Here is a 108,383-nt window from a genome sequence, read left to right on the forward strand (position 1 = left end):
AACTGATAAAAGAATTTACCCCTGTAATGAAACACATCTGTCCGAGCCTTGACTAATTTATGACCGTTTGCAGATCATTACTATGCTGAACCAAGTTTTGGGAGTGAGATTTGGTAAGTGAAATTGGCCCATTTACAAACAAAGCTCAGCTCTTTTTAGCTTGGGGCCAACATGTTATTTTTTTGGCGTCATTTTCAGATGGCACCTGCCCGGTGCCTCCAAATGCCCTAAAGTTTGCAGTAGATGACAGGAGAGCAAAAGAGATAATTTCACTAAAATATGCAGTGAGCCAGTCAGGTTCTAAAGGCTTCAAAATACAGTTTGGCTAGTCACTCTCTTTGCTTATTGCTGAACTAAAAACCTACTTCAACAAAGCAGCAAAACCAGGTGACAATTCAGGCAGCTTAAATAAACACTAAAAGAAGCAGTTCTTCTGTTCCATCCCGTTGTTGCAAAACTATTTGTAACCTGATTTGGAGGCCTTTCCAATTTCCCTGATTTGTAGTGACGCTAGACACTTTGTAGTTTATCTGCCCCTCTGCTATGCCACACCATGAAACCAGATGCTGCTAGAAGAGGCCCAGCAGGAAAAGATTAATAAGATCATTATTTGGCATGTAGCCAGGATACCTTGCATTTGGGATATCTTACCTCCTAGCATTCAGAACAGTCTCATTTCATTGGCACTAGCCCAGGTTTAGTACAGCTTTAAGTAGGCAACGGCAAAACTCCGCTTCAGTTCTTCTTTTGCATAAAATCCTATAGAAAGAAAAAGGAAAACCACACTGAGCTAGTGTGAAAGCACGTACAAACAAGAAATTAACTTAATATGTGATTTCAGAAAGAATGGGCTGATTTGATTTAGGCATAGTTTCATCTTGGCTGAGGCTTTTGGAGATTAAGCAATAAAAAAAAATCTCTGTATTCTATCTGAATATTAAAGCTTGCATACACCTTTCATGAGTGCAAGGATTTGCTTGAGTCCTGGCCAATGCCCTCCATGCCATCCCACTGTAGCATGAGGTAAACCAGTCCTGTTCTTCCACCTAAGGGTGGCTGTAGTTCACTGATGGCATGTCCATGGGAGTGCAAATGGCCTGACTCTGAGAAATGCTAAGCACCTCTGATTATCAGTTCCAAAGAACCTTGGGATAAGAGGCACTATAACCAAGTAAATGATCATTATAAGAATATTCAGTAGATTTCCCCAATCACGTGAAAATGGAAAACTCATTTAATGACACTTCAATTTCAGCTCCAGATAGTGAAACCGACTATACATTTCTTAATGTGGCTGTGTGTCAGGCAGTATGTTATTAATTAATAGTACTTGTTAACAGTATCTTTCATTTGTTGTGCATTTTTATCGGGGGAACCTTTCCACGTATGTCGTTGTCAGTGATATTTAGGGACTAGTGGAGCCATCTAGTGGGAATGTCCTGCACTGCTATGTGGGATAACCAGACTGAGCCCGGTTCTCTTGCTCCCCACATAGGTAGGGGTTGGGAGTGCCACACAGAAAGCATGTCCAGCCATGGGAGGCTGGCATTACTCAATAGCTGCAGACCATTTTAAGAATCAGCCTTCATAGGCTCACACAGCAACACAGTGAGGCGAGGCAAATGATGGGGGTGCTAATTGAAGAAGAGGTTCTCAGCAACCGATAGCTCAGTCGTTTAAGCATTGGCCTGCTAAACCCAGGGTTGTGAGTTCAATCCTTCAGGGGGCCATTTATGGAATTAGGGTAAAAATCTGTCTGGGGATTGGCCCTGCTTTAAGCAGGGGGTTGGACTAGATGACCTCCAGAGGTCCAACCCTGATATTCTATGATTCACTCCAACTGCACTAGGGATGGTCCTCACTTGTTACCAGATGACAGCTCCATTTAGGAGGTGTCAGCCAATGCTGGTGTCTCTAGGATGGCTGCTCACCATCACTCAGCTGAAGAGACTCCAGTACCCACATAAGAGGTGGATAAGGGAAAATCTGAGGTTAAAAAATAAGCTGGAAGTTCTTCCTGAGCAACTTAAAATGCCAAGGGTAAAAGAGAGGCATCGAAAAGTACAACAAACAGGTGCCTGTTTTTCAGCAGTATTAACCGAATGAGTCCTTTTCTCAACAAAATTATATTTGACCTCCTTTGGAACCACTTTGGGCTCTCAAATAGTACTTTGTGTTACCAACAAAGCTTGTGAACAGCTGTTTATAATTTAAGTTATTTATTTTATATGGAGCCAGCCAACCTCAGTAGAACATTAAGTGTTTTTTCAATTTTTTTTAAATGAATTTTTCAAGGAAGATAGACAACCCCACCAGTGTAATTCGCAAGACATTTTTAAAGTTTGAAGTATCATCATTAAAACTTGCTGTCTGGCATTGGAATGAAGGAAAGATCTTGACAGGAAAATGGCAGACAAAAGAGTGGTGGAAAATATCATGGAGATATGCTAACATTCATAAAGAAGTCTGTTGAACAGTCCTCCAAGCCATAGCTTTCTGATCACACATTGCCTGAGTAATCAGAGGTCTTCAGGAGGCCAGACACTGAGGTGATGGAAAATACAAGAATAATGGTCTGAGAACATGGCTGATTCTCTATGTCAAACAGAACAGGTGTCAGTAACTACCCAAAGGGAAATGTATATGTGATTCTTGAATGCCAATAATGAAAAAGAATAATATTTAGTGCTTAAATAAAGCTTTTCATCTTCAGAGTCTTTTACAAACATTAGGCTTGATTCAGCCCTGTGTTATACTAGCTTCCACTAACAAAACAAAAACGAGGGGCTCGGCACCTCACAAGATACCCACAAGATACCTCCCTCTGCTGGGAAGCTTACAAAGTTGTCATTGCTGGCTAGGGATAGACATAGGGCGTGCACTGATACAACATATCTCTCAGACAACTTGTGCTGGCAGGACTCCCTGTGGTGCCTTGATATAAATTTATAGCTGCCCTCCCCCAGCAGAACACCTTAGGGAGGGTGGAAATGCACACACTGTGTGTTTTCCCTTGTAGATAAATCCCTCCTGAGCTCAGCAACCCCCCTGAGTACACACATGGGCATGCACACAGATAATTTGCACCTTTCCGCTAAAAAAGTAGAATGTTGATATAACAAAGGTCCTAGTTTTTTTTCATGAAGGTCACTATTTTAAAAGGATACAGCCCGTGATCAAATTCAATCAACAATTCACCAAAAGCCTGGTGGCCTCTTCACTGATTGTAGCAAGGTACCTAGCTTTATCTTAGCGAACTCATGATTTCATTTGAGATGGCAATATGGGTGTAATCCCCATCACTCTAACGAATGCTAACATGAACATGACTTCATTCACTTTAGCCTATCTGAATTGCTCTCAAGATCTCTCCAAATAGCAGGTTGCTGCATGATCAAGTGGACTGTATGAAATATTCACCCAGTTTCTGGAACATGTTTCACAATTCATATTCTGAAGCCTTTGTCAGATTGGTAGATGACTTTTTGCTTTTAGAAGCTCAGGGTCCAACCCTGCAAACTGTTATCCTCATGTAGAAGCAGTTCATAGGCTAATATAGCTAAGTAAAGGTCCAATCCTTATTCATTGGAGTTGTCCTTACTCATTCATGTTGTAAGGGTTACAGAATCAGGCCCTTACTAAGCTATATTACTAAATGAGCTGCTGCTTCTAAACAAAGACAATGAGTAAGATTTTAACTTTCATTTACTCTAGAATTTGGCCATGCTACAGGAAAAGAAAAAACATTTAAGGATGAAAAATGACAATGGAATATAAAATCCCTTAATTGCAAAACTCCATTATTTGTACAGGTTTCCTAGTCATTAGTGCACATTTGTAAGGTTCTAACTGTGTTGGTTCAGAATAGGTCAATTTAGAACAGAAATAATAATTGGAGACTGTGGAGTATGTATCTGTAATTCTGTTTTCTGGTACTGACATTTTAAATGCTAGAAGTCTGCCTGCCTGTCTGCTGTGAGAAGACTGAAGATAGAGGATCCTATACCAGGAGAGAGACAGTTTTCTGCCATAGAGATTTTCTATATTTTTCTTTCCTTGTTGTTTTCCTGTACAGAAGGACAGTGCACACTTTGCTCTTTGTGTATAGAAAATATAAAGAAAACTGGCAACCAGGATGAGATTGTAAAAAAAACATAAAGAAAAGACTAAATATAAGAGAGAAAACAGAGCATACCTCTCTTCCATTTTGAATTCTCACAACCCTAGCAGACAGACATGATGCTACTTACATTTAAAGACTCAATGCACAGAATCATAGCTACACCACAGAGAAAATAAGTCTCTGTGCACTGCAAAGAAGGTGCCTCTGGAAGTGAAAATCCAAAAGCACCAACTGGTATCTCCCATAACACTGTGTCTAAGGTTTTATCTGTATTTTTATTAATCATCACTAGTACAGAACATAATGTCACAAACTGACAAACTGTAGCATGATACTGATTCTCAAACCGTGATTCAAAAACCTTTGCACTTTAGTGTAGAAATTAGCTTGGAGAACTAATATATTGTGCTGATGGAGCTGAATTAAGAGGCTTTTGCTCATGTTCATTAAATCTTTTACTTCAGCAACCGGAAACCTAGTTTGCTGGTTGTGCTCATAGGAACTGGGAAAGATTTAATAATGTCAGTCTGTTGCAGAGTTGATGACTGGTTTCAGCTACAGACTTTCAGCTCCAGAGGATATAAGGAAACTATACTAGCCAGCAAAGTGACTATGGGTCAAAGAGGCAGCAGTATGTTGCTTTGCTAAAAATATTTTAATTCCTAGATTTTTCACCTTTTCTGAACTCTCCCCTTAGAATGTCAGTGCAAGTGCCAATTCTGCAGGGGCATGTTATGGTCTTAATTTTCCTCTTAGTCAGAGGTGGATGCCATGCCATTTTGCTGACTTTGGGGGAAAGGGAGTACTTTTCTCTCCTCTGGAACAGTTTAATCTCAGGTGTATTATAGAGTTCAAAAAACCATTTCAGTTGTACATTTGATGACAAGTTACATGCTTGGCTTCTCATATAGGTCACATCAGTTTACTTAAGATATGCTCAACATACTCCACCAGAATATTCTGCCCTTTGGACTAAGCATGCTCAGCCATCTGTGGCTTTATCATCAGTAATGCTAGGTGTGGCTAAGATCATCAGCTGGTCATGTACTTTACAATATAGTTACTCTTTTCTTGACAAAATCCTTTACCCAATCTAATTTGTTAATATTATCTAATATTCCCTTATCACATGATCTTCCCAAAAAGATTTTGGTTACTTTCACAGGTGAAAGGTGACACATGCAAGTCACCCATCGTATTGACATTTGAGTTCCATTCCTATTGCATTGTTTGTTGATTATTGTTCAGACTGAGGTAAGCCGTTTAAAGAATTTTAGGGGCATGTTAGTACTTTACCCATGTGAAATTATTTTAAACATAACTTTGAGAATATGCTGTAACTGTGCTACAGTGGGTCACAACTGAGGATGCCAAATTCAGGATGAACTGCAGAGAAATAGGGGAAACACAACCCAAAACTAGTGGTTATTCTTTCATAAGATATACCTAACCAGTCACAAAAGTAAATTCCTGTTTGACCACACTGGCTAACAAGAAGTCATAAAAGCACTTTCCTTGGGCATTCCAGGTCTTATATCACCACCAAAAACACTGGATTCAGAGATGAGTCATTCTTTACAATCAGTCTCATCAAATGAAAAGTTATTCTGATCCCAAAGGACTGGCCACACACCCAGGTCACTATAAACCTTAGATCTTACCTAAAAATCACACTAATGCCAATCTTTTAGTATCTAAAATCTAAGGGTTTATTCATAAAAAGAAAGAAAGAGCGGTGAGAGTTAAAATTGGTTAAAGGAATCAAATACATACAGTAATTGCAAAGTTCTTCGTTCAGGCTTGTAGCAGTGATGGAATAAACTGCTGGCTTAATAAGTCTCTGGTTACTTCCAAATCATTGGAAGGACCTCAGTCCCTTGGTTAGAATGCTTCCATTAGTATAAGTTCACAGTCCAGAGATTTGAGCAGGACAAAGGTAAAAGGGAAGGGTTTCCAGGGCCATTTATATCCTCTGCCATGTGGAGGGAAACTATTATTTCAAACAAAAACCTCAGCACAGAAAGTGGAGAATCACAGGTGACCAGATAATGTTTGGGCAAGTCACATGTTCATGCCCAATTTCGCTCAGTCATTGCAGAAAGCCATTTACCTATATTCCAGACAGCATGTTTATAGGACAGTCCACTCAGTGTAGAGAGGCATCTCCCATGGTCCATTGTGAGTTAAGTGTCCTTTTGACGGGACACTCAATTTGAATAGTCCCTCCAAGATGTGTTGGCTAACTACCTCGTGGGTGTTACCCCAGAAGCAAACATTTGAAATCCAGGTATAGAACCAATATTCATAATGTCAAATACAAAAATGCTACATGCATACACTAGCATAGTCATAACCAGCAAACCATAACCTTTTCATAGATATTTTACATGCCACATTTTGTACAAGATTCATTGCAGATATATAATAGTGGTTGCAACAATGATCTATATAATCATATTTTAATCAAATAATGTCACATATGCGTAGCATGAAACTAAGGTTTAGTCTGCCAGTTTAATTTTTACATTATTATAAATGTATGCATATAAAAGTCAATCTTATGCTGAATATTCCTCCATAGCAGTAAGCTGGGAGGTGCTCAGGGAGGTACATCTTTGGATATTATTTTCATACAGTCAACGTCTCATTAGAAAATAGATTTAAATAGCTTTTCTGAATCACGTACTAAAGAACTCAAAATGCAAAGCATTTGGAAGCCTTTATTGATGATTGCAGATATCATCTCAGAATATTTTAAATCAAATCCTTAGCTTGAGCTACAGTTTCAGGAAATCTGTCTCTCCCTAAAATCTTGTAACAATTGTTGAACTTGCTACACCATTGTCTTTGTGTTTTTAGACACACTTCTGCATTAGACTGGAAAATAAACATGGATATAATATCCACGAGGGTGCCATTTGAAGCAGTACAGAACATTTGAGATGGGGAATGTAGTTATGAAAATTAGCCATCTTAAAAAGAAGTGTACTTAGCTAGTATGTTCTCACTCTATTCATTCTCCATTGTACACTGCAGAAAGCTGGGCTACAGCAAGAAAGATGATGCAAAGATCAGCAAGTAGCTCAATACAACAGGGACAGTAATATGCTTTTAATTATATAAATTGAAAGACAAGTGGAGAAAAGCATGTTAAAAATGGTCATATCCCTGAGAAGAGTAAAGACATGAAACAGCGATGAATTTGAAAGAAAGGACACTGGACTAAACCTCAAATGGAGACCTCACGGTGGGAAACACACAGAAAAAGAGGAAGCAATGGAAAAATGTGCTAAATAAATTCTGTGATGGAAACAGCTGGATTATATTCTCTTGGGACTGAGAAAAAGAGAAACAGAATGGAGAGATCATCTTCATCTGTCAGTGCTCATAATGATGCAGATATAACATCCAAGCATTCTCATCATTCTGTAGTACTTCATCTCGTTCCATAACAAAGGTATCTGTGTAGTCACTTTTAATCTATTGAAAGACTAGCCTCTTTTTACAGTTACTCACTGCATTTTTATTTGTTGTCCATTGTTAGTTTATGTTTCTATCTTTTAATGTTCTTTGTCAGCTTGGTTAGGAAGAGGAGTCAGCCTTATCTAGAAAAAAAAGCCTTACTGCAAACTAGGTGGCCTTTGTGAAAAGTTTGGTGGTTTCTAGCCCCTTTACAGTCATGAAGTTTTCATGCAGTTCAAGAATCTATTCAGTGGGTCTCCTGTTTAGCAGTATTCTTCACTCAGCAGAAATCCTGCATGAGAACAGTAGCCTGTGATTTAGATCTATTTAACAGATGATTCAGAAACTTTTCATTCTCATTCTCCAGTCACAGAAGTCTGTAGTAGATGCCTATTTGGGTTTGTGTTTGTTCTCTTAACGTCTAATATATAATATTTTCTTTTTGTTTTCTTTTCATATTGCACTTGGCTGCTTGATAAATGCTGTTCTTACAGAGTCCACTACCCCTCTAGTTCATTGAGGCTGAGGGAGCTGGGCTTATTTAGCCTGCAGAAGAGAAGAGTGAGGGGGGATTTGATAGCAGCCTTCAACTATCTGAAGGGGGGTTCCAAAGAGGATGGAGCTCGGCTGTTCTCAGTGGTGGCAGATGACAGAACAAGGAGCAGTGGTCTCAAGTTGCAGTGAGGGACGTCGAGGTTGGATGTTAGGAAAACTATTTCACTAGGAGGATAGTGAAGCACAGGAATGGGTTACATAGGGAGGGGGTGGAATCTTCATCCTTAGAGGTTTTTAAGGCCCGTCTTGACAAAGCCCTGGCTGGGACGATTTAGTTGGGGTTGGTCCTGCTTTGAGCAGGGGGTTAGACTAGATGACCTCCTGAGGTCTCTTCCAACCCTAATCTTCTATGTTTCTATGATTATTCTGGTTTATCTCTCTCTTCTTTTACTGATTGCAGCTACCAACATAAATATTCCAGTTGTACTGTAGGAATCAGCTCACCAACTTTCAGTTATGTAAACATCAGAAATAACAATTAGTAATATAAATTATTTGTGATAATATCTCTATGCATCTTCTCTGCAGTGTTTCAAAAGATTTCAGGATGAACCACCTAAACACGTGAAATGTCCTGTCCCTATGGAGGGAGTGAGAGAGGAGGAAGAAATATGTGAGTACCAGAACACATATCTGAGAAGCTGAACTGAATTGTATTGCTATAAGAAACAGTCACAGTAACTTCTCCTGGTGATTCCTTCCTTTCGCTGGGCAGAGCTCTCCTTTATGCACAGAGGATTTACCAATCTCTATTTGCATTTTAACCCCCTTTGAACTGGGTTCCTCTGACCATCCAACAGTTTACTCAATAAAAGAGGAAGATCTCCCAGTTGTGCTCAGGGGCCCAGCCAGCCTCTCACACTCTGACCAGCCCCTGCATCTAACTCCCTCCATTTTCTTCTGAGGTTAGCTTTCCTGCCTTCACCTAATCTTGGCTTTTCCAAAGTGCCACTGCTGGGCTTTCAGACAGGAGCCCCACTGAACAGCTCCCCCAGTGGTCCAGTTTGGAACTCAACTTCCCATCTGAACTTCCTCCCCTTTGGACAAACTAGACAATTGAACAATGCATTAAATGTGCCTCTGGGATAGGAATCTCACTCAGTGCTACACCAGTACTGAAATATTGCGGTTACACTGCTGGCTGAGTCCCCGCTAGTGGACAGACACCAGCCTGTTGTATTGGGTTCAGCCTTTGTATCCCATGCACTGCTTATCCAGCTGGGGCTGAGCAATGACCAGACACCCATATTTTCAACTCTTATGATTTTTGGATGAGTGACAGGATCTCAGCTGGAGCTGAAGCCCCTCTTGCAATGACATGAGAAGCCCCAACTCAACCCTCTCACAAATTTGAGCACGGCCTGGGGAGAAAACCCCCTCTGATTGGCTGCCTTCTCCACTTGCCCACCTCCTGGCACTGAGCAACCAATCAGAGCTGCTACAGGAAGACCTCTCCCCACCATCCCCTCAGAATCTCCCAGCCATTCTCACAGGAGGGGATCAGGAGTTTAAGGAGTCCAGCAGCTTAGGGAGGCTTCACTCTTGATTCCCTTCCTGTGAGAAACTAGAGAGCTCCTCTGCAACACCCTGGCTGAGAAACAGGAGGGAAGGTCTGGAGTGCTTTCCCCACCCTGGAAGGTGGAGAGGGACCCCACTGTAGGCCCCCCCAGGCCTGGGGGGGGTGAAGAACCCCAGGAGGAGCAAAGGTGAGGTAGGGGAATAAACTTGGGGGGAGGCAGAATTGATGCAGGAGCTGGGGGACAGGACTGATTAGGATATTGTGGGGAACAGAATTAATTGCTGGGGAAAGGATTGGAAGAGGAGGGAGTGATAGCTGCTGCAGCAGGAGCCAAAAATACCTCTCCCGATCAATGTTGGAGTGTGGGTAGCACTAATTGTCACAGACACCGGGGGTGGGCAGGAGGAATCCAGCAATCCTAAAACAGACCAAATGCACAATATAGGTTTTATTAAATCTCAAGATTTTTTCAGGCCAATCTCACCATTTTTGGGGATGTGGCTCATGATTTTTGATCTCTTGAGGTTGGCAATACTGAGACACAGTCTCTTGTTCTGACCCCTTCTTGGAATGCAGGACCCTGTGGTCAGGCTGCCCTAGGTTCCAAGACCAGTGCTGAACTCCCAAGTCTCCCCAGTAGACTATGCAAGCTCCCTTAGATCAGCACCCTCATGGGCACTTCAATTTACAGTTTAACTCTTTGGGGACCATGTGACAGTTAAAGGAAGAAACACCAAGCTCCTTTGCAAAGGAACATGAAATTCAGTGTTGCTAAATTCAAAGTGTTACACATTGGAAAACATAATCCCAACTATATATACAAAATGATGGGGTTGAAATTAGCTGTTACCACTCAAGAAGAGATCTTGGAGTTATCGTGGATAGCTCTCTGAAAACATCTGCTCAGAAAACATCAGCTCTCTGAAAACAACAGCAGTCAAAAAAGCTAACAGAATGTTAGAAACTATTAGAAAAGGGACAGACAATAAGACAGAAAATATCACAGTGCCACTGTAAATCCAAGGCGTGCCCACACCTCAAAAAAGATATATTAGAATTGCAAAAAGTACAGAGGAAGGCAACAGAAATTATTAGGGGTATGGAACAGTTTCCATAAGAGGAGAAATTTGAAAGGCTGTGACTTTTAAGGTAAGACAAGAGAAGACCAAGGGGGGATATGATAGAGGTCTATAAAATCATGAATGGTGTGGAGAAAGTGCATAGGGAAGAGTTATTTTCCACTTCACACAACACAAGAACCAGGGGTCAGCCAATGAAATTAATATGCAGCAAGTTTAAAGAAACACAATAAATTTCTTCTTTACACAGCACAAAGTCACCCTGTGGAACTGGTTGCCAGGGGATGTTGTGAAGGCCAAAAGCATAACTGAGTTGAAAATAGAATTAGATACGTTCATGGAAAATAGATCATCCATGGCTGTTAGCAACCACATCCTCTGGGTGTCCCTGAACCTCTGACTGCCAGATGGGGGCTAGGACTGGACAACAGGGGATGGATCATGGTAAATTTCCCTATTCTGTTCATGCCCGCTGAAACACCTGGCACTGACCACTACTGGAAGACAGGATAGTGGGCTAGATCAACCATTGGTCTGACCCAGTATTGCCATACACACTTTCTCATGTTCAAGAAACAGAGAAGCTCCTTTGCAATGGACCTTACTAAACATACACACTTTACTCATAGAAAGCAGAAGAGATTTACAGATCTATGGAAAACAACAAGCACCTGAATATAATTCTCTCCTTCAGATCCGTCACCACTCTTTGGAATCCTTTGGGGTTTGGTCAATGTTCTTGAGGGGGAGCAGGTCCATCCTGGCCTCCATCCTTCTGCTCAGTCTTCTGGCTCTAGCAATGGTCTACTACCCTGTGACAGAGTGCTGGGCGCTAACAGGTGACTCTGCACTCTGATACCAAATAGTTCCCCCATGAGAAGGCTGACTGGGGTAACTGAAGTTAATTATCTAATCAGCTGGGGGGGGGGGACTGGCTGAGCTAACGAGCCAATTAGCCCATCAGCTCAAGACTGATAAGGACACAGGAAGGAAGTCAAGGAGAAAGGAACATGGCTAGCTGAGCCCAGTCTGACAGAGATCTCAGAAAAGGGAGACCTCTGGTCCTCTCAGGCTGTGGGGAAGGGGCTGAAAGCACAGAGGGCAATCTAAACAGCATTGTTGCATAGGACTGTAAAGGTGTAGGTGGAAGGAACATAAGTAAATAGCACAGTGTGGATACCCAGCCAGCAGAGCTGCCGTGGTTTCTGTGGTTCTAAAAGGCAGGAGCAGAGCATATCCTGCTACACCCCCTCTTGCTACACAGCTAGTTCCTTTTAAGAGCAAGGTCTGATGACACCTCTTCCTGCTTCTCTTCTCACACTGGGATTCTCCGTTCTCCCTGCCTGTGAGTGGGGTTGCTGGCTGCGGGTCATTCAGAGTCACTGGCTCAGCTGTCTTCTCTTCTGTCATAAAATGGAAGTTTTAATCAGCACTGAAAGTCATCATCATACATAGAGTTCATGAAATCAAATGGAATTCATAAGCTTATGGACAGATCGCCCACATTGTCACAATCACTTTGTTCTTTCACAGCCCTATGAAGACAAGGCCCCTGGCTCCAAGCACTTGCACACTGACTATACAGAACAGACAGGAAGAAATAGGGGAGAGGATGCAACAAAAAGGCAGCTGGTCTTGTGTATGGTGGCATCTTGTTAGTTCCGTGTTGTTAAGTCTCTGTGTTACTAGGTAAGGGGGTAAATTCCTTGCTTCTTCCTTTTTGTTTGATTTGTATCATTAACTCCTCTCTGCCTGCACTCCCCTTTGCTAATGCCCAGGTGCACTTTCTGTCAGACTCCACTACAGGATCATTTTGTCAGGGGAAAACCTGATGAGCCAAGACCAGAGACAACCCCCTGCTACTACTTTAAAGAGAAGCAGCCCATTTACTCTTCCCCCCACCTTCAGCAATCCTGCAGTACCATCCACGTAGCATCTGGAAGCAACATGTAATTGGGAAGGAAAGTCTCTGCCATTTGTAGGTCCATCTCTACAACGAAACGTTGGTGAGTGTGATGTTCACCAGCAGCTACAGCCTTTATTCCACTGATGCTTCTGCTCAGCAATAAACCAAGAACTAGTGGGGAAAAGATGGTGAGATAGAAATGGAGGGAGGCTGAGTCCGAGAGTTTAAGGCCAGAAGGGAACACCAGATCATGTAGTCCAATGGTTTTTGAAATTTTTTTTTTGGTGACCCAGTTGAAGAAAATTGTTGATGCCTGTGACCCAACAGAGCTGGGGATAAGGGATTTGGTGTGTGGGAGAGGCTCTGGGCTGGGACAGGGGGTTGGGGTAAGGGAGGGGGTCAGGGCTCTGGGATGGGGGTGCAGGCTCTGGGGTGTGGCCAGGGATGTGGGGTTTGGGGTGCAGGAGGTGGCTCTGGGTTGGGGGGGCTCAGGGCTCTGCCGAGGGTTGGGGTGCCGGGGGGGGGGGTCAGGGCTCTGGGCTGCAGGTGCAGGATCTGGGGTAGGGCCAGGGATGAGGGTTTTGGGGTGCAGGAAGGGGCTCGAGGTTTGGGGAGGCTCAGGGCTGGGGCAGGGGATTGGGGCAAGGGATTGGGGCATGGTCTTACCTTGGGTGGCTCCCAGTCAGTGGTGCAGCAGGGGTGCAGAGGCAGGCTTCCTGCCTGTCACAGCACTGTGGACCATGCTGCATCCCGGAAGCGGCCAGAAGCAGGTCCAGCTCCTAGGCAGAGGTGCACAAGCAGCTCCGCGTGGCTTTCACCCACAGGCACCGCCCCCCCAGCTCCCATTGGCTGGTAACCAGCCAATGGGACTGTGGAGCCAGTGCTCAGGGCAGGGGCAGCATGTGGAGCCTCGTGGCCCCCCAACTCAGGAGACAGAGCTGCTGCTGGCCACTTCTAGGGTGCAGCGCGGTGTCAGAACAGGTAGGGACTAGCCTGCCTTAGCAGGACAGCACCACTGACGGGACTTTTAATGATCCAGTCGGCAGTGCTGACCAGAAACATTGTGACCCAGTACTGGGTCGCTACCTGCAGTTTGAAAACCACTAACATAGTCTGACAGCCTGTATATCACAGGCCACCGATACCACCCAGCACCCACACACGAAACCCCCTCCCCAAAACTGAGGGAAGAGAAAGAGAGAAAGAGGTTGCCTAATACTCTGAGCAACTCTAAAGCAAACAAGCCCTTATGGAATTAAGGAATGTGTACAATAGACAGGATCTGGGATTTGGTTTGATGTTGTTATGATGAGTCTGTTTATTTGAAGCAATGACTGTGCTCTGCACTTTAATAAGGCCAGCAAGGAAAGTGCAGCTGCATTTTGTCCATGTACTGTCTACTGGGACATAAAATAATTCAAGCATTGGAGGTCCGCTCCATTCCTCACTCTGCACTTGCACTGCTTCATATGCACATATCATCCTGTGCATCATACAGTCTTCAGCTCTTCTTGTTGCCCCTCATTGTGGGAGGTTGTCTATTCGCCATTAACACAAGAGCTCATTAAAAAAGATTGTGTGGCTCATCAAGCGTTCTGCACAGCACCTTAGGGATGTTGTTTTTGCAATAAATTGATTCATTTCTTAGTAATGTTTCATACATACCTTAATTTACAGAAAACATTGTGAAAAACTGGTTTTGCATATGTTCACCTTTGCCTTCACCAACCCTGTAGTACAAAGAAATGCTTCAATTTACGCTGTTCAGCTGGTCACTAAAATTATTATATCATATGCAGTCATAATTAATTCCAGTATGCTTGTTTCTAAGGAAGACATCCGACCGTTTTCATGGCATACACTGGCTATTTTTGTGATAATATATCAATTCTGCCAAGAAAATGTAACTATTACCCCAGAAAGTAAAGTCAATTGAAAGGAGAATAAACTATGACAGGCAATATGTAAAATGGAAACTAGGAGCGTTAAGAGATATGAAGAGCAAATAGCCAAAGATACAGAAACAACAAAACAATAATTCCTTAAGTACATAAGAAGCAGGAAGCCTGCAAGAGAATCAGTGGGCCTGTGGGCTCATGGGGTGCAAGGGGGCAATTAAGGAGAATAAGGACATTGCAAAGGAGCTAAATGAGATCTTTTGCATCAGTCTCCTGCACCAAGGATGTTGAGGAGATAGTTAAGCTCAACGTAAAGATGAGGGACTGTCAGAGAGTAAAGTGTCAAAGAAGTAGCATTGGAAAAAATTAAAAAACAAATGTCACCCAGACCGGATGATATAATCATTCAAGAATTTTGAAAGAACGTAACGCTTTGGGTTGGCAGAAGCAGCGTTGAGGCTGATGGGTGTGGCCACTCCCCTTCATTTTACATAATCATGCAAGATGGTTAAGCAGCCTGAACCTAAAACAAAGGCATATATGAGTAGGCCCAGGAATCTGAACCAGGTGAGCACATTGTTCTGGGTAAGGGTGCATGCGTGCAAAAAGAGAAGGAGGAGACAGCACAGACAGAGAGATAACACAGCTTGGACATCTGTGGTGCGTAACCCTGGGAGAAGCCTCATGAGGGGGCTTTTGAGTCTGGTGCTTGCTAAAGAGGCTTGGGCTTGAATCAAATAAAGTAGCTCCTGTTGGTTGGTTCCTCCTGTGTTTGGAAAAACAAGACTTTGTACATTCCTTGTAAATAAACAAGATTGTTACAAAGAAAATACCTGACTATATCATCGATCTCCCTCATAACTGAAACAACCCACAATACGTTAAATTTGGCTAACTGATGAGGTTAAAGGGATAACGGTAAGAATGAAGTGACTGAGCCACCATTTCATTAAAATCCTGTTTATAATGGAGGGATAACAAATCTTGAACCTATCCTTTAAACAGGCAGGAGTGGCAATTTTGGGAAATGTAGACCAGTAACCCTAACGTCAGTATCAGGTAAACTGGCTGAAATAATAGAATGACAAAAACCCTACAGGAATATGATATGACAGGGACAAACACCTTTTTGTAAAGGAAAATCATTCCTGTCTAAGCTTCCAAAATTCAATGAGCATGTCAGCAAAATAACAGTAAAAGGGAACTAGCTGAGATAATTTATCTGGATTTTCAAAACGCCTTTCACAACGTTTCTCACAAGAGGCTAATAAGAACACTAAGTAACTATGGAGTGTGGTGTAAAATAATGTCTTGGATTAGAAACTGGCTAAGAGAAAGAAAGCAAAAACTAGGAATAAGTGGCCAACTTTCATCACGGCAAAATGTTACAATGAGGTGTCCAAAGAATCTGTATCTGGACTAGTATTTAACATATCAATTAATTGATCTGCAAAAGGGAGTGGACAGCACGGTGTCAAAGTTGGTAGGTGACACAAAAGATTTTAAACTAGTCAAGTTGAGAGAAGACTGTGAACCACTTCAGAGAGACCTAATAAAGCCAGGTGAATGACACAGATTAAATTAAATGTTGACAAATGCAAGGTAATGCCCATTGGAAGGATTAATTTGAATTGCTCACACATTGCAGGGGTCTAAATTAACTGTAGCTACTCATGAAAAGTCCTAGATACTGTGGACAGCTCAACTAAAACTTCTGCTTAACGTAAAGTGGTGAGCAAAAAGCAAACAAAACGATGAGCTATATAAAGCAGAGAGAGAAAATAATATATAAATCAAAAACATACCCTCAAAGTCAGCTCTGGTCGCCCTATCTCAAAAAAAAGATAAGGCAGAATTAGCAATGGATCAGAGATGAACTATTTGAAGCATGCATCTGGTATAGTAATTCCTGTGTTGTTATATTCTATTGCCTGACCTACTTTATCCAGGAAGGTGGGCCATGTGCATTCAGTCCTCATCCTCAGCTTGTTAAGGGATCATAAGAGTCATGTGCACTAATAGTTTGAGCCTCTCTTAAAACCTCATGCAGTAATTATTACCTGGATTGATAAGAGAAAGTTACTCACCTTGCAGTAACTGGGGTTCTTTGAGATGTGTGTCCCTGTGGGTGCTCCACTCTAGGTGACGGTGCATCCCAGCGCTGTCGATTGGAGATTTTCGGTAGCAGTGCCTGGTTGGGGCGCACGCACCCAGATGGTATCTCCCATCTAGTTGGAATCTTCCTGAGTGTGTGTGCCCCACACCCTCCTCATTTCCTTCTCTACCGTGGAGAGTCATACCAGTACTCCAAAGTAGAGGGGAGGAGGGCGGGGAGTGGAGCACCCAGAGGGACACACATCTCGAAGAACTTCAGTTACTGCAAGGTGAGTAACTTTCTCTTCTTCTTCGAGTACTGTCCCTGTGGGTGCTCCACTCTAGGTGACTGTGTAGCAGTACCCACTATGTTTGGTGGGACTTTGGCAATGTGGCAGGGAGTACTGAAGATAGTACTGTATGGCGTACTATTGTGTCTGCCATAGTGTCTTGTGTGACAGCATAGTGTTTTGCAAACGTGTGTTCAGATGACCATGTAGCCACTTTGCAGATATCAGGAATGGGAACGTGTGTAGGAAGGCAATGGATGCCGACATGGCTCTAGTGGAATGAGTTCTAATGTCGTCCGGTGGTTGAAGATTCTTCGCACGGTAACAGGATCTGATGCAGTCAGAGATCCACTTGGATAGATGTTGTTTAGAGATAGCTGTGCCTTTCAATCTTTCGGCAATGGAAACAAAGAGTCGTGGAGACTTGCAAAATGGTTTAGTCCTGTCTAAATAAAAGGCAATTGCTCGCCTGACATCAAGAGTATACAGGGTTGCGTCTTGCAGAGTTTTGTGAGGTTTGGGATAAAAAGTAGGTAAATATATACGTTGGTTGAGGTGGAAGGTCAACACCACCTTAGGAAGAAATTTAGGATATGATCTTAAAGTGACTTTATCTTTGGAGAAGATTGTGTAGGGAGGGTGGGCCATCAGGGCGCTCATTTCACCAACTCTCCTCGCTGATGTTACGGCAATTAGGAAAGCCACCTTCATGAACATATGGAGGTGAGAGGAGGTAGCCAAGGGCTCAAATGGAGGTTTCATGAGAGCATGAAGAACGAGGTTAAGATTCCATGTAGCCACTGTTGAGTTAATTTCAGGGTAGAGATTTTGCAGGCCGGTGAGAAAACGTTTAATGGTGGGGTGTGTAAAGAGTGAGTACCCCTCCAATAGGTCATGGAAGGTGGTAAGTGCCGCCAGGTGCACTTTGATGGAGCTGAGCGAAAGTCCGTCCTGTTTTAGTTTCAGGAAGTAGTTTAGAATGTTAGGGAGGGTCACGTTATTGGGTGCTAAATGTTTACGTGAGCACCAAAGAGTGAAACGCTTCCACTTCTGCAGGTAGGTTTTACGAGTGGAGTCTTTCCGACTGTGCAAGAGGACATATTGGACTTGCTCGGAACAGGCTAGTTCATGGGTTTGGAACCATGAAGGAACCAGGCTGTGAGCTGGAGCTTTTGGAGCTGGGGGTAAAGGACTCGTTCGTTGTCCTGGTAAAGGAGGTCTGGCCTGTTGGGGAGAGCCCATGGGTGAGGGAGGACATGTGGAGAAGGTAGGGATACCACGTCTGTCTTGGCCAAGCCGGTGCAATAAGGATGACCTAGGCCTTGTCATCCGCGATCTTCCAAAGAACCCTGTGTAGCAGAGGGATAGGTGGGAAGGCGTAAAGGAGGTAGTTGTTACATATGATGAGGAATGCATCCCCTAGGGATGCAGTCCCGAGTCCCGCCCTGGAGCAAAACAGGGGGCATTTTCGGTTTTGGGTCATGGCGAAGAGATCTATTGACAGGGTGCCCCAGTGGGAGAAAAGCTGTTGGAGTATTGCAGGGTGCAGTTCCCATTCGTATTCTGTCAAGAAGTGCCTGCTGAGTGCGTCGGCAGTAGTGTTGTGGCAGCCTGGCAGGTAGGAAGCGATGATCTGTATTTGATGTCGTATGCACCAGTTCCATAGTCGAATGGCTTCCATGCAAAGGGAATGTGATCGGGCTTCCCCTTATCTGTTTATGTAGTACTTACATGCTATGTTGTCTGTTAAGACCCGCAGGTATTTGTTCTTTGGGGAGGGGGGCGAAGAAAGTGAAGGCATTCTCTCCTCACTGCTCTGAGCTCTAAGAAATTTATGTGTAGATGCGTCTCTGATGCAGAACACCAGCCTTGTGCCCTGTGTTCCCCTAGATGCGCTCCCCAACTGATCAGGAAAGCGTCCGTGGTGATCATGAGCATTGGGGATCATTGCTGGAGGGAAACCCCTGTGCAGAGGTTTTCTGGACTTTGTCCACCATTGTAGGGAAGTTATAACATTGGGAGGAGGAGTTGACAGCATCCCTAAGGGATGTCTGCTGGGTTTGAAAGTGGAGTTGAGCCAGCCCTGGAGGCATCTCATATGTAGCTTGGCATGTTGAACCACGAAGGTGGTGGCTGCCATGTGACCAAGGAGCTGTAGACAGATTCTTGCTTGCGTCCTGGGACGAATAGAGAGCATGTGTATGAGCTGCGTGATAGCGAGGAATCTGTTGTATGGGAGCGAGGCCCTGCTCTGGGTTGAGTCGAGATGAGCTCCAATGAACTTGATCTGTTGCGTAGGTGTCAGGGTGGATTTTTGGATGTTTATTTGAAGGCCTAGGCTGTGAAAGAGGGAGATGGCGAAACGCGTGGCTTGAAGTGTCTTGCCATAGTAGTCGCCCCTGCTGAGGCAATCGTCCAGGTAGGGGAACAGTGTGACCCCATGTTTGCAGAGGTGAGCCACAACCACGGCTAGGGTCTTGGAAAAAACTCTTGGAGCTGTGGAGAGTCTGAAAGGGAGAACTCTGTATTGAAAATGATCCTGACCGACTGTGAATCGTAGGAAGCGTCTGTGAGCTGGATGAATTGATATGTGGAAGTAAGCATCTTGTAGGTCGAGGGCTGTGAATCAGTCCCCTTGATCCAATGCAGGTATTATTGTGCCCAGTGTGACCATCTTGAATCTTTGTGTCCTGACTAATTTGTTCAGTCGGCATAAGGTCTACTATAGGCCTCCATCACCTGGTCTTTTTCTGCATTAGAAAGTAATGGGAGTAGAAACCTGTCCCTTGGTGTTGCGTCGGCACAGGTTCCACTGCACCTAGTTGCAGAAGATGTGCCACTTCTTTGCGAAGTAATTGCTCATGAGAAAGGTCCCTGAAGAGGGACGGGGAAGGGGGAAGGGTAGGAGGGTAGGATATAAAAGGGATGGAATAACCAGTCTGAACTATTTCGAGGAACCAGTGGTCCTGTGTAATCTGCTGCCAGGCATGTTGGAAATTCTGGAGGCGGTGGAATCAAGGGGTGGTCATGTAGACCCTCGACCAACGTTTCAAAACTGTTGTTTATTGCCCAGTGGATGGAAGGTGGTGGCTTGATTTTGATTTTGTCTGCATTTGGGGGGTCTAGTACGATTCCTAGTTGTGTCATATGGTCTGGGTTGAGGGCGATAGTACTGATGTGTGCATGGTCTTTGGTAGGGTCGGTATCGTTGTCTACTGGGAAGAGATGGGTGAATGCCCAGGGTGAGCAGTGTCGCTCTCGAATCTTACATGGTGTGGAGGAGTTCATCGGTGGTTTTTTCGAAAAGAGTTTGTCCTTATCAAAGGGGAGATCCTCCACTTTGGTCTGGAGTTCTTTAGGAATGCCTGACGCAGAGAACCATGAGGATCTGCACATAATCACAGCAGTTGTAGTGGTATGGACTGCTGTGTCCGCCATGTCTAAAGACGCCTGTAGGGCCATTCTGGAGATCAGTTGTCCCTCAGACAGGACTGATTTGAAGTCTGCTCTTTTGTTCTCTGGAATGTAGGAGGCAAATTTGAAGAGCTTATTGTAATTATCAAAATCATAACTGGTGAGGAGAGCAGAATATTTTGCAATCCTGAATTGTAGTGTAGAGGACGTATAAACCCTGTGGCCCAGGACATCAAGGTGTCTAAGGTCCTTGTCTTGCGGGGTGGGTCGATATTGTGACTGTTTGGTCCTCTGTGCAGCTGCATCCATGACAAGAGAGTTCAGTGGTGGATGAGAAAATAGGAAGACTGCGTCCTTTGCAGGACGTAGTATTTACGTTCGGCCTTCTTGCAAGTTGGTACTAGAGAAACTGGGGTTTGCCAGAGAGTGTCAGCTGGCTCCATGAGTGCTTCGTTTATAGGGAGTGCGATTTTCGAGGGCGCAGACAGTTGAAGGATTTTGAGGAGTTTGTGTTGCATCTCCTGAACCTCTTCTAAGGGGATATCCTGACTGAGTGCAACCCTCCTAAAAAGTTCTTGAAATTGTTTGCAGTCGTCCATGGACTGTGGAGGTGAAAGGAGGAGGGCTTCATCCGAGGCTAGTGGAGAGTTAGGGTTAGGTGAGTCAGGATATGGTGCGTAGCTCCCGGTCTCAGGAGGGGGCTCAGGCACCCTAGAAGTGGATGGAGCAGGAGATTGAGGCACAGAAGGAGGATGATTGGTAGGAGGATGTTGCCACGGGTACCACTGAGGCCAAGGCATAGGGTAGGAGAACCCAGGTGCCGCCCACGGGGGAGCAAAGTAGGGAAACTGAGGATGCTGAGCTTGAGCCATGACCTGAGGTGGTAAAGGCGCCTGTGGAGGAGAAGCAGGAGGGGAGAACTCCGCTTGCTGCTGTAACTCAAGGTCACCGTCAGTGAAAGCCAGTTCAGGTGGAGAGAGTGGCGGTTCAGGAAAAGAGTCCTCTGTATCTAGGAGCGGAGAGTGAGGCTCAGGTGGCACTGAAAGGTCACTTTGAGTGAGAAACTGTTGCTCCTGCTCCCTGGGCTGAGCTTAGCCTGCTCTCTGCTCTAGCTCATTAGTAGGAGAGTGACAAAGAGTGTACTGTTGTATTGAGCTTAGAGGTGCCCTGCAGGGGGTCTGCTGCTGGTGCGCGGGTAGAAGAGTGCCTGGGTGCCAACGCTCTTCTCGGTGCTGAGGCTGAGCGCGCTGTCGGCACCGCAGCTGTTTTCGCTGCTGAGGCAGAACACGCTGTTGGGACCATGGCCACTTTTGGTGCCAAAACTGATCGCTCTGTGGGTACCGTGGCTGTTTTAGTTGTTGGTGCTGAACGCGCTGCCGGCACTGCGGCCGTTGTCGGTGCCGAGGAGGAACGTGGTGCCGGTGCTGTGGCAGTTCGCAGTGCCGAGGAAGAGTGAGGTGTCCGTGTCGTTTGCGGTGCTGAGGGGACTGAATCAACAAGTACCTTCCCGGAGTGGGAGGTCGGGTCCCTGCCTCTGTGCTCTGTCAGAGCCGTTGCTGAGGCATTAGAGGAGGCTGAGGCACCTGCCTTTCATGCTGTCAGCACGGAGGGTAGAGATCTCACGGGAGACCCCCTACTCTTGTTAGAGTCTCTTCTATGAGACTGTTGCGCTTCTTGCCTCCATTCCAGGGAGGGTGAAGCAACGCTCCCCACTGCTTCTGATCTGGCTGGGGAGCGTGTGGGAGCAGGTTCAATCTTTCCCGTCTCCGACAGCGGCTGCAGGGATTTTTCCATCATGATTATTTTGATCCACAGATCCCTGTCACGACGAGCTCTTGAGTTGAGACTCATGCAATGGAGGCACTTGGCGAGGATGTGGGTATCCCCGAGGCACTTCACACAGTGTGAGTGCCCATCTGACTTGGCATGGATTCCGGACAGGAGATGCATCTTTTAAATCCTGAAGCTCCTGGCATTGTGAATTAGAGATGGGCGAGGAGAGTGTCTCACCGGGAGAGAAGCCTGAGGGGCTCTCCTCTTTTTTTTTAACTAAGTAACTAACTATGCTAAAGGAAGGGAAACAACTGGGAAGTAATTATTAATTATTTCTAGGGAAGAAAGGCCGCACTGCCCCGAGTCCCGTCTGCAGCCAAGGATGGTTGAGAAGGAACTGAGGAGGGTGTGGGGCGTACGCACTCAGGAAGATTCCAACTAGACAGGAGATACCATCTGGATGCATGCGCCCCAACCGGGTACTGCTACCGAAAATCTCTGATTGACAGCACCGGGACGCACCGTCACCTAGAGTGGAGCACCCACAGGGACAGCACTCGAAGAAGAAGTGATCCTGCTAGGGATTTCATGTCCTATTTGGGCATCAGCTGTAGAGGGTTAGCTCTTCCACCAACCTCTCTAATCTTTCACCTCCACTTGCAACTCGTTCTTCCTGGGAGCCATTATGTAATGGGGAAATATTTCTCTACTGTGAGTTTCCTTGTCATTCACTACAGAAGTTCTCTCAGCACCAGTGGCTATGAACCTTCCTCACCCGTGCACTCCATCATGCTTTCTGATGGTCAAATTTATTTGTGTAAGTGGGGAAACCCCATGTCTATTCCCCCACCCCTCATCTCTTTGGCCATTGCAGAAGGATGAGGACTTCTTTCCATATGGGGCATTAGAAACCAACCGTATTGTATCAGCATTAACTGTCAAGGTGTCTCCCTGGCAGTCACAGATTCTCATTGTGACTCTAGTTTCTCATGGGGTTTGTATACTATCCCATACTTGCAGAAGTGGTTCAGCAGCTCCTATTGATTTTCAAGTCCCTCCCACCCTAGAGACCTTCCTCAGAAAGGGAAGCCTTCTGCTTGCTTCTCTTATTAGGTGCAGGGACATATTCAGACTTCTGATGAGTGGTCAAGTTAGGGTGGAGTCACCTAGGAATTCTTTCCCCTGCGGCCTACTGGTGTTCAAATAGAGGCTAGAGCCAGCTCTCCTACTCTCTGCAGCAAAGCCTTGATGGCAGAGATGAGAACTTTTTCAAGTGTTTGAGAAACAGCTACTGGCCAAGTTTCTTGTCCATGATAGTTATAATCATAGAAACATAGAACTGGAAGGGACCATGAGAAGTCATCTAGTCCAGTCCCCTGCACTCAAGGCAGGACTACGTATTATCTAGACCACTTCTGACACGTGTTTGTCCAATTTGCTCTTAAAAATCCCCAATGATGGAGATTCCACAACCTCCCTAGGCAATTTATTCCAGTATTTAACCACTCTGACAGTTAGGAAGTTTTTCCTAATGTCCAACCTAAACCACATATGCTACAATTTAAGCCCATTGCTTCTTGTCCCATCCTCAGAGGTTAAGAAGAACAATTTTTCTCCATCCTCCTTGTAACAACCTTTTATGTACTTGAAAACTGTTATCACATCCCCTCTCAGTCTTCTCCTCTTTAGACTACACAACCCCAACTTTTTCAATCTTCCCTCATAGGTCATGTTTTCTACACCTTTAATCATTTTTGTTGCTCTTCTTTGGACGTTCTCCAGTTTGTCCACATCTTTCCTGAAATGTGGCACCCAGAACTGGACACAATACTACAGTTGAGGCCAAATCAGCATGGAGTAGAGGGGAAGAATTACTTCTTGTGTCCTGCTTACAATACTCTTGCTAATACATCCCAGAACGATGTTTGCTTTTTTTTGCAACAGCATTACACTGTTGACTCTTCTTTAGCTTCTGATCCACTATGACCCTCAGATCCCTTTCCGCAGTGCTCTTTCCTAGGCAGTCATTTCCCATTCTGTATGTGTGCAACCTATTTGTTCCTTCCTAAGTGGAGTACTTTGCATTTGTCCTTATTCAATTTCATCCTATTTACTTCAGACCATTTCTCCAGTTTGTCCAGATCATTTTGAATTTTAATCCTATCCTCCAAAGCACTTGCAACCTCTCCCAGCTTGGTATCGTCTGCAAACTTTATAAGTGTACTCTCTATGTCATTATCTAAATCACTGATGAAGATATTGAACTGTACCAGATCCAGAACCAATCCCTGCGGGATCCCACGCATTATGCCTTTCCAACATGACTGTGAACCACTGGTAACTATTATCTGGGAACAGTTTTCCAACCAGTTATGCACTCACCTTATAGTAGCTCCATCTAGATTGTATGTCCCTAGTTTGTTTATGAGAAGGTCATGCGAGACAGTATCAAAAGCCTTACTAAAGTCAAGATATACCACATCTACCGCTCCCCCCCATCCACAAGTCTTGTTACTCTGTCAAAGAAAGCTATCAGGTTGGTTTGACATGATTTGTTCTTGACAAATCCATGCTGTTATTTATCACCTTCTTATCTTCTAGGTGATTTCAAATAGATTGCTTAATTATTTGCTCCATTATCTTTCTGGGTACAGAAGTTAAGCTGACTGGTCTGTAATTACCCGGGTTGTCCTTATTTTCCTTTGTATGGATGGGCACTATATTTGTCCTTTTCCAGTCTTCTGGAATGTCTCTCATCTTCCATGACTTTTCAAAGATAATTGCTAATGGCTCAGATAATCTGGCATAGAACTACTTTGCATTATGGTGGGTTCATGCTCCATCGCCTCTGGCATTGGAGCCTGCGCAGTAGCATTTTTCAGCTGAGGAGGAGGAAGAAAATCTAGCTCCAGGGAGTGTAATATAGCCAGACTTGTGGGATTCATGGAGAGACATGGTGGTCGTTGTGCATACTGGTGTTAAAGGGCCACTTGCAATGTTACTGCTGTGCTTTTGGGGACAACGATGAATTTACAATAAGGAGCCTTTGCGTCATGTCATAAAATTACATCACATTTTTCAATTGTCTGATGATTTCTTCTTTCACCTAACTGGTTAATCTGTAGTAGTAAAACAGACTATTCTGAAACACCAGAATTTACACCAGGCTTAAAATGTTTACTTGCTACATATCTCCTCGACCAGGCATGATGGTTTTAAATTCTATCAGAGCATTGTTAAAATGCCTTGCCTTGGCCATGTAACTATTTCAGAAATTCAGATGTGTTGCATTTTTGTAACTTTTGCAATGTGCACAAGCCTACAAAGCCTTCATAATGTGTGTATTCCTACTAAAACAGTGGGGCTGCTCTGCTGAATAAGGGTTTGCAGGATCAGGTCTATTCAGTAATGTTATGGGTCATTTACAGGGGTGCACAATGTCTAATATAGTACATCTGATAGTTATCTTTTATGTATTTTAATGCATCTACCATCATCATACTGAAGTACTGTAGTATCCAGGTTACATTTGCATGCAACAGATTGTGTTGAAGTTAAATTAGTCTGTTTATAAATGAAATAATTTTACTTCTGTATGTCCTCAAGTCACTATCTACTGATTTCGACATCCATCCTGTGAAAATGGGACACCACTGCTAGTGTTTTTCACATTGAGATCGTCAGATTGCTTGGAGGTAGGTGCAAGGATCACAGCTTTCCCAGAAGGTGTGTAAACACTACTCAGATCTAAGAGCCCTATTCCCCTCCCCTCGCCCCGATACAAAATAATTTTCACTGCAGTCATTGGGAGTTACTTGTATCCTGCAGGAGAAGGGGAATGTTGGGGGTAGGGGGTAATCTAATTTAGATTTTGGGTTGCTGCTATAGCTCTGTGTGCTCCTCTTTAGAGTGGTAATATGCATCTCTGTTTAATTTCACATGGAAGGAATTTAGTTTATCACAAATCCAAACTATAGCCAACAGGAGGAAAGAATCTCATTTTCTTCGTGCATGGTCAGTGAACAAGTACCAATAAAACTAGAGTTCATTCTGCCCCTGTATAAATTATGCACAGGAACTCAAACTGTTTATAAAGTCGTTTCAAAGGCAGTTTAAAAAAATAAACAATGAAGGGTGACTAGATGAGAGGAAAATCCTTGACCTTTGTCACCTTTTAAATCAGTTTCTAATCTCCTAACAAGAGGTAATTAAGTTCACATTAGTTCAAATTGTTATTGGGGCATTCTAACCTTTATTCCTAATGATACCCAGATTTACAAAACACCCCATTTGGTGGCACACACTTGCATTACCAATGTATAGGACTTTTTAAAACTTTTCGGGTAGTTGGCAGGGTGGGTTGTTTGTTTCTTTTATCAGAAGTACAGAGGGCGTGAGTCTGTTCTCATTGAAGTCAATGGCAAAACTCCCATTGGAGGTTATTGCAGGGTCATGCCCTAAATAAATTATAGTGGTAGGCAGATAAATAAATATAGCAAAAAAAAAAAAATCCCTCCACCACTGCACCAAATGAAAGTCTGGTTTTATGGCCCTGTTGTCATAACATGCCTATAAATCATGTGTGAGGAAAGAACATTTTTGTAAACCGTGGGGAAAATGAACAAGTTTGATGGCCTTTTAACTAACAGAATTGCCACCTGAAAACAGATTAACAGTCAGCTGTGCATTGATCAGTTCAGTAAATAGCAATAATGCTTAGTACTCAGATGGCAGTTTTCATCTTCAAAGCACTAATGAATCCTCACACAAAACCCATGGGAAATGCTTAGGAGTAAATCCTCTTCCGTATGCCAAGCCAAGTACATGAGGTTGCTGCGTGGGGACAGTGTGGGTGGGGAGGGTTAAGGGAATCCTATAGTAGCCCCCATACGTACTCCCCTCTAGGGCAGGAATGGGTGTTGGAGCCCTGAAATTAGGATGGGGCAGGACCTGTGGCTCCTTAACTCCATCACCTCTTATACAGAAATGCAGAAGGAGCCCTCACTGGAGCACAGCTCCTCAGCACAAGGGGGCTGAAAGGACAAGGGTTAGCCATTGCTGTGGACGTATTTATAGAATAGTTGAAGGAAACTTTCATTTCCCCCAAAATAATAATAAAAATTATTCACTCCTAATAATTCCCACATTAGCTTGAGCTAAGAAACAAGTGCCCAGCTTAATTTAAGTGTTTTGGTATTTTATTTGCTTGTGTCACCAAAATTTTTTTTTTAAAATCCCAATGCTTTTGTTCTAACTAAAACCAAAAAGTTCTCATTAACCTCCCGTCAAAGTCAGTGACAAAACTCCGAGAGAGCTCTTGGGTCCCTTTAGCAATAAAAGGGAAGCTTTCATTCTTTATGACAGACCAACAATCTTTCAAATTTTTGCCAAATAGTTTTATATTTCAGACTGAGATTGTGTGCTTTTATATGCACGTGCATTTTAAATCGGATGTGAGTTTTAAGACCAATATAAACCTGAAAAACGTGTTTGGGATTCCTACCAACAGCTCACCTCCTGTGGTACAATGCTACTCTAATTATTGGTTACAGCTCCTTATTAAAGAATGGTAAAATAATAATCCACAGCGTGGATGTCTGATGAAATTGCAGTAACCAGAAGAATGCAGCTCTCTGCTGGTGTGAGCTGGTGCTAGACCCTGAGATGGGTTTGTAGCCTTGTTCGGTTTTGCTGTATTATTTTGCATACAGTATTGGTCGCACCCAATTTAACAGGAAAAACACTTGATGAAAATAAAGTACTGTTACTACAGTAACCCTGCACAGATGTGCAGCAGATCTCAGATTCACTAATCCCAAAGGTATGGGCCCTTACAGTGAAAATCTGGGAAGGAGAGCAAGCTACAAATGTATGAGAGTTAATCTGTGCGAAGAAGGAATGCACCAGGCTCAGGGAAGTTAAATTTATAGAACTAGAGGAATATAGAACCTTTGTTTTGTAAACATCGCTCCTGGCTGTTGGCTGTGTTGCCATACTAAGTCCTTTAGCACTCTCATTCTCTCTCTGTCAAGTGCACACACAGCTCTATCAGGCAAGAAATGGCTGTAATGCTTTTCCTCTCTGCATTCACAAGCTTCTCACACCCACAATGTCTTTAACTCATGATGGTGAGAGGAGAGCTGGTTTTCATGGTCCTGATTCTCTGCCCACTTATACTAGTGCGTCATCACTGAAGTCAATGGAATTGTGTGATTTACACCTGTGTGCAAGGTGAATCAGGTCACGTATCTCCATTTCCTGTGCCCTTTGTACCATCAGCCAGCAACTTCACTTCATTCAGGAAATAAAGCTGTGTTTGTGAGGTTACCCTAACTTCCTATTTTCAGCAATGTTTATAAAGGGGGAAGGGGCAGAGTAACATCCACTGAAATCTTAGGAATTCGATCACAATCTAAATGCATGATAGCCTGCACAGGTGAGTAATGTCTGATATACAAACATGGAGATGATGCTGGGCTGGGGCCAGAACCAGGAAAACATATGAACCAAAGCATGAGGTTGCTGCACAATGAAGCATAACTGGGACTGAGTGTATATGGAACACGTAGAGTTAAAGCGTATGCTTAACTGAGCAACACTGGTATTTCTTTTGTTCTTATGTTTGCCTTGTTATCTCCCATTTTTGGTTTGTGGCTGGTCTTTGCTTCTCCCTGTTTTCATCCATATACCCTAGGTTCTTGGTATGATCTAGTAGAGTGGTTCTCAACCTTTTTTTCCTTTGTGGGCCCCTAACATAATCTCAAATGGAGGGGCAGACTCCTTTGGAAATCTCAGACAGTCTGCAGACCTCCAGGCATCCATGTTTCACAGGTTGAAAATCACTGATCTATGGTAACTACAACCTTTCGTGGACCCCTTAGACATAGTATCCAAATCCCCAAGAGTCTACAGACCACAGGTTGAGAACCACTGATCTATCACACAGCTTAGGATATGCTCATGGTGGAAGTGTTTGCTTCTGATTACTGAATAAAAAGTTTTTGGGGAAAATGAACAAATCCCTCTTGAGATACAACAACATCAAATTGTCCCCGCTAAGAACTCGCTGATGCAAGATGCTAGGCACTGTTAATTCCCATTGAAGGCAGTGTCAGCTGAGGACCCTCCGCACTTCACTGAGCCAGTCAGATATTCCCAGGAGCAGGCCTTTGGTGTCAGAGAACAGTAATTGACTAATACATTTAACTCATGGGAAAGGAGATGCTTGTGATATGCAGCACAATATAATGGTAGTTTTCTTGCTGTAAACATATAAGGCAATAATTTTAGCCACCAAAACATGCTTTGCTAATGTACAGTTCCTAATTTGATTTTTTCTGCAGTACATATAACTACAGTACAGTAGTGATAGTATAATTAGTATTCACACTAACTCAAATTATAGGATTGATTGCAGAATCTGGTTTCTTCTAGTAACACCAGTAATAACACTTCAGTATTAGAAAAAAAGATGACACCATGACATTTAATACAACCGTGAGAAAGGGATTGTTGTCCCTGGAATTAGTTCTGGATATTTTTCTCTTTCTTTTAAGAAAATTCCTTCAAATTGTGTAAGAAAGAATTGAGAAAAATGCACAGAATCCATAAGTATTTAGTGCAACTAAAACTCTAAAAGAATAATCTTCCTTTCCTAATCAGAATTTTAGTTGTATTAGTCAGGATTTCAATCCATAATTCTTTACAGACATCTGTGAATTAGGATTCCTGCAATGGAGTGAAGTATTATAACCACATTTTTACAGATGAGGCATAGAGTAATGGACTTACCCAAGGTCACAGTGAAATCTATGGCAGAGCAAGGAACAGAACCTAGAGTTCCTGATTTACAGGCTGGTGCTTTAACGAGGCCATCCTCTCATCCTTCCACTCTGCCCCTCCCAGTGGTCAGGTCCGTTTGTTTAACAAAACAGGATATTGGCTTCCAAGCAGCCACAGAAGACAATATACGGTCAGACATACTTTCAGACAGATATGCAACCATCTCATCTTCGTTTTGGACAGCAATTCACTGAATCATAGTCAACTGCTTCTATGTGCTAGAATCCCATTTACAATTCCATGGAGCTCAGAGCTTCAGTTGGCCAAGTTGATCCGCAAATCTAGTAAACCAATTGCAAATAGATGCTGAGGATTTAAACCCAGTTTTTTTCTGTCACTCCAGATTTCTTACTCCAGAATGTCTTACTCCAGAAAAAAAAGATAGAGAAATGGTCCTTGAATCTCCCAGTGGCCTGTTAAGATTCAGGGCTCCGCAGCTAAACACCTGAAAAAATAGGACTTAACTTCTCCCAGAACAGAAGATAGTATCATAGAACCATAGGGTTAGAGAGGACCGCAAGGGTCAACTAGTATAACCCCCTGCCAAGATGCAGGATTTGTTGTGTGTAAACCATCCAAGACAGATGGCTGTCCATCCTCCTTTTGAAAACATCCAGTGAAGGAGTTTCCACAACCTCCTCAGGCAGTTTGTTCCACTGTCCTACTCTTCTTACAGTTAGGAAGCTGTCCTAACATTAATCTAAATCTGCTGTGCCGCAGAATCATAGAATCATAGGGTTGGAAGGGACCACAAAGGTCATCTAGTCTACCCCCCTGCCAAGATGGATGGTTTAGACACAACTCCTCCTACAAGACAGATGGCTATCCAGACTCCTTTTGAAAACCTCCAGTGAAGAAGTGTCCACAATCTCCTGAGGCAGTCTGTTTCATTGTCCTACTGTCCTTACAACTAAGAACTTTTTTCTAAGATTTAACGAAATCTGCCATGCTATAATTTGAACCCATTGCGTCTTGTCCTGCCCTCTGTGGCAAAAGAGAACAACTTTTCTCCATCTTTTTTATGGCAGCCTGTGATGAGGTGGCTGCCCCTCGCTGGCAGAAAAGGAGTTAAAAGCAGCCCTAGGGAGTCTGCACCAGAGGCAGCCAATTACAAAGGAGCTGAGAATAGAAATTAATCATGGCCCGGCAGGCTCATCTAAGAAGGGCTGCAAGGCAGAGCAGAGTTCAGTAGCTGATGGGAGCTTGATAGGGGGAGACCAGACTCATAATAGGAGGAAGGAGTATTTCAGTGCTGCAAGCGAAGACCGGGGGAACTAAACAGCTACTGACAGACTGCTAGGGCCAGCAGGTTGAGGCCCTGATGTAAGGGCAGAAAAGGGTGCTGGAGCCACATGGGAAGTGGCCCCGGGACAAAGGACTGTAATTACCACTGAAGGAGTGGCTGGATGGAGATTGCAGGTCCCCCCGGAAGGGGAGAACATAGAGTCCAGCACAGCTAGAGGGGAGTGTCACTGAAGAAGATGCTTCAGTCCTGGAAGTGATGTAGGTCTTGGAACGAAAATGACGTTGGCGAGGCACCACCAGAGGAGGGCACCCTGGTGAACAGTTAACTCTCATAACCGCCAGCAGGAGGTGCCAGAGTGGAGTTCCACACCATCACACAATTTTTCAAGTATCTGAAGACCACTGTCATGCCCCCCAGTCACTCTCCTCTTTTCCAAACTAAACATATCCAGTTCCTTCAGTCTTTGCGCATATGGCTGCATTCCATCCCTTTGATCATCTTTGTCACTTGCCCTGGATCCTTTCCAGTTTCTCTGCATCCTTTCTATATATTGGTGACCAAAATTGGACACAGTACTCCAGCTGAGGCCTAACCAGAGTAGTACTATCACTTCCTGTGATTTGTATGCTATGTCTCTGTTAATGCAACCTAAAATTGCATTTGCTTTTATAGCAACAGCATTGCATTGCTGACTCATGTTGAAGTTGTGATCCACCACAACTTCCAGATCATTCTCAGCAGTGCTGCTGCCAAGCCAGTTTTCCCCCCATTCTGCATTTGTGCATTTGGTTTTCTTCCCTAAGTGTAGCACCTTATAATTGTCTTTATTGAATTTTGCTTTGTCTATAGCCCAGTTCTCCAATTTATCAAGATCCCTCTGATTTTAGCTATATCCTCCAAAGTGCTGGCAACATCTCCCCTAGCTTTGTGTCATCTGCAAACTTGATCAGTATGATCTCTATTCCTACATCCAGGTCATTAATAAAGATATGAAACAACACCGGATCCAGAACAGATCCCTGTGAAAGTTTGAGACCTCTCTCTAATCTGACATAATTCCATTAATAGTTACTCTTTTGTTTACTGCTGTTTAACCAATTATGCATCCACTTAATGGTAGTTCTGCGGAGCCCACATTTCTCCAGCTTATCAGAATGTTATGCGCAACGATGTCAAAAATCTTGCTGAAGTGCAGGTATATTATGTCCACTGCATTCCCCCTACCCACCAAATAAATTACCCTATCAAAGAAGGAAATCAAGCGGGTTTGTCATGATTTGTTCTTGGTAAATCCATGCTTGTTGCTAGTGATCACCCCTTCATCCCACCAGGTAGTCACAAATTGAATGTTTTATACATTGCTCTAGTACATTCCCAGGTACCAAAGTCAGGCTGACTAGTCTATAGTTCCCAGGCTCCTCCTTTAGCCCCTTTTTAAAGATGGACACTACATTAGCCCATCTCCAGTCTTCCAGGATCTCTCCTGTCCTCCATAAGTTTGTAAATATTATTGCCAGTGGCTCCGAGATCTATTCAGCTAATTCCTTCAGTGCCCGTGAATAGCATTAGACCCCGGTGATTTGAATTCATTAAAATTAGTCGGAAGATCTCTGACGTCTTCTTTACTTATCTCGATTTGCATCCCTTCCCCTTTATTGTCTATGGTAACTTTGCTAGTCCTCTGGTCACATTTTTTCTGAGAAGACTGAAGCAAAGTAGGCATTGAACAGCTCTGTCTTCCTATCATCTTCTGTTACCAGCTCACCTTCACCGTTGAGCAGCGGGACCCACACCATTCTTGATCTTTTTTGTCCGACATATTTGAAGAACCCCATCTTGTTGTCTCTAACATTTCTTGCCTACTGTGCTCATGATATTCCCATGTATACTTCCTTGGTGACATGCCCCTTCTTCCATTTCCTGTATGTATCCCTTTTGGTTTTTAGATAGTTAAAAAGCAACTTGTGCAGCCACATTGTCCTCCTGTAGCTCATATCTTTCCTCTGTGTCAGAATAGCTTGATTTTGAGCCTCTGTTATTACATCTTTTAAGAACTACCAGCTCCCTTCAACTCCTGTTCTTCCTAATCGGTCTTTTCACTGGACCTTGTCTACTATTTCTCTGAGTTGGTTGAAATCTGCCTTGAATCATATGTGTGAGAGTAGAGTTTATCTGTGTAAGCTCCCCTTTGCAGATCCTATTGATACCAGAGTGGCTAGATGAAAAAGGTAGTTTTTGTGGACCAGCCAATCCTGCTGCTAAAAGGATTAAAGTTCTGAACACCCCTGCACTGTTTCAAGGCCCTAGCCTGTGCTGAGTCACATGACAACTCCAGAAGCAGTGCTTCCAGTAAACAGAAGCCTGCTCAAGTGGAAAGGTGAGCGCCAGTCTGGGTTCTTTGTACCAGACCATCCTGCAAGGCTCTCCTGTGGTAAAGCCAGGATTGTGGGAGCCTGGGGGAAGCCTGCCAGGATTCAATTGCAGCCCCTAGAAGGAGAGCTGTGAAGAATCTTCAACTAAGAGCCACAAGGACTTGAACTGAGAAGCCCTGATAGTAGGACAAAGAATGACCTGAGCCCAAAGAAGGGCTAAAGGAACTGTGAGTTTAAAGGAACGTAAGTTCTTGTACCTGGAAGGGTAAAAGGGACCACTTATGTTTATTTTGTGTTATGGGTTAATAAACCAGTCCCCACAAGTTGGAATTATATTTGAAATATGTAGGTGCATGAGATTTCAGAGGGAGATATAGAAGCACTGCTCCAGAGGTAAACTGAGGCAGCAGCTGACCCTTGCACAATCGGCCTGTTCATTAAGCCAACTTCCATGAGTTTGTATGCGACATGATGCCATTAAATCAGTACAAAAACAAGATTTCTACAGTGAATTAAAATGCAAACAACTAGATTTTATTATGTGGAACTGAGACAAAAGATACCACTTGACAGTTGCCACAGTAGTGGCTATAAACATTAACACAGGTATAGATATTATTTAAACCAAGAGAGAGAGGGCTGAAGTGCTGTAAAACATAGTTATTGAAGCGCTGCAAAAATAGTAGTCATTGAGCTAGTGAATTTGAAAATGCAAATAAGTCATAGTGCTGTTTAAGACCTAAATCCTGCCCTGTGCAGCATCAGTGTCCATGGGGAATCCTCCAGCCACAGGAGGAGGGATTGCAACCCTGTGAAGGAGCCTGTTCAACTGCAGGCAACCAGCACAAGATTCTGCATCAACTCCATTCCCCTGACTGCAGCAAAGTGGCAGGATCTGGCAGGATCCTTGGATTATTACTACAAGAGTTAGAGGCCAAATGATTTTATTTGCCTAGGATAAAATGTATAATTGTCTTAAATAATAATTCCCCAATATTGGGCCAGCTTCTGTCAGGCACCAAGCACCCTCCTTTCACACTGTTTTGTCCACACAGGTGGAGTTCATCCCTTTGGACAATCAGGTCTACTGTGAGAAATAGAAAAAGAGGTCGGGGTATGATATGGTGTTTACTTTCCGTTAGGGAAGACAAGATATTTTGGTTGATAAGGAAGAAACCCACCTGGTATGGTCTATGAATATCTCAGTATCAGAATTCATGAAGCCTCTCAACTTCCAATTCAATTAGGGCTAGATACTGCAAGGTGCTGTGCACCCTCTATTCCCTCTGAAAAACATGGAAGCTGATAGCACTCACACCTCGCAGCAGGGACTCAGCCCTTTGTAGAATTAGTCCTTTAGTCAAGATAACCCATCAATATTTTTGTAAACTGCTGAAAATGATGCTGACAAGAATAAAAGAAAATAGAAATTTAGAATTTGATCAAGGTACCCACTCTAAATCATTTCCAATTACATTGAAGCATTGCTCCTGTTATACACAGTTAATAGAAGAGACTATTCCTGTTTTATAAACTTACATTTTTTTTACAAAAGTAGAAAAATTAATTTGACACATTTTATTGTATGTCAAAAGTGTTCTCTTTAATGCAGGGTTTTCAAACATCTCTCCCCACACTCAGTAGTTCAACACTCCACTGCAGAAACAAAATTTTTATTATTCTTTGAAAGAAAATGCTACCTACTAGAGGGAGAAAAATGGTCAGTAGTTCAAAGGGAATGACAAATGACTATGCCAGGTAAGCTAGTGACTACTCAGGGCTACATCCTGTCCTGTGCTGCACTGGTACCCAAGAGGGATAAGGGGAAGTTAAGAGTCTTATTACATCATGTAAGAGGGAAAAATCTCGTCATAGTGCTCCAGCAAGCCAACAGCTAATATCTGCAACATACCTGTGTGGGCGTGATCTATGGATGAGGGACTCTCTTTAGGCTCCCGACCTGTTTAGACCCAATTCTGCAGAGTGCCAATTGTCTCCTGACAAATGCTGAGCAACCTCAAGTTCCATTCAAGTGACTGGGAGGAAAGTGCCCTCAATTCACCGAAGATGCTCAGTACTTTGCAGGCATTGTTCTGAGGGCCCATTATGTGAGCTGTTGAGTACTTCCTGCCAGATGCTGCGTACTTACAATCAGAGTTGACTGTGCTCTGAATCTGACAGGACCTTACAGGATCTGGCCCCTATGCACATACAGAAAGCTCAGTTTGGATGCTCACACTCTGTTCCTGATCAGAGGGGCAGAGAAGTGTGCTGCCCCTTCCCATCATGACAAATCTTGCCTCAAGCAGCAGGACTTCTGCAGAGGATGCACTGGCCAGGATTCCTGTCCACCATACTCCACCAGCCAAGGTAAGATTTGGTCCTCATATCACTGTCAGACCCTGACAGCTTGTCTATTTTATACCTACTTTGGCCCCTATGAACCAAAATCATACCTAATAAGTCAGTCTCTTGTTTTCCATCAAGGAGGGGTTGGAAATGTTTCAGAGGAAAACTGATTGCATAATAACAAAAGAGTTAGGATTCTCTCAGACCTGGGGAGCTCTAACCTATATATAAAGGTACAAACAGGGAAATAGTTACAATACTGGGAAAGCCAAAGCCTGGGCCCCGGTCAGATAATCACTAGCTTTCCATGAGGAAATAAAGAATAAGGACTGATTCGACAAAGACTTTCTCCATCATAAATCCTTGCTCTCACATGGAGTTTTAGTGAAAGATGAGGTAATAACTAGTTGTAGGATCAGGCAGAAAAAAATCAGAAAAAGAGGAGCAAAACTTCAGAAACTAATTACATGCAGAACAAAATATCACTGGCTGGAGACACTGAGCTCCTTCAGCTTCCATTGAGTGCCGTGGGAGTTGAAGAGGGCTCCCAAGTACATCCAGGCAGTGCTCAGCACTCTGCAGCATGAGTGACTTTTGAGAAACATGAACTCCTGACATTTGGGAATCCTCGTTCTCAATGTGAGCTTGCACAAACACTACAGCACAAAAAAAATCAAGGTTATTTCTTCAAACTGACAAAGGATTAATAATGGTGATTAATAGTTCAGAGAATAGGAGAAAGATAAATATTTCAGAATTCAGCAAGAGTTTCTGGCTATACTGTACTGTATTTTCATGCTCATCAGAAAAGCACATATGAGAAATAGACTATTTTAACAGAAAAAATCAAAGCATTTATAAAACTGGTTGATAATTTTCCACTCTTTCCAGAAGTGCATCAGAATATCCAGGAGAATAATACCTGAAAAAGAAACATTTTGTCTGTGTATTAGACAAGGAAATATATATGATGCTAAATATTTAAATTATATTAATATCTAGTGTATTTATCAGAAAATTGCTAGACTCAAACTCCGGTTATAGCTCAAGAAGATCTGTAATTATCCACCTGTAATCCTTTAAGAGACTGTTTCTGTACTACCGTGCATCTTGTGTTGTCATTTACCCCTGAGCAAAATGACTGTAAAATGCCATCATTCAGACCTATAGGACCAGATTTTCAGAACTGCTCAGTATTCAGTTGGAGTCAGATTTTCAAAAAGAGCTCAGCTCCCAATTAGGCACTTAAAGGAAGTGGCCAGTTTTCAGGAGAGTTCAGCACCCAACAGCACTCTTCTCAAAGGGAGCTGCTGGGCGCTGAGCTCATGAGAAACTCTGACCCTTAATGCAAAGCATGAGTTTCCACAGAATGTCTGTCACAGCATAATGGTTTACGGCTGCCAGAGAAATGCAAGTGTACTTGTCAAAAACTAATGCAAAGGCAAACAGCTGATTTATGTACAATGTTAGTAACAGTGATCTTGTAACAATGTTTTATGGCAATGATCTTATTTCTGTAATACCAAATGACTGATGGAGATTACATTATTCAAGAGATTTTTTATTAGAGTAGAAATTCACTGTGACTTTACTGACCTACTGCATTCTGACTGGCTTTGAGAACAGACCAGTTGTGTGCCTCAAGTAATGAGAGGCCAGCATTTGTTTATTTTTATTTTTTTAAGTAAACTGCCCTTTTCTGAATAAGCTTGCTGCTGACTGGTTGAAGGCTTTTTGGTTTTGCTTTTTTAACTGAATTATACCATTTACCTAAAGGTTCACTGGTGAAAATTCACAAAACCCTTCCAACCCTGCAGGTCTCAAGCATATTACACTGTAGTTCATGGTTTGAGATAGATGCTAGAATTTTGTCTGCACTTAGATTTCCTGTAAATATGCTTAGTTTAAACTTCATAGAAGTTAATTTTAAAATCCGGGTTCATTTTTATGTACATCTGGATCTGATGTAAATCCACACATGGCCCAGTGTGTGTGCAAGTCAGTGCTTATGCCCATACACAGCTATGTATGCAAAATCTCACCCACGTGCATCAGGATATTGGCATGTCTAAGTCAGATGTGCACTTTTATGTTCACTTGTTTGTAAATTAAGCCCTATTTTTATGACCTACAAAAACTGTAAACTACAAAGGATCATTGACTTGGTAAATCATTCATGGAATTTTAAAAAACCTATATCTGTGGGGTGAAATCTCCTAAAGACACCTAAAGTAATTATTAATTCTGTTAACCTATGGAGTCCAGGGGAGAATTCTATCCTTTATTTACCCACAAATAAAGTCCGAACAAAGGCTTTTGAAAGTCCATTGCATACTGATGTCTTTATGCTGGAATAGTTTGTTTCTATTCCAATGTGGCAAGATAAGACCAAGAAAAACAACATTAAATTTTTCCAATGCTTTGCTTAGAAACAACCATGGTTAAAGTCTCTCTCCCTTGAGAAATTTCTGAAGAATTTCCTTTGTCAGTGTGATTCTTTGAAGACTTTGCATTGAGGAATTTACAACAGTCAAGTTGCTCCCTTTTTTACAAGCCACTAAAGCTTACAAAAACCCTGTCCTGCTTTCTTGATGTTACATGAATATCAGACTTAAGAGAGGTGGATGAAGTTTCAAAAGCAACACACAGAGAAGGAAAGGAATGAGGAATAGAAATAGCTGTACATACCTCAATACTTCCAAATCATATTATCCAAGAACAACAAATAATGTTTGAATACAGACATCATCAATTTATGCCCAATAGGCTAGCTGTATTTATTCTTAATTCTAAAAGTTATTAAGAGTGGAGGCATGCACTTTAGTTGTATAAGCAAAATCACTTCAGTGCTATACCAGAAAGAACCTTCAATCTACATAGTACTGAAGTCTTGCACTGCTAGCTATCTGTCTAGGTTTTTATACCATACCCATCAGCATAATATCTGAGACTTGTATTACTTGTATTACTGTGTATGTTCCTAAGAAAACACAGTAATACTGTATGTCTAAAGAGCCGTACACAGCCATTGCTGCACATCTCTGAACACTGAAAGCCTTAACTACAAGGAGATAGGAGTAAGGGTTGTTATAACTGAAATGTGTTCAATGAGAAATCCCAAATGCTAGCACAGAGGGGTTAATAATGCATGGAATTTGTCTTTGCTTCATTCTCCTCACTGATTTTCTATAGAATTTAAAACTTTATATAGTTGTTTGTAAATCCATTATTAGCTTTTGTGAAAATAACTTTCCAAATACAAAGTAATGCAGTTGTCTTCCTGAATCTGCAGACAGCCTGAAAAAGCAGCTTTACAGGACAAATCCAGCCCTGACCTCTGGAGCAGCAGAAGTGCCCCAGGCAGTGGAACCAACATGGTTCTACTGCACAAAGAGGCAGGGAGAGGAGCTTAAAGGGCACATTTTCTTCATTATAACCAATGGCATGTTTCTTTGCTTCCCCTAACAAAAAAAAGTAGTTTGTAGCAAAAGGAAACATGAAGTACAGCCAAAAAATGTAAACACATGTTTTTTTATTCTGTATTGTTACTCTTCATAGCTTGAAAATGTCTTGATGATTCTTTATCCCTTTGACAGTCACTGAGTTTTCCCTTGCAGAAGCAAACAGGATTCCATTTCTGTGCAACTTCTAATTTGCAGCAACTATTAGCCAGTGCTTAACTTGTGCCAGAGCTTTCCAGGACTCAGCCCTGGCACCTCTAGGCTTGGCAGCTCATAGCCTCAGCACCTTTGGGCTTGCCGCGTCAGTTATGAAAGTTAAAAAAAAAAAATTGCTTGAGTCCTGGCATCTAATTGCTTGAACCCCATCACCTCTTTCACTACAAATTAAGCATTGCTATTATCTAACAAATGCTGTTTACTGTAGTTAAAATTGATGACGCTGATGCAAAGAACCAGCATGCAACAGTACAACATCCCCCTGAGTGTATTGCTGAAGTGAAGAACTGGTAGATGGATATCTAGAATTCAGGAGGAGATTTCCCTCCTTATTATAAGTTTAGGTTGGTGACATTTTGAGTGACATTTAACAGTAATTCTGTATTCATTAACAGCAAAACTTGCCTTGGTGCAGACAGCTAGTGCATGGTCCTTTATATAACACTTGAACCTCCTCATGAGGCTTAGGGAAGGAGCAGCTGTGGTTGGAGCAACAGATCAGGAGGCTCTCTGCATCCTGGTACACTGAAGGAAGTTTCAGTGAAGCCTCGGAACAAGTTAGCTCAGAGAACGGTGTTGAGGAAGCCAAGCGGAAGTCAGAGGAGGCACCAAAAGATACATTACCTGTATTCCATGTATGGGGCAGAAACTGCTACTGCAGCTTACTGATTGGCATGGCATCCAGAAGGGTGGTGTTGCAGCTCCAGAGCCTGCCTGATAGATGTGGGAGTTACTTCTATTCCCCAACTCCCACTTAGTTTCCTGCAAAAGGGCAATCTTGGGCTTTGTTTAGGAAGAGGTAAATTTGAACCTGAGAAGCAATTTTAAAAAGATGATAATAAAGCGTTCAGAAAGACAAGAAAGTATCTGTCTAATTTTGTGTTCATCCAACTACTCTTTCGGGCTGATAATCAAGGATGATCATTAATTTTAAAAGGGCATTCACACAGACCTTAAATTATATTTTAAATCTCTCATTTTGTGCTTTGAAGACAATCTAACAATGTAACAACTATGAATTGCTAGGACTTCGATTTCCTCACCTTACTATTTCCTCTGGGTAACAGTTGTTAATAGTGTTGATGTACTCTTGAAGAAGTGACCCCGGCTCTGCTTTTATCTCTTGAACTTTTTTAAGTCCACCAGTTGTTACAAAGAGACGTCGTGCTTTGCTATCATGCGGCAGCACCTACAAAAAATGAAGTACATAATGAGTGTTAAACTTCCCTTTAAAAGAGCCTTCTACATTGGTAAGCTTTAATATTAAAAAAAATAAATCAGAGAACATACACAGAGAATAAGATAAAAAGAATTGCAAGCAATATTCAGAGATGTAGCACCTCCTGTAATAAATGTTTTATTTTAACTTGTTGGTTAACTAGGAACAATGAAATTTTGAGCCACCTTCACTAGGCTGCAACATAATTTGACCTGTTCATTTAATATACACCACTGTAAATCATAAAAATGCTTATGACAGCTTTATGCAATTAATATTTTAATTGTTTCTACAAAACAACATGCCTGCGAAGATTAAACAGAAAACTAACATGGAATGATAATTGCACCTGTCCTATTACCACTGACTTAGTTAAGTCTTTTATATTGATTAACTCAGTTTATTTGTACAGTAGATACTCCTATCATTCTTATGATCTAATATGGATTGTTACTATCAACTCAAGTTCCTGGACATTAAAAACCATGGATCAAATCCCACAGTCCATCTGTGTAGCCATGGATGGCCCCTACAGATAACAAAAATGCACTGTTTGCTGCACAAAGGAGATGGAAAGCAGAAGTGGTAAGTAAAGGGATTTTGCAGCCCCCCGAATGATGCTGATATGCAGCTCTCTCCAGAGGAGGAGGAGGGTTGTGGGCAGGCAAAGAAGAATGGCAGTAGTTGGCCAGTGGATCTACTAGGCCAGAATGGCACGTGGAGTGAAACAATGAGCTGTCAGCTACATCTACATCACAAAAATAGCCATGATTGATTAAACATGGTTGTACCCAACCCTGTAGATTAAACCCTACATGGGCAAAAGCGCTTTATAACTTGATCTGGGCAAACCAAGTTTTAAATTTGGTTGTGTTTCAGTTGTTAACTAGCACCTTAGAAAAAAAGGGCAACTATGCTAAAAGAGTGGGGAAAGGGAATGAGACACGTTCCCCATCAGGTAGATGAGCTAACAATTCAAACAGACAAACTTCATTTCTCTAGTTCCTTTTGTACCATATAAAACACCCCCAAAAGGATTAAACAACAGATTCTCCTGGCCCTCAGGTAGAGAGGGCAAAGGGAGGAAGCAAGGAGCTTGATCCCATTATCACTTCATGCAAGGGCTAGGAACAATTACAATCCCTTCACTGTGGAACTGCTGCATCCAGGGGCACAAACTACCTAAAAGAGGATAACAAGGGGGTAAGCCACATCCCTTCCTCCCTCCATACTGGCTCCCAAAGCTGGCTGCAGGGAGCAGGATGCACCCTTCCCTTGAGTAAGAGAGATCTTAGGGAGGGACTGTGTCTCTCAGAGAGGCACAGTCCCTCCCTCAACCCCCACTGAGACAGTGTGGTGATGCACAGACCTGTACTTAGGCCATTGCTCAAATAGCCATAGCTTCTCCACAGTGAAGTGCACTTTAGACAATAAAGCTTTTACTTGACTATAAGTGAGCTGATGGAAGCTATCTCCCTAATGTCCAAGGACAGGGAATTTCAGAGTTATGGTGCAAGAGAAACACTTTTACTGTAAGGAACTTCATATAAACCTATACATTATACATAAACCATCCAAACATAGTTTGTTTAATGCAATGGGTGAGGAGAAGCATAAAGAACCAACATGTCATTCAATATAAACTGTGTCCATCCAAGCCATTTACAACATAAGAAACAGCAAGAATCCATACAATGGGCAGCTAGCTACTAAGAGCTCCCTTTATTACTCACTCTGCTCAGCAGAGCGGGTTGGGAATTTTCTGACAAAATATTTTTTCATCAGAAAATGCTGATTTGTTGAAACCATTCATGGAGAAGAGTGAGTTTCAACAATTTTTTTCAATTTGAAAAACTACAGTTCAAAATTGTCAAAACGTTTTAACTTTTTTTTTAAATGAAAAAAATCCATTTTTCCAGATTAAAACTGCTTTTCTTTTTGAAATGTTAGTTATAGTAAGAAATAAAAAAAAAGAAAGAGAGAGTTTCTCACCTTGTGCAGTAACTGAAGTTCTTTGAGATGTGTGTCCCTGTGGGTGCTCCACTTCAGGTGCTGGTATGTTCGAGCACTATTGATTGGAGATTTTCGGTAGCAGAGTTCAGTCGGGACACATGTGCACAGACAGTAGCTGTCTCACTGCACTGTTGGAGTCTCATCCAGTGTGCACACAGCCTGACCCCTTTAGTTCCTTCTCTACTATAGAGTCCTTGTATCGAACTCCAAAGCAGAGGAGAGGAGGGTGGGTAGTGAAGCACCCACAGGGACACACATCTCAAAGAACCTCAGTTACTGCACTAGGTGAGTAACCCTCTCTTCTTCTTCGAGTGCTGTCCTTGTCGGTGCTCCACTTCAGGTGAACGTAGAACAGTGTCCACTATGGTTGAGGGGACTTTGGAGTTACATGCATAGTGGAGGAGGACTGGACTGTTGGGCCCAGCATGGCATCAGCTCGTGAGTCCTGTGCAATTGTTTACTTGTTAATGAATGTATGTTCTGAGGCCCATGTAGCAGCTCTGCAGATCTCTGAGATATGAGATGGGTTGGACCCCCTTTTTGGGGTGTCACTGGATGTGCTGAGGTCCCACCTAGCCCGCCTGTCCCGACAGCCTGGACTCCCCCTATTCTGTGCTGTTGTGACAGGTTCTCAAGCTCCTTTCCAGCACACACACAAGTAGGGACACACCCAACTCTAAAATTACACCCCCAGAGTCTGCAATCAGTTCTGTGTGAGAGGACTCAGCTAAGGGATTGCCCAGCACTCCTGTGCACACACCCTCTGGTGTGTAAACCCAAAATTATATTGTATTGTGCTTTATAGAGATCTATATAGCATAAGCTCATGAAAATTGCCCCCTCCTTCATTGTGGAGGAAGATATACACAGCTCTTTGCCATCTCCCCTGCCTCCATAGTTATGAATTGCACAAACTGGGTTTTAGAAAACAAAACCAGTTTATTAACTACAAAGGATGAATTTTAAGTGATTATAAGGGATAGCAAACAGAAAAAGCAGATCACTGAGCAAAATAAACAAACACAAACATCCTAAGCTTAATTCTCTATAGAAACTGGTTACAAACAGTAATTTCTCACCCTAAATGTTGTTTTAGGCTATAAGTGAGCTGATGAAAGCAATCTCCCTAATGTCCAGACAGAGAATTACAGAGTTATGGCGCAAGAGATACACTTTTACTGCAAAGAACTTCATGCAGAGTTTCTGCAGCTTCAAGTTTTAGGTATTTTTCTTCATAGGCTAGACCCCTGTTTCAGCCTGGGTCCCAGTCCTTTCTCCTCAGATCAGTCTTAGGTGTTTATAGCAGTCATCCTGGACGAGGATTCAGTGAAGAACCAGTGACCTTGATTAACTCACTCTCCAGCCTTAAACAGGATTTACATATGGTGTGAATCTTTTGTTTCCCTGTTTGTGCCTCCCACCCCTTCAGTGGAAAAATACCAGCTCAAGATGGTGTCCTGTACCAGGTGACATGATCACATGACCTTGCAGTGTCAAAGCAACCATGAGACAAGGTTTATTTTTATATCCACAGGAAGGAACTCCAGGAAGATGGGAAGTCAGCATCTTCAAAGACCCATTGTCTTTCCTAATGGCCCATTCAGGCTGATTGCATTCTGTCTGGTGGGTGTTCCCCAAGTACACACACAGTTGTAATTGTTACATAGTCAATATTCCTAACTTCAGATACATAAATGATACATGCATACAAATTGGATAATCAGATTTAGTAAATTTTCCAGTGATATTTCACAAGACCCATCTTGCATCAAATAAATCTTAGTTATGCCATATTCATATCATAAGCATGTTTCTATAAAGAATATGGGGTGTAACGTCACAGTACATTGTTCAGAAATGGTATAGATGCTGCCATGGAACACATAGAATGGCACCTGATCCTCACTGGTAGCTCTGTCTTATCTGTTTGATAACATAATTGGATGCAGCTCAAGATCCACTTAGATAGTCTCTGAGAGGATATAGCGGAGCCCTTGGATTGTTCTGTTGTTGAGATGAAGAGTCTTGGGGCTTTGCAGAAAGATTTTGTTCTATTCAGGTAAAATGTTATTGCTGGTCGAACATCTAAAGTGTGTAACATGGCCTCCTGTGTGTTTCTGTGCAGTTTGGGATACAATGTGAGGAGATGAATAGGTTGGGTGATATGGAAAGTTGAAGCTATTTTGGGGAGGAACTTTGGGTGAGGTTGCAATATGATCTTGTCTTTAAAGAAGACAGTCTATGGTGGATTAGCCATTAATGCAACAATCTCACTCACTCATCTGGTGGAGGTGATAGCCACCAAGAATGTCACCTTTATCAAGAGGTGTTGCAAGGAACAAGTGGCCAGCGGCTCAAAGGATAGTCTAGTAAGGCCTTTGAGAACTAGGTTTAAGTCCCAAGTGGTGTGGGGTGGTATACTTCTGGGTAGAGATTCTGTATGCCAGTGAGAAACTGCTTGGTGGTCAGGTGTGCAAATACTGAGAATCCACAGATTTTATGATAAAAAGTGGTGATCACCGTGAGATGTACTTTACTAGAACTTGTGAACAGTCCTGAGTTCTTCAGTTCTAAGAGAAATTCTAGCACTAGTGACAGTGGTGTGGTATTGTTTGTCCTGACTCCATGCGGAGAATCTTTTCAATTGATGCAGGTATGTACTGCATGTGGATACACATCTGCTGTTCAATAACATGTTTGACTTGTTCCAAACCGGCTAATTCGTGCTGCTGGAACCATGAAGGGGCCACGCTTTCAGATGACGTTTCTCCAGGTTCAGATGGAGGATCTGACCATTGGTTTGAGAGAGAAGATTCGGTCTCAGTGGGAGAGTTCGTGGGGCACAAACGGTCATGTGCATCTGGTAAGGATAGCAGGTCTGCCTGGGCCATGCTAGGGTTAGCAATATGATTTTGGCATTGTTTTCCTGTATCTTGTGTAGGACCCAGGGGATTAGGGGGACTGGCAGGAATGCATATTGGAGTGCTGTGTCCCATGTGAGAAGGAAAGCATCTCCTACGGATCAAGGTCCTAATCCCGCTCTTGAACAGACTAGCAGACATTTGTGATTCTGAGATGTAGCAAATAGGTCAATGGTGGGTAACCCCCATCGTTGGAATATATGTTGTAAGTAGAGCCCTGTATGGATACAAATTTATATCCATGGATTCAGATATCCACGGGTATAAATCGGTATCCGTGGAACTTCAGGGCCCTCAGTGGAAAGAAGAGAATGTTGTGTTGGACCGTCACTCCTAGGAGCCAGCACCCCACACAGGCAGCTTCTCCAGTGCAGCTGTACCATCCACAGGCCCACCCCGGTCCCTTCGACACAGCGGTCTGCTTCTCCTGTCTGAGGGTGTGCGCACTGCTTGAACACAAGAGTATGACCAGAGATAGCAGCCAGTGAGCCTGCCCACCCCAGTGGGCAGGGCTGTGGGCAGTACAGCCTTGCCAGAGAAGCTGTTGGCGTTGGATGGTGGCTCCTGGGAGCAGCGGCCCCTCATCCTGCTCCTTTTGCTGCTGTGGTTCCCGGGAGAGCCCTGCAGTTCTGCGGATGCTGATTTAGATCCACAAATATCCGCATCCATAGATATAAATTTGTATCCACATAGGGCTCTAGTTGTAAGACTGAGGGATACATTTCCCATCTGTGCTCCTGTGAGAACCATCTGCTTAGAGTGTCCACTGTGGTATTTTGACATCCAGGGAGGTAGGAAGCTGATGTCAATGTGGTGATGAATACACCAGTACCAGAGTTTTATGACCTAAGTACATAGGGAGTGGGATCGTGCACCCCCTTGTCGGTTGATGTAGAACATGCATGCAATATTGTCTGTCATCACCCATACTGTCTCGTTCCTTATGAGCGGAAGGAAATGGAGGCAAGCATTCCGTCCCGCTATTAGTTCCAGTATGCTGATATGGAGATGTGTTTCCACTGGTGACCACCTGCCGTGGATTGTATGATGATCCAGGTGTGCATCTCAACCTATCAAGGAGGCATCTGTTGTGATCATAACTGAGCGTGGTTCCTGGTAAAAGGGAATCTCTGAGCAGAAATTTTCCTGTTTTGTCCTACACTAAAGGGATTCTAGTACTCGAGGAGGTGGTGTTACGATCTTGTTCAAACTGTGTTTGATGGGTTTGTATACGGAATTCAGCCAACCTTGTGGGCAGCACATGTGTAGTCTCACATGTTTTACCATGAATGTGGTGGCTGCATGTGTCCTAGCAGTTGTAGACAGTTGTTTTTGCTGTGATTCATGGACTGATGAAAACTGTCTCTATGAGCTTTTTTATTATCAGAAATCTGGTTTGCAGTAGAGATGCTCTGGCTTGAACTGAATCGAGGTGTGCTCCAATGAAGTCTAGTTGTTGTGTGGGTATCAGTGTTGACTTTTGGATGTTCACTTGCAGCCCAAGTGTTTGGAAGAGGGCAGCAGTCGGTTGGGTGATTTCTGTCATCACTATCCAATTGGGGTCTTTCAGGAAGTAGTCATCTAGATACGGGAAAAACACAATTCCCTGCTTGCACACGTGCACAGCGACACCCGCAAGGGTTCTGGAGAAGACCCTTGGTGCAGTGGACAGTCTGAATGGAAGCACTATGTACTGGTAGTGCTCATGTCCTAATAATCTGAATCAGAGGAATTGCCTGTGAGCTGGGTGAATGGTAATGTGGAAATACATGTCTTGTAGGTCAAGGGCTGAAAACCAGTCCCACTGTTCCAGTGCTGGGATCACAGTGCCTAATGTGACCATTTTGAATTTCTGGGAGCAGACAAACGTTACATTTTTGTAGATCCAGTATGGGTTGCCATCCTCCATTTTTCTTCTGGGTCAGAAATAATGGGAATAGAAGACCTTCCCTCTGTATTGCATACGTATTAGCTCCACGGCACCTAGTTGCAGTAGATGATGTAGTTCCTGCCTTAAGAGGTGCTTGTGAGAAGGGTCCCTGAAGAGGGACGGGGAAGGAGGTAGGGTAAGTGGGCAAAAAATAAAGTGGATGGCATAACCTGATCGTATGATCTCTAGTACCAATGGTCCTTGTTGCGAATTTCCATGTTTGATAAAGGTCTCAATATATGGCCAAATGAGCAAAGTGGCGCTGTCTTGAGTGGTAGGTCATTCAGACCCTTGACCAACCGTTCAAAATTGTTGCTTAGCAGATGACGGATGTGACACCGCTGGTTGGGGTTAAAATGGTTGATGTCTTTGTGGTTGGTTTCTCTGCCTGTTGGTGTTTTAAGGTCTGGTATTCTGTGTCTTTAGAATGATGGTAAGATTGGTAAAGCTTTCTTTTAGCTAGTGATGTGTAAATGCCCAGCGTGCGGAGTGTTGCACCAGGAAGGCAACTCTATACTGCGAAGTGGACGAGGTGTATACCTTCCTTCCTAGGAGGTCCAGCCTTTTGTAGTCCTTATCATGAGGTGTGGATTTAAAATGTTTAGATCGATGATTTGCCACCTCGATAACCAGTGAGTTTGGTGATGGATGAGAAAAGAGGAAGTCCATGCCTTTGGCCAGCACATAATATTTTCTATCGGCCCTTTTGCATGTAGATGGAATGGCGGCTGGCGGCTGCCACACCGTTTCAGCAGGTTCCAGAATGGCGTTGTTTATTGGTAGTACAATTTTTGAGGAGGACAAGGTTTGCAAAATTTGGAGCAATTTATGCTGATTTCTTGGACTTCTTCCAAAGGTGTGTCCTGGCTCAGTGCAATTCTCAAAGAGATCTTGAAACTATTTAAAATCATCTGCCATTGTAGTTGGAGGTGACATAATGGCCTTCTGAGGAGAGGAAGAATTGTTAGGTGGTGACATGTTTTCCTAATCTGTTTCTTCTTCAAGCTTCTCTGTTATATCCTCTGGGTCTATGGATGTCATAGCCACTGGGGACAATGGAGGAGACCTAAGTTCACCTCTGGGTGATGATGAGGTTTTGGCACAGTGGGCTCTATATGCTGCCCACAGGTCCCATGTTGGCCACTGCATGGGAAATGTCATGGGAGGACACATCCATGGTTGTCCATACCATGGGTGTGTGGGCTGTTTATGATGATTTTTGGCCCTCAGACTTTTCCTCCAAGAGGTCTGGGTTGAGGAGGCGAGGAGTGTTGTGGGGAGAAGACGCCCTCATCCTGTTCCTCATTCTTGCTGTCGCTTGGTACTGATAGTGTCATGGGAGAAGTGGGTGCATAATGATGCTTCTTGGAGGAGATCCGTCAGTGCCAAGAAGTGGTGATTGGGGCACCAAAGATATCTATATTTCGCTCTGCATTAGGTCTGTGGAATGGATGGAGACGGTGCCAAGGATTTTGTAGAAGATGAATGGTGTGCAGCTGTCTTGTGGCTTGTCTTTGTCAGTGCCAGTGGACCCATCATGGCGATATCAGTCACGGCTGATGGAGGCATTGGTGCCGAGATCATTGTCAGTGCTGGAGGTGGCAACAGGCTTGGTGCCGTAGTCACTTCCTGTACCAACATGGTCAGTGCCATGGCGGAGGCATGGCTATGCCTATATCTCGACGCCATTACTACTTTGGGCATGGGTGGCGGCTGACTTGCCAACTTAGGGAGGCTGTGCACACACACCCAAGCTCTGAGTGGGTGGTGCACGGCCCCTCACCAGCATGGGACAGGCAGCCCCTTCTCCCCCTTTACCCCTCGCAATGGGTAGCATGGCCCCAATGCCTGGGGACCTCCCAACTGCTGGCATAGGCGGCAGGTTATATACTTTTGTGGTGCTCGGGCACCAGGAATATTCAGGGCTGGGGGCCCTGCTCCAGCAATATTTGGAGCTGGGTCTCTCCACTGGCCCTGCCTGGATCGGGCCCCGGCCCCCGCTCCCCTACGCATCTCCCTCCCCACCGCATCCCTGCCTGACAGAAAGCGGTGCGTGCCTCTCCTGTGCCTGCTTGTGCTGCCGGTGTAGCACATTCCTATGCAGAGCGGCTCCCAGCAGAACTGCTGTTTGCTGCCCCAGGGTCCTGGCGCCCCCCATCCCCTAATGGCAGGGCAGGTTGCCCTTACCCTGCCCTTCCGTCTTAGCCCTGAGCCTCTCCAATGCCCCAAACCCCTCGTCCCCAGCCAGAGCCCTCATCCCCCTGCACCCTAATCCTCTGCCTCAGCCCTGAGCCCCCTCCTGCATCATGAACCCCTCAGCCCCAGCCACAGCCCTCATCCCCCTGCACCCTAATCCTCTGCCCCAGCCCTGAGCCCCCTCCTGCATCATGAATCCCTCAGCCCCACAGCCCTCACCCTTGCACTCCCTCCTATCCCCAAACCCCCTCCCAGAGCCTGCACCCCTCACCTCCTCCTACTCCTCCACCCCCAGCCCAGAGCCTGCACCCAAACCCCATCCCAAAGCTTGCACCCCTCACCCCCTCCTGCACACCCACCCCCTGCCCCAGCCCGGAGCCTGCAGCCAGCACTCAAACTCCATCCCAAAGCCTGCACCCTGCACCTCTCCTGTACCCTAATCCCCAGCCCAGGACCTGCACCTCAGACCTCCCCCCCCAACCCCCTCCCAGAGCCTTAGGCAGGTGGGGGCGGAGTGGGGGGGTGGGTTCTGGGCACCACCAAAATTTCTACAAACTTGCCATCCATGACTGCTGGGCAGCCCCAGCCACCCCAAGGCCCAACCACAGCCACCCTAGCCCTCATCCCAGCTCCAGCATGCTTCCCTGAAGAGGAGCAGCCAGCCTGCCTGGGGCCAATGGAGAAGGGCAAGCAGGAAGGGGCATTCCAGGTGGATTGTGGGTGGGCCACGCTGGGCTGTTTGGGGAGGCATAGCCTCCCCCAGCCTACAATATGCACCACCCATGGCTTTGGGCTCAACAGTATGGCCTGTGCCGGAGGTGCCCGGTGAGTCATAGGCACTGACTTGAGAGGCGGTCAGCACTGAAGGTAGTGACATCACAGGGGAACATTTATTTTTGTGTGGTTTCCTCTGGGGAGAGATCGACTCTCGCTTCCTCTTTTCTTTAGAGGACAGAACTGTGCTCTTCCTTGGTTCCAAACTGGTCAGAGAGCCCCTTAGCGACATGTTTTGGGAGGTCCATTTCTGGGCTCACCTGCAGCAATTTCTCCATTAGGATCATCTTGAGGCAGAGTTCCCAGTCACGCTGGGCTCTTGCCTTCAAGTTTTTACAGTGAACGCACTTTTGGGGTATGTGCGATTCACTGTGACATCTCACACAGACAGAGTGTCTGTCGGATATCAGCATCGCTTCCCAGCAGGAGCCACATCTTTTAAAGCCTGGGGAACCAGGCATGTTCCAGAGAGTGCTCCGAAAGGAACAGGGGATAGGACAATAAACTTTTATTTTTAAACAAACTACTAGCTAAGCTAACAATGAATTAGAACTAACTTATCTAAGGTATCTAGCTAATATTTTTCTTTTTTCTCTATATACAGGGGAAGAAGTTGACACACTGCCCCAAGTTCCATCTTCAGCCGACGACGGTTGAGAAGGAACTGAAGGGGTCAGGTTGTGCACACACTAGTTGAGACTCCAACGGTGAGCGAGACAGCTACTGCACATGCGCATCCCATACAAACACTGCTATAGAAAATCTCTGATCAACAGCACCAGGATGCAGCAACACCTGAAGTGGAGCACCTATGAGGACAGCACTCGAAGAATATAAAAATTTCAAATGGTCAAAATCAAAATGCAATGTTTCAAATGAGCTGAACCAAGAATTTTTTCAGATTTTCAGTTCACAAACATTTTTGAGATTGACTTTTCAACCCAATGTTGAATGGGGAAAACTTTTCAATACCTCAAAATTTTTTGCAGAATAGGAAAATGGTTTCCTGGCCAGCTCCAGAGGTCAACACACATAAGCACCATGGCACGGGTATTTTGAACAAATGTGCAATCCTTATTGATTTAGCCGGATGTATAAACAGCAGCATTTCCAAGCCTGTGGAATGTAGTACTAGATAATATCAGAGAATTTTATTTGGGCATTTCCAGCAAAGAACACCAGAGCAGGACAATCTGGCAGTCTCTACTAAAGGATTATGCAGTATTGTATTTGAAAGAAGAAAGGGCTATAGTAGAGTGGGATTCCCTAACAGCTGGTCACCATGGCAGAAACTCAGAATACCTAAAATCCATGACAGTTATTCACAATTTAAATAAAATATTTTAATTACATTAATTTTTACCTCTATGTTTTGCTCAAATCTGTTCCTTAAATAACTGACATAATTGCACATTTTAAAGAGTTTGGAAGAAGATTTAGGATTTTTCCACCCAGTCCAGGACTGGAGTCAAAAGATAAAACACAGAACTGGAGAAGCTTTTACTTTTAAAACAATTTTTCTAACAATTGATTCAATTCACCCTTGTGCAGAGAGCTTGCACTAGAACTAAAACATGGCTTCGGTGGGATTTAAGCGATGCACTGACCTAGTTAGGTTCTCTGCATAAGGGCTAATTTTCTACTGTGGCAGAGGAGGAAGACAGCGTCTTGCTTATGAGTAAGGCTAAGATTTTCTGACCGTTATTTTTAGTAGTCACAGACAGGTCACCAGCAAACAAACAAACAATTCACGAACCCATGACTTTTACTAAAAATAACCGTACAAGCTGCAGCAGAGGTGCCCAGCCCCAGCTGTAGCCCTCACCGCAGGGCAGAGACGCACAGCCCCAGCAGCGGCCACCGGTGGAAGCCGCAGGGCTATGCGGGGAGCACAGCCCTGGCTCCAGCCCCAGCCACGGCTCCAGCCATGGCTTCAGCTGGTGACAGATAATATATTTGATCGGACCAACTTCTGTTGGTGAAAGAGACAGAGCTCTGTGTAGTTCAAAAGCTTGTTTCTTTCTCCAAGAGAAGGTGGTAGTAAAAGATATTACCTCACCCACCTCCCCGGTCTCTCTAATATCCTGGGACCAACAAAGCTACAACAACACTGTAAACATGCTGTTTAGGTAACAGATGGTTAATCTATCATTCACCAAGAAGAGCCTTTTCTTACCTTACTGAACTGTCCAACGACGTGTTTCAGAATATTGGGAGGTGCATCATGCAGCAAGGGTTCAAGTGCTGGCAGATATGTGCATTTCTGCAAGATGTTCTTTAGGGCCTTTTTAGTCTATTGAAATGCAAAACAAAATGTCTATATTAAGACATCAATGAAACAACAAAGTGAATTTATATTCCACATTCCTGGTGTATGAAGTCTGATCAATTTGCTTTTTTGGTCAGAATTATTTCAAAAGGGCAATTTTCTGAATCAAAACTACACGATCCATCAATTAATTTAATAAAGAATCAGTTTTCGGCTCATCTTATCAAACTGCAAAACAAACGTTCAGTGCATCATATTCCTATTAAGTTATCTAGTCAAAGTCATGGCAATTCTCCTCTGAGTGCAATGGGAAAGGGAGCAGGCCCCCTAAGTAAATATAAATTAAAATACTGTAATACAATAAAAAAGTTAAATTAAAAACATGTTTTTAAAAGATTGTATTTGAGTACTAGTTTATTAGGAGACCCTGGCAGTCTGTAGCTGCACCTTGCACTGCCACCTCTGCAAAGGGAAAGTGAGTGTACATCAGTGTTTGGGTCCTAAACCAGAGAAAGTAATGACCCAATTGTGTAGGACTGCAGGTTCAGAGAACGTTGGCTTTTTTTTTGTGTGACCATTGGACTTAAAACTCTGAAAATGGCTATATAGAGGTGGGGTCTTACTCAACAAATTTGAGGATGATCATTCTTTAGTTGCCTTCAAAATGGAATGACATGATATGATAAGATATATATCATACATTATACGATCACATCATTTCCTGTAATGTCACACAAAAATCTATTTCAACAAAGGCTAATAGGCAGACAGTATCTGGCCCCATTGTAAATGTGTAATGATAGCCCTAAATATGGGCTATCCCTTACCCAAGAGTGTTTTTTTTCAAGCCAGCAAAATACACATTTCATACTGACAGCACTTATAAAATTGTAAGAAAGGCTTATGTGCACAAAAAATAAAAATACACCATTAGACATCACTCACTGCCTGGTAGCATGATAATACTGAATAACAATTAACACTCTGTAATTTTGAAGGACTTAAATCTGATGATTAACAGCAATACATAGTATTTCAGACACTACACCTACTTTTACTTGGAGATCTTCTGAGCTTTCTGTTTCCATATACAGGGAAAGCAGCAGTGGTAACACATTTGTTACAGCAACAGCACGTGCATGCTCTGGAGTATGTCTTCCAATCTGTCCCAAGGCCCAAGCAGCCGCTGCCTTAATATGATCTTCTCGTTCCTCTGACAAGCAGATAGACAGCTGTGGCACCCCCTGTAGTATTCATTAAAACCACAACCATTATGAATCTAGGGCAGGACTAGACACTGGAACAGATTATTAGAAAAAGCTTGTTTCTTCTATTTCTATTTTTCTGGCTTGAATACATTGTAGATGAAAATAGGATGGAGCTGTCATTTTTCAAGTCAACTCTGTGGCCAGAAAGAATTTTTAAAAAAAGAATCTATACAAGTCTAACTGGAGAGAGAATATTAAATATGCCAGTTTCTCTGAGTTTGAGGGCAGTTTTAGTGAACACATCAGCTACTCTAAAGCTTTCAAAGAGCAGATGCCACAATTCAGGCAGCTGAAAGCAATGCCACCATTTTTGACAGACACTGATATTCCAAGGTCTTTAGTATTTCTTTATTCACTTTATACTTTTTTTATGAATAGGAATCTTTCACATTATCATTTTTTCCTTTTTCATTGGACACAATCTAAGAATGACTAATATGTTATTACATAGGGAGATGCTGACCCATACTCACATGAGCTGGGACCTTCATCAGTTAGATTGCTCCCTTAGTCATGCCCAGTTTATAAATAGAATTCTGTATTTTGATAATGCATAATATTTATTCAGTTATCCACTAGCCTTAACACACATCAAAATGTTATGTTAGATACAATTATATTTAACAAATAGTAAACCTTCTTATTGCCTATTGTATATATGGTAATTCACCTCCCTTCTACATTACTATCAAACATATTCATTTAAAACTGAAAAATCTACAAACATCAAACTTATCAAATGCAAAATATCATATGCACAGCTGAATCAAACTATATAATGCATTTCAGGGACCAAGATTGTGTGTAAGCATGATGATTGTTTTTGTAAATTTATTATAGTAGTAGCAGTGCAGTTATACTGGTTTAGTAAATGATATGCCATCACAAAATTCTTGTTTCAAAAAGGATTATAATGTGGCCACAAATATTTGTTTTAACAGGAAACAGGCTATAGAAAGTCACACCTTTTCTTTTCTTTGTGTGTGCAAATGCAACTCAGCATAATTTTACATTTCAACAGATGCTGTTTCTAATAAACCAATCCATACCAACACAGCAAAAGAGCAGCAACTCATTAAGGACCTTACTTTTCCAGACTGTCCCATCATTTTGAACTTTGAGTAATATTACAGAAGATGCACTTATATCACTAGGTATGTTATCTTGTATCAAAACTATACATGTTGTTAAAAATTGTAATATGGTTAAGTTATTTATTTAATAAAGGCACACACAAATTATTATACTGGATAATTTAACCTAAAAATTATATACAACTGCCTAGTCGCATTATTGAAAAAAGGGATATGTTTTATCCGCAGTTTAAGTGCACTGTTATTGCCAAGTGTGAAATGTAATACTGGTGTAGTTTTACTCTTTCCTTAATAGTTATCTGTAAGTACATGACTGAAAACCAGGGCCCTGATCCGACACTTACTTATACATGTACTTAACTTTAAGCGCTTGAGTAATTTCACTGATTTCAGTGGAGCTACTCAAGTGCTGAAAGTTAAACATGTGATTAAGTGTTTGCAGGATCAGAACCTAAGGGACATACAAAACTGAAAAATATGCTGGTACTTTTTCTATGATGTGCGTTACTAAACAAATCAGTAAACCACTCCACCAAATCATCTGTGGGACTATATTCTTCTACCTCTTCTTCTCAGAAACTCACTACAATGGCTATAGGAAGACAATGAAGCAGGAGCTAACCTTGGAGATGATCACTGCCATTGCTAGGTTCTCAGAATGAGCTGCTACGTAGCCAAGCATCATGATGCCAGGCAGCCTGACATTTCCTTTGCAGTTGCCAATACAATCAATCACAGCAGCAACTCCTCCTGCATTGACTATAAGTTGTGAAAGCTGTAAGAAGATAAAGTAGAGAAATTAGATACTGTAATGTATCTACAACCATAAAGCAGTATACTCAGATGATCCTTAATTATTTCACCCGTTTTTTAAAAAGTGTAACTCTATTGTTGACAACCAAGTAACACTGGAGTAAAACTGGAGTAACAGAGTGATGAATCAGATTCATTCTTTGGACTTATGAGTGCTCATAATGTAGCAAAACATACATATTGCGATGAACGTCTCTGTTTTCCATCAACTTTACTGCAAGGTAAGCTGGACATTGAATGCTATGGACTTGCCTAATCCAAAAATCTACTGATGAATTACGCAGACGAAAATTCAACATGCTAATGACCTGTAGAAATATACATATTGAGCTAGATGCTCAATTACACTAAGGCCCAATTACACCACTCTGAGTGTGTGAAGAGTCCTTAAAGCAAGTGCATTTGTAATTTGTTCTAAGAAGCCTTGATACAAAGAATAATCAGGACTGGGGTCTTTAATGCCTACTAAACTGTGGCTTATATTTTTCCAAGTGATATCACCTTTAACATCACTTAGCAGCATTTGAGTGGTTTAGGACATCACCAGCATTTAGAGATTATATTAATTTCATATTATGATAGAGGATTTTTCCACCTATACTGATTGGTATTTTCAGTTTTATCTAAAATTCCCAAAGCATTTTAGGAACAGGACCATTTTATTAATGCAACAGCTTGGTTAAAAGATACTTAACTTTTAAAGCGGTCACTTTAAAAATGTAAATACTCTTTACATGGCTGTTGACTGCAATCACTTAGGGTCAAATCTTGTATCTGTGCACAGCCCCAGAAAACAGAAGGGAAATCCAAGAGAGAAGGGAAGGAATCCTCCCCCTCAGGCTGTAAAACAGTTGTAAAGCCATTCCATGACTACTACTATACCAGTCCCACGCCCCCCCTCCACTGTCCCCTCAAATATGCATAGAGAAGTCCAGTAGAGATATGCTCCACAGCACAGAGGGGGTGTGGACCACTGCACGAGCTCTCCAAATCCTGCTGCTGTACAAGCTCCCTTGTGTTTGCAGAAGGAAGCCAAGGGGACAATTTCCAGAATGTTCATATAACTGATATATCTGACTAGTTTAGAAAAGTCCTGGGGCCAGAGTCAGCGCTAGTGTAGCACAAATTCCTTCAGCTGATTTACATCAGTGATGATTTTGGTCCAATAGCTATCAGTCTAAAGTCAAGCTTGTGGATTACAACTTTCCAGTGTCAATGAGAGTCATTAGGCTTCTATCTAAAGCCTGGTTAGGGCACAAGTATTGCAAATATTCACAGACCATCGTTGCCAACTCTTGTGATTTTATCTTGAGTCTTGTTGTCATAAACAGATAGCTAAGGGTTAACATCTCTTTTACCTGGAAAGGAGTAACCTGAAACACCTGACCAGAGGACCAATCAGGAAACAAGACTTTTTCAAATCTGGGTGGAGGGAAGTTTTGGGTGTGAGTTCTTTGTCTTGTGTCTGACCCTCTCAGCTTTGAGAGTGATTTTTCTATCTCCTGGCTTTCTAATCTTCTGTTTCCAAGTTGTAAGTACAAAGATAGTAAGACAATAAGGTTTATATTGTTTTCTTTTGTATTTACATGTGTGTAGTTGCTGGAATGTGTAAATTGTATTCTTTTTGGATAAGGCTGTTTATTCATTTTTCTTTTAAGCAATTGACCCTGTATTTGTCACCTTAATACAGAGAGACCATTTTTATGTCCTTTTCTTTCTTTTTATATAAAGGTTTCTTTTTAAGACCTGTTGGAGTTTTCTTTAGTGGGGACTCCAGGGAATTGAGTCTGCAGCTCACCAGGGAATTGGTGAGAGGAAGAAGTCAGGGGGAAAATCTCTTTGTGTTAGATTTACTAAGCCTGACTTTGCATACCCTCTGGGTGAGGGGGGAAGAGAGATTAGCTCTCGGTACTTCTGTTTTCCAGGACTGGAAACAGGGAGGGTGGAGTCCCTCTGTTTAGATTCACGGGGCTTGCTTCTGTATATCTCTCCAGGAACCCAGGGAGGGAACACCTGGAGGGGAGGACGGGGAAGGGAAATGGTTTATTCCCCTTTGTTGTGAGACTCAAGGAATCTGAGTCTGGGGGTCCCCCAGGGAAGGTTTTGGGGAGACCACAGTGCGCCAAGCATTGTATAGATTCCTGGCTGGTGGCAGCTTTACCAGGTCCAAGCTGGTAACTAAGCTTGGAGGTTTTCATGCTAACACCCATATTTTGGACGCTAAGGTCCAGATCTGGGAAAAATGTTATGACACTTGTGATATTTAGTCTTTAGCTTCAAGCCTCCAGTTCCTGTAGTTCAGAAGCCCAGCTTTCATTTCTTTTTAAAAGCAAGTTTTTATGGCTGTGGAAAAAACCTGAAAATGTGACTCAAGCATCACCTAAAGGCTCAACAACCAGAAGGAAAAGAAAAAAGCCCAGCATTTTAAAATATCTCATGATGTTTAAGCCAATCTCACGACTGGAGGGATAAGGGGGTATCTTGACTCATAATTTTTTAATGTTTGTGGCTGGCAATATTATTAGTGCACTCCCTATTCCCTGCACTGACACCTACTGGTAAGGAAAAGCTAATTATATACATTATTCCTAGTTTCCTAATCCAATTTATATTCAATCCACATCTCAGAACACCAACAAAAACATTTTTATATTTTTCTAGTGGAAATTACATACAGCCTTTTGCCCTCCCTTTTTAAAAGCAAATGACCAAATAATACGGCATTGTATTTAAAATGTAAAATCTAATGATGCGACCTCGTATTTGCATTTTCAAGGTGTTACCTCAGGCGTGTGCTTTGCTATCTCTCTAATTAAAGTTGCAGCATTTTTCTTGACATATTCATCTGAGTCCTTCAGGCATGTGAGTACAACTGGGAAAATTTCTGCTTCAACCCCCATTTCTGCAAGATCCACAGAATGCTTTGCTATTTGGCTGAGAGCTGAAAGCACCTGACGCTGGTAAACAGAAATTTGTATAATAATAATTTATAAAACAACACCCCACAACACTCAGAGTCTCATCATACACACAATCTGCTCCTTCAAAAAACAAAGCAACACAGAGCAAACAACCACAGCTATTATATAATTAATTGAGTCAATTCATATGCCAATCTAACAGCTGAGAGTATTTACTAGTATCAAATAAAAGTTTCTCCTTGGGTTTACCTCTTAAAATATGCTATATAACAGAAACACAAATACAATAAGTCACAATTTAACATTATATCTTAAAAGAAAATATAGAAACCTATAGTAATTGTTTTTGCTTGCAAAGCATAAGATTGAGCCCACAGATCTTATATTTAAAATATTCCATTTAAGCATTTAGCTATATTCATTTCAATAATGATATTTTATTATTTATTTATAGCTGTAAGAATAAGACAGTAAAACTGTACACAGGAATGGAACTATATTTTCCATAAACTAAACTATAAATATGACAACTTAAGAGCTACTGAAACAAATATTCAATGTACTCCAAATCCAAATACATTATTGTATTTAAATATTAAACTAAAATGTTTTTATAACACAACCAGAAATGTGTAACTCCGCTTGCCTGTAACTGGGTTGTACACATAATACCTATTAAATCCATCTAACAGGTTTTAAAGTTTAGGGCTTAGATTTCACATTTAACACCAAATTTGTTTCTTAGATGTTACTATGTTAATCTCTCTGTGCACTGCTGGCCTAGAACACAAACACTATTCACTTGAAAGACTAGTTTCACTGTTCCTTGTTGAAGAGCTATTGAACACACAAAAATAATCAGAACTCTTTATCACCAACTGTCTAGTTATGCTTTTTCTGTTAGACATTTCAATAAGAGCTTGCTAAATAAACATGGATATCAATGTCCTCAGTTTAGTAACAAATAATGCCTGGTGTAATTTAGAAAAAAAAATTAAAGTACCTTCAGTTTAGCATCAGGGTTCAGGATCATCTGAGCTAAGTGAGCAATAGCCCCCGCATCCACTACTGTCTGGGCTAACTCTGGAGAATGCTTTGAAATATCACTGAGGGCTGAGGCAGCAATCCTTTTCAAAGCAATTTCTGGCTCCTGGATACAGAGTACTAAAAGAGGAACAGCTCCTGCATCCACCACAGCTTGTGACAGTTCTGTAGGTCCAAGAAAAGTAATTAAGTGAGTATGGGTGACTGACCCTTGTGCAAGCCATTTTTCACCCTGACAGATAGAGCAAAGAAAAAAAGGGAGGGTGTACTTCACTGTCTCCACATCTGCATTTCAAATCAGCCCTCCTGGTTTCATAAACCATGTGGACCAATCCACAACTGAAAAGAACACAGGTCAATAGATGGACCCCCATTTACATGCACACATTTGAGGTAGATTAAGCTGAAATGGTTTGTTATTCTGTGTTTAAAAAAAAAGAAAAAAAAAAGAGTAAGCAGATGTCAGCTGTTTAAGCCCTGGCTATTCTGCACTGATCAATAGGCAAGCATTTTATGCATGGCTAACAACAGAGAAAGCTACCAAAATTTTACCAACCACCCTAATTAGACAACATTTGTCCATTTAAATTATAAACAGATATTAATATGGATCATGTGCAAAATACAGCAATAATATTTTTAAAAAAACATATTTTACACTGTTCATTGGGGGAAAAAATGCATCTTGTTTTGTAACACAACCCACTAGAAGCATCCATTTAAAAGACATTTTGACGGCACTAAAATATAAATTTTACCACATATATTTAGCTAAATGAGATGTATTGTCATTGTGAGATTATGCATTTGGGTTTAGCACAACATCCTTAGCTAACTTCATCCTAATTTTAAAAAAACCACATAATTAGCTGACTTATTCAAGAACTGCAGTATTAGAAATTCATGAGCTCTTTCTCTATATTTGGCACTAATCACAGTACTGAAATAAGAAATTATTAGGTAACGAGGTGCAAAAACTGCATGATAGCCATTTTAAGATGTTGAGGAATGAATACAAAACACATTAATTTCAAATAACCTGTTAGCCTCTTAAATAAGATTTTGCTACATTCTATCCTTGTTATGCACATCTATTCTTATCTTTAACATTTAACTTGGCTTACAGTACCATGGCAACATATGGCTATTGTATTTCAAGGATCTAGCTTAGCTTTTCATTTACATTCCATCAATCAAGGCTTTCCATATTAAGAAACATTTACACACACACACACACACACACACACACACACTTTCATTAAGTATGTATAGTTATGCAGTCATTATGTTGCTTGTATTTTGTTAGTTCCCAAATCATCTTTATGATAATATGTGTTTTTTGAATTAGTAAACCACAGATGCCCACCCTGACATGCATTGAACACACAAGTTTTTACACTGTACTTAGGATTTTACATGGTTAAAATAATTGTTTTTATGAAGCAATATTTATATTATACATACAGGAATTTTTAAAAGATTATTACACTTAATCTTCCAGGGTTCACTTTCAAATAACTATTTTATTGAAACTTAGGGGTTTGCATATATACGCAAGGCATATGCGTCTAATACATGCTCACACACCAGATCTCTCTCTCTAGAAGGTAAAGAGATTCATATATATATATAAAGCCCAGAATTTCAACAAAACCCTGTGTTAGAGTGTGCATCTATGATTCACAACTTAAAAACTAAATTTAGTAAAGAAAGTTATCTGAGCACAAAGATATTGAATGCACGTGACAAACTGTTGCATTTTATGTATTTTTAATGAAAAATGTGCAAAGTAAGACTTGCTTCCCACCAAAAATATGTTTTGGTATTGTATACTAATTGATATAGACACATTATTTACTTCTAATGAAAAGGTCAATTAAAGAAAGAGAATAATCAGAAAAATAAAAACAGACAGTCCAGCTGAGCAGCCTACTAATGTAACAGCCTCTTTAGAGGCAACTTCAAAGACACCATCTCAATTGCCTGAAAACTGCCAAGGAGATGATGCCAAGGAAATCACATCAAGGAGATAGGTGATGATGCTGGAAAAATATATTTTGTGGCTTATTGTCAGGATATTGTCATCACCTTTCATAAAGAGAGAGGAGAAAGAGGAGAAGTTGTATAATGTCTTAAGGTCACTGCTAAGCCCTAACACTTTTTTTTTAATTAATGATCCACAAAAGTTAAAAAGGAACACAAACTAGGTGTGATTTAGTATAAATCTTTTCTGAAGGTCTGGGAGTCTGATGACATTTAAATACTTATTTAAACATGACCAATATGAACCATGAGTATCTGCTCTTCTGATATTTGTAAGATGTATCTGTTTGCAAAGGGCAGGGAGCAGGTGGGCTGGCAGAAGAGCGAGCAGGTTGAGATAGGGCTGCAGGGAAACACATATCATTCCCATCCCCCCCACTAGTGCCTAGCATAGCCCAAGACAGAAATGTAACATGGCCTGGGGCATAACACTGATGGGAAAATCTCCACATAAAGGGTGCCTTCTTGGCATGGCTTTGTTGAAGCTATGCTGCCACAGAGTAAGGTCAGAGATAGAGAGCCAATGATGAATTCAGTGTCCCTGGCTTATCTCTGATTCCCCAGGATTCATAAGCTTTGTGTGCGGTCCCTGTGGCCTGTTATTTAGGGGGGATGGGACAAATTCTTCCCCCAATAGAAAAATTGCAGAGAAATCTCTGTAATGTTCATCTTGTGGAGATTTTAATTCCTTTAGCCCTCTCCTATAAGCTTTTCTATAGCATGAGGGAAGGGGATCAGGCCCCATATTTGCTCATGTCAGCGTTTAAGGAGATACCTAAGATTCCAACCATTCATTTCCCCTCTGTCCCCAATCTTGCTACCTATTCTCACAGCCATACCCCCACCTCATCATTTCCCTTGCTCTAAGTGTCCACAATCCCAAATGCACTTCCCATATGAGGTCTGTGTTCTCTCTCTCCACTAGTGGTCAAATGATTTTTTCCATCCATACATTCTTTGAGTTGACGCAGTCCAATTTGAGCCCTGCTAACATGCAGCAAGAAAGAGCAGAAACACTCATCATGTTTTCAGAAATCTTCTCATTTGTTTGTGTTTATTTGCAAAGTGCATGTGTAAAACCAAATTTATTTTTTCTCAAGAAGAGATTTAATATAGCTTCACTTTCCATGGTGATTTTGATTCAAACTATACCCTCCAAGACACTTTAGAGAGTTAAATTATACAATTGCAAAGTTTCTCTCTCTCTCACACGCACCCGTGCACACAGAGGGAGAGAAAGGGTGGAAAAACAGATAAGGAAAGGGAGAAAAAATATTTTTTCAGATGACGTTTGAAAGCAAATGGAGAGACCAAGAAAGATAAGGAAGTTGATCAGGATGGAAGGAGATGCAATAAAAGCATCTTCATCAAAAAAAAGTGTAAAGATTATGTGGAGAGTCTGAGAGGAGGCCAGTGCCTAACGAACAGAGGGAGGAGAAGCAGAGAGTCGAGAGGTTCCAGAGGCAGTCTGGAGCTGGTGCTTGAAAGATTTTAGAAAACAAGAAAGGTAGTTTTGAAATGGAACCTGAAATGGGGAACCAGGGAAATTGTCTGGTCACATGGATGATGTGGCAGTTCTTCTCTGTCCACAAGAGAAAGTAGTGTATTTTTCACCCCATGCATCTGATGAAGTGGGTTATAGCCCACAAAAGCTTATGTTCAAACAAATTTGTTAGTTTCTAAGGTGCCACAAGGACTTCTTGTTGTTTCAAACAAAATGGTAAAGGCTACACTGAAGACACAAAAGGAGCTTTCATCATCAGAAAGTTGGAGGTCATTAAATACATGGAGGAGAGTGGCTTCTAAGTGGCTGGAGTGAAAACTAGTTTGAATCATTCAAAGTTATGCTGTGTAAGAGAGTGGGAAAAATGAGACACAAATACTTTCTCAGTTAAGTGCTTGAGTGTAAGTAGCTAGTGTACTTATTTTCATCTTCCTGACCACTTGCATTATGCAGTGGTTATTTGCAGAACACAGGTTTTAGATTTTGTGCTGATAAAGCAAATGGAAACAAAATTATTTTCATGCATCTCTCAAATGCAAGGTTTTTTGCTTTTTAAAAACCTCACTGAATATGGCATATGAGCAAAATTTCAAGGAAAGTTTCACAGATTCCGCAATACTCAATGGTGTTTCAAAAAAGAACTAGGTAAGTTCATGGAGGCAGGGAGGCAAAACCATGCTCTGAAGCGTCCCTAGCCTCTGTTTGCCAGAAGCTGGGAATGACTGACAGGGGGTGTATCACTTGATGATTGCCTGTGCTGTTCATTCCCTCTGAAGCATCTGACATTGGCCACTGTCGAAAGACAGGATACTAGACTAGATGGACCATTGGTCTGACCCAGTATGGCAGTTGTTATTTAGACACTCTGTATGTCCTCAAAAACTGTAAAATAAGTGATGGAAATGGTAAAGAAGGGCCAAGAAGACATCGTTCAGCTCTGCATCTGGGTTGGGTTAGTGCCTGGGGTTCCACTTCAAGGATCACGCTAGGAGAGTCTAAGTTTAGATATGTGAGCACCAAATTTTGGGAGCTATTCTTGAGAGATTCTGGCATAACCTGGCATAAATATTGCAAAGTCAGCTAATCGTATGACATTTCTGCCTTCTTGAATGGTGGAAATTTTTGCAAGATCACTATTGCCAGGAATTTTTTGACATCTTGACCCAAAAACTCCCAAGAATCCCACAATAGCAATTTTAGAGACTTTTTCGGAGAAGAACTGCATTCTAAGCGTTTATGGGCTTTTTACTGGTGATTGGCGGTTGATGTATTCAATGAGAGACCATAGTAATTCCTACACCATAACATAATTAACTAGGTCTAATCCATTATCTTGTCTCAACAGTAGCCAACACCTGATACTTCAGAGGAAAATGTAAAAACCATGCCACTCGTTGGGCAACAATATAACTATGGGAGCAATATTTCTTACTAACCTCAGCTAAAGATCAGTTTATGTCCTAGAGCACGTGGCTTGGTCAGTCTTCCAATTTCAACTTAACTGAAACTGTTATTCTTATTAACAGCATAAACTTCTGTTAGATTCACCCATCCAATGCCAGCAGGGATGCATTTCACAATTGTGGGCAAACAAATGATGCAAATCATTTGTTAGCTTAAACAACTATGCATCGTCTCCATTGTACAGAAAGCCCCCCATAAAGAGACTTGGTTCACCCAACCTTTAGGAAATTAGCTTGAAGGGTAGTTGGGACAAGTCAATATTCATACACACATGCACACACACGCACATGCAAACACTCTTATTTTGCTCATCTTCTTCGGAAATAACCTCTTCAAGACAAGACTATCTGTTGTATAAGGCCTAGTGCAATGGGTTCAAATCCTGATCAGCACCTCTAGATGTTACTGTAATAATAAACAGAAACCTCCTCTTTGTGTTGCAAGAGACTCTCCAGGGACTTTCCAATTCATACTCTTCCATTCTCTTAAGGGGTCTCATGAAGAAATGCCATTAGTCTATTCAGGATTCCACAGCATAAGTCTGTCATGCATTTCAGCATCTCAACAAGTTAAAGCAGCCAGACACCTTCTCAACATGCTTTCTAGTTCCAAACTGAAAACTGGGGTAGCTGATCTCTGAATAAGCAATGCATGCAATGAACATGCACATGTTGTTATGTAGCAACTCTTAAGGCTCTGCAGATCCTGGATGGAACTCTTAAATCACATACACAAACAACAAATAAAACTTTTTTAAGTGGCCAGGACATTGGCTTGCTTCCCATGGCAAGGTTCTTTAGGCCAGATGCAGTCAGCAACTTGGATCCAAGACCTCAACTCAGAGAGAGAGATTCCAGGGCTTTAACCTCATAGCTTCATGATATGACAGATTTCCCCTCTCTCCTTTATGGTCTCTCCTGTCAAACAGCATAAGGGACTCAATCCAACTTCCTTTGAAATCAGTGTGTAACCCACTAGTGAGTACAAACGACAAGGAGTCCTTGTGGCACCATAAATGTCTCTAAGGTGCCACAAGGACTCCTCGTTGTTTTTGCTGACACATACTAACACAGCTACCTCTCTGAAACCTGCCACTAGTGAATGTGTCACAGGTCCTTCCTCTGTGCCATTCTGCAAAGGATAGGAGTTGTTATGTTACACAGCTACAGAGCCTTGGCTCTTGATGTTTGGTGGCCCCTGTATGACCTGTATCACAAATGCAAAACTCCCATTTACCTCAGGGGGAGTTGGACTGGGCCCTATGATCTTTGTCACCTCTAGAAAATTGTATCCCACCCAAATCAGTCAGTTGAAGCTGGCACAGGATTGAGACAATACTCAGACATCTTCATGAAGAACTGAGATAAGTATTCCAACTATTGTTCTCTCTATGAAGCCATGAGATGATAGCGCTAAGCCACCAACCAGGCCTTATTTCTATTCATTTATAAACTAAAATCATAGCCACCTGTAAAGGGTTAACAAGCTCAGTGAACCTGGCTGACATCTGACCAAAGGACCAATCGGGGGACAAGATACTTTCAAATCTTGGTGGATGGAAGTCTTTGTCTGTGCTGTTTGTTTTGTTCTTTGTTCGCTCTTGGGGCTAAGAGGGACCAGACATGCAACCAGATCTGTCTCCATTCTTTCTAACACAGTCTCTCATGTTCATAATAGTAAGTACTAGCTAGAAAAGGTGGATTAGTTTTATGTTTGTTTTCTTAATTTGCAAATGTGTATTTTGCTGGAAGGATATTTTACCTCTGTTCGCTGTAACTTGTATCTTAAGCTAGGGGGAGGAAGTCCCTCTAGTCTATGTATAAGCTTAGACCTTGTAAACATTTTCCATCCTAGTTTTATAGAGATAATTTTTATTTTTCTCTCTTTAATTAAAAGCTTTCCTTTTTAAGAACCTGATTGATTTTTTTCCTTGTGTAAGACCCAAGGGGATTGGGTCTGAACTCACCAGGGAGTGGTGGGGGGAAAAAAGGGGGGAAAAGGTTAATTCCTCTCTGTTTTAAGATTCAAGGAGTTTGGATCACAGTGATCTCTCAGGGTAACCCAGGGAGGGGAAAATCTGGGAGGGGGAAAGGAGGGGGAATGGTTTATTTCTCTTTGTTTTAAGACCCAAGGGGTTTGGGTCTTGGGTCCCCCAGGGAAGGTTTTTGGGGGACAGGAAGTGTACCAAAACACTATATTTTTGATTGGTGGCAGCGCTATCAAATCTAAGCTAGGAATTAAGCTTAGAAGGGTACATGCAGGTCCCTACTTTTTGGACGCTAAAGTTCAAAGTGGGAATAATACCAAGCCACCAACCAGGCCTTATTTCTATTCATTTATAAACTAAAATCATAGCCACCAAATTTTGTGCAACAACTAGGATCCAAGTCCTAGACTCGGAGAGAGGGGGATTCCAGGGCTTTAGCTTCATGGTATGAAAGAGACCCCTTCATGTGTAACATTTTATGTACATTTTAATGAACTAATTTGCATATAACAATAACATTAGTATTAAACAAATTGTTTAATGTATTGCTGATGAGAGGAATTTGCTTGATGGCTCTAATGAAGTCCCACACACTGCCAACATGCAACAACCCTGAACAGGGTGCAGGAGTGAGGAGAACAACTTCCCTTAGGGAAAACAGGGGTATTTCAGTCTCCATGATTCATCCAGTTGTTCATCTCTCTCTCTCTCTCAAGTGTCTGCCAATTCATACAAAGCATAGCTTATGATGCAGGAGCTGGAACTGATATCTGTCAAACTTGTCTCATACAGGGGCCACCAAACATCCATTTGATGGAAATTTTTAATCCCTACTGAATTGGACTGGATTAAAACTGGTGACAAATAGGTGCAAAGCTCTCTCTCATACCAATGCCTTGAGACATGCTAGTGTTACACCTTCAAGAATGTGGCTTGTTTTCATATAATCATAGAAATGTAGGGCTGGAAAGTTCCTTGAGAGGTCATCAAGTATAGCTCCCAGTGCTGAGGCAGGACCAAGTAAACCTAGACTATCCTTGACAGGTGTTTGTCCAACTTGTTCTTAAAAGCCTCCAACGATGGGGATTCCACAATGCCCCTGGGAAGCCTATTCCAGAACTTAACTACCTTTATCATTAGAAAGTTTTTCCCTAATATCGAACCTAAATCTCCCTGAAATTAAGCCCATTACTTCTTGTCCTGCCTTCAGTGGACATGGAGAACAACAGATAACCTCCTCTTTGTAACAGCCCTTAACGTATCTCTTATCAGGTCCTCCCCTCTTGTCTTCTTTTCTCAAGACTAAACATGCCTAGTTATTTTAATCTTTCCTCATAGGGCAGGTTTACTAAACTTGCCAGCATTTTTGTTGCACTCCTCTGGACTGTTTCCAATTTATCCACATCTTTCCTAAAGCATGGAGCCCAGAATTGCAGACAGTGTTTCAGCTGAGGTCTCACCAGTGCAGAGTGGAATGGGACAATCACCTCCCGTGTCTTATATACGACGTTCTTGATAAAATACCCGAGAATTACATTAGACTTTTTCGCACCTGCATCACACTGTTGACTCATATTCAATTTGTGATTCACTATAACCCCCCAGATCCTTTTCATCAGTACTATCACCTAGCCAATTATCTAAGTGGACCTTATGGGACAAGATCACACATTCACTGAAGCGGTCTAAAATTGGGGCCAATTGCTCAGATAATACTTGAAATCACCTGGAAAAGAACTGCAATTCTAGGACTTACAAGTTTGGGGGTAATGTTGGGAATCAGAACCAGCAGAAGCTATTTCCTATTAATTACACTTGAATCTTTTTATATGTGTGCTTAGGAAATTAAAGTGTTTTCTTTCCCACCTTTCTTCCCATATTTCTTTCTCCAGCTTGCGGACCATGCCTGACCCTTTGTAATGAGACAGTTACACCTATGGCTCAAATAATCTCACCACGTGGTATCATAATGTTCAAAGTAGCAGTGTTGGACTGGAGGAACTGGCACAGTGCTTCACTAAAGGAAAACAGGATGGGAAGAGGGCTGGACATCAAGAAGAGGTAGGAGCTTGGTCTACATGGATAGAAGTTCTGGAAAGATGACTGTATTAAGTCAAGTGCTGACCTTTTGGGAGCTTACACAAGCAAAGTCTCCTACTCTCTGGACATATAAGCAAGATCTCCCACAATCTATAATTAAGTGCCCATTCACATAAAAACAACAAAGGACAACATTCAAATTCATACTAAATACAATGTTTTAGAATATAAAATCATTTCAACAGCTACAATTATTCCAGGGTCAACACACTAAGCTCTTTCATCCAAATAAACACCAGCTATTTCCCCCCCAAATACAAGTGGTCAAGCGAGTTTGACCTCAGAGCCCTTAACTCCACAGCACAACTCTCTACCACTTGAACTAAATGAACAGCTGGTAGAAGTAAGCTATTACCCTGGATCAGCCCTTAAATAGGAACATGATATACACATTACAACTAGCATTACACAACTATATGTGGAAGAGTAGTGGACTGTTGGGTACCAGATTCCTGGGATCTCTTCCTGGCTCTGGGAGAAGAGTGTGGTCTAGAGGTTAAGAACAATGATTATAAACAGCATAGTCAAGCCAATAGATTTGGCACTTTTGTTCTGAAAGTCAGTGCAGCCAAGCAGATGAGATTTCGTTCTGTGATGTTGGGTGACATCAGTTCTATTCTAAGTTTTCCCAGAAGTGATGTTGCACAACCTCTCAGTCAGGGCTGGCTCCAGGCCACAGAGCACCAAGCGCGTGCTTGGGGCGGCACGCTGCGGGGGGCGCTCTGCCAGTTGCTGGGAGGGCGGCAGGCAGCTCTGGTGGAGCTGCCGCAGGCATGGCTGCGGACGGTCCACTGGTCCCGCAGCTCCGGTGGACCTCCCGCAGACACGCATGCGGCAGCTCCACAGGAGCCACAGGACCATCGGACCCTCCACAGAAATGCCTGCGGCAGGTCCACCTGAGCCGCGGGACTGGCGAGCAGCAGAGCGCCCCCCGCGGCGTGCCGCCGTGCTTGGGGCGGTGAAATTGCTAGAGCCGGCCCTGCTCTCAGTTATGCTATTTGTTAAATTAAGGGAATGAATGCTGGAGGAGTTAGGAGTCCTTGTTCAGTAATAAGGGCTGTGAAGTGCATAGAAATATTAAAACCACTCAGTAAAAGACATGAAGTCAGAATCCATGGTTTGCTGGCCCCCACCACAATGCATCTCCTCCTAAGTCAAAGGGCATTTTATGGGGGAATGCCTCTCTCTCATGTTGCCAGGCATTAAGGGATGCCAAACATGCAGGTGTTACACAAGATCTGAACTTGGTGGATTGGTAAAATAGAATAGAATTTAGTTCCAAATGTAAGATTTAATGTCGGGGGGGGAATCATTTTCTGAGTTATAATTACAATAAATCAACATATCACTCACTTTTAAACAAACAATATTATGGTGTAAGAAAGTACACACAAAATCTATTACCTGCATTATGTCTGGCAATATATCCAAGTGCCCAGGCTGCAGCTTCCTTTACTCCAGGGTCAAAATCTTCCAAGCAAATCACAAGTGTATCCAGTGCTCCACAATCAACTATCGCTTGAGCTAGCTGAGGAGAATGTTTACCAACCGCTCTTAACACAAATGCAGCTGCTTTTTTGTAGAAACGCTACACAAATTGGAAACAAAACATACATTTTTACTAATATCATTACTTCAAAAATCAAAAAGATCAGAACAAATACTAAAGGAAGTATTTTATTACTACTATTAATTCCTATGGCAGTAGCACATAAGTACCCAAATTAAGGATGAGGGCTCCATTGTACAAGACACTGGACAAACAATTAACACATACAGACCCTGCCCTAGTCAGCTCACAATCTAAGATGCTGACAGTATGCAATAGGTAAACACATAGACAAAATGGGAGGGTTGAGGAGGTGTGACTACAAGATAACAGGAAAGATACATATATTTGCATAAATGAATGCTCACAAGAGCTAGACAAATACAATAAATCTGACCTGTTGGATCCGACTGTGTATGATATGCACGAATCTGCCCTCAGCGCAGGGCAAGCTCCAGAACAGATTCTGTCTATGGCATTTATATGGCCTCCACTACTGTAGAATGTATTTATCCTCACAAGCCCAATAACATTACTTCCATCTTACAGATGGGGAACGCACAGACTAATGGCCGGATTTTCAAAAGTATTTAGGCACCTAATGATGCAGATAGATGCCTAATAAGATTTTCAAAAGCTCCTAAGTGAGTTAGGTGCCTAAGTTTCAATGAAGTCAATAAGAATTAGTCACCTAGCCTGCTTTATGTGCTGTTATAAATCCCACTGGCTGCCTATATGCATCATTAAGTACCTACGTACCATTAAAACGCTGGCCCTAAATGATCTGCTCAATGTCTCTCAAGTCCCATGCTAGTATCCTAAACACTGGATCACCCTTCATCTCTAACTGTGTTAGGACAGCATAGCATGCTCCCCTTTGTGCACCTGGCCATCTCTCTTCCCTCCCCCCTTTGAGTTCCTTGTGCCCCTGTGCAGGGCCAGCTTTAGGCCTATTCCACCAATTACTCCAAATTGGGCCCCGCACCCAGTGAGAATCCCTTCCCTGGCTAGAGGTGCCTTTTTAATTTTTACTCACCTGGCGGCGCTTCAAGTCTTCAGCGGCAGGTCCTTCAGTGCCGCTGAAGACCTGGAGTGAGTGAAGGACCCGCTGCCGAAGTGCCCCACGTGTTTTTTTACATTTTTTTTTAAAGTCATCCCTGCCAGGGCCCCGTCGAAACTGTTCGAATTGGGCCCCGCACTTCCAAAAGCCGGCCCTGCCCCTGTGCGCACTAGAAGGGAGCAGTCCTTGTGCTTTCTCTGAGCAAATACCAAGATTATGCCTTGGCTTTGTGTGGCAACTACACAGGTGACTGTGAGGCATCCATGGGCCAACACCTCCTACATGCCTATTGTGAGGGGGTTGACGGACCCCTCACTAAGACTAAAGGAGCAAGACCAAGCCAAGAAGGCCCCGCCCTTCAGCAGCTGCAGAATATGCTCCAAATGGAGGACCTGCTTAAAATGGGACTCTGGCAATCAAGCTGTGGCAAGAGTGAAGGAAAGGCTGTCTGCAAGAAGGAAGCCAGTATGGAGAAGGACCTGGACTGTGCGTAAGGCCTTACTGGGCAGCCAGAGGCCTGATCACTTTTCTTTCCCCTTCTGTCTGACAAGGGGGAAATCATTGGACATCGCAATTTGGAAACCCCAGCTGACTATCTGAATCACTGAGAATGCTTGAACAACCTTCTGTGAGGAGGGAACCAGAGGGCTGTGACCATGCCGCAGACTGAAGAGAGCACTGAGAAGATAGGAAGTGGGCCAAGGTGGCTGATCTGGGGTATCAGTTAGTGGGGATGGAAGCATCACCGCCTGCTTCCTCCCTTTGGATCCAGAATCCAGTCGAAAAGGAGGGCCCAGCTCTCCCTACCCTTCCCTCTACCCCAGCCCAATTGAGGGCAACCCAGAGAAGGACAGACTGTAACTTGGCTATCATGTCTCCAGACGACCTGATAAGGCCCCCTCCCTCAAGACTTTGGAAATTGATGAGCTGTGGCCAACCTACTAGGCAATTTCCTAACTGAATCGTGCTACACCTCTAAAAATGGGCAAGACAAAATCTAGTCTTTGTGTAGTTAATGTGCAAATTGACAGAGGTTAGCCTAAGGGCCTGATCCCAATGAAGTTAAAATGGTAGAACTCCCCAGGACTTCAGTGGCAGAAGGACCTGGTTCTAAAATAGAAAAATAGGTTGCCTTTAATGTAAAAGATATTTTGAAGAATAATAATTACCCTAAAAAAATATATGTCTCTCTGCCCAAAGCATAATTTAATAGGAATAATATATCCATGATAGGGCAGATCCTCAGCTGATGTAAACTGGCATATGCCAATTTACACCAGCTGAGAATCTGCCCCAATATACACTCTCCTATATGTGCATGTGCATTATTCCTTTTATACTGTGGGAAAGGCACTTTTTAGGGTTTATTCTTATTCACAATATGTTGTTCTTGAAATAAAACATTCACAAAAACATTTAGAATGTGCTATAAAACCTTTTTTATTTTCACTCAGTTTATATGACAAAACACTGATCAGATGCTTGATCCTATAAGTCCTGCACATGTACAAGTCAATGAAAGTTCCACTATGGAGTGCTCCCAGGATCTGATCCTTTTTGATACTGATGCATAAAATGAATGGAACAGGAACGCATAGGGAATTGCCCATAGGAACTAACAAATTACTTGCATGTCTTGCTAAACTCTGTATGAACTGGATAATTAGTTTCCTTCACTTGCCCTCAGTCACTAAAGCACGGTAGGCCTTCTGTGACCTCACACTAATCTTGCTGATGCCCCAAGTGATTTTGAATCACAGCTGTCTCCTGGATGCATTGACAGTATAGACGCTAAAATGGAAAAGATAAGTCAAGGCATCTATGCTAACTTTGTATAGTTTCTCCTATCAAATAAATGGCGTAACATCAAACAAACAACAAAGATCATAATTTTCTCTCTTTAAAATATTAAATAACCAAATTATTTATAACTTTATCTAAGTCCTACTTTGTTCCATACTATACACATATTTTAGAATGAATGGGTGATTCCCTTCAATAATAATATGGAATTTTTATTATAACTGTAGAAGTATTAATCAGATATGCAACAGTGAAAATATTATTTCATTAGTGATTACTTCTGAATTCTCAAAAGATGAAAAATTATGTAATTTCATTTCAGTGATTAGCACTGATATCTGAATTCCTCTAAATCTAAAACAACAAAACTACAATCTAACTTCAGTTAAATAAATTGGAATTGTAGCCATATTATAACTCTCAAATTTCTATATTTTCCAATCACTAGGAACCATGTTTGAAAACATTGCTGTTAACCTAAGTTAGGATCCTAAAACTGGAATCCATCCAAAAACTGTAGGAAAAGTGGGGGAGAGCCTGTCAGATATATTTGTGCTATATCATATCACATTTTATTTGACAAACAAACAGATTAAATCCTTTTAATGTCTTGTACTGTGTCTGTGTCAATAATTAGATTTTATATTCCTCATGCTATACAAGTTTCCAAATGTTCAAGTCTGGAGATGTTAACTACAAGATAACTGCAGTTCAATTTATGTGCATTTCATAAGCATTTAGAATTAAAGACAAGTTCTAACCAATTATCTGTACAGCATTTCTAATTATTTGAAAAAAAAAAAACAGCCTTCTACAAATCCTTTCATTAACACTTCAGAAAAATAAAGCTCCCATGAATATATTACAGATAATACAGAATAAAAATTTTTAAATGTCTGAGTGAGTGACAATTCTGACTACAGTATATTTTGACTTACCAGGAGACCAATGCACATGATGTAGGTAACTTCAGTACATGTATTACTGCACTGAGAGTCAAGGCAGTTCATTAAGTTTTTTTTTTTTTATTGGCAGTTAAATTGTTTAAGAAAATAAAAATTCCTTACATTCTGTTCAGCCAACGAATATACAAGCTGTGGAAGAATGTCTCCCTTAACAACCGCCTCTGCCAGGTCATCGTTATAATTGGCAAGTCTCCCAAGAGCCAAAGCAGCAGTCTGTTGAATAGTTGGGACTACATCCAACAGAAGAGGCCTCAGCAAAGACATTACACCTGAGTTGCATTAAGAAGAAGAAGAAAGAGGCAATACTATAAGCAAAGATTTATCTGAACAGACTTTTTTTTCATACAAACAAATTAAATAGACTCTTACAAGTAGCAGAAACTTGTGATAAATTCACAAATGTTCCGCTGAAAATTAATCAAATATTTGCCTATTCCTGCTAATGTCTATAACATTCCCACCTGCTTTCCAGCAAGTAAAGATGTGTCTGCAACACATGGGTGGGCAATGTATTATATCTAGGTCCTGATTTGCCCCTCCTCTCCTCCCAGCACTTGAATTAATGTTTGTAAAGTTCTCGGGTACTTATTTATCACCACAACATCCCTGTGTAGTAGGGAAGTATTGTTATTCCTGTTATTCATATGAAGAAGCAAGTCTCATTCCCAATCCAGCACAATAATCACAAAACCATCTTTCCACTCCTCTCCTGATAGACCATCTGGCATAAACCAATATACATAAGCAGGTGAATATTTTGGGGCAAATCTTGAGAAAACAAGCAAAATCTTTTTATTTCAGCTTTGCTCTACATTAAGTCATCCTGGCCCCAACAGGCCAGGACATCTGGACAGAGGCTATAGTTCCTGTAGCAGATTATGGAAAGAGTAGCAGGTCTGCTTTGCCAGACACAGATTTTCTCACCTACAACATTTATAGATCTACCAGCTATGCCCTTGTTCCTCTTATGGCTAGTCTACATTCTCTTCCTCCACAGTGAGCTGCAAAGACCTGCTGGGCATACGGGAATGTGGAATCTTCTTTTGCAATATCTCTGTCGATTTTACTCCCTTGTAGTCCCCAAAATCAGTTTTTAAAGTGCTTCCGGGACTTAGATGCCCATAGGGCACGCCAGGATTTGGTCCTCTTTTAGAAACATAGTTTAGAGATAATTAACCATCCTCCAGTCTCACTTTTGAAAATTATAAGAGCAAACAAAAATGAAAATACTCATAGGACATCACAATAGTAGTAATCATTTTTTCAAATACAAAACTATAAACAGAAACTTTTACAAATGGAAGCAGTTTCAACTCTGATTTAAAAAAATACAACAACTATGCTACCAAGGAAATGCAAATATGCACAAAAAAATCCATCTTGGGCTTCTGGTGATGAAATATTAGGATGTTCCTCTTGATTTATGCTGCCACCACAACCTATTGATGGAATTACACCAGATTACATTACATACATTATAGTGACTAATTTGGGAGCAAGAGCTGTAATATATTGCTCTCCAGATAGAAGAGTTATTGATATTTCATTATTATTGTAATAATTATTTATTATGTATTTATGGTAGTGCCCACAACATGCTAGCCAAACGTAAAAAAAGAAAACTCCCTAACCTAAGGAGCTTACATCATGGATGTACCCTGCTGAATTGAGAGTTTGGGTACATTGTTCCTCACATAATTAAACTACGCAGAGAGATAAAACAATTTAATCAAGAGCAGTTTTGAGCCACATTTTATTTTTGACATACAATACCCAAATCTAATATAACCTAAAGAACACACACAAAACAAAAGTTAGGAGATATGTGCATGTCTGCATAAAGAACACAATTTGTAGAGGAGGGAAGGTTACTTATTATACTAACTGTGGTTCTTTGAAAGTGGTGCCTCCATATGCTAAAACCTGGTGGATGCGCTACCTCAGCTGTAAAGCAGTGGTTGCAATGGGCACAAGAGCCCTGCATCACAGCCTCCAATGTCCAGAGCTATGGTAATTATATTCCATCTGTCTCTGTTTTTTCAACTACACCAGTTTGCATCAGCTGATCTAGCCGACTGTCTGGAATGACAAATGGAATAGAGAGGGTTCTCCCAAGGGGTCAGTGAGAGCATCAACTTTGCCAGCATCGGGTTAAGGGCCCATGATGGAACAAGTTATTTTTATGAGTCTTGTGATGAGTGACTAAAAAAATTTAGAACTGTCCACTGACAAATTATACATTGGCGTTTCAGACAGACTCACCTGGATAGAAGACAAGGAGAGGATGAGAGACCAAGTACAAGAAATAATCCAGAATAGATTATGGGGATACGTAATGTGGAGAAGAATTATTACCAACTTTGTGCCAAGTTACTTAGACCATCACCAATGAAAGACTTGCACAGAGTGGCTCTGTAGGAGGCAAAATTAGGCTTGGCATCAGTGAAGTTCTGGCACAGAACACTGTTGAGGTTCTCATTGCCAATGAGGCCTCTGTGCCTAAAAGGGTTTTAGGCACTACAGCCACAGACCTCAGTCTGTCTGGTACTAATTTCTTTGGTGCCTCTGTCATCTGATTTGGGTGGTTTGAAGCTGAAAGTGGCAGATTCTGTCCAATCACAGGAGTAGATGATTAATCTGATGATGTCAGATCCATGGCCAGGCTTGTAAATTGTCCTCAGTGAGGGAGGCACAGGGCCTTGCCTGCCTAATTGTGCATACTCAAGGTGGAAAGGCCCTACATACAAAGCAACAAATCAGGAAATAAGCTTCCCCCAAACAGAACAGAGAGACAAGAATGCTGGTCCTCCTCTGGGAACATGAAAGAACACAAAATACACCACTTGATTCCACCCTCATTATTTAGTTCTCAGAGGCCTGATCGGTCATGACCAAAATACCTAAGGGCCTAAGTCCATTATAAAATTTAATGTACACAGCTACCTGACACTTACGAGCTAGCTGACTAAATTAACAACATAGTGGGGGAGGGATAGCTCAGTGGTTTGAGCATTTACCTAAGGTTGTAAATTCAGCCCTTGAGGGGGGGCATTTAGGGATTTAGTTGGGGATTGGTCCTGCTTTGATCAGGGGGTTAGACTAGATGACCTAATGAGGTCCCTTCCAACCCTGATATTCTATTCTATGAAACGAAGAGCTTTATGATCACAAGAAAAAAAATACTGTTCCTGGCCAGGAAAGAATGAGCCTACATCTGTAGCTGGCTGTGAAAAGAAAGTAATGGAACCATCTAGGCCCACACAGATCCTTTAAAAATCTCATCTCAGAACACCAAGTGCTGCGAGAGGAAGCTTGTGCAACTCCAGTGGGCACTACTTCCCAGAAAATTCCTAAAGCCCTGTGCTACAAATCAGAATATGTAGAGGACCCCCTCAATGAGGAAAAGCCAAAATTCAACTCTAAATACATGCACAGCATTATGAAGGCACTTTTAATGGTAACTTTGCAATCTTCTAGTTATTTATCATTGGACCATATTCCAAAGAAAGGCAACACTGGGCTCTATATAAATATTTCTTTGGTCATGGAGGTACATTTGGGGCATATTCTGCTCAAGCCAAAGAGACTAAGAGGTGGTCTTTAGAGGCTCAACAGTGATCAAGGGCCTGATCCGCCCATACGCCTTCCGATATGATATCAATGGGAGTTCATGCAACACTTTGCAGAAGACACTTATTATCCCAGAGGATTGGCCACTAAATTATTATCCACCCATGCTCTGAGATGAAAGGAGTTTATCATTATTTATACATCACTTTGAAATATGCTAGGTACTTTACAGAGTATATAAAAAGATAAGACCTGGTGCCAACTCCAAAAACCTTGTTATAAATTTTTATAATCTCATCCTTTGATAAACCATCAACCTCCCCTTCATGAGATGTAACTGCTTTTGCAGTCAATAATTTCTTATCTTTCCTTTTAAAATGACAGGTTGCATGCTCAATCCTCCATTCCTGACACAATGCAAAATGCCCACTGAAGATCCGGCTGAGCACAGAGCGATCAGGCACTTTCTGCATCTCCATACCACATAGAATTCAGGCTACTTTTACACTGACTATGATGGGATTTCTGCTTTTAATGTATGTTAAATTTGTGCCACTCAACTTCCCTTGTCGGAGCAGGAAGCACAGGTCCCTCTTTTTAAGGTCATTTTATAAAATGCTCTAAGTTGCCACCAGAGCAGAAGGAAATAAACATTCTACATTTTTTGTTTCCAAGCCTTATACAAACCTGCATTTCTATGAACAACTGTGGGTGGGCCTGAGAGTCAACAAACCTTTTTAACATTTTGAGTGGCTCAAACTTTGAATGCAACAGAGACTGAAGCCGTCTAGATCTGAGGGGTCCAAGTGCCAGATCCACACTACATGATATTTTTGGCCTGCATGACCTATCTAGATTCTGCAAAATTTAAGCTTTCATTTCTCAGAAATATACTTCTAGCTGATGGTGGAACTCTCCTGCTGGCTAATAATTTCATTTGAGTATTAAAGCTGAATTACAGGGTATGTCTACACTTTGAGGTGGAGCTGTGATTCCCAGCTCAGGGAGATCTACTCATGCAGCCCTCACTGAGGTAGCACACTAAAAAGAGAGTATAGCTACAACAGTGTCAGTGGCAGGATGGGCTAGCCATCCCAAGTACAGGCACAGAGTCTTGGATGGGCATGTACTGGGGGTGGCTAGCCTGTTCCAGTGCTCACACTACCACAGCTACAATCTATTTTTAGTCTGCTAGCTCAATGAGACTAGCACTTGTATGTCTCCTTGAAATGGGAATCACACCCCCACTTCAAAGTGTAGATATACCTCTAGTGACACCACTTTGAATGTTAGCTTTAAATATTTCACTGATGATCATTTTAGCTGATGCGATAAGGAGGGGATTTAGTGTGAAAACCGTTGACTGCAGCGGGGAGGAAATATGCAATGGGAAGAAAGGAGAAGGATGGGAAAGGTTGAGAAACAGAGTAGTAATAGTGGTGATCATAGAGGAGAACATATTTTCCCCAGAGTGATACCTCAAAGAGACAAAAGGTATTGAACAAAAGTTTTGTTGTTGTTCGAACTAAAAGCAGCCATATTCTATTCTTGATCTTCATGTAAACCTTGTAATGCCATCAGTAGGAGATTCACTAAGGATGATATATAGTTCTAAAGCTATACTATACCCACAGGCTATGGTTAAAAGAAAAAGCTGGACCCTTCCACACAATGAGTTTGATTCTCCGGGTCTAGATCCTATCAGTGATCTTAGCCCCCTCTTAAAAATCCAGTCCTCAAAAAAAAGTCCCCACACATCCCATGATTTCTCATTTACTCTGTGCCAGAGCATTTCTCTGACTAGCACTTGTGAAATAGTTTTATACTTTCCATATATATGATTCAACTTGCTTACTTAGAGGTTGTAAATTCTCCTCTGAAGTGCAAGTTTTAACCTCAATCCTGGCTGTAAGAAGAGCAAAGGCATCCACCTCCCTTTCCACAGCTTTTGCTGATGACAGCTCTGTCTGCAAAGGGTAGATCAGCCTGCCACAAAGGGAGACTTTCCTTTTGGGGAGTGGGCTCAACTCTGTTCCCACTGAAGTTGGGAGTTTTTCCAATACTTCAATGGGAGCAGTAACAGGTCCTTGGAGACCAATTCTGCAACCGTTATTCACTCAAGCAATCCTTACTCATGCAAGCAGCCCCACTAAAATCAAAAGACCCATTGTACATGCTCCTTCCCTTAATATGCCAGTACTTAGCAGCAACTACGACTCCAACAGTCTCTTGATTTCCCCCCTCCCAACAGCTTCTGTTTCCCTTGGCATCCACATCTACAGCAAAGTCCACACCCTCTATCTCCCAAAAATGTTCCAACCAGCACCCCATGGGAATGTATAGAATTTGAATCAAAATACTTGTAACATTAACTTTAAAAAGCAAAGCAAAAAATTAGAACAGCAGTACAACATTTAGAGCAAGTTGTCACCACCACTCCTGCCCCTCCTCATCCAGGTTTGTACACCAGATATATACTTTCACACAAGCCAGTTTCCATTCCCTCCCTTCCCACATTGAAACCAATAGCTACCAAAAAGGGGAAAGGAAAAAATAGTTTAAAAAAAAAAGTTTAGCTACAATATCCGAGCAACTGGGATCGGACATTGCTCCAGTAATCACCCCAGCACAGCAGGGAGAAGTAGAAAGAGACCATGTACTGGAGTTATAGTATCAGTTCTGCTGCAGTTTTAGTTAGGTCCTGTCCAACAAACAACAAAACAAAGATTTGTGCTTACCTGCTAAGGGAACCTATCATAAGATTTAAAATGTTTTATATAACATAAGATACTACACAGTTTAACAAGTCTGTGCCTTTAAGAGAAGAAAAGCTACTAATTCTACTCCAACACAACTCACATTGCCCATGTTTGTTAATCCCAGTACATCTTCCACTGTTTTTCTGCACACTCTCCCTTTCTGTTACGCCATCTACAACATTACGACTGCCCACTTAGGAACTATCCCACAGCATGCTCAGCAGGCCTTGGTGATTACACAATCTATTTACCTCTTCAAAGCAAGTGCATCGGGTAATTTTTCGCACAAACGTTGCTAACAGGGATGTCAATCAACAATGCTCATCACATTCTAGTCAAAATGCAAAACTTTCTTCTTCACCTTTACTTTCCTGCTAAGCAACACATAGCACACAACAGATACTAGTCTTCTTTCTTCTGGAAGGTACTCAGATACCATGACGATGGGCTCAGCATAAGAACCTGAATAGAACAGAAGCAAAACCAAATCCTTCTCAGAGATGATTCAATCTATTTCAAATTGCTGTAGTTTGACTCCCTGGGATGGGGAAGGTTCTTTCCTAGATGATTACTGAGAGAACAAGTATAAAAGGTCCATATCACCTTTTCCTGACTGAGCTTCAAAACAGAACTCAGCCATGGAAAGGAAGTAGCCTGAAGAACATTACCTTCTTGGCCCACAAATACAGATGAACAGAGATGGAAAGGAAGCCATCTTATAGGGGACTGCCATCACTACACCCAAGTATGTGGAACTGAACAAGAAAAATTTACTGGATAGAGAGGGGCCATAATGTTTCAGCACACAGCCAAATAAGCATAGGGAGCTCTTCGTTTCACCACTACCACCTATTTAGGGGATAGCTGAACTAATTCCTATGGAGAAACAGAAGGAGCAGACTGAGAACTGGAAGTAGCAGTGCCCTACTATAGAGGTTTGATGGGGGTGGCTTTTTGGTCTTGCTGCAGAGAAGTGTCTTGTTACAGAGGCAGGAAAACTTTATTGACGAATTTCCTAATTTTGTTTGCATGCAACAATGTAGAAAGCAAAGAATAACAACAAAGTACAGTGAAACCCCGATATAACATGATGTTTGGGGTCCAAAAAATTCCATCGCGATAAATGCAGGGTCGTGATATAGCAGGGTTTCAAGCCAGTCAGTTTAAGTCAGTGGTCCCCAACGTGGTGCATTGACGTGCGCCGCCTGGTGCCCAGCAGGGGAAAGGAGCCACGGCTCCCTGCCTGCCGGGGACAGAGAACTCTGAGGCTGGGGGCACCGGTGCTCTCTATCCCTGGCAGGTGCGGGGCCGCGGCTTCTCTCTGGCTTCAAGAAGAGCCGTGGCCCTGCGCCTGCCGGGGACAGAGAACTCCGAGGCTGCAGGCGCCGGTGCTCTCTGTCCCCGGCAAGTGCGAGGCCGCGGCTTCTCTCCGGCCTGCCAGGGACAGAGAACACTGGAACCTGCAGCCCCAGAGAAGCCGGAGAGAAGCCATGGCCCCACGCCTGCTGGGGACAGAGAGCACCAGAGCCCACAGCCCTGGAGTTCTCTGTCCCTGGTAGGTGTGGGGCCATGGCTCCTCTTGAAGCCGGAGAGAAGCTGCGGCTCTGCACCTGCTGGGGACAAAGAGCACCGGCACCTGCAGCCCCGGAGAAGCCAGAGAGAAGCCACGGCCCCGCGCCTGCTGGGGACAGAGAACACCGGCGCCCACAGCCTCGGAGTTCTCTGTCCCCAGCAGGTGTGGGGCTGCAGCTTCTCTCCCGTGCCATGGTGCTGGGAACCACTGGTATTATGCCTTAAAGGGGAGCCAACCTATGATCGTGTTATATGCGATTTTGCGTTATGGCGGGGCACATTATTGCGAGGTTTGACTGTACACTACTTATATGAACAGACTAAATTTGTCTTTGAACCTATTAGCTATTCAGAGATGGAGTAAAAAAAGAGCAGTATCCAAATATTCTCCCTTACATAACCTCCCAGTGACTGACCTTGGACAAGGAACGATTCCCCTTTCCATCCACAGTTTCTAATTCATCATTTTTGTTTCAAAGAACCCTTACAGCCTTTATAAGCTGAATCACTTTTAACTCACACATTTCAAGTAGTGGTGTTGTGAAAAAGCCTGATTTGTCTCACTTCAGCAGACAAGTGTCGGCTGCTGCCTAACTTTATCAGGGAAAAACGTTCAGGGTAGCTACAGGTTCCAGGTTTTTCTTTCCAGGACCTTGCAGCCAAACAAAGGGTAATTTGCCACAGACAGCAGCCTTTGTTTGGTTCTTTCTACTGCTTGGGGGAGAACACCTGAAACTTAAAAAGAAAAAAATAATGTAACTGGATACAAAGGGAAGATCCTATGTCACCCATTATGCTTCGAAATCCCTCAGTCTGCACCTGATAATCACCTTATTTTCATTCAAAGTCCTCCTTAAAAACAGATTTCTTCCACAAAAACTTTAAAAAACCATCTACACCACTTTGTGACCCACCAGTGTATTTTGCATCTGAATTGTGCTGTCCATCTAGTGTAGATGATCAGCTCTTTGGAGCAGCAGCTAGACTGTACTCTAGGTTTTGTACAGTGCCCAGCGCATGTGGAGGACATTCAGTAAGTTAATAATGATAATATTCAAGCAATTGTCAAGTAACCTTGAGTTTTCAAGAATCTTGATTCCCAAATCCAGACCAAGACCAAATAATAGAGGAAACCTTAGGGAGTCTGGAGAAAGTGGAAATAGAATAGTATCCTAGATTATCTCAAATCCTCCCCCCTAGAAACAATGTAGCAGCAAGACTTTTAACTAGACTTGGTTAGAAGTTTCCCTGAAGCTTAATGAGAAAGGGAGCCTTCACCCTCTTGTCTCAAGACATTCCCTCTCACAGAACCCCTCAAATAGCAATCCTCAGCCACACATTCATTTCTCTGAGAGAGCATTCCTACCACCACCAATCCTCTGCTTGAGTATAGCTAGGATTCTCCAGATATTAATAGGGATACTGAATATGTTTCAATAACTGATGTTTTGGATAACTGGGCAATTTTCAGTGTAATTAACAGATGACGGAGAACATGACAAACACTCATTTTGTCAGCAGAGGATCCAGAAGCAGCCAGTACTAGCAAGCCACTTCCTTTTAAGACCTTCCCAGCTATTTCATAGGCCTCTTCCATATGGGCTGGAGGCAGAAGGGATCCAGGAGAATTGGATCTCCTAAAATGCCCTTCTTGTGGCTAATCAGCAACCTCCAGCAGGATCTCCCACCCAAATCCCATACAGGCTTCCTTCACATAGGCATGGAGCAACAAAATCAAGGAAGCCAAAAGGAGTTCCTCCCTTTTACTGGCTACTTCAGAAGCCAACCAGCAGCTGCCAACAGGATCTCTACCACCCTACACTACCTGTGGGCTTCATCCACAGAGACTGGACACAAAAGAGACAGAAGATTCAGGACCAACAAATCCCTTTCAAAGGCTACTTTCTGGGCCCTGGTGATGATTCCTCTTTCCCCCTCATGATATCTCTGTTACTTGCATTAACACACTTGCTTCTTTCCTTCAGTGGACAGCTCCAAATCACAAAACCCCAAGAAAGCAACTTCCCTACTTTATTTTCCCACCATGACTCCAGTGATTATCTCTTGGCTTTGATCTCCAGTCTCCCCTTCACATGCTTCTCGCCCAGCTTTTACCATATCAGTTATTCCACTTCCCCACTCACTTCTCTTCTCACAAACTCCTAGTCACCTCAACAGCATTCTTTATCTTCTGTCATTCCACTGAAGTTGGTCAATTGGAGTTGAGGAAATTCAGCACCTCATAGGATTGGGCTCATACATCCAGATCCTATAACTGGATCCATATGAGCACAGGAGTCTGTCCACGCAGAACCAATTGCAGGATCCAGCTCTTAGAACGTAGATTCCCTAGAGCAGGTTACATGTCTTATTCTATGCATCTGATCCTCAAACCCATATTATTGCGAGTCCAGTAGCATTAACATGATGTTTGCAAAGCGCTTTGTAAGTTTATGCAATAAAGAAGAGTAGATTCTTTTACATTTTGTTAAATGTGGGGCAAAACCCTGAAGTCCTTAGTCAGAGCCTGATCCTCTAGGCCCTACTCAGGCAATGCTACCAGTTGAGTCAGAGTTTTGCCTTAATAAGGTCTAAGGGTCAGACTTTTAAAGACATTTAGGCACCTACCAATGTAGGTAGCTGCCTGGTAGGATTTTCAAAAGTCCCTATCTGTATCTTTTGCCATCTAAATACCTTTAAAAATCTGGCCCTAAGTACTAAATCATCCATCCAAATGTGTCCTAGAAAAGGAGGAAACTGTGAAAATACAGGCTAGTCCATGCACAAGTGGAGCAAGATGAACCTGAGCACCATCTCCTCAAAGTAAAAGCACGCTGAAGCACCTCCGCAAATTTGGGACTGCAGGTTTTGAAAGGTTGTGGACTCAGAGTAGAGCTGGAGCCAGCAGTGCATATTCTGCATTACATTATCCCATCTCCTAAACAGAATGTACCATGTCAGATTAAAGTTTCTGGCAGAAAATTTCAGTAGATCCCACCATGTCCTACTCTTTAGCAGCTCCACTTACTCCACTCCAATATCCTACCTGTCTCAGCTTTCAGGAATCTCCATTTTCACTAGCACCCATTTGCTACATCATTCCAAGCTTAACTATTATCAATAATTATTATTAATAAGTACTGTCATTATGCTTATCAACCTTGTACCTGAGCCTCACAGACAGACATGGATATATACTGACAACACTGTTTTGAGGTAGAAGTAGTATTATTATTCCTATCTTACATGAACTAAAGTACACGGGAAGCTTGAATGGTTTACTCAAAGCCACATAGGAAGCTCATAGCAGACCTGAGAGAGAGTCAAGATCTCCTGAGTTCCAGTCCACTATCTTAACAACAAGGTCATCCTCCTTTCTATGCACTCTATGTCCACACTACCCTTTTATGGCCACGAACTCAGCCCTCTCTAGAAAAACCACCCTACCAATAGAGAGCTGGAAATGTTTCATATTTATACTACAATAGTGCCTAGAAGCCTCAGCTGACATCAAGCTCCTCCTCCTCCCCCCCACAATCACACTCGGCACTGTACAAACAGATAAGACACAGCCCCTGTCCTGAAGAGCTTATACTCTGAATAGACATAATAGAGGCACAAAGAGGTAAAGTGACTTGCACAGGTCACCCAGCAGGTCACCAGCAGGTCTCTCAATTCCATATCCGGTTCTCTAGACACTGGACTACACTGCCTCTCAAATTCCATTTTTCAAATTCTCAAATTCCATCCTCAGTTTTCTACCCAACTCCTAGCCACCCCATTCAGAAGGGCATGATCCAGCCATGGGAAAGGATGGCAAGAGTTGTTCCTTAGTCTGTTGGCTTTGAGGCCATTTCAATCAGAGAAATAAAACTGATTCTTAATTCCAACTGGATGTCTAATTTCATAATTTAAAGCAACAATCCTCATCAGTGCAAGCTCCACTGAAAGAAAATGTATAACTTAAATTCTCACTCAAGCTGAAGGTGAGAGTACAGAACTGGTTTCCAGAAACTAAGAAATCGCTAAACTCACAGAACTTGATTCCACTGTACTTATTCTTATTAAATAGCAAATTGCCCAGCAGGTAATCCCATTCATTCCAGTGGCACTACTTGCAGAATATTCTGCTTCTAAGGATGAATGAGGATGGCAGAATTAGGCTCACAGTGAATAAGATTTTCACTAACAGAAATGGGCCTGTGCCAAAAGTTCAGACTTGATTCCAAACTATCCCAAAGTTCAAGGCAGGTGGAAGTTTTGATCACACAGGGAGGAGGAGTTGATTGAAGTCAATTTTTAATTATTGTTGAAAATATGCAATTTCTAATACTTGAAATCATTGTTTTTCTTTTAATAATTAATTCTGATACCAACATTTACGGGCTGTGCCTGCGAATGGAACAGATTTATTTTTAAAAGAAATGTGTAAAACTACTAACATCAAAATAGATTTCTTCCATAAATACCAGCTCACTAGAATGAAATTTGTTAAGTGAATTGTTTTTTTAGTGTCTCAGTTACACATTTACCAGTTGACACAGGTTTTCTGGGGGAGGATTTTTTTTCCTCTTTTCAAACATGTGCATCAATTATGAATTAAGAGGCCCAATTCTTCAACATTTACTCATCTTTGAGTAATGAGTAGCACTTACTCATGTGAGTAGACTCATTCACAAAACCATCCAAGGCAGGAACAATGGCTAGCAAGAAAGTACACATACAGGAAGGAGCTCTAGGGAAGGAAATCTCTGTGAAGGTTCTCTCGCAATGATCTCTCACTGTCCCATGAGGGGAATTGCTCCCCCATGGAAGAAGCCAAAGGGTAGGCTCCAAACTTGCACACTCTGCACCAAATGTGGGTATCACCAAACTTGCACACATCTGCACCAAATGTGGGAAGCGTGGGCTATAATAGCAGAGAGAAAGGAGGGTCAGGGAAAAACTGGGAGGCAAGATCAAACCAGTATCTTAGATGCCTATATACAAATGCGAGAAGTATGGGTAATAAGCAGGAAGAACTGGAAGTGCTAATAAATAAATACAACTATGACATTGTTGGCATCACTGAAACTTGGTGGGATAATACACGATTGGAATGTTGGTGTGGATGGGTATAGTTTGCTCAGGAAGGATAGACAGGGGAAAAAGGGAGGAGGTGTTGCCTTATATATTAAAAATGTACACACTTGGACTGAGGTGGAGATGGACATAGGAGACGGAAGTGTTGGAAGTCTCTGGGTTAGGATAAAGGGGTAAAAAACAAGGGTGATGTCATGCTAGGGGTCTACTACAGGCCACCTAACCAGGTGGAAAAGGTGGATGAGGCTTTTTTTAAACAACTAACAAAATCATCCAAAGCCCAAGATTTGGTGGTGATGGGGGACTTCAACTATCCAGACATATGCTGGGAAAATAACACCGCGGGGCACAGACTATCCAATAAGTTCCTGGACTGCATTGCAGACAACTTTTTATTTCAGAAGGTTGAAAAAGCTACTAGAGGGGAAGGTGTTCTAGACTTAATTTTAACAAATAGGGAGGAACTCGTTGAGAATTTGAAAGCAGAAGGAAGCTTGGGTGAAAGTGATCATAAAATCATAGAGTTTGCAATTCTAAGGAAGGGTAGAAGGGAGTACAGCAAAATAGAGACAATGGATTTCAGGAAGGCAGATTTTGGTAAGCTCAGAGAGCTGATAGGTAAGATCCCATGGGAATCAAGACTGAGGGGAAAAACAACTTAGGAGAGTTGGCAGTTTTTCAAAGGGACACTATTAAGGGCCCAAAAGCAAGCTATTCCGATGGGTAGGAAAGATAGAAAATGTGGCAAAAGACCACCTTGGCTTAACCACGAGATCTCGCATGACCTACAAAATAAAAAGGTGTCATATAAAAAATAGAAACTAGGTCAGATTACAAAGGATGAATATAGGCAAACAACACAGGAATGCAGGGGCAAGATTAGAAAGGCAAAGGCACAAAATGAGCTCAGACTAGCTATGGGAATAAAGGGAAACAAGAAGACTTTTTATCAATACATTAGAAGCAAGAGAAAGACCAAGGACAGGGTAGGCCCACTGCTCAGTGAGGAGGGAGAAACAGTAACAGGAAACTTGGAAATCGCAGAGATGCTTAATGACTTCTTTGTTTCGGTCTTCACTGAGAAGTCTGAAGGAATATCTAACATAGTGAATGCTTATGGGAAGGGGATAGGTTTAGAAGATAAAATAAAAAAAGAGCAAGTTAAAAATCACTTAGAAAAGTTAGATGCCTGCAAGTCACCAGGGCCTGATGAAATGCATCCTAGAACACTCAAGGAGTTAATAGAGGAGGTATCTGAGCCTCTAGCTATTATCTTTGGAAAGTCATGGGAGACGGGAGAGATTCCAGAAGACTGGAAAAGGGCAAATATAGTGCCCATCTATAAAGAGGGAAATAAAAACAACCCAGGAAACTACAGACCAGTTAGTTTAACTTCTGTGCCAGGGAAGATAATGGAGCAAGTAATTAAAGAAATCATCTGCAAACACTTGGAAGGTGGTAAGGTGATAGGGAATAGCCAGCATGGATTTGTAAAGAAAAAATCGTGTCAGACCAATCTGATAGCTTTCTTTGATAGGATAACGAGTCTTGTGGATAAGGGAGAAGTGGTGGATGTGGTATACCTAGACTTTAGTAAGGCATTTGATACGGTCTCGCATGATATCCTTATCGATAAACTAGGCAAATACAATTTAGATGGGGATACTATAAGGTGGGTGCATAACTGGCTGGATAACCGTACTCAGAGAGTAGTTATTAATGGTTCCCAAACCTGCTGGAAAGGTATAACAAGGGGTTCCGCAGGGGTCTGTTTTGGGACCGGCTCTGTTCAATATCTTCATCAACGACTTAGATGTTGGCATAGAAAGTACGCTTATTAAGTTTGCAGACAATACCAAACTGGGAGGGATTGCAACTGCTTTGGAGGACACGGTCAAAATTCAAAATGATCTGGACAAATTGGAGAAATGGTCTGAGGTAAACAGGATGAAGTTCAATAAAGACAAATGCAAAGTGCTCCACTTAGGAAGGAACAATCAGTTTCACACATACAGAATGGGAAGAGACTGTCTAGGAAGGAGTATGGCAAAAAGAGATCAAGGGGTCATAGTGGACCACAAGCTAAATATGAGTCAACAGTGTGATACTGTTGAAAAAAAAGCAAACGTGATTCTGGGATGCATTAACAGGTGTGTTGTAAACAAGACACGAGAAGTCATTCTTCCACTCTACTCTGCGCTGGTTAGGCCTCAACTGGAGTATAGTGTCCAGTTCCGGGCACCACATTTCAAGAAAGATGTGGAGAAATTGGAGAGGGTCAAGAGAAGAGCAACAAGAATGATTAAAGGTCTTGAGAACATGACCTATGAAGGAAGGCTGAAAGAATTGGGTTTGTTTAGTTTGGAAAAGAGAAGACTGAGAGGGGACATGATAGCAGTTTTCAGGTATCTAAAAGGGTGTCGTCAGGAGGAGGGAGAAAACTTGTTCACCTTTGCCTCTAATGATAGAACAAGAAGCAATGGGCTTAAACTGCAACAAGGGAGATTTAGGTTGGACATTAGGAAAAAGTTCCTAACTGTCAGGGTAGTTAAACACGGGAATAAATTGCCTAGGGAGGTTGTGGAATCTCCATCTCTGGAGATATTTAAGAGTAGGTTAGATAAATGTCTATCAGGGATGGTCTAGACAGTATTTGGTCCTGCCATGAGGGCAGGGGACTGGACTCGATGACCTCTTGAGGTCTCTTCCAGTCCTAGAGTCGATGAATCTATGAATCAGAGGAAAGCCAGAGCCACCTGCATCAAGCATTATCTGCAATGGCCCCTAGCTCCCAGGACAGTTGTAGCTACAGGATTGGGGGCAGGGGCTCTGCAGACAGAATAATGTAGTCTGGGGCTATATAATCTTTACTGAGGATTCGCCACAAAGTCCAGGAGGTGTGTGTGTATTTGGAGTGGGAAGATGTGTATCTTCCCTTCAGCCCTCCCTGGGTACGTGTAGGCTGCAGCTGACAGCAAACTTCCCAGTGCGGACAGACAGAGAGGCTCAAGCTAGTGTGCTAAAAATAGGATGGAGCCACAACATCCACACTGCTATTTTTAATGCACTAGGCTGAGCCCTGCTATCACGAGTCTGTCCACCCAGGCTGAGAGGTTCACTCCAAGTTGCAGCATAGACAGATCCCCAGTCTCCACTAGCACGGAGCCCAGACCATGCCGAAAGGCCTCCATGGGGTCTGAAAGGGGAAAATGGTGCTGCTAAGGGAGTTGAACAGTGTTTAATTTATGCCAGTGCTCAGCCCGGGCACCTCCTAGGTTTGGTGTGTCAGTAATGAAAGTAAACGAATTGATTGAGTCCCGACACCTCTTTCGTTACAAAGTAAGCACTGACACTGACCCTGTTTTGGTGCAGAAGGTGGTGGTGATCTGTGTGAGCAGATCTAGGAGTGCAATCTGAGCTATTATATTTTAAATTCAATTACACTATTAGTATTATTATCTATCTACTACCACAATACAGTTGCCACTGATATTGCATATCTTGTTACTTGCTATTCGTTCACATGCCTCCTCAAATGGCATTTATTATGATACTAGATAAGTGGTGCTTGAAGTGTAATCAATTTTTTTAAAAACAACATCTCCAGCTTGGATGCTTTTGATCAAGGACACTGACAAATAGCAAGAGCCCTCTCAAACTCTATTTCATTTTTGAAATGACATTAGGAATCTTCATGTATTTATTGCTAAGGATTTCTACACTGACTGATGTAAAGCAAGTTATTTAAAGGCCCAATGCTGCTCAAATTTAATACAATGGCAAAATTGCCATTTATTTCACTGGGAGCAGGATCAGGCCTGACAGTCCTTTAAATGCACAATAGGGGCCCTCTCCTGCAAGGTGATAAGCACCCTCAACTCCTGTTACAGTCAGTGGAAGTTTAGGCAGTAAGCATCTTTGAGGATCAAGTGCTATATCTTCTTAAAACAGTTCTCTGCTTAATAAATAATGAGCTTTCTTTATAAGGATAAGCAAAGACACAACCTCTAAGTGTATATAGAATGGTTTCATTCTTATGTAATAAAGGACTCCCTCCCACTCCCTTGTTTCATAAGAAACAGCTTTATATAGCAGGACCACCATAAAAGACAGGACAGTTGTCTGGTAGACAATAATGCCTCAAAATATGGTTCTTGGTTCTTTTCTTTTCTTTTTTTAAGCAATTAATCACATTCAATTTTAGAAATTGTACATTTGACACATCTGCTGAAGTATTTCGATAACTATAGCTGCTGTTCCAATCACATGATTATGAATTGGTTTTCAAGGAGGGATTCAGGTTTCATTTTTAATGTCTGGGAACGTCAGCAGTTAAAAAAATTATACAAAAACTATCACTGCAAATATTTTTCTTATCTAAAAATTTGAGAGAAAATTTAAAACTTATGAAACAGAAGTAACAGGACTAAACTGAAACATGTCTGGCAGAAAACATTGTGTATTGCTGTTCCAATACATCAGTAGGCTGGGGCCTGATCCTGCATTCTTTGTCCATCCAAAACTCAGTAGGAATTCTGGCTGCCCAACAAATACAGTATCAGGTCCCTCATAGGTTCCGTGGCCAGAAGAGACCATTGTGACCATCTAGTCAGACGTCCTGTATAACACAGGCGATAGGATTTCCCCAAAATAATTCCTAGAATACACATTTTAGAAAAACAGAACTGGAATACTGAACTGGAATACTTCAGATATCCCACTCCCAGGCCTGTTTTGAACAGAAACTGTCAACAGGCTGAATCATGCCAATTTGCTTGATGGTTTTATGATGCACACAAGTGGAAACTAGGATAAAACTATTAAAATCATCCCCCAGTCCTGCTTCCAGTGACATCAGTGGATGCAGTACCGAGCCCTTGTTCTCACTTGTAAGCTAGTCCAGACTTTCTCAAATGTGGCCACATGCAGCCACCAGGGGCTTTTCTTGCAGCCACAGCCTCCTGGGTGGTGACTTGAGGGGCAAAGCAATGGCTCCTATTCCAGGGCCTCCAGCAGGGGTTAGACCCTGCCACCTTCTGGAGCCACAAACACTGTAGGAGCAGGCAACCAGTGTGAGTTCCCCACTTTCCTGGAGGGCAGTGGGGCTTGGGCTTTGGCTTCAGCCCTGGGGTGGTAGGCAGCAGGCTCTGTCCCCCAGCCACAGGGCTTCGGGCTCTGGCCACGGGCTCACCTTTCTCACTTTGCCACTAGCACCTGCTGCCTCCAGCCCCCACCTGTGCAGCGGGACCCAAGGCTCCAGCCCCAGACTCACACATCCCCATCGCCCTGGCCCTCCTGCCTCCTTACCCACCTCCCCATCCAGGGTTTAATTTGTCCCGCAGCTTGCCAAGGATGAGTTAAGTCTGCTGTGCAAAGTGATATTAACAAATATACAAATATCACTTTTCACAATAGCAGACATACTAGCTATCAAGTCTAAAAAAATCAACCAAAAAAAGCAAAACATGCAAAGCATCTTATTTGTGTTTCTATTCTATTTAGGTCCAGTACGGAATAGGGACAACTGTACATTATTTTTATTATTGAGTCTGCAAAAAAACCTACATAAATAAATTACAATGATTTGGACATGCGTATGCGCATATTTATTTGTTTTTCATAAAGTTAATTAAGTATTTTAAGAAAAAATGTCATTGCGGCCACCAGCAAGAGTTGGTGGCCGCTCTCTGAGGCCACCAAAAAATTTGTTGTGAGCTAGTCTACTATTTGACCTCAGGACATTGGGGTGAAATCCTAGTTAGTGCACTAAACACATTTCCTATTTTTAAAATTAGTTATTGTTCATCTAAACCACATCATTGTTTTCATTTTACTTAAGTTCAAAAAGGTGATTTTTATATTTTCTTTTTCTAATTGTTAGGTAGTTGTAGAGACATTGAACTTCTTCCTTCAGGTTTGTAAAGTGATCAGAATTTCAACTAACCAAATAGCTTTATACTAAGTTAATCAACCACAAATGTTTTAAAAAAATAATAATGTAAAGTAGAACTGTGCTTGGAAGTTAGGGGTGTTTTGTTTGGTTGGTGGGTTTGATTTGCTTGATTAGTTGGGTTTTTTTATTCACTCTCTGTAAACAATAACTTTCTTTAGTCATTTTTTTTAAATAGCAAATATAAGGTCTGATCCTGACTTGAATCGTTTGCAGAACTGTTTCCAAAAGAAATGCAATTTGTTAAAATATTCGGCCCCATCCCAAATCCCTTAATCACGAGTAGTTCATACTCAAGCAAACAATCCTGTTTCACAAATGAGGACAAATTGCATCAGTAAGGACACCAAGATCAGGTTATGTATACTCTGGTTTTGTGGAAGACAAAATCAAGAAGTATGGACAGGCATATAATACTATAAAAGGCTTACTTAATTGATGTTCCATTCATGGATCATTTGCACAATCAAGCTCAACATTTCTTTAACAAGAACTTATGTACAGCGACATGGTTTGGTTCAAAATTTATTAATAGAGTTGTACATGTTTTCTTTGTGCCTATCCCATTTCAGGAAAACTACTACTACTACTAACAGACTTGGAAAGCAAGTATTTAAAACAAAATGCTTACAGTATTTTAATTAGTTTATCAATACCATAAAATAAGTAAAGTCGGGTTGTACTGTTCATCAGTTCACATGCCTGACAATTCTTATTTTGGTTTATTTAATTTCATAACAGCAATAAGTCTGAATTTCTAGCTGGTTGCAGAACACATCAGATGGCTGAAAGCATTCAACAATTTATAAACAACTATCACAACATAGTATCAGAGGGGTAGCCGTGTTAGTCTGGATCTGTAAAAACAGCAAAGAATCCTGTGGCACCTTATAGACTAACAGACATTTTGGAGCACACATATACATTCATATCACAACATATACATTCTTACCTTTTGAGTAGGATTTTGCTTTACAATATTACAACTAGCCTCATCTAAAAGTCCATTTATTAACGATTCCTCATGCTTCCAAATACAATTTTATTTAAAAAATGTTCATTTATACTGCCAAATTTTCCTTTAAATACAAATAAATTGGAATTTGTAGGAGAGTGTATCAAAGGTATCCATAGTCTTAAAAAAATTAGAAATAAAATTGCGGTCAAGCAAGAAAATGTGTGTGCGCAATCCGAGGGTATTGTTAAACTTCCAAATTTCACCCAGGAAGATACAACAGACAAGGTGCCCAAATATGATTGCAAAGAGAACTATACAGTACCTACACACTGACTAGTTGAAAGCCTAAGCAACAGGTCAAACAAAACAGAAAGTCTTGAGCCCTCTCTAGAAGAATTCCATGGATAAATGCTGTATATTAAAAAATTGCAGATATTTTATTTTCTCATTCAGCACACTATGCCTAAAATACTTTTAGCTTTTGTGAACAGGAACCATTTATATTTTAGAGTCTTTCTGTAAAGCTGTAAAGTTTTTCTCTTCGCCTCTATCAGTGAGATCAATATTTTCTACTCCAGCATTGTCAGACACCATTATAATGGCAAAGTAAAATGCTGTCCTTCTACCATCCATAGTTTAAACACTCAAATTAGATAGTAGCAGACTGTAAACCCTAGTATTTGTTCTTTAAATGTAACACCTGCGTTATTTTTCTCCTTCATAAAACTGCAGGGGGGGGGAGAGTGAAAAAGGTTAACAGCAGACTCGTTCCTGGGTGGGGGGATACGATCCTCCCTTCCTCTCTTTTGCTGGCATAGCGACAGGGAAACGAATCGTGCAACTACAGCTCTTGGAGTTCCTTTGCTGTCAACATGGCAGTTCGATAAGCAAATGCAGACTGGCCTTAAGGTGCAAATACTTTTAGTACAGGCTAGTAAAAGTCACCCTGGGCATGCGTGGTGGTCTGGTGCCCGCACACGAGGGCTGCGGCCCCGATCGGCGGAAGAAGGGAAGCGCTTTACCTGCATTCTGGAGGGTCTCGATATTCTGTGGCCTAGTAGCAAGTTCAGCAACCGTTTGAACAAACTGCGTTCGGGCTTTTTGATACTGCTCGAAAACTGCAAGTGGGAGAGGGGGACAGAGTTAGCAATGGGAAGCGATGCCGAGCCGAGCCGAGCCGAGCCGAGCCAGTCCCGCCGGCCCACGGCTGGAGCCAGGGGCTCGCTGCGCCTGGCCCCATGGTGGCAACTCCGCTAAATCAATACCTTGTAAGACCTGCCTCTGGCTCATGGCTCCGGGTGGTGGGGAGTCAACGAGAGGGGCTGGGGGGGGGCACCTGGCGCTCTCTACTTGGGCTACCAGCGCCGCGCGCGAATCCCCTCACGCGGACTCCCGGGCCGAGCAGGGCCCCGCCGGACCAGGCAGCTGCTGCTTGGCGCCGCGCCGCAGTGTGTATCTTCTCCTAGGTAACCAAACGGAAGCCGGGCGCCGGCGGCGGGGGAGGGGCACGGAGCCGCCCCCGGCGGATTGTGACATCAGGTGGCTGACCCCGCAGCCGAGCGCGCGCGGAGCTGCTCCCCCCGGGAGACGTTGCGCACGCGGGCGGGGGCAGCCCCGGCCATGGACACAGGGCGGGCGGGTGTTGGGGTGCTCAGAGCTGCTACGCAGAGCCGTTGGGGGCTGGGAGCCGCGTATGTACAGAGTGGGGAAAGTGCAATGAACCTGCTGGCTGTTACTAGCTATAGACGGTATTTACACCGCTCTGTGCGTAAAGTTAAACAAGTGCGTAGGTGCAGGACATATTACATAGCCACATAAAATGTATGGCATGTCTTTATGCCATATAGACTGACATATACACCGTCTCATGCATTTTATCACATTGTGACATCATGCTTTTATTTATTTCATTGCCTTTTCTCTCCCAAGAAGAAAAGCTGTCTCCCCATTACCTGTTTGCCTTGGTGTGTTTTGTGGAACACACACTTTAATTAACATAAGAAGGCCATACTGAGTCAGCTCAATGGTCCATCAAGCCCAGTATACTGTCTTTTGACAGTGGCCAGTCCCAGATGCTTAAGAGCAAATAAACAGAACAGGGAACTTAATCCAGTGATTGATTCCATCATCCTCTGGTTCCAGCTTCTAGCAGTCAGAGGTTTTGGGACATGGGGTTGTGTCCTTGACCACCTTAGCTAATAGCCATTGATGGATCTATCCTTCATAAGCCTATTTAATTCTATTGTGAACCTTTATACTTTTGGCCTTCACAATATCCCCTGGCATGAGTTCCAGGGGTTGGCTGTCTTGTGTGAAAAAGCACTTTATGTTTGTTTTAAACCAGCCGCCTATTAATTTCATTGGGTGACCGCGATTTTTGTGTTATATGAAGGGATAAACAGCACTTCCCTATTCACTTTCTCCGCACCATACATGATTTTATAGACCTCTGTCATATCTCTCTCAGTTGTCTCTTTTCTAAGATGAACTGTCCCAGTCTTTTTAATCTTTCCTCACATGGAGCTGTTCCATACCCCTAATTATTTTTGTTGCCCTTCCCTGTACTTTTTTCAATTCTTATATATCTTTTTTGGGATTGGGAAACCAGAATTGCATGCAGTATTCAAGGTGTGGTCATACCATGGATTTATATAGTGGCATAATGATATTTACTGTCTTATTTTTATCCCTTTCCTAATGGTATCTAATTCTCTGTTAGCTTTTTTGACTGCTACTGCACATTAAGCAGATGTTTTCAGGGAACTTATCCATGATGACTCCAAGATCTCTTTCTTGAGTGTTAACAGCTAATTTAGACCCCTCTATTTTTGTATGCATAGTTGGGATTATGCTTTCCAATGTGCATTACTTCGCATTTATCAAAACTGAATTTCATCTGCCATTTTCTTGCCTAGGCACTCATTTTTTGTGAGATCCCTTTATACCTCTTTGCAGTCAGCTTTGGACTTAACTAACCTATCTTGAGTAATTGTGTATGGCCTGCAAACTTTTCCACTTCACTATTTACTCCCGTTCCCAGATCATTTATGAATATGTTGAAAAGCACAGGTCCCAGTACAGATACTTGGGGGACCTCACTATATACCTTTCTTTACTGTGAAAACTGACCATTTTTTATTCCTTCCCTTTGTTTCCTATCTTTTAACCAGTTATTGATCAGTGAGAGGACCTTCCTTCTTATCCCATGACTGCCTACTCTGCTTAAGAACTTTTGATGAAGGATCTTGTCAAAGACTTTCTGAAAGTCCAAGTGCACTATATCCACTGGATCACACTTATCCACATGTTTGTTGACACCCCCAAAGAATTCTAAGATTGGTGAGGCATGATTTCCCTTTACAAAAGCCATGTGACTCTTCCCAAATAAATCATGTTCATGTAGGTGTCTGATAATTCTGTTCTTTACAATAGTTTCAACCAGTTTACCTGGTACTGGTTTATTGGCCTGCAATGACCAGGACACCTTTTTTTTTTAATTGGTGTCACATTATAGTTATCCACCAGTCATCTGGTACATAGGCCGATTTAAGATAAATTACATACCACAGTTAGTAGTTCTGCAATTTAATATTTGAGTTCCTTCAGAACACCTGAGTGAATACTATCTGATCCTGGTGATTTATTAGTTTATTTTCTCGGTTTGTTCCAAAATCTCCTCAAACAACACCTCAATCTGGGACAATTCCACAGATTTGCCACCTAAGATGTGTATATATATATATATATATATATATATATATATATATATATATATATATATATATATATATATATATATATATAAAATCACTTATATTTCAACTATATATTTAAGTGGCAAGTTTTAGGATATTTTTTTTTCAGAGAGAGTCATTCTAAGTCCTAGTATATGTAAAATAATACAGACATTTCAGTCTTACACACACACACACACACACACACACGGTCCGATTTCAAGAGGTGCTTAAGACCCTGAGCTTCATCTGAAATTTACTGTTCTCACGACCTATAAGGAAAACATCTCCACTGTTTCTGCTTGTGCTAGGCTCCAGAGAAGAATGATTTCATGAAGTCATGAGATTTTAAGTGCTTCTGTGAAAGCCACAGCAAACAGCCACAGCAATCCTTCCTCCGTCGAGGGAAAGCCTTTAAATGCTGCTTTAAAATTAATCTCAAATGACGGAATCTCTCACTCCCTCAACTGAGTGAGATTTAGCAGGTCTACTTTTGAGTTTTAATTTAAAACCCTGTTTGCTTTCATTACTTCTGGGTTTTCCCTCAGCTTTATTAATTGGAGGGGAAGAAAATGTAATGGGTTTAGTGAAAATCAATGTCTCACAAGAACTCAAATGGCATTTTAACAAAGCCCAGCTGGGTCTCCTGCAACGGTTTAAGATCTTCACAAAAAAGATTTAAGCATCGGAAACAATTTGCCTTTGCCCCTCCTTTCTCTGTAACTGAATCAAAGCATTAATCCAGTTTTGAAACATTTACTTTTTAAAAAGGAAATCGGCAGCCTGTGCGTTTGCACGCCGCTCTCCGCCGAGCAGCCGGGAATTGAAGCCATAGCCCCAAGCCGGAGGAGAGAAGTCTCCTTGGACAAGCAGGGAGGAACTGAACTGAGCTGTTCGAGGCGCCAGGCGGGCGCAGCTACCCACCCCCACGCATCGCCTCCCCCTAGAGTTCGAGGCTTTCTGGAGCCCTGGTAAAGCGGCGGAGTTTGGGGGAGGAAGGAAAGGCGGGGGCGGCTCTGCAGTAGGCAGCGTATAGACCTGGCTCTTGTTGCAAACAAGAGCTGCACCCCACGGGCCCGATCCTGCGGATGTTCCCTGGAGACTCTCTCCTGCCTAAGGTCTATAGCTCTGGGTACCCTCGGGATTTCCGCGGCACTGCGCGCAGCAGCAAGCACCGCACTACTCGGGGGCAGTGAATGTTTCCAGGTTCTGGCTCTCCTCCCACTTCGCTGCCCGAGCAATGTCTGTATTACGAGGAGCGTCCTATCTGGTGGTGATTCCCTATGGGGATAAACAAACGGCCAGCAGCAACCTTCGCCCCGGGGTGGTGTGGCGGGGGGGTGACTTCAGCATGTCGACGCTGCTGCTTCTGCCGAGGGCTCTGTTGCCCGTACGCGGCTGCTGCTAGTTTGGGTGACCTCGCTAGTCCCATGTTGGGGTTGTCAGGAGACCTGCTGCCAACCACTTGGCTGGAAAAGCAGCCGCTGGTCCATGGAGTGTCTTGTATAGAAAATAAATCTCCATCGTGGCGACTCTTGGCTGACTGCTCAGCAAGGAACAACTTCGGGTGGCTTCCAAATGCTGCTGCTGCGGAGACGCCTTTTCTGTTTTTTGGGAAAGCTGGGGGATGTTTATCGTTACAGTGAAACCGCTTGTTGTGTGTGTCACCCGCTGGCGGAGGGGGAAAGCCGGGGATTTTTTCTTTTTATTTTTTTGCACCCCTAGGACAACTTGTACTTCAAAGTTCAAACAGATCAGCCACAGTCATAACTCTCGCCCTTTACGGGCACCGGGACTCCCCCGCCCTGCGCTCTCGGGCACGTCACTGGAAACACAGGGCATTTGCTCCGTTTGCGCAGGCTAAGCAGCTTCGACCAACCCTCAGGGGCGGGGGAAGGAGCCGGAGCCTCTCCCCGGCACCAAGCCCTTTCGTCAACTTGAGGGTGCTCGGCAGCACGCGCAGATTGTCCCCGCGCGCCGCGGGCAGGCAGCTCCTCGCCCCAACCTCCGGCGGGGAGAGACCAGATCGGCTCCCCCAGCCCCGGCACAGGCAGAAACGGAGAGTGAGCAGCTGCCCCTGAGCTCAGCTGACAGGCGCACACCGCGCTGCTTGCTCGGGAGCCGTTTCTCCCCTCCCCTAGTCGCCAGATCGATGAGCTAGACAGAGCCCTTCGCCGTCAGGCCACTGCCCCGCGGGCACCTTGTTCTGTTTCCTTTACAAGGATCGCAGTGAGCTTAAAATCACCCAAATCCCCGCAGCAGCGCGCAGCTGGCTGAGGACACAGGGGCAAGTGTTGACGCAGAGCCGGCAATGGGACTGCGCCACGCATCGCGCATGTGCAGCTGAGAAATAAATTTTGTTTTTTGACTCGCTTCCTTCTGACAATGCGATATGTGTACACAGCACACACACAGCTGTCTGGGCACACGTACACACGTATCCAGACTTGAGGGCTGATGTCTTAATTAATACAGTATAATCGATTGTAATTTCGAATAAAAGTTATTGCTTTTTTCAGGAGCAAATTAAGTTAGCGGGGCACCCACGTGGCTTCTGCCTTTCAAAAATGGGGTTATGAGAAAATTCCATTTCTTCCCCTCTACTGCATTCGTCTGGAGAAAGTTCGTTCAGAGCTTAATGCGGTGCATATTGTATGCGACAGACTTGTCTCTCTGATAGCTTTTGATAATTTCTAATGCAGTATCCAGCACTAAAACCAATAAGAAAGGTGGGATGTAAGCAACAACGTTCTGTCTTCATCAGATATGCTGCTTATCTTTGCGTTTTACAACATTCATATTTTTTTCAAAAAAGACTTTATCTGAGGAGGTTGTGAAGGCTAGGAACACAGCAGCGTTTACAAGAGAACTGGATAAATTCATGGAGGTTAAGTCTCTTAATGGATATTAGCCAGGATGGGTAAGGAATGGTGTCCCTAGCTTCTGTTTGTCAGAGGGTGGAGATGGCTGGCAGGAGAGAGATCACTTGATCATTGCCTGTTTGGTTCACTCCCTCTGGGGCACCTGGCATTGGCCACCGTCAGTAGACAGGATACTGGGGTAGATGGACCTTTGGTCTGACCCAGTACTGCCGTTCTTATGACTCCAGATATTAAATTATTAGATAACCTAGTCACTGCATTGGATTCTTAGGGTATTAAAACTCCAGTACTAGAAGGATACGGTATTTGTGAATTACTATTTTTAATGAGCTCCATGTCAAGTATCATAATTACTTTACAAATTTGGAGTCTGGCTTTATAATTGATCTTGCGGAACTAAGATTATATTTATAAATACATATAACCCCAGAGGTCATCATTATAGCATCTAAAGTAAACAGTAGAGTTGAAATATGAAATTAAGATTGACAGAGTTTGAACATACCTAGGTTGCACACCCTGCTCCAGTTTCCTTTGATGGTGATTCTAAATAAGTTGAATATCTGTGAACAAAACTTCTTACTTATGTAGTATTTAACCCAAATATTGGCCAAGTTACTCTATGTCCGATGTATTTCAAATTCTAACGGATAGTATAAAGTTATATAGCTCAAAATGTAAAACAAAATCTCATAATGATTTTGGAAACTGTTTCTGTTTATTTGTTTGTTTGTTATTCTTTAAGGCTTTAAATGTAACAACTACAATGAAAAATATTACTTATGACACGAACGTGTTATCTTAAAAGTAATAAGAAAGGTTTCTAAATACCTTGCAATTGAAAGAAATTATTCTTTCAGCCTCATTTAAAAGTTTAGCAAAGTTTGCCCAGGTTTTAAGAAAGTTATATTACGTTAATAAATAATCCGTGAAATCTGTTCAGTTGCAAATAAAATGGACTGAAACTAACAGCATTATCCACCACAATCAAATGTTTCAATGTATATTTGGTTCGAAACCTTCTACTTAAAAAAAAACTGGCTGTATGTTTCGCTCCAAAAATAAATAGGACTCGTCAAATGAGACTGTCAAAGAGGTCATTTGCAACAGAAAATATTTTGGGAAATTGTCACCACGTGTATTTGACAAAGGCAACAGCTGTTCAACACATTTCTTTCATTCTAATTTCGGGTTATTATGTTAAATTACAAAAATAAACAAACATGATTTACGTTCAACGTTTTTTAAAGAAGTAAAGATGTTAATTACAGATATAATTGATTTGGCTGCCTAAACAAGTCAAGTGTTCAGAGATATTAAGAAGCCAAAAGTATAATAATAAACATATCCACATATTCCTGCTTTATTTGTGATGGTTTACTTACATAGATGGTAATAAACTATGAAAAATCGTATAGAAACTCAGTCTACAGAGACATCTTTGATTCTTGCAAAAGTGCTCAAGACAGAAAGTCATTTATGGAAATGACGTGGTTGTCAGACCTAATTGCGTGGCTTGTGAGTGCTTATAATGGAAAACCTGTAGCCTTAGGCATGTTAACTGATAGCTGATGCATTACTGGTTTCAAGTTTAAAATAAAACAAGAAACCCAACCATTATTCAAGTGAATCGCGCTAATTCACATTAATATGGATGGTCTTTAATCTTGTCCCTTGATTCATTAGAAGATGCAGTTCTCATGAGAAAATGAGATAATATTCACTTCAACTGAGTGCACAGCACAGCTGTTGTTGGCCTGTGCTTTTTGAAACACTGAAGAAAAAAGCTTTTCACAGGCTTTACTTTCTTATTTGTGTCAGTGAGGATGCATTGCAACAGGTTGTTCAGTTCCCTGTATGAGATCAGGTAAGTATTTAAGTACTCTTATCGCTTAAATTGTGTTTATAATTACATTGTGCGAAGTTTGGAGGTAACTTTTTTTTTTCCCCCGGAAGGAGTCTAAAATCATCACAGATATATGGTTCATTTAAATGGCGTAATTGCTTTGGACTATATAAGTAATTTACAAAGAATCAAGACTACTTGAAATTGAGTTACATTTAGTTGATGGGTTAATGTATTGTATTGTCCTGGATTTGTATTATCACCTGAATGCAACAGTCTTAAGGACTCCTGTTTACGACTTCAAGTCAACCCGTTAATGCTTTCAGTGTCTGAGAAGGATTTAGAAGTTGATGGCAGAACTTGCAGCTCCTAAATCACATTTTCAATGTTCCTTAGAATTATGTAAAGTTACAAGAGTATAACAGAATTCCTGCTACTCGTTAGTCTTGTGTAGTATTTATTTGCTTACAACTTATCTTGGTAACCAGACTTGTTTAAGTTTGTTAATAACTGCTTTTGAGTATTCAGATAGGTCCGCAAAATGACTTTTTAGTTGCCTAGTGTCGCCATCACTTAGCAGGTCTGAGGCTTTAGTGGAAAGAGTGATGCAGAGAGCTTACTGGATTTCCTCTGTGGCTTAACAGTGTGTTAACACTGTTAACTTCAGCTGATAACTTCTTCCCAGCGAAGTGAATTATTATTGGTATTTAGGGTGTACGGAAAACTAAATACTTTCTTAGAGAAGAATATATTGGTCTTGGGGATCGTCATGGCATAGTGTTTCCTATATTAAAATGTAGTCAACGAGTCATTTTAGTTCATTAATTACTTTAACAATTAATTTTACAAAGACTCAGTAAGAGAAGTACAATTAAAACCATATAATATTTCATTTTTCCCTAAATGTTGAGCTATACCTAAACAGAATAACTTTGTGGGTCCTCGTCTCAGATTAGTCAATTCTTTTAATTTATAAAATCTTTTAAAATACATATTTTTAAAAATAATTTTGTTGACTGATGCCAGAAACCTAAAGAAATGTCAAACACTTTAGAAATTAGTCATTCCTTTCTCATGACTTGAAAAAGCAACATTGGCATTTTAACAGAGATTTGCAAATGCTATTGAATAGTGTACATTTGCTTTGTAGAAGTTGGTACCCGGTCACAGTAAAAATTCAGAGAAAGGATAAGAATAACGACGTAACAAAATAAATATAACTAAATTAAAAGGAAGGTAAAACAATACAAGTCAGTTTACATAAATGAAACCAGCAAATATAACCTCGTAGTCCTGAATACTTTATTCAGACAGAGGCAGACACGTGTGTGTAGTTACATCACTGGTTTCCTGTAGACCCTTCAGAGCTTGAGCAGACACCGAGAAGAACATGTTGTGTTCCAAAACTGAAAGAAGCCTTAAATCACTTTAAGGATCTGAAACCAATTAGGTGTGTATGTGTGTGTATTTTGAGTTACAGCTGAAGACTGTTCGTGTCTCTCTAGATAGAGACGCAGAACATGCACAGAGAGAGCTGAGATATATCCGCACGTTGGTAATGTAAAACAATGCTCCCATGCGAAGTAAACGGAGTCCGTGCTAATAAGGCGCAGAGGTTGGCACACCAATATTGAAATCTTGACCGCTAAGATCAGCTTTGTGTGTTACCTAGCGAAGACACAAAAGCACACACCCGTTATTCCACCCGTTATTCCAATTGCTGCGTGTAAGTGTGGGGGCAAATAAATGCCGCGCCGACAGGATACTATACCCCGGTTTGCGAGAGAAAAGGGAGGTGTAACAAGAGGCACCGGCAGCAGAGCGGGCTGGAAATCGCTGTCGTGTGGTTGCTATTAGCAACAAATCAGCTGAACAGCTTGCGAGCTCTAAGCACCTAGCAGGGAGGTGGCAAGGAAAGCGCCGGGAATAGAGAGGCCACGGCTTGTAGGGCTCACTGGAGTCACCCAGAGAGCACGGAGAACCCCGCGAGGCAGCTGCCAAGGGAGGGGAGTAAGGTACTCCCAAGACAGGCCCCGTGTTCCTGGGTGCACACACCTCCAAGAAAGGAAAAGCCAATCCACTTACAGAGAGACAAGATGGCAGATCCCTAGCGGGTACGTTATATTCACCCCCTCCCTGCATAAGTGGACCTTCCTGCATGGGAGATCAGTCTACGCAAAGGCGATACGATGTCAGTGCTTACAATGTGAGGTTATCTACCCGCCCCTCAGGGCACAGAAGGCAAAGTTTTATATACACCCCACTCCGAGGATAAAGAGAGAAGTTATATACACCCCTCCCTACCCATGCCAGGAGGGTGAGGTATTATACACCCCTCTCCGAGCTCGGAAGGCAGGTTACATACACGCCTCTCCATTTGTAGAGGACGACTTGTACACACCTTTCGGAGCACAGAGTGGGAGGTTATCTATTCCCCTTCCAGTGCCCGTAGGGGATGGCATACTTAAGCCTGTTAGGATCGGATTATTGACACCCATCTCCGTACGTATGTGATTAGGTTATATGCAGCCCTCTTCATACTCGTTTGTCATAGCATTTCCGTGTCCTTCCAACAACCTCTCCTCCCCTCCCCCACCGGGTGACCCACTGCGAAATGCAACTCTGTATTTCCTCGCCCGGCGATTTAGGCCCCAAGGCTCAGCCACAAACTGGGTCTCCTGGGAATTTCCCAAACTGCCACCTATGTGCACTCAAAACCCCTAATGACTTAATTCCAGCACGAGCTGCGGCCTCACCAGCACCAAAAACACCCCTTGCTAGAAAGCAGACGTCCTCCTCACCCAGTCGCATGTATAGTCCAAGAGCAGCAGAAATAATGTTCCCAAGATAATTATTTTATTTTAAGAAGAAATACATCTGAGCAGAGGGAGTTGGTTTATGATTGCTTGCTGAGGCTACACGAGAGGCAGTGATTGTATTGCACAGGTTTCACCAGGCGCTCTGATGACATTTTTCTCTGATCATTCGAACATCTCCACCTGAAAGCAAGTCCTACCGTCTGTCAGTCTCTGAGGCCTCCACTGCAGCAGCAGCTTCAGAGATTGTGTATTCTCTTTTCTAGTCGATCAAAAGTGCCTGGGCAGAGAAGGTTCCTGGCTATCATTTTCACCGATTCAGAATAGAAGAGTTAAAAATGTCAGTGTTGAGGGAGATCGTTATTCTCAGCAAAGGTCAGAACAAGACACACAGAGCATTTCCAACTAATCTGGGATTTGAGTCACTCTGTAGTTTCACCATGGTCGCTGGGAAATAGCACCAGAGGAAACTTTTTAGGGGGTAGTTTTTTATTTTCTTGTGCTGTTAGCTGTGCGATTTTAAATGCTTCTGTATCATAAAGGAGATTTCACTGAGCTTCTTTGTGCGAAATAGTCGCTACAGGGGAAGCCACACTGCAGTGGAAAATGTAAATACCATCGAGATGGTCAGAGGGGAAAAGAATTTGCATTTTTTTTACAGCGATCAAAAATACAGCCCTTTGTCTCTGTATCTGAGGTGCGATATTCAGCAACGTGCCATTAAAATACAAGCACCAAATGGCAATCTACAGTCACCTTCGTTTATTCGGGGGGAGGCCTGGATTTCTTCAAATGGCCCCTGCCTTATCTTTGGTCTGCTGAAGCTTAGTTTCCTATTTTTGCCGCTGGATGCAGGCAGAATTTGGAGGGACCTGCCTGGAAGCCAAATATTTCGCGTTTAAAGCAAGTCCCATGGAGAACTGAGACTGCAGGAGCTGCGGGGGTTGCTCTAAACCAGCCAATGAGCATTGCCCCACCCCCCATTCACGTTGTGGTCAGGAGTTTACTTTCCCTCAAAACGGGATCCTCTTTAGGGCTCCCAGTAGCATCGTAAGGAAACGCGTGTGTGGGGACTCCGTGATTCACAGACTCCAGGATTTGCGTGTCAGTGGGTCATGGCTTCTCCAGGGACATTCTTCCTTAATACACGGATCAGTGCTCTCTGGTTATTAAATAAGCCCGTCTGTCTGTGACTTGGTTGCATTGCACTCGTGTCCCGACTTGGAGTTGTGTGTGTGTGTGTGGACGGCGATCGGTGCCTGAGAGATTCGTGTCCTCCACACAGTATCACCACAGGAGAACAGAAGAGGAGCAGCGTTTTCTTCTTTCCCTTCTCCAGCAATGCCCAGAGAAATGTGGGGTTAATTGATCTCATAGCCTTGGTTGGAAAGAATGCTTCTTTCGCAGAATGAGCAGGGACCTGCAGCTGGGAATGGCTCTCGTTCTGGAAGTGGTTATAGTCGGCCAACATTGTTATTTGCTAAAGGTGGCCGCTGGGAATGATTGCTTGTATGGCAAATATCGCTGCTTTGGCAACGGCTGTTCATTTGCCCAGCATCGCTACTGCAATGGGTGCTTGCTTTGGGCACAGTTACCGGGGAGAAAGATGGCAACTGGCAATGGTGGATTCTTTGTTAAGGGATGAATTTGGCTGTGGCTGCTCGTTGGAGAAAGGATTACAGGGGGCAGTGGTTGCTACGTGGCGACTGCTCATGATCGCAACTGGCAATGATGATTTTCAAGCTACCTGTAAAAAGGGTGGGTGCTTCTCTCTTGCTTTCGTTTCCCCGTTAGCTCTCCGGCTTGCGATGGCTGTGCAAGGAGCATGTGTCTTTCTGTGGCCTGGCGGCTGATCAGAAGAAACATCAAGGCTCCCCGCAGCGTCTCCGCTTCGCGATTGCTCCGTCGCTCACTGCCTTGTGCGCGGCCTGAAAATTCCCATTTGAATTTGGCGGTAGAGAAGTGGGAAGTTCAGTCGGCGAGCGGAGCTGCGCAGGCGCAAGATGGCCTCTCCCCCCGGGATGAGCCGCCGCAGCAAGGAGCCTTGTACGCTTCAGTGGCGGCATTGAGCAAATCCGCGGCGGACGGAGTGGGTGGGGGGAATTTGCAGATGCACATATTTTCTTTGACGCTCACTGCTCCAGATGAAGAAGCCGTGGGGGTTATTTTAACATAACCGCGCGTTAGTGCGGGGAAATAATACCCCCAGTGAGGGCAGGGCTGCTTTTCACCCCCCAAAAAGCACAACACGATTCATTTTCGGCGCTTAACACCGCTGGTTTCGCTTCCTCCAAATTCGAGAAGGAAAATATGTGCCAGTCACCACATGGAGGTACGGGCATCAGTTTCAGTGCGATGTGCCGCTGAGATAGAACTAAAATTAACCTCTGTAGCGAGGCACACAGGAACTGAAAGGAGAACGTCGTATCCCTAATTCGGTATCCAGGCTCAAGCACCAAAATCGCCTCCGTGGCTGTCTTCATAGTTTCAAGATATTTGCATGCTGCAGCCCAGCTTCAAAGCGACAGCACAGAATGCAAGTTTTCTTTCGTCTCTTCGAGACACGAGCCCCAAATGTATTCCTGGGTCCTTTTTTAGCCAGGCGTTTGACATTTTAAAATGCATACAATTAATCGGTGCATTAAATAAAGATAGGTATTCAAATCCAGTAAGCACTG

At 42.6% G+C, this 108,383-nt stretch overlaps 1 protein-coding gene across 4 annotated transcripts; it reads right to left on the bottom strand.

The window, feature by feature from the left end:
* Positions 1 to 651: 651 nt before the first annotated feature.
* SPAG6 (sperm associated antigen 6) lies at positions 652 to 95,864 on the bottom strand. 4 transcript variants are annotated; one of them, XM_030550379.1, is made up of 12 exons: positions 95,693 to 95,864; positions 95,450 to 95,545; positions 74,639 to 74,805; positions 70,564 to 70,747; positions 60,021 to 60,226; positions 58,880 to 59,053; positions 55,906 to 56,058; positions 53,974 to 54,165; positions 52,829 to 52,945; positions 40,643 to 40,788; positions 40,224 to 40,313; positions 34,086 to 36,844 (listed from the first exon to the last, which is right to left on the bottom strand). In XM_030550379.1, the coding sequence occupies exons 1-11, from the start codon at positions 95,715 to 95,717 to the stop codon at positions 40,262 to 40,264; spliced, it is 1,512 nt and encodes a 503-aa protein (XP_030406239.1). In that variant the 5' UTR covers positions 95,718 to 95,864; the 3' UTR covers positions 34,086 to 36,844; positions 40,224 to 40,261. The 4 variants fall into 4 exon arrangements, with proteins under 4 accessions (XP_030406237.1, XP_030406239.1, XP_030406238.1 ...); XM_030550377.1 differs by lacking the exons at positions 34,086 to 36,844; positions 40,224 to 40,313 and adding an exon at positions 652 to 759; XM_030550378.1 differs by lacking the exon at positions 40,224 to 40,313.
* Between the last annotated feature and the right edge of the window lie 12,519 nt (positions 95,865 to 108,383).

The sequence above is a fragment of the Gopherus evgoodei genome, chromosome 2 (genome assembly GCF_007399415.2).
Source record: "Gopherus evgoodei ecotype Sinaloan lineage chromosome 2, rGopEvg1_v1.p, whole genome shotgun sequence".
Lineage (NCBI taxonomy): Eukaryota > Metazoa > Chordata > Testudines > Testudinidae > Gopherus > Gopherus evgoodei.

Coding starts and splice junctions, on each gene's coding strand:
- SPAG6 (XM_030550377.1), bottom strand. CDS start 95,717: ATGAGCCAGAGGCAGGTCTTACAAG. Junction 52,946..53,973: donor CAGAAGATCTCCAAGTAAAA/GTAGGTGTAGTG, acceptor GCATTTCAATAG/ACTAAAAAGGCCCTAAAGAA. Junction 760..40,642: donor TACCCAGAGGAAATAGTAAG/GTGAGGAAATCG, acceptor TTCTTTCTATAG/GATTTTATGCAAAAGAAGAA.